The sequence below is a fragment of the Rosa rugosa genome, chromosome 1 (genome assembly GCF_958449725.1).
Source record: "Rosa rugosa chromosome 1, drRosRugo1.1, whole genome shotgun sequence".
Classification (NCBI taxonomy): domain Eukaryota; kingdom Viridiplantae; phylum Streptophyta; class Magnoliopsida; order Rosales; family Rosaceae; genus Rosa; species Rosa rugosa.
This window is the reverse complement of record NC_084820.1, coordinates 56,814,240-56,928,276: the sequence shown is the minus strand read 5'-3', so window position 1 is coordinate 56,928,276 and position 114,037 is coordinate 56,814,240. Positions and strand designations below refer to the sequence as shown.

Sequence of the window (114,037 nt, the reverse complement as noted above, 5' to 3'; positions counted from 1 at the left end):
ACTGAAGTGTGCTCAGATGGAAGGGAATCGTAAGGAAAACTGGTTTCATGAAAAATGACATCGTGGCTAGTGAAAATTTTTCGGGTGGAAAGATCATAGAGCTTGTAAGCCTTTTGACCAAGAGGGTAACCAATGAAAATTCATTTAATAGCACGAGGAGAGAATTTATGAGTAACGCGAGTGTTTGTAGCATAGGCTGAACAACCAAAAATCCGAAGATGAGAGAAAGAGGCTAGGGAAGTTTATTGTAAAGACGTTCAAAAGGAGTTTTGAAAGAAAGGATGGGCATGGGAAGACGATTGATGATATGGACTGCGGTAAGGACGTACTCCCCCCAGAATTTGTGGGGGAAGATGAGCATGGAATTTCAAAGCCCTCACTACTTCTAAAATGTGGTGATGTTTGCGTTCCACTACCCATTTTGTTGGGGAGTGTAAACACAAGAATGTTGGAAAACAATCCCGTTATCTTTGAAAAAGTTTCGAAGAGAAAGAAATTCTCCACCATTGTCACTACGAAATTTTTTAATATGAGATGTGAAGTGAGTAGAGACGTAGGCAAAAAAAAATGTTTTAAAAGGAATTGTGTTTCATCTTTATGTTGCATTAAGAAAACCCAAGTAAAACGAGTATAATCATCCACAATTGTAAGAAAATAGTGAGCACTAGTAAGAGAAGGGTGTTTATAGCTACCCCAGATATCACAATGAATAAGGTCAAATGGTCTTATAGACAAAATTGAACTAGTACCAAAGGGTAAACTATGTTGATTGGCCAATGGACATGTATGGCAAGCATTATTAGGACTGACAGAAATATTTAAAAAATGTTTAGCAGTGAAACTTAATTGAGAAGGAGAGACATAGCCTAAATGTCGATGCCAAAGATCGGTTGAAGTAGTGGTGAGGTTGCAAGAAGGTTGGTTGGTAGAGATATGGTGAGGTTTGGTCAAAGTCTTCTTCGTCTCCAATGCCACCAAATAGTATAGGCCATTACACTGTTTACCCAAACCAATCATCCTCTTCGTAACTAGGTCCTGTAAAACACACCAATAAGGGAAGAATGTCACTGAACAATCTAAGCCCCTTGTTAGTTGACTAACGGACATCAAATCAACTTTGAATTTATGTACACATGCCACATCATGTAAATAATATACATAACTCAAAGGCAATGATCTTGTTGAGATGATGTGTGATTTCTCTCCACTAGGCAGCAACACGGGTGGTAATGAGTGATTTTTGTTACTACGAAGGAACAAATTTGGAGAAGACACAATGTGATCTGTTGCACCACTATCAATGATCCAACGACGGGAAGAAATTTTAGACAAATCTAGTTTGGTGGTTGATGCATGTGCTTGGGGATTAGCACCTTCATTCTCTTTGACACTCAGAAGCGCTATAAGTTGTTGGAGTTGGGCTTCTGAAATTCCTGAGACAACTGACTTCCCGTCATCTTTAACTAACCCATCAGAAACTTGATTAGCTAAAGAAGAGTTACTACGACCTCCATCATTTTTGGGGCGATTAGATCTGCCTTTTGGATGACCTAGTGGATACCCAATCAATTGGTAACAAGTCTCGACATAATGCCCCATCTCTTTACAGTAAGTGCAATGAGGTCGACCTTTGGAGGAGCCAGAGTGTCTCCTATCTTGAGAACCCTGGAAAGCCTGGTCAGATCGCTCAGCTTTTCCTTGCAGAGTAGGGTGATTAGGCTTGCTGTTTCTAACAGCCATTGCTGCACTAGTGTTGGAATCTGTGGTTGCATGTGTAGTACTGAGAAGTCTCTACTTTTCTTCTTGACAAACATAAGAGTAGGCTTGATGGACAGAAGGAAGAGGATTCATCAAGAGTTTCTATCCACGAGTAGCACTGTAGGACTCATTTAAACTCATTGGGAATTGCATCAGCTTTTGTCGGCCATGTTGTGCTCCATAGGTGCAAGAAGACGCATCTTTGTAGAAGGATGATTCATCCCATAAACTCTTCAACTTGGTGTAGTAGGTAGAAACCGAAAGTTGTTCTTGTCGATGATAAGCAATCTCTCGCTAAATTTCAAAGATGCTAGGTGCATTGCTTTGGGAGAAACGCTCATGAAGATCTTCCTAAACTTCACGAGCTATGGTGTAGTAGATCTCAGACAGCGTGATTTCCGGAGCAATGGAGTTGACAATCCATGAATGGACCATGTCGTTACACCGAGACCATGCAGCATAATCATCCGGATGTGTTTCTGCCGAAGGAGGCTTGATAATGCCATTGACAAAGCTCAACTTGTTCTTAGCATTAAGAGCGATGCTCATTGCTCGCAGCTGATTACACGCATTTTTATGCATGTAATCGTATCTAAAACACTATAAATAAGTTAATCCTTGAGTCAATTATAATGTAATTAATCCAATTTTATTTATTGTGTAGGAAATAAGCGGAATTACGGAAATCGAGAGAAAATTGTGGAAAATTGAGCAAAATGGAGTTTCCGATAAAAGGACGAAATTGTTAATGCGGATCAACCATGGTCAATCCAATTGCATCTTATAGTGTGTGCGGAATTACATGAAGAAGAGAAAGAAAATGAAAAAGAAATAAATAAATGATGCAGCTTAATTAATTAAGTTAATTAATCACTTGATTAATTATCTTAATTAATCAAGCTTTTGTAGAAGCCATGCACGGCATGCATGCAGGAGCTTAATTATGGGTGATGGTTTAATTAAACATGAGATGCAAACCACTCCATCACTGACACGTGCAGCCCATGTTTAATTAATCATGATTCTTATTTCAGAAGCCCAAATCGAGCCACGTGCCCATTTCGGTCATTTTCCCACATGGAGCTAGCTTATCCTCTGACGTCGACGTCTCTCTTCACACTATATATAATCAGACCACCCACAATTATACTGGACTCTCTCACCCTAGCAGCGCCGCACAACAACTTTGGGGAGGGCTGCTGCCCTCTCCCTCATTATTCCCTTCCATTTTTCTTATTTTGTTTAGTTTTCTTTTGGGTATTTAGAGGATTCTCACTAAGCTTCAAATAATTATCATCAAGAGTACCACACCTTAATTTGGGTAGTTGGGTGAAGAAATTGCTTGATTCATACTAGCTCATAGTTAGAAGTGACCAAGCTAATTCTCCCCTCTCTTCCTTATTATCTATTTCATAATTTTTATATATTTTTGTTGATGAATTCTTATATGGGTTGTGAGTAATTCAATTTTGGGAGTTAGGGTTGTGAAGCCCCAACTCATCTTGTATAAATATTGATGCTTTAATTTTAATAAATGCAATTTTCATTGTGTATGCTTTAAATCCGAATTTATTGGTCCTTAGAAGCATGTTTATAGGCTTTGTCACCCTTTGAAATTATGTTGTGGGCAGTTGTGATGAATAGATTGATAAATTGACAAATTATTAGTCTTGTGGCATCTAGGATTTAAGTGTGGTGACCATTAGCTAGCTTAATTGTAGCTAAGCTTACTTGGGTCTCTATTATCTTGCACTCTAGGCCTCTAATTTTAGATATTGCGGCTTTAACTGGCGTAATGCCTAAGTTAGAGAGTTGATTGTGGCCCTAACCGGCATAATCGATACACCGAAAGGATAATTGGTTTAGTAGCCTTGACCGGTACTAAATACGGGACTTAACACATTTAGGAAATGCATGCATTTGTGAAATTGGCGTCGATATTTGCAAGATAGTTAGTGTGAATCACCCGACACTCCCATGTTCCCATTAATTTGAAAACCCAAATTTAATTTTCTAGTTCGTTAATTAGTTGTTTAGTTTACTTTTCGGTTGCGTTTAATTTAGTTGATTCCCAATTCAAAACTCCCTACAAATTTTGACTCATTTGTGCATATCCATCATTAGGCTCTTAGTTTTGATTAGGCTTTGGTGAAAACCAAAGCCGAGTTTTGATTAGGCTTTGGTGAAAACCAAAGCCGAGCATTGCTAAGGCTTGGTGCCTTAGAATAGCATTTTTATTTATTTTCTTTTTCCTTTTCCTTTGTTTGCTAAGTGTCTTTATTTCCGATTACCCAAGGATTGTGGGTTAGCCACTAATCCCCGTGGTACGATAAACTTTGGGCATAATATTTCCCTATCTTGACAATGATACGTACGCTTGTGTAAATGTGTATCAAGTCAATGGCACCGTTGCCGGGGATTAGGGTTTAATAGCCTTAATCCCTTGGTGAATCGGTTCTTTAGGTCACTTTAGCATATTTTTGTTTCTTTATTAAAAAAAAAAAATTACTCTTTAATTTTATAATTTCTATTTTTTTTTGTTTTTTTTTTTTTTTGTTACTAATCTTACTTTTGGGAACTCATTTATATAGGTGCATATTTCTTATCATATTGAGTTATGGATCAATGGAGATATGGATGGGAAGACCCAAGGGGATATGAGCACGAAAGTTTTTATGGTGGAGGTCATCAAGTGTGGAATTCTCATGCGATCGGTTCTATGTCTTCTTGCAATGAAACTTGTGCTTTGTGTAATTCTCCGTGGCATTCACCTTTTGAGTGCTCTTTGAGATTTGAGTGCCCGAATTTTATGCAAGAGCGTGAGTACACGATGGACATGTATCAAGAGACATTTGTACTCGACGCATATCCACAAGATGAAGCTTATGAGCCTAGGAAGGAATTCGTTGAAGGACTACTAGCTCAATTGCAAGCCTCCCGAGATCTTTTACATGCCTCTCAAGCTAGGATCTCACAAGAGACCATGGTTTCCGAAGCATATCCTCATGAGCAAGCGTATGAGTCTAGGAAGCCTTCTCTTGAAGAATTGCTAGCTCAATTGCAAGCTTCCCAAGCCCAATTGCAAGCCTCACAAGCTCAATTGCAAGCTTCTCAAGAAATGCTTGCACATTCCAATGAGCAACTTGAAGCAAGTTTTGCACAAGAGCCACCCTTTGCCATATATGAGCATAAATCTTTCTTTGACCAAGTGGAGCCTATTTCAAGAGAAAATGTACATGTCAAACATCTTGAGCAAGAGTTGTTTATGCAAATTGAAGATGATTATAGTGATGTTGATGTACAAGAAATTGAGCTTGGTTATGAAAGTTCCAATGCAAGTGGGGTGAGAGACTACTCTTCGGCGGAATGGGTACAATCTAAGCTTCCAAATGAAGGGGAGATGCTTGAAGATGATTCCGAAGAAGAGGATGGCTTGTCTAATGAGGAGGATGCGGAGTTTGAAGTCATACACCCTAATCCCTTATTCATTGAGGTCGATATTCCCATGGAGGAAGAGAGTATTTCACTAGCTTGTGATGATGAAGAAATTGAAGAGCCAAGGACTTTCTCTCCTCCCACATCCATGGAGATCCATCATGAGCTTCCCAAGGTGGATTGTAGAATATTGATCACTTATGTTATTCATGAGAGGATTGGGATCAAGGTACTTTTATCTCCTAATCCACCATTAAGTGGTCAATGTTTCTACAATGAGGTGATAGATTGGAAAGGAAGTGAACCTCTTGCACTCAACCTTTCCCATCACTTGCAAGAGCTCCTACCACCTATTGTTTGTAAGAGCATTATTTCTATACCACTTGAGAAGGAGAAGGCAAGTATATTGGCTCCTAGAAGAAAAATTGAGAAGAAGAGGAAAATTAAGAAGCTACATTTTTGCTTGCCATTTGTAATATTCATAGGTAGTTCTTGGTCTTGCCTCTATGGTACATCAAGGAGTCCTTTAGCCCCAAACAATAGGGTGGTCGTACTTGAGAAGTATCCACCTTGACAACGATCATGTTCTATAGACCGGCTTGGGGTCTTTAAAAACAAGCGCTTCTAGGGAGGCAACCCTATGTGGTTTTGAAATTTCCTGGTTTATTTTGCATCAATAAGGCTATTTGGCCATCTTTTTGGAGGATGGGAGGTGTCCGGAGTTGGAAATGTGAAGGAGAATTAATTTGGTAGTGAGCAGTTTCTGTCCTGAAATTCAGTTGAATTTGGGTGACTATAGATTCCATTCTACATGCTATTTTGAGCTGAAATTTTTTGGAACTATTTTTCTATGTCTACTGTCTTGTGCCAAAATTTGAACCACTTTCAGTCACTGGAGCTCTAGTTATTTAATGGTCCATGGAGTTCAGAACAGAGATAGCTAATGTAGAGTGATTTTGGGAAGCTACACCCTCTACATATTAAGTTATTTGGAGCTCAAATTTTCCAGAGATGTATCTTCACATGTCCTCTATATGCAGAAGAAACAGTTTTTGATTTGAACCTTCTTAGCTTCAGATATAGTATTCCAAGTGACAGAGGCCAGAAACAGGGCACGTACGACAGAAACTGCAGAACAGATCTGTGAGTTTGGAGGCCAACGATGTTTGACTCAGATATGATACTTCAGTGAAATTTTACCTTCAGATATATTCATGAGTCTACTTTCGTACCCAGTTGGTCTCACCTTCTTTGCACCTCTGGAGCTTCAGATATTACAATTTTGGTGACTGAGGGTCAGCAGAAAACTTCATGACAGATTGGCAAGTTTGACCACCTTTAATTTTCATTTCAATTGGAGATAGGTGGCTAACTTTATATGGATAGAAAGTTCTCTGAGTCTACTTTCCATTTCAAGTGGCCTCACCTGATTATCACTTTCTGAGTATGAGATATGGGCATTTGAAGACAGAAAGGTCATTGCTGGAAGTTTTCTGCACTCACTAGTTTGTGTTCACTCGGGGTGGTTGGACTTCTTGCACTTCAACTCTTCAATGGAGGCCATTATAGGGCTGTTGTGAGGTTTGTTGGAGGTGGCAAAGCCTGTGATCTTAATGGAGGACCTTGTCCTTATTCTTTGGTGGCCTATTTGTGACACATTGCTCTTTGGACACTATATATTTCTCAATGGAGTCGATCTTTCTTGAGCACCTTGAGCTATTATGGAGCATACGTTAAGGAAGTCAAGGCCTTGTGCCTTGAAGTTGGTGTCTTATTTTAGTCTTCTCCAAAAGTCGTGAGCAATGGAGGGTCAACAAAGGGGGTTTTCCGTAACTTTTCTCCGCATTTAGATTTTTATTTTCATAGTTAATTTGTGTGTCTTCTTACAGACTTCACTCTCATGCCTAAATCCGACACGGATTTTAGCTTTCGAGCTCACTTTACAACATTGAGGACAATGTTGGTTTTAAGTGTGGGGGTGAGGGCTTGGGCGCCCTAAAATTAGCTTTTTGTAATTAGATTTTAGTAGTTAATGCCTTTTCCAACCCCAATGACGAGCCATGGACTTAACTTGTTATGATTGTGGATAGATTCAGCATGATCTAGGATTTTGAATTTGTTTTGTGATTAAGTGTATATGTGATCTATGCTTGACTATATGTGTGCACATAGCCTATGGTTAGGTTGGTTCATCATAATTAGAGAAGCATATAGATTATTCGATTAACTTGCCTGCCTTATTTGTGAGCTTTTGAGCCTAATATAGTGTATGCATTGTTCATTCACTTTTTCTTTATGTGTGTACAATTTCATGACATTGCGTATCTAGAACTTGCTTGAGACCTCTCGAGGCTACTTTTAGCTTGCGATGGGATAGAAAGGATTGAGGCATTTTAGGTTAATAACACCATGGCCAAAGAAGCATGTGCCCAAAGATTGCCACTAGATTGCCACTTTGAGCCTATGTATATATTAAGACTTTTTGTTCATTATCACCACAAATCCCTACCTAACCTATACACTTTTATCCTACCCTTCCGTGGTAGTAGGTGAAGTGATTCGAGAGAATGACTTTATGTTTGAGTGCTTCCAAAGAAAAGAAAAAGTCAAAAGTGTGAGGTTACAAAAGAATAAGTATGGGGGTGAGTAATTTGTATAGAAAAGAAAGTTCTCAAAAAAAAAAAAAAAAAAGAAGAAGAAAGTTCAAGGAAAAGAAAAATAGAAGAAAAAAAAAAGTAAGTTGTGTGAAGAAAAGAAAAGAAAAAAAAAAGTATTACGTAGTATAGTGTGAGTTGTACATTGGGATTAGAGTGAGTGAGTTAGCATTTGAAAGCAAAGTCATATATCTCTACAAGAGAGAGTTGCTTCACCGATTTCCATGGACTTTGTCTTTCCTTATCCTTCATTTCTATTAGCCACTTACCCTTAGCCCCATTACAACCAAATAAAAGTCCCTCTTGATCTTGAATATTGTGGGCTACCCAGCGGAGATGAGATCGAAGAGCAAGCATATGGCGGCGCATGTTGTGAAATTACTTTTGAGTGAAACACATATAACCTCTAAACACTTGAGCGGTAATATTTAGTGAACCTTTGTGAGTTTAGTGGGTTATATCAGGTCTTCTATGTGCCTATTTGATTGTGATGAATTGATTTGACAAATGGATATCACATGCATATATTTGAGCATTTTTTACATGTGCATCTTAATTGCCTTACAAATTTATAATTTCTATGTCATGCTTTGTCGACTTCATGGTCATCTACATAATTAGTTCTCCGAGGGTTATGGTTGAAAAAGTTAATACTATACTTCCTTTATGATTGAATTAGTAGATTTTCGGATTAGATTTCATTTAGTTTGCTTGAGGACAAGTAAAGTTCAAGTGTGGGGGTGTGATTACACGCATTTTTATGCATGTAATCGTATCTAAAACACTATAAATAAGTTAATCCTTGAGTCAATTATAATGTAATTAATCCAATTTTATTTATTGTGTAGGAAATAAGCGGAATTACGGAAATCGAGAGAAAATTGTGGAAAATTGAGCAAAATGGAGTTTCCGACAAAATGACGAAATTGTTAATGCGGATCAACCATGGTCAATCCAATTACATCTTATAGTGTGTGCGGAATTACATGAAGAAGAGAAAGAAAATGAAAAAGAAATAAATAAATGATGCAGCTTAATTAATTAAGTTAATTAATCACTTGATTAATTATCTTAATTAATCAAGCTTTTGTAGAAGCCATGCACGGCATGCATGCAGGAGCTTAATTATGGGTGATGGTTTAATTAAACATGAGATGCAAACCACTCCATCACTGACACGTGCAGCCCATGTTTAATTAATCATGATTCTTATTTCAGAAGCCCAAATCGAGCCACGTGCCCATTTCGGTCATTTTCCCACATGGAGCTAGCTTATCCTCTGACGTCGACGTCTCTCTTCACACTATATATAATCAGACCACCCACAATTATACTGGACTCTCTCACCCTAGCAGCGCCGCACAACAACTTTGGGGAGGGCTGCTGCCCTCTCCCTCATTATTCCCTTCCATTTTTCTTATTTTGTTTAGTTTTCTTTTGGGTATTTAGAGGATTCTCACTAAGCTTCAAATAATTATCATCAAGAGTACCACACCTTAATTTGGGTAGTTGGGTGAAGAAATTGCTTGATTCATACTAGCTCATAGTTAGAAGTGACCAAGCTAATTCTCCCCTCTCTTCCTTATTATCTATTTCATAATTTTTATATATTTTTGTTGATGAATTCTTATATGGGTTGTGAGTAATTCAATTTTGGGAGTTAGGGTTGTGAAGCCCCAACTCATCTTGTATAAATATTGATGCTTTAATTTTAATAAATGCAATTTTCATTGTGTATGCTTTAAATCCGAATTTATTGGTCCTTAGAAGCATGTTTCTAGGCTTTGTCACCCTTTGAAATTATGTTGTGGGCAGTTGTGATGAATAGATTGATAAATTGACAACTTATTAGTCTTGTGGCATCTAGGATTTAAGTGTGGTGACCATTAGCTAGCTTAATTGTAGCTAAGCTTACTTGGGTCTCTATTATCTTGCACTCTAGGCCTCTAATTTAGATATTGGCGTAATGCCTAAGTTAGAGAGTTGATTGTGGCCCTAACCGGCATAATCGATACACCGAAAGGATAATTGGCTTAGTAGCCTTGACCGGTACTAAATACGGGACTTAACAAATTTAGGAAATGCATGCATTTGTGAAATTGGCGTCGATATTTGCAAGATAGTTAGTGTGAATCACCCGACACTCCCATGTTCCCATTAATTTGAAAACCCAAATTTAATTTTCTAGTTCGTTAATTAGTTGTTTAGTTTACTTTTCGGTTGCGTTTAATTTAGTTGATTCCCAATTCAAAACTCCCTACAAATTTTGACTCATTTGTGCATATCCATCATTAGGCTCTTAGTTTTGATTAGGCTTTGGTGAAAACCAAAGCCAAGCATTGCTAAGGCTTGGTGCCTTAGAATAGCATTTTTATTTATTTTCTTTTTCCTTTTCCTTTGTTTGCTAAGTGTCTTTATTTCCGATTACCCAAGGATTGTGGGTTAGCCACTAATCCCCGTGGTACGATAAACTTTGGGCATAATATTTCCCTATCTTGACAATGATACGTACGCTTGCGTAAATGTGTATCAAGTCAGCAGCCAAGGTGAGTAGTTATCTCCATTCAGTGGTTTGGAAACCAAAACCAAACCTGGATGATCTGAATGGTGGAGGAAGTAGGGATTAGAGAGTTTTTGTTCGTCTGCCATGGTGAGGGATTGGAGAAGGGCGCTACTGCACGAGAAAATAGAGCATAGCAGCGAGAAAGAGAGAGACAGGATTTTAGTCCTGCTCTGATCGATACCATGAAAAGAAGATAGTTTGGCTAGAATGGATTCTATCATTCATTATCGAAGATATATACAGAGGTTACAAAAGAGTATCAATTGTACAAGGAAACTATCTCTACAATTAAAGAATACATATGGCAGCAAATAACTAAGGATAATCGACATCCCTAATATACAGGATATGGATATACAAGATTTACTTTCTAACAATATCTCATGCCATTTGAGTGAAACCTTAATTGATACTTTGTAGATTATGTGTGGTCGTTTGGTTCAGGATATTGACTCGATTACGTACCTTCCATGTATGATTGATTGTATCCATACAGATGAGTGATTGCAATGATAGTACATGAATTCAAACTGGAATAAATTACCTACTTCTACATGGATTCTATTTTCTAGCTCGTAGTCCTCTCCATAGATACCTCTAAGGTGGAGAGCAATGAAATAATCATAAAAAGATCTAGAGATTTTTCTTTTTCTTGGAATAAGTTTCGACATCAAGCACAAAGCCTTGCCCAAAAATATTTCGACATGGCTGAAGAGGAGTCTCAGTCCCTCCTAGAGATGACACAACGGTCTCACGTCACCAACTCATCAACGTCAACCTATCCACCATCACCATCAACCTCCCAAACCTCATCATCAACCCCTCAACCTCCCATTGCCGCGCCTCAACATGTTTCTGTCCTCATGCCGGTCCAACTCACCACCGACGACATTGACGCTCCTCAACGTGTTTCTGTCCTCATGCCGGTCCAACTCACCGACGAGGACAATTATTTGCTGTGGAAATCCTTCTTCCTCCCAATCCTGGGGTCCCATAATATGTTAGATCTCGCTGAGGGAAGAGAGAAGTGTCCACCACAATTCCTGAGTGGTACAGAAGACAGAAAAAAAGTCGAAAACCCTACCTATACCGATTGGATTAGGAGGGATCAGACATTCCTAGTGTGGATTAATGTCAGCATATCCAAGGGCCTACTACTCCGGTACGCAACAGGATGCACAAGTGGAAGAGCTCTATGGCTGACCTTCGAAAAACTATTTGCCAACAAGGCAAGAGCTCGCGTAGAACATCTGAAGGATCAACTCAGAGACCTGAAAATGGAAAGGCCAGATGAATTTAGAATGGAGGAATACATAAACTCAGCGAACCAAATCGCTGATAACCTCCTTGCAATTGGGTCTCCTGTTGAGGATGATGAATTTGTTTCTTATGTACTCCAAGGACTACTTCCACAGGAATGTGATGAGTTAAAAGCCTCGATCAGGGATCGGCCTGAGCCCGTAACGCGAGAAGAATTGAATGACTTATTACTAAACCATAGATTCCCAGTCGGTCCAGTTGCCAAGATTATCAGCATCTTCCGTGTAGTCGTCATTTTGCTTTTGCCCTTGGGGTTATTGTTTGGTCTTCGTGGTAAAATAGCAAGCCAAAATTAGAAGAACTGCATGGCTTACTGCTAAAGCATAGATTGCCTATTTCTAATTGTGAAATCATCGTTGGTAACAGTATCAGCTTCAATTTCTGCCATTTTCTCTTTGGCCTCTTGCCATAGTTGTTTGCTAATGCTGTTAAGGCTACGTTCTACATAAAGTAAAGAAATTTAATCTTGGTTTATTAATTTCACTTCGGTTAATTTTTAGGATTAATTTCTTTACCTAATGCTGATTACTTTGCTAAGTAATCATGATGGAGTTATAGGCTGGAGTACGTGTGGTCCGTTGATGCTTCATTTATATATATAAGGGTTGATCGACTTCCTAGCTTGTAGTTGTAGAATCCTTCCACCTATCCAACTCTTGTGCGCTCGCAAGATGATGATTCCTAGTACAACTCTTCTTCTTGGTGTCCTTATCTAAGTTGTATCGTTGAATCAAAAGTGCTTCAAGAGCCTCTGTCATTTAATCTCATTAATTGTCTCCAAATCTCCAATTACATTCCTTCGATCATACACTAGGATATAATCTTGCATGTAACTTAGTGTGCATTAATTCACAACTTAGATTTTTTTTTTTTTTTGGTTACTTTTGTGGTATTAAAAGCTTTGCACATAAACGAGTGTTATCATGCTTGATGACATTTTGCTAGGTATGGAAATGTTAATAGGAAAATGATTTGTGGCCTCAATGAGGCCTAAGATTTGTGGCCTCAATGTTAGGTGTCATGCCATGTCATCTACACAAATCATTTATTTGTCAAATCATGCCACGTAATTCTTGAGAAAAAGACCATCTTATCATTCCAAAATCTAATGACTCTAAATTATTTTGGTTTTCTACCTCAAAAATTATTTTGGCTTTCTTCTAAAAAAAAATGGCTTTCTTTCATTTCTTTTTCATTACACTCATGCTTAGATTTAAATAACAATTTTTTTTTTCTTCAATCAAGAGTAGAAAAAATTTCATGAAATTTAATCAATAGATTTGCACGTACATTCGATTAACAGATTTGTATAAACATGTATATGAATTCAACCTTTGTTGGGTTCCTGCAAATTTTGAAAATATAATGTGAAAAATACATATTCATATAATTGTATTTTTTCTTTTGTTCATTGTTTTCTCTTTATGTAGCTAGGGTTTAAAAGTTAGATATGAATTTATTATTTTTTATTTGTCTTTCCCTTATATTTAGATTGTAGATGTTAAATAATGGTTGCTAACGTGTAATTTTTTCTTACCTCTTAGTTTAGACATAAGTATTTCCCAAATTCAATTTACTAATGCTATATTTTTGTGGATGAAATTAATCAATATTTGGAAAGAAAAGTTAACGTCTATTTCTTGACACATAATTCAATATATTATTATATTAATGCCATTTGGGAAGAAAAATTAAACGAAAAATTTTAATTAAATGAAGAAAAATATTGACCAAAGAATCTGTAGACATATCCCTTAAATTAATATATAATTAATAGCTGATATTTTTTTTCACCTAATTAAATTCATTAATGTAATTTATTCACCTCCTAACATCTAAAAGGAAATGTAAAAGGGTAAAGTTGGTGTTGAAATAGTATGATGTGGCAAGATTTATTATATGGAATTGAAAATAAATTTTTATTTACTTACATGGCATGACACCTAGGATTTGAGGCCACAAATCTTAGGCCTCATTGAGGCCCTATATCATTGCCCTTAATGTCTTCGTCTTCATCGACATCATCAACCTCTAACCCACCACCTCCTCCTCCCTTTGTGGCTGCGCCTCCACATGTTTAAATCCTCATACCGATCCAACTCACCGATTACAATTACTTGCTGTGGAAATCCTTCTTCATTCCAATTCTAAAGTCCCATCCCATGCCATGATATGCTAGATCTCGCCGACGGACGAGAGGAGTGTCCACCAAAGTTCCTGAGGAGTGTCCATCCCATAGCCATGATATGCTAGATCTCACCTCCTCATGTTTATACCAGTTGGATGCATGAGGAGGGACCAGGCATTGCTGGGTTTGATTAATGTAAGCTTATCCCAGAGCATACTACTCTTGTACGCAGCAGGATGCACTACTAGTGGAAGAACTCTATGGCTATGGGTGACCCTTGAAGCCCTATTCGCTGAAAGGGCAAGAGCTCGCGTAAAACGGCTCGAGAATCGCCTCAGAAGCCTGAAACTGGAAAATCCATGGGACTTTGTCATGAGGAAATACCTAAAATCAGCGGAACAAATCGTCGACGAGCTCCACACGGCTGGGTCTCCTGTTGAGGATGGTGAGTTTGTTTCGTGTGTACTCCAAGGACTAGTTCCACAGTTCCACTGGAATGTGATGAGTTAAAAGCCTGGATCAGGGATCGGTGCCCTGAGCCGGTAACGCTAGAACAATTGAATGGCTTACTACTAAATTTTAGATTCCCTGCTGCCGTTCCTGATCTATCTATCTGTGTCAAATTTACATTACAGGTCTTTTGGTTGTCCGTTTGGCCGTGGGGTTCATATTTGGCTTTAGGCTTTACTACTCTTCTCGTGAGAGCGTTACGTACAATGGAAGAGTTGCATGGCTTACTGTCTTCAATTATTTTCCCTTAGGCCTAGCCTCTAGCCATTGTTGTTTGCTAGTGCTGTTAAAAGCTGCAATAGATAAGCAACTTAATTATTTCAATAACTTTTATGATCGATTTTTTTATCAACTGGTTAGCCAAAATGCAATGTGAAAAAGAAATTACTCAATATATGCCCTAGAATATATAGTACTGGTTTAAGCAAACACGCAACGCAAGGCTTATTTCTAAATTTAGTACCTAAAACATTATGCATAAACCATATGAAAAATAAATGAATAGCTTGATCAATCGGTTTACGTTGCAAGAGCATCACCTATTTCCGGGACGTGCATTTAAGCTGGTCGGTCCAAATTGTGCAAAGATTCAAACCCTAACTGTTCTAGATCATAAGTTCAAGATGCTTATCTGCACGCATCAATTGTCTTTGCACTTGATTTGTTTCATGCAATGGCAACACTTAAGTTCAACTTCAATGAAAATTTGCGACAAGGAATGAAGAGACAGAGTGCAAAGGAACGTTTAGCTATTGACTTAATTGAATCAATGCTAGTTAGCTCGCTAGCTAGTGACAACCTTACAAAATAAATAAACCTCATCCGATTTTTACAAAAAAATAAAAATGAATCGGCAAAAATGACAATATATAGCAGATATTGGTAAAACTGAAACTTAAAAAAAGTATCCAAGATAAATGTCTAGTTAAACGGACCAACAAAAAATCATCGAGAATCAACAAATTCTAGTTTGGTGCGGGTCTTGCTAAGCATCTAAACACTCATATTTCGATCACGACAAGTTGTTTTGGTGCGAACATTTTCTATTTTTGAGTATTTTTCCCCAAAATTATTTCCATGTTAAAACTTAAAAAGTATGCTCATATAAAACAATAAATAAGGAGTTACGGGAGAAAAATTTAGTTAACCATATAATATATAAATTCCTCTGAAAAAGAAAAATCCAAGACGAACCATCAATTTTGGTTATAATTAAGTTCACATTGGGCCACCGTCTTCAAACGGCCCATTCACTGTACCAAACAGAAGCCCTAATCCAAAACCCCACAACTTCTCTCTCTCTCTCTCTCTTTATAAAAGCCTCGCTATAAAACCCTAATCCCCAGCCTCTCCCTCTCGCTCATTTGCCCTTCTCTCCTCACCCACACAGAGAGAGTAGCCGCCACCAAAACCCTAGCGAGCGAAGATGAAGAGGAACCCCCGCGTCTCGAGCTCCCGCCGCAAGAGCCGCAAGGCTCACTTCACGGCGCCGTCGTCGGTCCGCCGCGTCCTGATGAGCGCGCCTCTCTCCTCCGACCTCCGGTCCAAGTACACCGTCCGGTCCATGCCGGTGCGCAAAGACGACGAGGTCCAGGTGGTGCGCGGGACCTACAAGGGCCGCGAGGGCAAGGTGGTCCAGGTGTACCGCCGCAAGTGGGTGATCCACATCGAGCGCATCACCAGGGAGAAGGTGAACGGGTCGACGGTCAACGTCGGCATCAACCCCTCGAAGGTGGTCATCACCAAGCTCAGGCTCGACAAGGACCGCAAGTCTCTGCTCGACCGCAAGGCCAAGGGCCGCGCCGCCGCTGACAAGGACAAGGGCACCAAGTTCACCGCCGAGGATATCATGCAGAACGTCGACTGATTTTGATTTGATTCCCATGGTTCGTTCTAATACTACTCGTAGTTGTTCATCATTTCGGTGTTTCATGTATTGGATATTTAAGCTCAGACTTCAATTTTGTGTTGTTCTTAACTCTTTCAATGCTATTATATTCTGGTATTTATATCTGTTATTTTTGGATTTAGTTTATTTTTTCGCGTTATGTGGTTTGCGTTATGAATTATTGATTCATGTTGCGTGGATTGCAATGCCGGTTGTTTTGATGTTAAAATGTAGAAAGTTTATTATTAGGTGAGGATTTTGGGGTTTTAGAGGCCTTTATTCTTTGCCGTTCTGTTAATGGACAGAGCGGAAACCAATGCCTACTGCTTTGTTTTGCTTGTGAAGTAATGGTCAGAGCTGAAACCAATGCCTGCTGTTAATGAAGTTCCATTGGTATTGTTTTCTGGTTTTAGTTTGGAATTGTATTGTTAGTGTGATAAGCTTTCATTATGGAGTCTAGACACGAAATTTATGGGTAGAGTCACTACTTAGTTGGCAGAGATGAAAATATTATATCACTGGGTGTGTGTTCACAGAAATGCTGCTGATGAGAAGATGGTGTTTCTAGGTTTGTGGTTGTATCAACATTGTAGCCATAGTTACCTTTGATAATGTTTTATTTGCGTTTTGAGCATTCATCAACTTTGAAAGGTTGTATGCTCTAACCTGCCTGGCAGATTGAGCTTATCCTTAGATATTCATGCAATACTTACATTCTGGGGTTTGAGCAGCAGAACTTGTGGTTTAAGGGTTAGCATTTGGTCTCTAGAACCTATTTGTACCAACTACGAGTGACGTATAAGCTTCTCAACACTTCGTTGATCAACTGGGAATCAATTGTTGCACATAGTTGGAACCCGAACCCTAAGATGCAAATGATTCGAATGGAACTTGTACCCTTCCTCGCATTTGGTTGCTTTTTTCTTGTCCTTGGCTTTGAAAGCATTTGGGTTTCTTGGAATGGTGATATGGGAATTTGGTTGCTTAGAATGGTGAGAGGGAAATTGTATTTTTTTTCCCTGAATGCTATTTTGAAATTCCAGAATCTGTTTACATTTTATTTTCCACCAGAATCTGCTTCCTTTTGTCATTTCCGTTATAGGCTCAACAACCATGGCGGGTTCTTCATGGCTTTCTGTTTCTCTGTGACAATGCTATAGATCTAAGCCAGACTTGATATAAAAAAGGAAGAAAAAAATGGTCAAATTAGTTTTGACGAAAAACCAGTGATTTAGGTTTTTGCTTTTCGAGTTAAGATCTCCAAAACTTTGAAGCACCTGCGATGTAAACCCAAAAAGCATTGTAAACAAAAGAGTAAGAGCGTATGAGTAATGGAATGTGGTGAGTAAAATTGAACTACCACGCCCACTCCCAATCAGAGCAGGGCAACGGAAGATGTTTCAAAAAGGACCCCAAGATTTCCTCGTTTCCTTTTTCCCCGCTTCAGCAGGAAACAAAACTACCCTCAACAACATGGTGAAATTCTTGTTGAATACGGTTCTTGACTAGGATTTTTAGATTGCTGCTCCTTTGATCCTCCTGGCTATACTGAATGTTTGGCTTCTGGCTGAGAGTCAAGTTCATACCGTTGGTACCAATTCAGATTCCAGCTCTGGAAGTTCTTTGGTGAGACAAAGGTTATATCAATCAAGAAGACTCTCATTCAACTCTTGATGATGCATGTTATGGCACTAATGGAGATGGCAGAACCTGTACATATCAGCGCCCATCGCTTTATGGCCATCAACCACCCAAGGCCATCCCGAGTCACTTGCCGACCCTTGCAATCCCAATTGTCAACTTTGTTGATAGTGATTCTGCTACTTGTTTTTATCCCCAGTGAGATTGAAAGAAATGGGAAGTTACCTTCAATTCTTCTCACGGCATGATTATGGGAATTTAATAGGGTCATTCCCTAGTCCGTCCATTTAGAGTATCTTCTTAATGATGAATGCAATGTGTTGGAATGCTTGCTAGTTTTATTGGTGTTGCTACTCACTGGCCATATGGATATTATTAGGCTCAGAGTTATGGTTGTCAAATCTGTCATTAGGTGATAGGCATTGCTAGCTGTTTAGGCTTCCCCAAGGTTGAGATTGTGGATGCTCAAGGGTTCGCTGGTGGGTTGTGGTTGTTGATGAATGATGAAAAAGTTGCTGTTGATATTCCAGGTACCACAGATCAATTCACTGCTGCTCACGTTTCTTATCCTTGCAAGAGGCCCTGGCTTTTCTGTGCCAGTTATGGTTGCCCTTGTCAGCAGTAGAGAGAGGAGTTATGGAATCACCTTGATGTGGTATCAGAGAGTTACAGTGCTCCTTGGTTGCTTGGACGACGTTTCATTGACTTGCTTTCTTACGATGGAGTATTATATGGTTGACCTTTTGTGTACAGGTCTCAAGTTTACCTAGACTGACAGAACTGTGTGAAAGACTGATTGGTGCAGTTGCAATGAGGCCTTTGTTTTCGATCAACCTTACACATACAAAGTCTGATCACAGTCCTATCTAAATATGTGTCACATCTAGTTCTCCTCTGACTTTGATAAGAGACTTTTCAGATTTGAAGCTATATATCTGGGATAAGCATGAGCAGTTTTAAGGATTTCAGTGGTGGTGACTTGTGGAATAGTAAAGAGGGTAATACTCCTTCAGTACTGAGGTGTTAGTACTTTGTACCTGCCAAAGATGTAGCTGTCTGGGTAACTAACATTACAGGGTCAAAGTGACTTGAAGTTGCTTTTTGAATGTTCTCGAGTCTGAACAGCCTCAGCAGACCCGAACTGTGTTATGACAAGATAAAGGAACCGGTTGGAAGTAGGAATGAGCAAACGGGGGCGGGGGCGGGTTACCCGCGGGTTTTCCCCGCATTTGTCAAGCGGGGGCGGGGTTTCCCATTACCCATGCGGGTTCCCCATTTTTTTTTTTTCAACCGGGTCATTTTTATAATTTTTTTTATTCCTCATGAGGATCCGACAGTTGGATCTTCGTATAATTGTGAAAAGACGATTCAAAAGAAGATCCGTGAGGATTCGACCGTTGGATCGTCGTATAATTTTGTGAGGATGATTCTAAAGGCGATCCGGGACGATCCAACCGTTGGATCTTCGTATAATTATGACAGGATGATCCTAAGGGCGATCCGTGCGGATCCGACCGTTGGATCTTCGTATAATTGTGAAAAGATGATTCAAAAGGCGATCCGTGAGGATCTGACCGTTGGATCGTCATATAATTTTGTGAGAATGATTCTAAGGGCAATCCGGGACGATCCAACCGTTGGATCTTCGTATAAATCAGTAAAGATGATCCTCTAGGTGATCTGTGAGGATCCGACCGTTGGATCGTCGTGTAATTGTGATTTGTGAATTTTTTTTTTGTCAAAAAATGAAAGGAAAAAAATCTAAAAAGATAGAAAATAGAAAAACAAAAAAGTTCATATAGAGAAAATGGCAAATGCGGGGGCGGGGCGGGGAATCCCCCATTTGAAAATATCCCCAGATGGGGAACGGGGGCGCGGGGGAAATTTGGGGCAGGGGCGAGGGTGGGGGAATCCCCGTTTGCTCATTCCTAGTTGGAAGTGATTGATCATTATATTCACATATTTATGGGGAGCCAACTATTTAAATGATCCGCATCCCAGATCCTGGTATTCAGTGGCATGGGATATACAAGATACCTCATGGTAACTTACGTGCGGCGTTTTTGACTTTCCATTGACTTGGTCATCTAAACAGTAGAACTGTAGAAGTGCCAATTTTGAGTTCCAAGTGTGGAAGCATGTATAGTATCTCCAGTGGTGGGTCTTGCACAGAGTTACGTTGCTCATGATGAATGCCAGTTCCAGCCAAGGCACTTAGCACCAATGTTTTAAAATGTTGAGGCGTAGCTCGAGGCGTTTTCGGAAGAGCCTCAGTAAGGCGTAAGCCTTGACGTGTACGGTATAAACGATCTATACTTATGTAGTTATAATTCTTATATATAGAACATTAAGAGTAGACAAAAAACATTATTAATTGTCATTCATTCATAATAAGTAGAGTACTAGAACCATATAATTCAACAAAATTACCAAATCATAAAATGAAATTAAAGATTTGAAGTTGAAATTTCAAATTATGTCGTTTTGAGTTTTGAACAAAAAAAAAAATATTGCTAGGCGTGCGCCTTTGGCGCCTTAAGCAGCGACTTTTACGTTTTTGACGCCTTGTTTTGCGCTTTTTGAGCCTCATCGCCTTGGCATCAAAACTGACTCATTTTAAGGTGAATTTTACGCCTTTTTTTTTAATACATTGGTCATGATGTTGCTCCATCAATTCTTGTTTTGATTTTCATATTCAGATCATCCCAGAAGCAAACATGTATGGTTATGCACAAACCCTCATGCATTCCAAATTTTAGTTTATGAGGATATTACTGAGCACCAGTGTGCCCTTATCCCTAGTTGCGTCTGTAATACCTAGTGTAGTTGGGTGGTCAAGTTCTAACATTTGTTTACACGGCTGCCAACATGTCTCCCCACTCCGCCATAGATGCATGCAATTTTAATCGTAAAAGAAGATTTCGTACCAGAGGGACGAGCATCGTTGTGTGCTATAATGACGATCATTATGTTTTTGGGGTCGACTCCAGAGAGTCATATAGAACCAACACCAATATATTTATCATTGATGATAAGTTAAAGAAGTATTGTGTGCTCGCGAAGGGTACATCATTCGCTGTATTTGCTAGAGACGTAGTGATTGGCCGAGCTATTATCACATACTTGGAAACAAATGTTCAACCAGATGACTCTCTTGAAGACATCATCAAGAGAATGGCACGGTATGGCCTGCCAGGTGAAGGATCGTGCGATGTCTTCATTGGGGGTTGGCTAACAAATGGGGTAAGTAATATTTCTAGTGATAATTTTACATAAATTGATTTCAATATTCTTTTTCGGCAAAATAGTCAAATTACCCCCTAACTTTTCTCATAGCTACCAATTTACCCCCTGACATTTCAATTTTGATTTTTCACACCCTAACTTTTCTAACTCTTGCCGATTCACACCCTACTGTTAACTTTTATATTTTTCATCCAATTTCTCCGTTAACTTGCTGGGCGTTTTAATCTTTCCAATTGTCACAAAAAAAAAATTATTTAAGCATACGTTAAGGAAGAGTATGAGACTCCTTTTTTTTTTTTCTTTTCGAGAGAAATCAAACGACAAAAGCGAAGAGATGAAGTGTTCGTTGCAGAGATGAAGCGCTCTTTTCTTTTCTGAATTTTGGAATGGAGAAGGTGAAGCTAAGGAATAATGGAGATGTTCCAAACTACTGTATGTAAAAATTCTAGTATTGTTTTGTTTGAAAGTTAATCATGACTTGAATATTTGGATTTTAGCTAGACTTGATTATTTTGGTTGAGATAGCTCTAATTGTAATGAACTATTGAATGATTTATTATTCAATCGTGTTGAGGAACCAACAATTATGGTTTTGGTGAGAGGGATCGAGTATGATTTACAGTTTTAGGGTAGATGTCTTTTTTGTTAGTGTTAAGAGTTTAAAAAAAAAAAATTACCCTCATTTGTACGTATTGATATTCTTGAACAATTGGATTGTTAAGTTCTTTTTTTTTTTTTGGGATAATTGGAAAGACGAAAACGCCCAACAAGTTAACGGAGAAATTGGATGGAAAATCTAAAAGTGAACGGTAGGGTGTGAATCGGCAAGAGTTAGAAAAGTTAGGGTGTGAAAAATCAAAATTGAAATGTTAAGGGGTAAATTAGCAGCTATGGGAAAAGTTAGGGGGTAATTTGGCTATTTTGCCTTCTTTTTCATTGTTAATTATTATTATTTTTTTTTGTGCAGAAAGCTGTTCTGCTTGTCTTCTCCACAAAATTTTAGGAGTGACCGAATCCGGCAGATTTCAGAGTTATGCTCATTGACAGTCTTGAAATCCTGGAAATGTATGTTCTGCCAATCGTGCCTTGCTTCCGGCAAGTAGATGACCTTTTGATGGTTGAATCGCTCTTCTAGAGTGACCCAAAGAGACCGTGGGTCCTCTTCAGCTAAATATTCCACCTTGAGTGCTTCCTCCATATGTTTCCTGATGAAAATCATAGCCCTTGCCTTCATGTCTTCAGGGGTGATGTTGTCAGCAATAATCGTTGATCTCATCTTATTTGCAGTCAGATGAAGCTTGACATCTTGTGTCCACTTGAGGTAGTTCCTTCCGGAAACTTCCAAAGCGACAAAGTCAAGCTAGTTGAGATTTGACATTTTCTACAAGGATTTAAAGGACAATAGTTAGTGCTATTGGTAATAACTTCCATAAGCAATCAATAAGAACTTCAGGTTCTATAACATGGTATGAAAAAATCGGATTAAACATGTATGGTGAATTTGTGAAGGAAACTTCAAGTCCCTTATATGGTATTATCGAAGCTACATGTTCGATACACATGAAATATTATTACTCAACCCTTTTGGTAATTCCAATTAAATACGACCAGGTAAGAAATTGAGGTTTAGGTGGAGCGAGGCTCGCTTAAGTACACAACCTCATTGAATCTTACCTAGACATCGCATATAATTAGATGAGCCTACTTGGAAGATTCATAATCTTTCAGTGTTGTCGAAACTACAGGTTCGATACGTGTGAACTTTTGGTTCAATATTTATTATGAACTTCTGGTTCAATATTTATGTGTGAACTTCCGGTTCAATATTTATGTGTGAACTTCTGGTTCGTTAAGTACCTGCATTCCGCACATATATATTCTAATGCAAAGAATTTAAGCGAGTAAAATATTTAATTTAATATGAGCAGGTAACACCACAAAAATCATTATCATAATAAATAATGAAGGAAAGATGTATTATATACACTGACTGCGAAGTCTAAACAAGTATATATAAGTATTTGTCACAATATACATGAACTGAAGAAGTTGATAGCTAAATTAGAAGCAATTGATTTTCCTTTTTCAGTGATATTTTCCTTTGTGTAAAGTCTCTATAATTGTGTTCAGTGATATTTTCCTTTGTGTTTAAAGACTGCTTCTAATGTGTTTTGGTATTTCTGATATATTATTGGGAGGCAATAATCTGTTTATTGCGGGGCAATAATATATTTGTTTTGTTATTTTTTAGAGGAATATAATATGGTTGATCCTTTTGTTGTTAGGTGCATTTATTCTTGTTAAGAGGCCACCCGAGAGGCCTAGGGTGAAGCGGTTCAAGTGAAGTGGAGAGTGTGAAAAAAAAGGCAATTCGTTGTGGACTTAAATTCACCAAGTATTGAATTTGAATACCTGTACTTTTGTAAACTAATTTAAAACCAAACTGAGTTACTTCTGACCATCTATAAAAAAAATTATTGGGGGGCAATAAACTTTTTATGACCCCCCAATAAACCTAATTATTTTGGTTAATGAATCTAGCAGCATTTTGTTGAAATGACCTGTAATAAATGAACCACAGTTAAGACATTATTGCGGGGCAATAATCTGTCTATTGGCTCCCAATAGACCACCCCAAAAATCACCAGTTTCTATCATTGACAGATTATTGTACTTTAATAAACTCAAAACAACATAAGACTTATCAAAACTCTAATTTCAGTGATTAATTAACCACAGTTAAGAAATTATTGGGGGGCAATAATCTGTCTATTGCCCCCCAATAGACCACAGTTTTGACGTCGTCCGAGACCTGCAAGGAGATGAGCTTCGGAGCCCAAACCCGATTCCGGCGTGGAGCTTCGGAGCTTCCCGGACATCTGACAAACAAAACCGGCGAAGCCCAGACCCGATTCAGGGGTGGAGCTTCGGAGCTTCCCGGACATCTGACAAACAAAACCGGCGAAGCCCAGACCCGATTCCGGCGTGGAGAGCTTCCCGGACATCTGACGAACAAAACCGGCGAAGCCCAGAGGGGTTGGGATCATGGAGTTGGATGGTGTCATCCTCTGGTGGTCCGACGGTGGGACAGAGCGGCGGCGGTGGAGGCCGACATCGACGGTGGAGTGGTGGGCGTGGTGGCTTAGAGAGAGAGAGAGAGAAAGAGAGCCTGAGACGAGGTTAGAGAAAGAGAGAGAAATCGATGAGGAGGAGGAGAGAGAGATATGAGTGTAATTTGTTAATTAAAATGAGGGCAATACTGTCAAACACTGTTAGATTGAGTAAATGGGGTTAAAAAAACTCTTGGTGGAGTAAGTGGGCAATTTTTGGCCAAAAATTGGGTAAGTGGTTAATTCAATCAATTGGAACTCCCTCCCCATAAACCAATAAAGGCTTCTTTTTTTTTTTCTTTTTTTTTTTTGAGTTCAAAATAAATTCCATTGATAGAACGGCCAGAATGGCACATACAAACGGTCAATAAGGACACCCGGTACCATTCACTGTTACAAATCTTGCTCAATCATTTATTTTTTTGGATAGTTGGATACCCTATTTATTTATTTATTTTTAAGATATTTCAATCATTTTCTCTCTATTTTAAATATATGTCTCAATTTCTTTTTTAGTAAAGTAAAATATTACATAAAAAAAAAACAGGAATAAAATCTCACCCCATTAATTATTTAATGATTAGTTCTCCTAGTTTGGCCAGGAATCTTTTCAAGGGTTGACTTTTCCTAATTTGACAAGGAAGATGAAAAGTTGAGACAAGTTGACTTTGGTTTTCAAAATTTAATTTCTTGGTTCGGCTAGGAAAGTTTCTAGACTTTAGGGTATGGGGGTAAATGGGGGCTTTTCAAAATGGTGCGGGGGAAGCGGTGGTTGTGAAGCAGTTATCAGACATTGCAATTGATTATACTCACGACTAGTTGAATTACTTGGCTTAGCTTCTCTCTTTTTCTTAAAGAGAAAAAAAGAAAAGAACAAAATGATGATGAAGAGAGTATACGCTTATTATTGACGAAGAGATTTTACACCATTTTGCTATAATATAACTATACAGATGCAATTGCATGATGACCTATTTTCTAATAAATTTCTCATGATTTCATGAGAATAATTTGTCCTGATCGACTTGTATGGCTTTGGAGCTGGACAATAATCAATCTTGACTGAGTAAACTATTCCAACGTTGTTTAAGGGAATCATATGCACTGGAACATGGAATAGCTTGCAGAGTAATCCTTCCATCAATACTTGTTTCTGCAGCAAGCCCCAGTCTTAATAATGTAGCAATTGCCTTGTCAACTGGCATTTCAACCTGCATGAGGTTAAACCAACAGTCACGAAAAGAATGTATCCAGAGGTAGCCATGCATGGCTCTAACCCCTACACATAGTGAAAATTGCTAGGTAAAGGACTTCTGTTCTTGCCTTTAGTTTAAACACATCATACATAAATCTTTCGCATGTGTCTCCAACACTCCCGCGACTTGTAAGCTGCAGTCATAAAACATCTTGGTGATTATGCAGCTGACAAAATGATGACAAGAAAGGAACAGTAGACATTTTTCATTTTTCATGGCCTGTTTAACAGTTCAAGAAGTGAGATGTTAACCCAGATACCAGATACCAGGCCTCTAAACCCTCAGATATGGGATGGCCACTCAGCTCCATGCATCTTAGAAGCAAGTTTTTTTTCTACTGATTTTACTAAAACTCCTAAGCATAAATGAGCATCGGAATCTCTCTTTCCGGACTTTTAATTCAGAATTATGATCAACTTCAGCTGTTACATTGTGCTTATGAACATTAGCGGATAAAGTACAAATAAAAATCCAGCTAGGATCATATTCTTCTACTATGAATATGACAACAAGAAATATATTACTTCTTATAATGAAACTTGGATTCATCAGTCTCGACCTTCTCCTCGTTCTTGCTATTCTTATCACTGTTTAGTACGTTGGTTACAAAGCGGAAGTAAAAGAAACTACAATATACTTCAACAAAATACTAAAATTACATGAGGGTTATAAGCAGCGGGCATAAAAGTTCATATAACGAATGAATATCATGATTCAGAGCTATTTCAACTCTTAACCTCATAGTATGCAGCATTTTAACCTCTTATAATGAGATACTAGAAAGATTCAAAGTTACCAGGAGAACAAACCTTTCCCTCCTTAGCTTTGAGAAGGATTGCATACGCCAAAATGGCTTCCTTGTACTGCATATTGGGGAAAAAAAAAATATAGTACTTAAATCTTGGAACCAGAATTATACAAATGGCTTCCTTGTACCATTTTTTTTCAAAGCAACAAAAGTTTTTGTGTAGATCGCATAAATCAATCGAAAATTCAACAGATATGATAAACTGATGCATTTCCTCTACAGATGTCTGATATTAAAATCAAGGATTACGTTAAGATGAAACGGGGATATGATTTTGCCAATCAGAGATACTAACGTATGAGTCACAATTGGGTCATTGGAGATGTCAGGGAGAGAAACTGACACCAAGATGGAGCTCTGACATAACATGTAATCAAATATACTAGGGAACCTAACCAAATGAGGAAACCAACTAATTAAAACTAATTCTTCTGATGTAATTTAGAGAATGTAACAGATTGCTTGTAGCATTGTTATCTGTTTTCATTTATAACTAGAAAGGTTCCTTAATTGTGTTAACCCATTGAACTCACAACAAATGAAATGATTACAAATCTTTTCTCCCTTCGCCCTTCTCTATACATATCTAGCAAAGTTGAGTCAATGGAATAGTGCCTCACTTGTTGCTGTTCAGAAGCATCCAGCAAAAAATGAACTGAACCAAATCCACTAGCTAAGGTTTTCTCATAAAGCGTCTTGTTGACCAAAAGCTGTAATGAAAGGCTGCACTATGAGTTCACTTGAACACCTCCAATTTTGAAAAGCATACAGTTATAAACTCTTGCAGAGAAAAATGAAGTTGACTCACTTGATACCTATCCCAGGTCTGTTTGTATCCCAGAACCACACGGGAGATATATATTACAAGAGCACTGATAGCGACCACATCAAGATATATTGCTGACCTGTTATAATATTAAAGATGAAAACTTGGTAACAATTTTCTGGGGAAACTGAACTAGAAAGTGAGAACACTGAAATTAAGACTGACTCTCACTAAAAAAATGTGCCAAACGAAGGCGAATATAGGCGAAAGAATTTTCTTCATAATAATAAGAGAGAGAGAGAGAGAGAGAGAGAGGTTGCATACGGCGAAGATAAGACATTAACAAATTTGTAGTTTATGAAGTATGCTGAAAGCGCCAATGTTGAGGCAATGTCCAAGCGCACCTGCAAATCAACAGCATATGGTCGCAAAGATAAATATTTGAAAGTACTTTATTCAAAGATTAGCACTATCCTATTTGTTTTGCCTTAAATTGTCAATCATAAATTCATAATATGCATAAGCAGAGTGACTAGAATTCAGATACTAGATCTACAAGAATGAAGTCGGCATTTGGCTGCAAAGGTGACGGGGGTGCTAGAACACTCTTTAATATGATTCATTTGTTAATATAATAGATCGTTAAAATTGTTTAAGCAATAATTGAAAATAAAAAAAAAGAAAAAAGAAAAAAAAGGGAACTGCTGAGTGCAATACATCCATATTCTGATATATGTTGGTTGGTAACTGATTAGTGAATAGTAACTTAAGAAGTCAAAGTTTATCAACTCAATAATAATTAGATACAGAAGGCTGACATGACAAAATTGATGGTTAAATTTTATGCCTGTACTCAACTCTTACAGTAGTTGAGACATCTACTGACTACTACAAGAGTTTTATAGGCTGAACAGGCACTTGTAACTAGACTACCTAGTCTCTTGGCATAGTCATAATAGTTCCTAATAAAATCAGAGACATCTAGAATTACAAATTGTTTTCTGTAAAAGAAATTGATATGCCTCCACATATGGAAGTCTGGCCCATCATAAACTAGCCACTGTAGTAAAATTAATACTTTCAATGCAAACTGGAGTTGGAAACATATGTTGATCACTTATTCAATTATAGTTCTTAACTGATCTTCATGTATCCTTTGATTACAAAGCTGTGATCCAGGTCTTTCTAGACATGGACATAAGAAAGGAGGGAGGGGGGAATTAGAGAAAAGCCTATTTCTGTAAATTACTGATATCATATACAACAGGTTTTTATCAGAGAAAATCCTAACTGCTGTATGCATTAACCTAAAGAATTCTCAGCATGTAACAAGATCTACATACCGTGTCTATGATACGGAAAGAGAGCTTTTTGTGGGGAAAGATGACCTACAAAAAATAATGAGAAAATTCATGGGCATACACTAACAGGATATAGTAAATACAGTGTAACTTTGAAATTCATACACTAAAGCAATGACAATTACATTGGATGAGGGTTAAAATTGAGACAGAATTATTTACTGGTAGATCCGGAATAGGGATTTTCTCATAAATCTTTAACTGCAACGATGGAACTGAAGCATTATCTTCAGTACTCCTGTCATCTCCTTCTTTGGTATACAGCAAAATCAATTCTTGATATGCTGCCTCCTACTTTGCAAAAACAAGAAATACTATCACAATCATCTTGTAACTTGTATATCTATAACAGAAAAATAATATTAATCATCCTAGAAGGCTTTGCATACACAAAAAGTAAGGAGGTAAAAATATCTTGAGGAATACCTGGAGGATTGACTTTGAGAAAAGAATGGAAACAGAAGTCTTCAACATTTTCCATATATTCTTTTCACAGTATTTCCATGTAGCAGGTCTCCATATGTCACTGAGTGATATCCTTGATAAGAAGATGGGCCTGGGTAAAAAATACTAGCATAAGATCACAATCATAAAGTTGCGATCTATAACATCCATGACTAGAATAGCAGGAAAACCAAAGGAGAAAACAATAAATAGAACTCATTAATTAGCTTGGTTATTACATTAAATGAGCATTCATATTTTCAGTTAGTTTCTGTGTTTGATCACGCCACCTTTAACTTCAACGTGAAGTTTCCAAATCCCTTCTTTATTCTATAATGGCTTCTGTTTAGGCATTGAAATAAAAGAAAGATAAGAGGGGATCTTCAAGGGAATGAACCAATAATTTCTTTTAAGGAACAAATGGTTGGTTGTACAATCATTTTATGTTCATTAGGTTGCAAGAGGATCTTTAAACATTCTTTGCTCACAAATGGGAGAATTAACATAAAAAAGGAAATTTAAGATCTATTTTTTTTTTTTTTTGAAAAGGGAAATTTAAGATCTATAGGAACATAGATATTGAGCATGAACTCACTTTGGTGAAGAAGATTGATATTTGGTGCTAATTTCATTTAAGTTCAATATTTTTTCCTAAATAGAGGAAAATCAGTAAACAAGTGGAAAAAGAACTCCCAGACGATGATATGTAAAAGACAAAAGTGTATTGGGAAAACCTTGCATAAGGATCAGAAGCATTAGCATCAGCATCAAACTCAAATGGTGTTTCTGGTGTAAGGGAAATAAGTCCAATCCATGAAAGCAACTTCCTTAAGAGCCTTCCACGGGGTCCAACTGGGGATAAAATTCCTTCATAACGAGATACAGCTCTCTGTGCTGCCAGCCATATTGGAAGTTCCCTATCTGATAGTTGATCTACTCCCAGCAGATCATCAGAACTTTGTTCGTTAGTACGAAATGCTTGCTGAATAACAGAGAATTCCTTGAGCCAAAGTCTCATTTTTTCAGTCCATTCTTGTACCTCTGGTGTCTGAAGAGCAACTTTCAATGACTGTCCTAAAGCAGAGAAAAAAAAACATGTCAGATTATGTGTGAAAAGACTGGATGCCGCCTCATCAGAAGGAAGTCATGGTTCTATAAAAGACAATGACCTCAGTTATCCAGCTCCCGATTTCCCCCAATGGTTTCGATACAATGAAGAAGATTCCTCGTAGAAGTTTGGACTGTATGTACTCTAGTTTTTCAACAAGTAGTAGACCCTTCTGCCTTTCAGTTGCATATCCCCGCCTGTCAGATGGAATTGATATGTGGAATCAATATTTGGAAGTTCACTATCTTCAAAATGGAAAGTTTAGCATACAATGGATAGACAAATCCACTGTTCATTGGTACTAACCAGAGATATCCATATTCTTTTTATGTAAATTGCTATTATTTATCACAGCTTCATGGTTTAGCTTCAAAATATTGTAAAAGTACAAACAATGGAAAACAGAGCATTGAACGTAAAAAACTAGTATCACCTGTATATTATTGCATTGGACTGAGAAGCCTTCTTCCAGTCAACATATATTGGCAAAGTAAGGAGATAATCTGAGTTTAATGCAGATGTCAACATTAAATCCCTTGCTGATAGTTCTTCAAACTGAGCGTCATAAAGAAGCTGCATGAAAGAGCGCTGGAAACGAGTGGCTACGGCAACTCTACATAGATTTTCAAAGATTTCCATATCATGAGGATGAACAATTGAGACTAACTGAAGAACATATATTGCGTAAGCCTCCTAAAAGCTACAAAAGCGATCATTCAATCTTTCCAAACATTTACCTGAGAAACTGAAATTATTGTCCATATTTCTCCAATAGCAGTTAATTTATGGAATGAAATCAGATAAAAGTTCTATACTGATAAAAATTGAAATCAAAACAACTATTTTCATGACCACCATATTCTTCTCCTTTTTTCTAAAAGGAGTTACCTTATAGCATGAAATGAGAATTTTATACTGAGAAACAGTCATACCAATCTACCATTTTATACTGTACAATAGTTTCATGTGAAGCAAATCACACACCTAAAGCACTAAGCACAACTCCTACCAGTGAAGGGTATCAAAAACTCTAAACTTAACCTCTATTAAAGCAATTGAATAAACAGAAAGTAGTACGATTAGTGCCAAAACAAATCGGTGATACCTTTTGACGTCCTTAGCTGAAGAACCCAAGAGTTTCCTCAATCCCTCAACATAATCGAACGGAATTTCAGCTTCATTTTCTTCACTCCCAACTCCATTGATTCCTTCAGCAGAATCCGGAGCCATTGCTAACTCTTCAATTGCTTGCTTGTACTCCATGGAGTTGGGTTCCGAATAATCGGCTCGCATTTCCTCCAGAATGTTTTTGTGCTCGGCATGAAGAATCGAATCCAAGCACCTGCAAACCAAGCAAAACTTCAATTTTGATTCTTTGGTCACTGATCAATCAAGCAAATCAAAGCATTGAAGAATTGAGGAGTTACGATGAGAGAAGAAGAAGCTGCTCCAAATCATCGCCGTTCTCATCTCGGAAGAGATTCGAAACGACGCCGTCTAGCAGCTCGGCTTTGGAGACCGGGATGTACTTCTGCCTGGGAACCGGAATCTTCGAAATCGCCTGATCTTCTTCATCTTCGTCTTCATCGTCTCGCTTCTTCTGCGGGACGACGTCGTTCTGCTTCTTCTTAAGAAGCGGCGCTTCTGTGAGGTTTACAGCGTCGGTTTGGGGTTGCTTGGGCTCGGTGGAGATTTCTCGGAAGCCGGTGAGGGAAGAGCGAGCGAGTGTGAGCGAGTGAGGTGTTGAAGGAATAATAGTACGACGGCGTTTTGAGGTCAAGGAGAGAGAAGTGAGGCTGGTGAGAGTGTGGTAAGAAGCTGACATATCATCAGAATCCAAAATCACAGAGCAGAGGAGGAGCTCCGGTGGTGGTGCTGGAGGATAAGACGATGCTCTGTTTCAAAGGTTCTAATAATTTTTTCCATTTTATTCTAGAAAAGGTGAGAAAGGAAACTAACTCTAACCGTCGGGAAAGGCCTAACGACTTTTGCCACGAATCTAACAATATCACTTTTACCTTTTATTTTATTTTATAATTAGAGATTCTCTACGGATTTAATGTATCGATACATTAAGTAGACTAGTTCAATACAGAGAAGTAGACTAGTCTACTTAACTAATTCTTACTTATGCATGAAGTCAGTCTACCTCTGTATTCAATCCAATCTACTTGATTTGATGTATTGGTACATTAAATTTTCCTTATAATTTGATGTATTGGTACTTTTTTTTTTTAAATGGAATCGGTCAAAATTTTATTCGATTGTGTTGAGCCGCAAAGGAGACAGCAGCACGTAGTTTTGGCATTAAGAACCTCTTTCAGGACTTGGCTACTTTCAGTGGTTCAACTTCTTTAATGTAGCTACGTCATCATATATAGTGATTCAATGTACAATGAGATGCCCCTCTTGAGTTGCAAACAAAGTTCTCGGACTAAAAATCTATTTTTCGTGAATGACTTGTAAAACACTAGCATACTCATGAATTTTTTTAATAACTATTCAAAATAATAGTAACAGTAGTACGTATTAATGCATGAGATGCCTTATAGGAGTCGCAGAACAAACATTGAAACCTTGTTTGAGAACTTTACAACTTGGGAGGGTCAAGTAGATATATGACTACAGTGCGAGCGTGCAATCAACTTTGGGCTCCAAAGCAATAAGAGTCTCATTTAAACCATCAGGTAGACGAGCATTACCGAGAACTAGATCAACAATATCAGACCTTCATAGATCCCACATACAATGATAGAAGCTTTTTTTTGTCAGAGATACAATGATGGAACCTAGCTAGCAGGAAACCCATCTTTAATCCACCTAAAGCAAATAAAGCTCCAGCATCATTCAGCCTCCCGAGTTCATTCACCTCCTCCTCTTCTCGATCGTAGACGTTATGATGAGAAAATTCTTTCATGATTGGTTTCTGAGTGCACCCAAAGAAACAGACATATGAACTAAATATTGTTTTCAGTTTCAGACTAGGTACAGTGAGTATGATGTAAGTCAAAATTAGCAGGTACATGGCACAATTATGAAGTACTAATCCTCACTTCATATAAGCTAGAGTACGTCATAATTTTTCATGTAGAAGGTTTTCTCATATCATAGATATACACAGAAGCCTATTCATCACCGAGAAGAAGTTTTGAATTGTTCAACGCCAAGCTGAGCTATCACCAGAGCAGCAAGTCTGCAAGAATATATATCAGTCAACCAGTCACAGATGGGAAAGAGGTGCTCTGATCAACTAATGTTTGCTAGAGTGGTTTGCATGAAACACTGCAACTGTGAATGCACCCCACAGCCGAAGAGAGCAAACTAGTACACAAATCATTGGAAGCATAACCAGACAGTAGTATTTTTACTATTTTAGGCTAGTAACAAGATTCTATGCCAGACATCTTTACATATATTTGAAAATGGATGTAGTTCCTAACTTCCTATATGATAACACAAAAGCCAGTGAAACAACAGCATTCAATTAACACATAGATTGAAACCACCTTGGCTGCTAGTCCTTTACAGTTTACACCACTTTTCAGCAGCATCATCAGTTTCAGGCAATCCCTTAGTCGCATATATGCCATTTGATGTGCACATGCACCTGCAATACAGTAACAACCGGGCCAACTAGGTAAGTTTACAAAAATATAGAAAGAGCAGCTAAATGCACAAACTAAATATGCCAGTGCGGTATGGTTAATTAGCACAAAAATATAGTCACTAAGATTCATATGAAATATTCCCCAAAGTATGTTAGGCTTATATACCACAGAATTTTCCTCTTTGAAGAGTCTTCCAAGTGTAGGTGGAGATGAAGTTTTAGGAATACCCACTGGCATATCATAGATGGCTGGAACAAAAGAGAGTACGTGCATGTCTTACTGCACAGACAAAATCCTGATAGCAACAATAAGTTTAGATAGCTAGATCCATGTAACAGGCAGTAATGGGTTCTTTTGTAAAGCTGGATTCTGGAATGCTATATATGTTTACTGTGATGGGGAATTGAACCAACCAGCCAGAAAATGAAAAGGACATTCCAAGGAGTTGCACCTTAGTACGAGGACTCAAAACATGTAAATGGAGAAATGGGACCTGCTGTATAGCGGGATTCTGGAATGCCAAATGCTTTTATGGTGCTGCGGCGTTCAATTAACCAGCCAGAAATTGGAAAGGGAAATAACTGTTTTTCTAAAGCAGTATATTAGAAAACATAATTGTACCTTAGAAAGAGGACTGGAAACATTGCCAGGGAAAGGAAGCATCTGTGCATCTATAAGCTCTCCCTGGTGAAACAAGTTCCTTTTATAAAAACAGTTAACCAAAAGGACTGAGGGAAGTCCTTTAGTCATTGAAGATCTGACTGCACATATCACCACAGCATTCAAATATTAGTCACTAAATTGAGTCGAAATCTTCTATGTCTACAGGTGCACTGGTTTCAAATACTGAAACTTGTAGAGTTAAGAAATTTTTTCATGAAGGGACTGAAAAAATAGATACGGAGGTGGAGGGAGATGGACACTATTATAGTATTATCACATTCATTCCTTAGATGAAAAGCATAGACCATTTGGAAGACTGAATTTTATGGGGAAACTCGACTTGGAGATCTTTTCAGTGGGCTCGCTTGGAATATGACAGCCGTATATTTTTATTTTTTATTTTTTATTTTTTCTGAAGAAGCTAGATTAAATTGGCAATAAGTCTTTGCCGGGAAAACTTCATCAAAATCATTACTATGAAGTTGGCAGCCATAAAATGCTATATCATACCACCTGATTGTATTAGCAACAAGTTCCACCAACAATTCACATTTTCACAAAATTGTTCCAAGGAAGTTCTGTTGAAGTGTACTAATAAACTCCTTAACTTCACACAAAATCAAACTTTCTAGAAAATGAAAATACTCATGAAATCTAGGTGCTGCTAAGGATTAAATCCTCATATTTCTTCAGGTCTAGCTTGGTGTCTAGATTTCTTATCAATGGTTTCACTAGATAGAATAAAATAAAATAAAAATGTTGCATTTGTGTAGATATTTTGACACACACTTGTATAATATTCATCAATACCAACTTCCTTCTGAAAATATACACTCAGAAAACCACATTGACCACCCTATCACCTGCATATAAGAGGTATAATATTTACTGACAAAGAGTAAGGAAAACTCAAATGAAAAACCATATGATCAATAAACTAAAGAGTTTCTAAAGAGGAGTGCTCTGTGTCCTTTGCTTTGCTCTCCTTTTTTAAAAATTTCTGTTTAAATTTTGTTTCTCTGATAGATAGGCTTTATTACTATTAAACCATAAGTCAGGTTATTAAGCTAAGGCCACCCAAACCCAAGAGGTAGAAATTAAACCATTATCCCAAAATACCAAAGAACCCATGCCATTCAAGTGGCAAGCATTCCTGTTTAAGAAGTGGACTACAATATGTAGTAGATATAGATAAGATGAACCTTAAAATCCGTGACGCAAAAGCTACATATGTGCGTGCTCATGAGATATATCAGGTCGCAACAACCGGTATGCTTTTTGCCGATTTCTTCACTCAGCTAATAAACTGCCAAGGCAACCTGACCGCTGCATATGTAAATTTAATATAAATCAGTGGCATTCAAATAGTGTACAGCATTTAAAGTGCATGATGCAAAACCTACAACGTAATACAGAAGTAGCAAAAAGGTATTGAAAGCTAAGGAAGCCCCAGACTAATCCCATTGGCCCAGCTCTAAAGCTAAGGCCTCTTTGGTTCAAAGAGAAGTCTCCAAGGTAATATAAGACGGTGAATGAAAACAAAAATCAATCTAGAGGAAATCTAAGTAAAATGTATGTGAGCTAATGTCATTAATAGTCTGATTAAAATCTTAGTGTAAGTAAATATTCTTCGAAGGTCCATTGTCGCTTAATGAATCTTCTGATAATTTTGTCACTTAAGGCAAAGCAATAAGGCCCCCTCTTGTGAGGCAAAGAAGATTGGAGGAAATTGAGTGCTGTTGAAGGCTTGGTCCCTTGATATCTCCTCTCCTGTCTTAGTCTTTCTGTTGTCCCACCTTTGTTCTCTACTATTTCCCTAGGTTCTCTGAAAATATGTCAGCTATCAAATATTACCTTCCATTTCTTAACATTTCTATCTTTCTATGCCACCATAACAATACTCACACCAGCCTTGCTTTTCTGTGCTATTATGTGTACAATAACATCAACAGATCATGTATACCAATCAATAAATAACAAAGTATGGGAATGCTTTATAGTAATCAATTATGCTTTCTCTGTTTGCACACAAGCCATCATACATACAGCAAGTACCTGAGCAAGGAACGGTTCATATGAGTATGCAGAGAGTAGTATGCATCATTCCCTGCATACAACTAAACAGATGAACAGTGTGTTTGTATTCATACAATACAATACAATAGATTACTCATTCCAAAGGAATTACAGGAATCATAAACTGAGTACCTGAGCCAGAACCAACTCAACAAGCCGATCAGCATCACTTCCATCATTGTATATAACAAATGTGTGTTCTTTACCTAGAAAATAAGAAACAGAAGCAAATAATTGTAGTACGTGTTTTACATATAACTACACCAATTTTGTTATCAGACAACGGCAGAAAACCGTTGTGTGATTTGAAGACCCACCGTTGTAGAGTGAGGCGTTGTCTGATGAAAATTCAGACAACGGTGGAACACAGTTGTCTGACAAACACACAGACGACGGGTATGTGTTAAAAGTATTGTCTGATAGCTCGGCAGATGGCTCGGCAGATGCCAAGCGCAGCTGCGCGGCAGTTGCGGCGCTGCCGTCAGACAACAGTGCTTGTTTTCAAGCTGTTGTATGTTAAGCTTGTCAGACAACATATTTTTATTTTGTGTGTTGTCTGATTGATCTTCAAACTTCAGTTCTTGGACTATATCTGTTGTCTGATTAACTTTTGGAACAACAGAGTTCAATTGCTTCTGTTGTGTGAGTATAAATTAGAATACACTAATTTGTTAAAAACCGATGTGTGATATGAATGATTGCAGTGTATTTGCTCCAATTTTGGCCATTCGTGCAGTCGCCATTATATCTATTCTGTTATCTGATCATTTGAACATCCCATTCCTAAATTAAATTGTGCATTCATTTGGTCCATTTACCAAATGAACAGTAGTTCATCAAATGATACACCACACAACATTTGAAGCTGGAAAAAGCAAATTGTAAATTGTAAGTAGTTCTGCAATGATACACCACAACTAGAGTCTTTAAAGAGCAGAAGAGAATTAATCCCATTTGTAAGGGAACAAAACCGCACCAGTTCAAGCGTGCAAACCACAACTCTTAACATGATGTTTGAATTCTATATCAAAACAAGCATAATCTACTCCTAAGTCACCAGTACTTCACCATGATCTTAACTTGAATACCACAGCACACATATTAAAAGTCCTTGTCTCCTACTGTGCTGCAGGAGCCATCTGCTTCAGTTTTGCTTGCAAAACTAACCCAGCTTCATTAGATATGCTTTTCTTCTTAGAAGCAACCTGCATATCAATTTACAATTTCGTAATTAGAAGAAAACAACAACAAAAAAGGAAGAACTAATAAGCAAAGAAAGAGTAGCCCTACTTTAAAGCAGTTTAAGGTATGCATTAGAGTCAAGAGGAGCATTTTTGTCCCCCCTTTGATTAAAACATACAAAGAAAACATTACAGCAATCAGCAATCTCCTAAACTCTGGATCAATGGTCACAGAAACACTACTCAATTGCGGCTGCCACAGAGCAGCAAAACAATGAATTTTTGAAGGTAATAGCAAAGTAGCTGAGATATGAAATTGGCATTACGAGTAGCAAACAAGAAACATATTATGCATAAGGAGGTTTTCAATTTCAGGTCTCGTATATGAGCAAGAAAGAAGGAAGACTAATCACCAAACCTAGCAAACGTACAAAATATTGAAATAGATTCACAAAGAGGAGAACTTTGACCTCAACGAGTTGTTCGAAATTGGACTTGAGGAGATTGATCTTGCGGTCGCAGTAGTCTTTGGCTTGAGGCATGTTCTTCTCGATGAAGTAGCCGGTGCCGACGTCGACGAGGACCTGGTCGGGGTCCTGGAGAGTTCCGGGGATGTAAAGGGAGGCGGTAAGAGGGACGAGCATCTTTTTGCCGGTGGGTCGGAGGGAGAGGTCGTGGAGGGCGGAGGAGGCGAGCTCGAGGCGGGTGGTGGCGGTGCGGATGTTGTTGAGAGAGTCCTGGAGAAGATTGACCTCCAGATCAGTTTGCTCTTTCACTGCCTTCAACTGCTCCACGCTCAGCTTCTCCATCTCTCCTCTCACGCTCATCACCATCTTCAGTCGATCTTCAACATGCACATAAGATACTAGCACAAACACGAATAGATTTTAATAAAAGCCCAAATGAAAAGGTAGATGAATGCAGATGGCTGGAATATCATGTATGAATGTAAAAGAAATCAACAAATGTAAATCTCCAGGAAAGTTATGTTAAATTCAAAACCATATTAATATTTCTGGAACACATATTATAAATTAAAAGCGTCTTACTTGGTTACAATTTTATCAAACTTGTACATTTTACCAAACTTATTTTTCGGATTCAATTTTAGTTATATTCCGATCCAGATGGCCAGTGACAAAATTACTAGTGCAGTCTAGTAAATCTACTGAAAATTGAATCAGGCTTATATTAAAGTTCAAACAAATAAGCTCACCAACATCAGGTTCCAATTTTGCACTGTTTAAGTCTGACACTAGCTTGCTGATTGAGTCTTTTGTGCCATTCTAGATGAATCAGCAGGGACAAAAGGATCAGAACAAATGAAACCATATTAAAAGGGTTGAATACAAGTTACAAATTCTGCAAAATGAATAAGAAAAATGCACATAAAAAATGCATGATAACTTGAAACAAAATCAGGAGAGCACCATGGTAAAGGTGTGTCACAAGGTGGGAATACGTCCTAAATATAAACATATACATAATAATTTTTTCTGTAAATGCAACAAATTGACTATTACTGACTCTCTCAGCAATTAGGAAACAAATAACTACCTACACTAGGCATGGAAATCATTTCATTTCATAAGGTCAGGTTCTCACAGTGTGTTTGTTTAAACGAGACTGTTATCAACTATGTTTTGAAATATCTACTTGTTCAGTACGTACCATTAAAATTCCACTAAATTAATTACCAAGGCAAAAATCACAGAACGTAAACTTGCTTTTGTGAAACTAAATCAGGCAGCTTTTATACTAAACAAAAAAATTAATCGAAAAATGGAATATTTTTGAAAGATACTATTCTGAGTATCTAAAACAGAGAATGTAAAGCCAATCACATATATCATAATCAAATAATAAACCCAATCAAACCCTAAAGCACAAAAATTCTGAGCAGATAAAACAACTATATACTATAGGTAATGCAGAAAGAGAGACGTTGTTGCATAAAAAAAAAAAAATACTTACACACTTCCAGTTTCCACCAACAAAAAACTGCAAAACAAACACAAGATTTCAATCAGATTAGAAAAATCCAACATTGAAGAATCCGCAACTTCATTGACTGAGAGACTAAAGATCTCTCATAGTAGTTTAAAAAGGATAAAAAGGATAGCCTATGCTGTTCTCTAAAACTTTACCATAGTAGTTTAAAAAGGATAACAATATCTGTTGATAAGGTGAGATGCATTTGTCACCACAGAAGCTGAAAACTCCTCAAAAATGCACCCTTTACACAACTAATGTTAGAGAATCACTCATCTATTGACGACAATCTATTGAATGCGATAACTTAACTCAACCTAGGTGCAATCAATCGTCTTTGATCCTCTTGAGAAGCTTGTTAGCCCAGCGTTTAACGCGTCGCTTCAGGGTATAGCCAACAATGATCCCAGCAACAAAGGCAATTGCACAGAACTTTGAGCATGTCCACAGGGACACCACTCCTCTTCAAGCAAACATAAAAAATTTACCAATTCAGTCCAATTGCAGAAATTCAATCCAACTATTGAAGTTCACTTAACCATAACACAAGTTCATATACTAATTCAAGCCTCACCAATACGTGAACAACTCTACTTAAACACAAGCCAAAACAAGTTTGGGAAGCTCAATAGCAAAACCCAGAATCAATTTGCGAAAAAGCGATTAAAGAACCAAACTTTGGTAGCATAATTGTTAGTTAAAGACAAGGCATTATGGACCTACTGCATAAATTGATCAAATATTTCACGAGTTTCACACCAAAGTAACCCAATTCACACATATATACAATCAGAAATTTATAAACTTTAAAAGGGTAGAGCTAGATGGGTCTGTACCTAACAGGTCTGGCGACTATAATACGAGACTGATCGGACAAAGCGGCAGAGAGGCCCTCAGTAGAACGAGGACCTTCAAAGGAAGAAGAAGAAGAAGATGATGAAGCTTTTTCGGATTAGTGTGGGAGGAGCCGGTACATCATCCCCAGAAAAGTCACGTTCTTTTCTCTCTCGAAAGGCTCGGAATCCATGGTCGGAGATGGAGATCCGAGTCTCTGTTAAACTCCGGTGACTAGAGTGCACAATTTTAAGATCTACTTATGAATATCAGAACCCTAAATTTTGCATCTCAGTGAATTGAAACAGTAACGAAGAGCGAAAGCTGACAAATTCAAATCAAAATTGAATCAAAACAGTAAAGGAGACGACGAGAACTTACCAAGTTCGAGACAAATCGAATCAAAGGCGTGAATCGAAGTTCGAGATGACGAAATTTTTTAGGGCTCCTGTGTGAATCCAAGTCTAAGGCTGCTCCGATGTGAATCCACGGATTCACAGAGAAATCTCCTTTAGGGCTTCGAAGGGAAATCTCCCATTTAGGGCTTCGAAGGCTTCGCTTTGGAGGTGGTGGATTTAGGGTTTAGGATTGTGGAGTGAGTCGGGGCAGCTGTGGAGTGAGTCAGAGTGAGAGTCGGACAGCGAGGGAGTCAGAGAGAGAGTCGGGGTGAGTTGGGGTCAGCTGTGGGGTTTTGTGGAGTGAATGTCGTGTCGGGTTTAGCTGTGGGCATTAGTTTGGTCTGAATGGATTTTTTCTGAAGTGTTCTAATAGTTTGGTCTGAATAGATCGATGCTATTGTGTAGTTGTCTAGCGCTAGGACACATGGCCACATTAATTTCATCATGCAGGCATCAGACCATGGTTTTCCACATATCTGTTGTCTGAATGCCAGTTAAAAATTTTCAGTTTTGCCGCCTCTTGTTGCCTGCTGAGAGGGAATCGAATTTTGGGGGAGAGAATGCAGGGAAATGTTGGAGGGAATAGTGCCATTTTGAGGCAAATCTACACACATCCAAACTTTCCCAATATATCTCCCTTTATCAGACAACAGAAAGTAAACAAACAGTTGTATGATATTTTGCAAGCTACACTCATACAACAGATATAACTATTCTGTTGTGCTTTAGAGTATCAATTTGGAGCCAAATTTGAGTCGATCTAGGAGGGAAATCTGCCGCTATTTTTTTTATGATTCACACAACGGATTATTCTTGTAACCGTTGTGCAATGACCTTCTAAAAAAAAATTCAGAATTTTAACCCCCTTATACAACGTTAGTTTAGTAAACATGTTGTGTGATTAACTTTTCTTCATCACACAACGCATTTTTTTTTTTCGTTGTGCAAAAAGTGTTGTGTGTTAACATTTTTGGTGTAGTGATACTTCCACAATATTGATATATATTTAGTCTTAAACACATACATAGAGCGCGCAAAAGGTAAACATATTTTGTCATACCCATTAAACGAATGGTTTCATGGCCTGTGTATACTTACATTTGCCGCAAATAGAGTTAAGTAAAACAGAAACTAATAGTTTCACAAATTTTCACTACACTTCTGTTACTAGTAAAACAAAAAAATGTAAATTTTCAAACCAGGTTATAAGCAAGTTCTCTCATGTTCTAACTACTACTTTACAGAACTGATTCACAAAAGTCAATTGTGGATAAAAGAATAGCAAAGAAAGTGAACAGAGAACCACCTAACTGAATAGAGAAACCTATCATGTTTCCTTTCTGAATTAAGCACATAGGTAGATATATGCTTTCGGTAAGTCTCATTTTGCAACCATACAAGTCTAACAGAACATCTAAGTTATGACCTTTCCAATTTCCCAAACTAAAAGATCTCCAAGGTCTTAGAAGTACCATAACCAAAATACGAGTCATAATTAGTGTGATACTAATACGAGCATTTTAATGTAATATTTTAGTAGTTAATTCCTCATATTTTGCTTAGTTAATTCCTTAACCGAATCGATTTAACTTATTTGGTGTTTTATAGGTACATTGTGTTCGTGATGATACTTTAAGAGCTAAATGGAGTCTCAAAGTTCAGAAATGACTAAGAAAATAATGGAGAAGAGAAAGTGAGCTAGACATTTTCCTACTCCGGCTAAGAGAAAGTGAGCTAGACAAGAAAGGAGGGGTAGCCGTCTGACAAAACGAACTCCGAATGAGTTGAAACCTTCTAGTTTCATCCTAGACATCCCAAGGATAATTTGTTATGAAGAGTGTCAGAGCTAGTTTTGAGTGGAAAGCCTTCAAACAGTCAATCCAATTTTCTGCATAAGCAAAACTGGAAAACTGGACCTGTAAGGAGTCCAGCACAGTTTCCGGACCAACCACATGGAATTAAGCTCTGCAATTTGACCAGGATGATCTACACTCATAGAGGAACATTTGATATGAAGAAATCGGAGGCCCATTCTGAAGTCTTAGTGGAGAAATAATTGAAGGAATAAAGGAGCAGAAACTGACCTAAAACCAGCTCAACATTCATCATGTTCATGTTTCCTACCCACATGAAGAAAGCTAGATGCTTATCTCTTTTTCCTTGGATATATTTTTCTACTCCAATCTCTTTAATTGATCATCATCACTTCCATATTTCTGCACCTTCATGTTTTGCTTTCATTTCATCATTACTCCATCTTTTCCATATTTTACAAACCACTTTCATTATTTTTCTTCCTCTCATCATTTCACTCTTCTTTTTCTTCCCTATATAAACACCTTCTCCTCTCACTCTCAATCACAAATTCCTTCATCCATTTCATCTTCTTTGTCTCTCCATTTCCACTCCATTTTCCTTTCCATTCTCTAGTCTTCTTGTTCTGCATTTTCATGCAAGGAGAAAGAGAAGCCATGTAATACATCAATTTTATAGCCGCCATCCACCCTTGTATTGTCCCTAGAAGATTGCTTGCTTTCAAGGATCTTCAAGTTCTTCGTCTCAAGGCTTTATCATTCATCTTTCAAGGTGTATTATATCCTTTCTCTTGTTTTCTTTGTTTGATTTTGTAAGACTATGAATTCTAGTTAACAAATAATGTTAAGGGTAAAGTTTAAAGCCCGTCTCTATGTTTGAATAAAAGTTGTGATTTCTTTGTGTTGATTTCTATGTTGCTTATGTGAGATTGCTTAATTGATTTTGGATTATAGAAAACTTTTATATGTATGTGTTCTTTGGTGGCCAACTTAGGATATGTGCATGTAATTGGAGCTAGATTTAGGTAAACAATTCACCTAATAGTTTTGTGAACTTATTTCATAAGTAGTAAAGGCTTTGGACAAAAGTCGAAATCAATTAAGGAGGATTGCAAATAGATGAACTTTTTCATACTAGGTTGTGCACTTTGGTTGACATCTTTTCTTTGTTCTTCATGCATTGAATATGTTCTTGATTAGCTAGCTTTCTAGACTATGATTGCATGTTCAATAGAATCGATTTAGGTGCTTTCACTTAGATCAATTATTCAAGGAAAGTAAAATATGGGAAATTGTTTGCTTATTAACGTTTCACATAGTCAACTTCTTTCTCATGACATTAGATAATCAACTATAGGAATTGTAATTGGATTTCATTCATATGGATGTGGTTTTGATCTTTGTTCCTTGCGTTCCACCCTTGTATATATGTTTTTAGATTTTCTTTATTTATTTTAATTTTCAATCTTATAATCATAAAACCCCCTTATTTGTGTTTACTTGTATATATTTATATTCTTTATTTTTTTTTGTAAATAATATTTTAATTCTTTATTTGTTTCACAATTACAGGTGTACCCTCAATCCTCGGCTAGAACGATCCCTACTTATCCTATATTATCGATGACATTTTACAGGGTTAAATTGTTTGCTACTTTTAAGCGTGTCAGATACTGATACCCCTACTAGTCCCTAGACGTCAAACCAACATACAATCACTACGGAAGACAGAGCAAGCTAGCACAACCGACACAAAAGGCAAAGCTGGTAGTATCACAATCACCCCAACTAAAATCCAAACATATGATGATGCCACATATATATGGCTCATTTGGAAGCATCAAATAAATGCAAAATTTTAAACCCCAACAAAGTCTTCCTTGTGTAGTCATCATACTAATGATTTGTACAAGCTTGTGATCACATATTTAAATCATCCAAAAGCCAGCAATGAGCATAAACATTGGTTCATACCAGTTGCAAAAGGATGATAACTTCCTATTTGTACATTAATTGCTAGAACTTACAAGCTAGCAGAGCAAATCGAGAAATCGCCGCAAAATATGAAGTAAAATCAGTGGTATTAAGGATGACTATAGCAAATTGTTATGGAGAAAGGTAAGAAGACCTAAATCAACGAGGAACACCAGAACCAACCAATCCAAATCTGAAACCGAATCGAGGCATTTAGGTATAGAAAACTTAGATTCAGAAAAAACAAGAAGATGATCGAGGAGGTAGTACCTGGCAAAGGGAGCAGAGATTCACACCAAAACCACACATTGAGCGCTTAGGGTTTGAGCGGCAATCTGGATTGGAAAAACGCACTATTTATAGAGAGAGGATACTAATTTTTTTTCTTTTTTTTTTTTCTATATTATTACCTGTGACTGTGAGAGTGTATCACTCTAATCCAATGAGAGTGTTGAAAAGACAGTTCTACCCATGACTAAGAAGCCCCCTACACAGCTGCACCAAACCACCGCGTGCGGTCTAGTCTGTCATCCTGGCCACGTGTCAGTTTTTTACAGCGAGTGAGTATGAATTGTAGCTGCAAGGAAAGTCGAGTCTCCCTTTTCCCTCCTCCAACTACTTCTCTCTTTCCCGCCCAAATCCCAAAGTCCATACAGGCGGATTTTGAACTACCAAACGTTAAGTTTAACGGCACTTCGTTTTAGAGATCACTCTGAAAGTCCATTCTTTTTTTTTCCGGGCAAATTTCTCGAGCAGAAATCCAAAAATGGCGACGAGAGGTCTCGGTACCGCAACCATCGCGACGAAGAAGCATGCTGTTCCTATTACTGAGTGAGTAACTTGATCACGATTCTGTGCTCCGCTTAGCTCTATTTCCTTCAATTTCTTCGATCGTTTGGGGTTTTAGCTTAACAAGTCTGTGTATGAATTCAGTTCCTCTCCGATTAGCTTCGATTAAATTAATTTCTCTACTGATTTTGTTTTTGCATCGCTTTTCTTGTCCAAATTTGAGGTGGTAGTTAACTTTTGTGCTTGGAATGTTGATTTTTCCAAGGACCAAAATATCGAGTTTCGAGGAAATTTCGATGGTCCCGGAAACAGAAATTTCGACAGAAATATCGAGGATATATCGATTTCGGTAAATAATAAAAAAAAATTATGGAAATTTGAAGAAAAACATGGAAATTTTAAGTAAAACTTTTAGATATTTTTATTAAATCAATTGTCTACTATATATGAAAAGAAAACCTTAATAAACATTGTTATATAGTAATTTGTAATAATTTAAGATGAAACGGTAAATGCTGAATCGCCTACAACTCTGAAAATTTTAGAAATAAACATCCTTTTTTTTTTATGGCCGGAAACCCAATGGGAACATTACACCTTGAATTGCATGAGTAACTTAGAATCACGTAGAAGACTTATGAGGTACAAAATTCAAATTGTAATTGATTGTTCTATGTTAGTTATTGATTGAACATTTACCTAAGTTTTCAGATTGGTAGGCAAAATGAATATATATTAGAATGTTGCAATGATAACACAATTATATGTGCAGCAGAGTTGGCTAAGGCTCTTGCTCAAAGAGCAATGAAGTGACCAAGGTTTGAGCCTTGGTGACTTTGTTGATTTTTTTTATTGGAATTTTTGGCCAACTATATATCAGCCACATGATGTTGATGTTGCATGTGACTGATGTGAGAAAGGGTGGGAAGAGTCGGAAGGTTCCGGAAATTACCCAAAATTTCGAAAAATATCGTCAATTTCTCGATATTTCCGGAAATTTCGGGAAATTTCTAAAATACCCGTGGAAATATACTTGGATTGTCACGGAAATTACCCAAAATTTCGCAAAATATCATCAATTTCTCGATATTTTAGGAAATTTCGGGAAATTTCCAAAATATCCGTCGAAATATACTTGGATGGTCACGGAAATATCGACACAAAAAAAAAAAACGAAAATTTCGACAAAATATCGCCGAAACTTTCGATTTTTTAGTCCTTGGATTTTTCTCAGTCGAATTTACCAAGGCATTTGTGTGTATGACGGTCGCTGAAATGCAAGGCTGAGATGATGAGAGTGAATGAGGATAATGACGATAAAGGTCAGAAATCAACAAGAGAGAAGGGCTTTGATGCTCTGAAGCCTCCTGCTGGAGCTTTCTTCATATTCCTGTGAGCTACTCTTGTTGTTCGTTTACGTTTAGATTTTTTTGTTTTTTTTCATAGAGCCTTGTTCATTATTCTACTGTTAGATTCTAGATTCGCATTGCTCTTCATTGTGGAAAATGGATCCTTACTTTCCTTCAATTCTATGAGAACTACTTTAATTTTCAAAAAATTTCAATTAATTGTTGTTGGTTTCCTTATATGGATGGTTTGCTTTTTGGATGTGATGGATCTCAGGGTCAAGTCCGGTAATAGCTTGTGGATGCTGGCCTTGTTACTTCTTTCTATTGCCCATCTAGCTCAGGCTGCGGATACCGCAGCGGCCGCAGGCGCCGAGCTCGATTTTATGTCAATTGCATGGTCTATACTGATTCTGATGACATTGGCTGTTGGTTTGGTTGCTTTTGATGGTGCTCTGATATGCTGTCTGGATCTGCTCAATTACATGATTGTTATCCTGACTATTCAGTTTATGTGGCCTTTGTTGACCCATTTTGGGCATACTCGTTCTTGGTCACCTCACCTCGAGGAGGTGGAGGGATTGATCAAACTTCTTGAAGACTTGAGCAAAGAAAAGATGCATGAGTTGTTTGTTGAACTAGCATTTCAAAAGAACGAAACCGCGACACTTAGAAGTCAGCTTCATGCATTGCACTGGAACATCGAGACCCTCACCGCTGCTTTGATAAAATCAAATCAAATAGTCGGGGGGGGGGGGGGGGGGGGGTAAAGGGGACAAGCTAGAGCAGAAGCCTCAATGACGAGCTTTAGATACTTCTGTGGGAATGAGCTTTTGACTAGACTCTAGAGTTAGGTTTTTGGCAGCTTTATAGCATTCTGTTTTGGCAAAATTCAGTTTTATGATCAACTGTCATGTGCCTTGGAATATTATGACTTTCCAGATGAAAGCAAGTACTATATGTTGGTAATTTTTCTCTTTTTATTCACTAGCTTATGCAAGTTATGGTTCTATCTAAAAAAAATAAAAAATACACGCGTTTTCACATTTTATGTGAAGATATTTTCTCATTCATAAAGGTACACATGTCTTGATAGTTACCTTTTGCGAACACGTTTTATGGTTGAACATGATAAATGGCAAGAAGAAACTTGAATTTTGAACGCTAATCAATGATAAGTTGGCTAATGGAGCAATGTTACTCTCCAAAAACCTAATGTTACTATATATCTTAGGTTAAAAGAGAGTGTGCTTTTTGGTTTTGAATATCCTTCAAATTATTATACTATGAAATTTTTTTATTAAGTTGATTACGACTCTTCATCTATTGCTCTGCTCTAGGATGAAGTGTACAAAACTAAAAAAATAATAGAATACTTGTTCAATTTTGAAGTTTCTGATTTAACTAACATCTCTCAATTGTCATTGGAAGGTCTGCTCCTCTGATATTCTTCAATTCTTCTGGTTTTGAGCTCATTGACTACTCATTTGGTCGTGGTTGGCGGGTGGAATCACATTGGTGGCATAGTGTTTGATGATGTCTATTTGTCAAGTGGTGGAAAAAAAAAAAAAAAAACTAGCTTGATTGAATGACATGTACTCACATAAGGATATTTAAAACAAAGTTTAATTGGAAAAAAATATTAAAGAATTAAAGATAAAAGAATACATACCGTATCAGTTCACTGAGGTCAGACACTTTCTGTGTATTCTTGTTGTACACAATGAACAAAGCACTGTTTATGTGTATTCTTGTTGTACACAATGAACAAAGCACTGTTTATGTTAAAAACAGGATCAAAGCTCACAATTAATGAGAATTCTCCTGGTTGTCTTTGTCTCTTCAAGGCAGCAATTCCATTTTCCAAATACAAGATGGTGACAGAACCACCTGATTCGGGGTTCTGAAATACGCTATGCGTAAGTTCCAACCTAACCAGGTCTTTTGTCTCTTCCGAGTTCTACTTAGGCTGCATCTTTTTCAAACAGTTCCTTATATACCTCCCTCCAGATCCTAGGACCGCATACTTCCATCCATGAGTCTCTGTTACGGTCATGGCTTTGCCATCCATTTTGTATATCAATTTATGATCATCATAACTCACTGTAAATACAAAAAGAATAGCTTTATGCACCAAAAAAAATTAATTAGCAACAAAAAAGGATATTGAAAAAGATTTATGAAAAAATATCACTTACCTCATTGGTTAGCCAACCCCCAATAAAAACATCACATGATCCTGGAACGGGCGGGCCATATCGTGCCATTCTCTTGACAATATCTTCAAGGGAGTCATCAGGCTTAACATTTGTATCCAAATACATTATAATGGCTCTGTCAATTTCAACGTCTCCAGCAAATACAGCAAATGCTGGAGACAACAACACGATCCATGAGATGGAAATTTGGGTGGAAAAAAAAAAAAACATAGCCCTATTGTATGACAAGCACTCACATAAGCCTCTCTAAAGCCAAGTTTTATTGGGCAAAAATCCAGCCGATAATAAATGAAATCTCTAGAATTAGGTTGCACCAAAGTTATTCGGCACGCTTCCATTCGTCTTTGGCCAACAATATATTTAGGGAGATAGTCATCATCAAATTTTCTATAAGGCTGCCAAGCAATATAATTTTCCGCATTTTCTAAGGTAACCAAGATTTGACCGTAATTCTTATTCCGGTATCTATTGACAAGTTTTGTTTCCATTTTTTCTCTCCAGCTTTGAGATAATGAGAACTTACTTGCTTTCCCAATCTCATCCAGATCACCTTTAAAAACGTTTGAAAATCCTGAAATGTGCTCCAATGCCTATGCCATAAGGAAGAAAGTGTGGTCGTTAATTTCTTTTGTGCCCTTTCGCAAACTTAAATTGCAAATAAGAAAGCATTATGAATGTCCATGCAAAATCCTTTATTACAGCTATGTTGCGCAAGAACTTCAAGTAATTAATCCCGTCGCTTATTTTGTAGTATAAAAAAAACTGTGCTAATTTTTTTTGGATGGTGCTATATTGGCCTTAATTTGTTTTGTTTTGTTCGAGTTGTAGTTGATTAATTGCAAATAATCAATTAAGGTTTGCAGATACCTTTGATCTTCTGAATTTAGTTATATTCTTAAAAACTTTATGAAAGTTCTTGTTTGAAAGTAGATCTTTGTTTGAAAGTTCTTGGCATGGTAGACAAAGTGCATTCCTCTCGTTTTGCTCCGGCCATATAGTTCATCCATTAATCTTTATTTCATAAACTATCTGCTAAAGCGTGTATTCTTAGTCTGTGCCGAACATCCAAAAACATACCAAGTTCTCAACAGTTTAAAAATATAGTTGAAGTTATAATTGTTCCCACACTAATTTTCATAAATTGGAAACTAAGGTAAGAACAAAAGATCTCCATTTGTATATATCTTATAAAGTGTGAATGAATTGAATAATATTAGCTATACATGCAACGTCATAGGATATTGGAGACTAAAACAGCTAATACTTATTTTTCATGTTCTTACCAATTCTGTTGATTAGTAGGAGTAAAATATTTTTGTTGAGGCTTCAATTTTGGTTGTGCTTAAATGAATTTGCTGCAGATGTAAAATTATATATGCTCGTAACACTAACCTTTTGAAGTTCCTCTTCAATGTATTACAGCAGGTTTTGATCTAGCTGTTGTGCTATATATGTGTTCTGCGTATTACTAATTTACTTGTAATAAAGTTGTTCAGTACTTAAGCATATGCAAGTATACATGCACATATATGATCAAACTTGTGTCAGCTTCATTGAAAGCATTATATTATTGATTATGCGTTTAAAGAATCCTACAGTTGGACCCTATTGTGCTCTTTAATTCTCTGAGCATGCATCTACATATATTCTTATACATTTTGTGACTCCTGTGATTTGTGCCTGCTGCATCATGGTAGTGAGGTGCTAGTGCTTTGTTAAACACTTGTTTTCTCATTGTCTGGTGAAGTTAATCACAGATTGACTGAGTTTGGGGATAAACTTGAATTTATAACTTGTCCAGCGCGCACTTCATAAGGACTATATCTTATTCTAGTGGCATTCTTGTTGCTTCGAGTGTTGATAGTTCAAGTGGGAGATTGTAAGATTTTGTGGACTTATCAATCTCGATTAGGAATGCAATAACTTGCTACTCTACTTGCAGAAAAGTAATTGGACAGAGTTGTGTTATTCTAGTTTAATTCCTCCTGCATTGAGGATACAAATTTATGTAATGGCCATGCTTTGTATCATTAGTAAACTCTTTTGTATATGAATCAGGATTGATATCCCTACTGCTATTAGGGCTAGTAAACCTTTATGGGAAGGTCGCTAGTTTTGTTTGCCTACTTAAGTACTTGGTCCCTGCTCTAGCTATTATTAAGCATACATTGTTCTTTGCCCATTAGAAACAACCTAAGAGATAGCTCAGAGGAAAAGCACCAAGATTCGACCATATCTACACCAGATTAGTATTAAGTTCCACAATCTTCATTCTCTATGCATGATTACATCTGTGTTCTTAATCTTGAGCATAACACATACATACATACATCAATCTTAATTTACATTTGGTATCAGAGCCATTATGCTCGATTAAGAATCGACTCAATTTTGCAAATCCTATTTTGTGTAAAAAAAAAAGTAAAAAAAAAAATCGAAACTCATGATATTAAAGGGGGGAAGGATATGTAGTTTTGTTTGATCTGGGCCTCTAGAAAATATAAGTCTCTTGATTCATTGTAAAGCTACATTGTAAGCCTTCATGCATATAACTCAAATAAAACACCTTATTCTCTTGATCCAGTTTAGTTAAGTTTTTCACATATAGTATTGTCAATAGCAATCCATGTTAAAAACTTTAACTAAACCTCAGTATTGGATTAACATCTTGTGACATTAGTTTTAGAAGCTGAAATCCTTGCTCCCCATAGGAGGTTCTTAATGATTATGGCTCATGAGATTGATGTCAGCATATAACAGGGTTTAAAACTTGCCTTCAGAAGGTAAACTGAACTGTCTTCTTGCCACCCTAGGTGTTGACATGTTCTAAACTACCTATAGTTGAGTTTTGAATTCTAGGTATATGATTAAATATGTGTCAATTGTCCTTTTGCCATTCTAGGTAAGGCTGACACGAGTAAAGTAAATTGGGGCTCTTCATTAAAATGCTTGCTACATTCTAAATTTTCTCTATTTAAGGAACAGTTATTGTTATCATCATTAAGCAAATATTGCTAAAGCTTTAGTCAACTTGAACCTCTAAATGTTTTTGGAATGATCTTTGAGCACACTTCATGTACATATACAGATATTCTTTTGGTACCAATCATATATATTCAATTCAAAATAAGACCTTCTGTAACATGACTAATATCATGGCTTAGTTTGTATTTTTCTTCTTTCTTGTGGCTGTGCATATATTTGGCAAGTCAATCATGAATCAAACATCATTATACAATAAATCAATTCTTTTCACCTATACAAATGAAGGAAAAATAATACATTCATTAAGTGAAATAACCTGTATTATTAGACATTGTCTTTTCCAGGTAACCCAACACCCCAAAAAAAAAAAAAAAAAAAAAAAAAACAACTCATGTGAAGTTCATTGTGAACTTATAACTATAGTTAGTAATTTTTTGTATTATATGCGAATAAAACACGTACTTACATTTTTTTCAAAAATACTTCCGTACTTTGTACTTTTGAAAGAGACTTGTTAAATTTCTTATATTTTTAAAGTCAAAAATATTATACACATATTATACACAATTTTTACGTTTTTTTTCATATTTTATCCATATTATTGAACAAAACTAATATAAATTAATATTTTTAAATTAAAAAAGTATTTATTTATTTAATTAAAAATATTTTACCGAACTTTTCAACGAACTATTTAATAAAATATCTAAATAATACACGTACATATGTTTCGGAGATGATACACGTCTCATCTTATAACCAACACGGCAACACCTCAAACACTCTCTCACATTATCTTCTATAGAGTGCTAATTAACTACTATGACTACCCACAGCACTCTCTTCAACTTCCACCACACTTCACCTTCAAACCCACTCTCCTCCTCCACCACCACTCCACACCTCCACCTCTCCTGCTCCTTCAAACCCAAACCCCCAAAACCCTCCTCCTCATTCTCTTTCGCTCCCACACCAATACCCGCACGAGACAGAGTCATAGACTTCGGCAAACACAAGGGCAAAATGCTCGGCACACTCCCCTCCACCTACCTCAAATGGGTCTCCACCAACCTCCGCGCCCGCGACTTCGAGCACTGGGCCAAGCTCGCCGACCAGGTCCTAAGCGACGCCGTTTACCGCGACCGCATCGAGTGGGAGTCCGCCGAGAACGCGCTCAGCGGTAACAGAAGCAACGCCGGCGGAGTTTCGGAGCTTCTGGGGATCAGCGACAGGTTCGGGTGGGACAACGATGACAAAGTTGGCTGGAGTAAAGTGAACTTCGAGCTTTTGGGTACTTCGAAAGGTGGGAGAATTCCGAGGAGGAAGAGTGAGACTGAAGTTGAAGAACAGAGTGGTTTGGAGGAGAGAGAGACGAAGGGTGAGGGTTTAGGGGAGAAGAGGAGGGAAAGGAGGGAGAGGAGGATGAGGATGCAGAGAGAGCAAGGTGGGGTTGGGAAGGAGGAGAAGGTTGGGGGTAGTTTAGGGAATGGAGTTGGATTAGGGAGGAGGACTAGCAAGGAGAATGGTGATGAAGATAATTGGATGGTGGATAATTCGAAAAAGTTTCCTGGACGCGAGTCTCTGTTGAGGAAAGCTTATAGCAGAAGGTTTTTGTAATTTTCCGATCATTCTTATAAAATTTATGTCCAATTGTCCGTGTAATTTTGGTGGTGTTCGAGTAGTACAATGGTGGATTAATGTGTGTAATACACTAGTGTCTTCTACCTAAGTGATGATTGGTAAACTTGGAATGATATCAGACCATTAGTGGATTCTGGTTTTACATCGTTTTTTGGCCATTATCTTTTGTTTCAATATCAACAATATTAATTTTGAATCTCCGTTTGTTCAATTTTATTAAAGTAAACGTTGAGTGATAACATAACATTATTGTGAATCTTATATCTTTCAAAAAAAGAAAATGTTGTGATGTTTGTGCATTCAATAATACAATTTTTTTCCTAATATTATATAAATCTGGCACGTGAGTCATTTTATCAAGCAATAGATGCACACTTTACTGCTAGGGTGATCTCATATCTAAATTGGTGACCATGAAATAAAGTTTACCAAGTAATAGATGTACAGTTTTGCAAGAACAGTTTCCTAACTAGGGTGATTTCATATCTAAATTGGTGACCATAAAAGAAAGTTTGTTGTTAGCAAATATAGCAAGTTTCCCGTTAATGTCATCCTTGCATCTAACCTATGGTTGGTCCAAAACCAACTCACAGACGTTTGTCCTACTAGGCTATCTGCCATTACCAACCACAAAGGGTTAATCTCCATTGTCTTTTTCTTTATTTAACCAAGTCCATAAGCAACCACAGAGTACGAAAGGCCTCACATTTTTAACCAAAGAAAAAAAACAGAAAGCAATAATCTTTTATTCATTTGAATCAAAAAAGATTTCGCGTCACTCACCTGAAGCAGCCACCTAAGCTGTTCTTCTGCTGCAAACACCGCGCTGAGAATTCGACCCAAACAAGAGAGCTTTTGAGCTGGAAAGCTCATTCTTCCTTTCTCTCTCAGGTACTGTTATTCATCACTGTTCTCAAATATTGATTTGATTTGTGTAATCTTTGCTTTCCTCCTGTGATCTTCTTGGATAGACCCTTGTTTATATTATTCAATTCATGTTTCCACCGTGGAATCTTCACTGAGCTTGAAGTCAATTCAGTATTCTAAACTGTTTTACTCCATGTTATAATAGATATATAAGCAGTAAAATCTTCTACATGTGCTTAGATAAATTAGCTATCTTCAATTAGGCAGTGTTCCTTTTTCCTTTTCCTTCTTGCTATGTATGTATTGGGTTTGAAGTTTAAACTAAAATCAAATTGAATGAACTTAGATCATTGGATAAAACTTTTTTAGGTAGGGAATGATTTGTGTGCTGTGTGAGTGTATGGTAAAGAGTAATATGTGTTTGGTAGGTTAATCATGTGATAGTTCAATCTTTCCTCTATCCTTCTTTTACCTAGGATTTGATATATGAGTACAATTAGGAGATTCTTGGATTCATTTTCATGAAAGAAATATTGGTTTCTTTGTATTGATGTTTGAAGTTCTGGAGGAGTTTCTGAGAATCTGAGTCAAACGGTTTTATCTGTCCAAAACAAGAACGATGTTTTCTATTAAAATTTATCATCTCATCAGATTATTTTACTTCGAGAAGCTAGAATAAGTTAAGTTATCATTCAATTTTTGTATATTACAATGTTGGTGGCAGTTCATGCCCTGGTTCATCTCCATTATGGTCTAGTTTTTTCTCCAATGGTTGTTTTTTTTTAGTTGTGATCTTTTGCTTTATTTAATGTTAACAAATCTGTTTTTGGTCTGAATTGTTAAGTAATTCAAGCTTGGTTTTCTTCCAAGGGAATTGTTTTTGATGAGATAACAATATACGTCCCCCATAGCTTCGTGCTGGAGTACCCTTTTTATCTAATTGGCAAGGTTTATTCTGTAGTGCTTTAACCAATAAGTGTGTTGAGTTTGTATTGATACTATGATTGGTTTGATTACCATCTGCACTTCTCCTTAATAGCTGTCAGTTTTATTGTTCCTTTTGGAAATTTGAGTGCTTTCAGAAGTTTGTTTTTGTTCACAGGAAATTATGTCTTTGGTTTTGAATGACAGTTGTTGTAATTGCTGATTTTCTTCTTGAAGGAACTTTTAATGTTTTTGGTTCTTGCATTGCAGAACGCTAATGACAAATAATAAAGAAAATGACACCTTAACATCAGGTGACAGTTCATTTGGAAAGCTTCCTGATCATCTCCTAATAGAGATCTTCATCCGGGTTCCCGTCTCTGAATGGGTACGGATATGCTGTGTAAGAAAACAGTGGGCCAATCTTTTTCGTGGAGAATGCTTGTGGCAAGCTGCTCTATCTACGACATTTCCTTTGGCTAGCAAAGCTAAAAGTTGGCCTGGACCTATCCCTCGAGGTTTGAGCAAGAGGTAGAATAACATGTCTCCTTGCCATTTTAGTCTTCTTGTTTTTCCTGTTTTGTATTCTTTCTTGACTATTCAAGTTCTCCTGTCCCTCTCTTAGTAATTGATCTGCTCTGATTTATATTTCTTTATCTTTGCTTTTGAGAAAGGACACTTAAGTCAGTGATGGTGTCTAATCATTACTGTAAGGTTAAACGCATTATGTCTATTTGAGCTTACAGTTTAAAAATCATATCAAACTACAAGTTTTGGCCTAGCTTAAATTGTTGGCATCTCAATAAAAGATACTACGACTTGTGTCTGGTTGTCTTGGACTTCTACTGGATTATCTCCTTTGCCATTCTTAACTGATAGCTATTACTCAATAGACTGGGTTATTAATGTGCAGTGGAATCACTTCTGTGGGGGAATAAATCTCTGAATTAATTCTTTGTTGCCAGTTAACTTCTTCCCTTGATACTCTATCCCCACTTCTCACACATTTGTAGTACGCAGTGCTGGATTCATATCATGTATATATATCACTGTATCAATTGATGCAGCATACAAATCATTGTCTTTGCTAACTATCATTTATATTGGGCATCAGCATAGTAGATTTTTACTTTTCCATGTATTTTATTTTGCTAAGATTTTTGTCAAATTTCTCAGGAGATTTGCTGCTTTATATGTTAGTCAGCACATCATTGCTCTAGATGGTGAGATTGATGAGATAGTGGGGCATACTTATTTGTTTCTAAAAGAGCAGCTTGAGCTTTCATCTATGCCTCCACCATCTGGTATTCTGCACGGTACCATAATAGGTATGTTTCTAAGTTTAGTTGCATCTTTTTTGCTTTCTAGCCATATAATTCACAACCGAAAACTTGGTATACATAATCAGTATTTAGGACTCTCATCCCCAGTCTTGAGTTTGATAGCTAGAGAACAGTATATCTAGGATAGTAATCTTGCATTTGCCTTTGGGCTTGTGGAAATGTTCCAAAAACTTCTTCACATGACGTGGAAGGAATCACCAAGTATACAATGTCATGTTTAGACCTCAGGTCCTCAGCAATTGTAACAATAATGCCATTTGATATTCCAGAATTTCAACATCTGTGTGCTGATGTTTAGAATACATGGTATTGGATTCTTTATGTCACCTTGAAACTGATGCTTAGTTGATTACTCTATGTCTTATCAGATCAGTTTATTGCTTGTGGTAAATCGAGAGACATGGCTCACGAGCTTGCTTCCCAGATATGGTTGGCTGTTCTCAACAATTTAGAGGAAACCGAACACACTTTTCAAATACTTAAACGTCTCGCACAAGAGGGGGATGTAAGCTCTCTTTTCTATTTATATTACCCTTGCAGCAGGTATTATTATTTTTCCTTTCCATTAATGTTCCGTGGTTTACATGCTGCTATATCATTTTGGGCAGGTTTTTCTTCCATACCCGTACTCAAGATCAATCAAAGTCCAATGGAAGGTGTTTGAAAAGCTTTTCACTGATTTTCGTGACTGCCTCAACCATGCGGATTACTATGATGTCTTGGCTTGTGCAAAGAACAAGTTTCAGCCAATACCATCTACTTGGTTAGGTCACTAATCGACATCATCTACATATTCAGGATTCACGAGAATCTGTACATGTGAAGGTAACTCTTGCAGGGGCCTTCTGTCTCATCCTGAAGATATTCACCATCTGAGAAACTGAAACGTCCTACACCATAGGGGTAAAAAGAAACTGTAATCACATCTGTATTGTTAATATTTGCATCATTTGTGTTTATATTGCCAATTGGGGGAAAGGGATGGCTTTGAACTTCTTGTACATTGGCCAAATAAAAAGAAAAGGTGGTGTTGTACAATAACAATCAACGTACAGACTCTATCATTAGTTGTTATAGCACTTAGTATGCATACTTTTTGTACAGGAAGCTAATTGTTCTTACCACCTAGACCTGGCAAACAGATACACAACCAGTTACGAAATACCCCCGCATTACAAATTCACTTTTAGAAATTGATAGTGTGGACTCGTTAAACACACGTCACGTTAACCGTTCAGTTCAACTGACCCGAAAAACCCATTTTTGTGACTGGCACCTATGACATCCAAATTCGAATTTTACAGAGAGTTGAGTGCTCTGAAGTCTAAAGCTTCAAAGTGGCAGTTTGGCTCATGTAGTAAGTTTAGGGTTAAGGGGTTGAACAGTCAAGCTCAACTCTATTTTCTCACTTGGTTCTCATTAGGATATAACTAGAGGCAAGTGCACCACCAATCCTGTAGTTTTGCCGAGTTTGGTTTGCACTCTTGTCTGCATAGAATTTTTCCTCACATTTGCTATCATAAGTTAAATTTAGCTACCACATTCGGTCAATCTATTAATTTAGGTAACATATCCATTACATCTCTAAAATGCTCTTTTTGTCACGAATTTTAACATAAAGGGCTAGAAACTTATATAGTACTCTAATTTGATTTGATGACATAAATGAAGACTTCTCATTTTCAAGTGAAAAACTTGGGAGGTAATGAACTCAATTGTGATTTCAACCTCAGTCAGAAACGGAACTCAGAATTGATTTTCAAGTACAAGTTTTATCGAACCTGATGTGTGGCATAGATTGCTGTACCCGATAATAACCAAAACTGCCGTTACAAGTCATCAAATCCGTTGTAGTCTAGTTGGTCAGGATATTCGGCTCTCACCCGAAAGACCCGGGTTCAAGTCCCGGCAACGGAAGTATCGTTTTTTCCCACCAAAATATATCTGACATTTTGATGGAAGCGGACTTTGGGAACAACTAGGGTCTCTTTCCCCTTCACTGAAAAGGGTAAAAGTACCTGCAACTGTGTGGTACCCCATTGTAAGGCCCAACCTTTTTGGTCAATGCCATCAACTCCATGATTTCAACACTTTTGCTCCCCTTTGTTTTTTTTCTCGTTGGAATCCAACTTTTCATTGAGTTACAACCTTCCCTTACTAGAACAATCACATCCACTTAGAGAAGACCAAGTGACCAAACTGTCCCTCTATAATTTCATCCAAAGCTTTTGGATCCTTCCCATTTGACTGAGAGCCAACTCTTTGCTTAGCACAGTGACTAACAACCTTCACCGTCTATAAGTCAGAGCATGAAAATCTCTTTCTTCTTTTTGTTTTTTTGTTTTTTTGTTTTTCTTTTTTGATGACAGAAACAAAACATGAAAATCTCTATTTATAAATGTGGTGCAACGTACATACATAACCACATTTAGCTTGCCATATTATATTTGTAAAACCCTATTTGTGAGATGAAAAATTCTATACAACCACTACTGTTTTCATATTTTTCATGAAATTATTACTAATATTGACCCTTAAAAAAAAGGGTAAGTACATATAGTCCGTAAACAGCTAACCATCGTATTGTAAAAATGGGATAGGTTCTAACAATATTCATTGGGGCCTTCAAAACCAAAATAAGTCACCCCTCAGAGAAATAAATGAATTCCAAAGATCTTAAGCAAATTCAAAGAGGATTTTGTAGTACGTTTATTCTAGATCCCAATAAACCCAATGCAAGAAAACTGCCGAACAACACACGCTAGACAATCTAGGGTGCAACACTCCACATCTTTGCCTAGTAGCACGACACTTGTACTGCTCTCTGACAGCTCTATTTTCACGGTTTAGGTTGCTTCAATTTAACTCATCGCTTTTGCTTTCTTTTCCTCTGGCTTTTGTGAGATGAAAATTTTCATACAACAGTTACTCTTTCAATCTCTTTCATGAAATTATAACTGACATTCAACTTTTATCAATTAAGATACGATGATTCTTGCCATGTAACTAATCTCATTCCACCAATCTTATGATATCATTGAGAATTAAACACGTGATCGATCTCCACAATGTTTTACAAGTGCAAGCGAATGACTTAACATACATCAATCGTTTAATATTTTCTGAGAGAATATTCAGTGCACCGACGTGCGTTTGTAACAACAGAAATGGATGATTAGATAACATCAAGTATAATTTTTTTCATTAAAAAAAAATTCTCTATAAACATCAATTCACTTGTCCATAAAAGAATTTTCAATCTTGTCAAAGGCTCAAAATGGAGAAGAAGATGAAGAATCTCATTCCCAAAGCTCTAGAAGGAGGACAGTTATGTAATTCCAGTTGGGCAAAGAACAAATCAAACCCACTTTTGCGCGGCTTTTTTAATTTTAGTTAGGACAATATTCTCTGTACGAGGACTGACAAGAGTGTCTCAGTCTTCTGTCTCACAGATACAAGTGCCCACTGTTTGTGTGTTTCTATAATAGAGTTTCGTGCCACTTCCCACTTCGAGAAAAATCCAACACCCAACACAATTGCTTTTATTAATAATCTGAAATTCTGAATCCCCCATACCCATTTTATTATTCAAATCTTTCATTACGTTTAATTGTATCACATTAAAAACCCAACCACAATCTGGTTTTATTGCTAAAATGGTGATCAGGATACTTATTGCTCACAGATGTAAAGCATTCACATTATTCCCAAACAGTTCCCTCCTCTCTTTCTCTCTCAGTCTCAGCCTTTGTTTCTCAGCACAGCTTGCTATTTGGTTGTAGGGTTTTTGGCTGCAACCCCAAATTTCTCTTCTTGATGAATTGAAATTTGGGGTTTTGAGGGGTTTCAGGTTGCTCACGGTGCATTTGGATCTTCTGGGTCTAAAAGTTTTCACCTTTTTCAAGTGATTTAGTTTCTGGGTCTTAAAGGGTTCACATTTTTCAGTATTGGGTTTCTTCTGGGACTTGTGGGGTTTATGGGTGTGGTTACTTTACAGTGAGGTGGGTTTCAGCTGTGGAATAGAGAAGAAAATCTTGTGAAACTGTTTTGGGGTGTTGATCAGTGTGTTGTGCTGCCTTGAGCTCTCAGGAGGTTCTGGTTTTTGGTGGCTTCTGGTTTAATGCTACGAAATGCTGGAGGAATTTGCTGAACTTTGAGAAGTTTTGTGGGTTCTGATCTCTCTGGAAGTTTTACTAAAGGTGATTTCTTGATCTGCTGTGAGTTGTATGAAAATCTTAGCTCCAGTACCTTGAGACTAATTTACTTTCATCATCTCTACACTGCTTTTAGGTAAGGTTTTTGAGTAGCAAAGTTTCTAGTTTTACTGTTCTGAGTTTCTGGGTTGTGTAAAATTCACTGTTTAAAAGCCAGGCTTGAATTTTTGGGTTCTTTGCTTAGATCTTGAGTATGCTTACAAGATTGTAGCTCAGAATGGATCTGAGAAACATGAAAGGCTAACCAATTTCTGGTGTTATTGTTCAGAAGTCAGTGCATATCTACTGGTAGGTCTTACAGATCATCCATATTGACCTTCGATCAGAAATGTGTTATTTCTGGAGCGTGTGTTCTAGGTAGGTCAAGTTACTAACTGTTCTGGTGTCAATTTGGGGTTTAAGGAGTTAATTGAGAAAGAAGCGTGGGGGTATATAAGACCAGCCTATTTGTTGAGGAAGTAGTTGATTATGGATTTCTTCAAAGTTAAGAAGTTTAGAAAAGCTCACAAACCAGACCCAGAAAATGAGTTAGAGGACAATCCTGTGCCAGAGGAACCAAAGGAGAATGGTGGTGATGAAAAAGGCAAGGCCGTTAATGTTGATCCTATAGCTGAAGCTGACGATGACGATGATGATTTCATAACAGAGGAAGTCAAGAGAAGGTTAAAAGAATTGCGAAGGAATAGTTTTATGGTATTGATCCCGGAAGAAGAGTCATGTGCTGAAGAGGAGGAGGAAGAAGAAGAGCAGGGAGAGACGAGCTCCAATGAGTGGAGGGATGTAGAAGCTGAGGGTCGGCAATGGTGGTGTGGCTTTGGTGCTGTATATGACAAATACTGTGAGAGGATGTTGTTCTTTGAACGGATGAGCACACAGCAGCTTAAGGAAGGTAAGTTTGGTAATTTTCGTAATTTTCAACTTTAAAGTTAACTGTAGGACCTTACTTTTCTTTGACTGCATTTGTTTAGAAAAGTATATCTGTGTACTGACCTGTACCTGAATGAAATACATTATGAAGTTCTCCTCAAGTAAAATAGAATAAGAAGATGAGGTTGTGTTTGCTTATTAAGCTATCTGGGAGGTTAAGACTTAAGAGCAAGTAAAGATAAGAGGATATATAGGCTCTACTTGTAAAAAGCAAAATGATCTGAGCATAGTTCTCTTTGAAATGGTTGGCAGAGAATTGAATTATTCAGTCAAATGTAGATATCTGAAAAATACTAGAAAATTGATTTAGTGATCTCTAGGTATATGTAACATGATCAAGATTCATTGTGTTTTGTTAATATTAGTTTCCTTACTGAGCCTAAAAATCAGTTGTACAGTTTGCTCAAAAAATTTATCTTATAATTTTATAAACTCCAACACTAGGCTAGTAATCTGTCATCTCGTAAACTGGTGACATACCAAAGTTCACTAGGTGGCATTTGTTATAATGCTCCAAACATATCTGGTTGAAATTTTATCAATATTGTTGCAATTTTTGCCTAGATGCATTCAGTACAGAATTTAAATATGATAAATTTGATGAACCATAAAAAAACTAAGATCTATCAAGGGGGAGATAAGATTTGGATCCTTTGAAATTTATTTTTATTATGAGATCTGCAATAGCTACAGCCTTTAGATACTTATAGCTAGTAAGAATTATTGGTGCAAGAAGTTCTTGATTACGCTAGAGTCCAGTGTAAGAATGATGGACACTTGTGATCAAATATGCTTAGAAAGGCTTTCCGTAATTAGTCAGAACCAATTAGATCAAAATATCATTTCACAAGGGTATAGGATGACAGCTGAACATGCCATTCTCAGAGAATGGTGCATTTATCCTTCAACTTTGTGCTGCTACTAAAGGAAGCAAGTAGTTTGCTATAAGTCTAGATCTTTTAAGTTTCTTTGATATCCATTCCTTTGGAGTATTCCCAGATTACTGCTCGATGCAGTGTACAGAAGTCACTAAACTCATATTTCTGAAGCTTTTTCATGTGTTTAGTTATGGCTAGTTAATTCCACACAAAATAATACTAATCACTTGCTGATTAAACATACATTAGTTATACCTTACTTCTTTGGTGTCCTGATAGATATGTAAGTCTAAATGACAAATAAAGGTTGTCTGACAGGCATCCAAACCCCTACAACTCCATCACCAAGATCTGCATCTAAGAAGCTTTCCTCTCCTTTTCGCTGTCTCTCTTTGAAGAAGATTGAAGAACCTAATGACGAGACTGAGCATCTCCAGCAGCCAGAGATGGACCCTTATCATGATATTGAGACATCATATGTAGCTCAAGTTTGCTTGTCTTGGGAGGCACTGCACTGTCAATACACTCAACTGAATCAGCTAATCTCATGCCAACCTGAAAATCCCACCTCCTACAACCACAGTGCTCAACAGTTTCAACAATTTCAGGTTTTATTACAAAGGTTTATTGAAAATGAACCTTTTGAGGAGGGTCTCAGGCCAGAAATTTATGCTCGCACGCAGAGAGTTCTGCCTAAACTACTCCGGGTCCCTAATATACAAGGTAGAGTTATTGTGACAAAAAAAAAAAAAAAGTCTAGGGTGATGAGAAGCTTATATGCATTTATTAGGATTTTGAGGTAATTTAAACTGCTGAAATTAAGACCTTTTCCGTGTGCTAGCAATTACCAAATATATATTATCTATTCTGTTTGACTGTTCAGGTCCAATTAATAAAGGGAAAGAAGAAGAAGAGTCAGATTCCATGATTCTTGCCCCTGATCTGATCAAGATTATTGAAACCTCAATCCTCACATTTCTACTTTTCCTGAAGATGGATAAGAAAAAAACAAGCGCTGGTCTTAGCTTATTTGGAAATCAAAACCATGCTACCCCACTTCAGCAGATTCAAACTTCACTGGATAAGGTGAGGTCCATGGATGTATCTTGTCTTTTGTCTTTCCAGAAAAAAGTCAGGAAACTCCTAGCTTGCTCATCAGAGGAACACAACTATTAAACAGTCTACTGGTCTTAATAAAAATGTTTACGTCTAGTTTCAAATTCGTTTTCTTTGTACTTGCTGAATTCAAGTCTTATACTTAATTGTTTTTCTTCTCTCAAACCTCTAGTAGGTGTTCACACAACTACGAGATACCATCTGCCTTTTTATATTTAAACAAAATCTGGCTTTTCAATGATTTTTATAACATTTTGAAATTTGTCTCTTTGTGCTGCAGAAATGGATGAAATTAAAGGAACTTCGTAAAAAGAGGAAAAGTTGGAAGAAGTCATGGCCGCAATCACAAGAAGATGTTCAGCTGTTGTTTAGCCTCACTGATGCAAAGGTTTTGTCAAGGGTTCTCCGGATGGGAAGAATTAGTAAAGAGCAGCTATTTTGGTGCGAGGAAAAGATGAAAAAGCTAGATTTGGTGGATGGCAAGTTGTGGAGAGACCCCTCTCCCACCCTTTTCCCTTGTTAATATCTGCCAGGAATGGTGACTAAGCAGCATTGATCTGTTTGATGGTAAACTGCAGATTTTAGCTCTTTCTCATATGTCTGTGTTTTCGTTTATGTGCTGCAAGGAATTTTATCCTCTGGCGACTAAATTTGCCAACTCTGTACACCTAGACTACTCTCTGTGTATGAATATTAAGAGGAATTTGCCTTTTGCCAGTAAGACTAGAAGAGTCCAGTTTCACATCTCACAAATAGCCCTTTAAATTCATTTTCTGCAATGACCTACAGTCTGCCTTTTTTGTGTCACTGATAAATTTTCTATACTGCCTCCCTTTACTTGAGTCACTGATAAAGTTCTTATATGCACTTCCTCTGATTGAGCTGTTCATGGAGCATTGCTGATGTGCTCTAATAAGAACATAGTGATCAAATTTGTATAGTATTGATCAAAGACGAGAAACATTTCGAGCTTTCAAAACATGGCATTAGTGTTGTATGATTTTGGCGCATTTGGTAGTCCCTCCAATAAACAAGTCATTCTCAAAAAAAAAAAAAAAAAAGGGATTTTGTCAATTTACCTCATTTTTAGGGATTTTTTTCCCACTTACCATATTAAGTTTTTTTTAATTCACCTTTACCTAAAACACTCTAAGGAAGTCTTTTCTAATTTTTTGTTTTTTAATTTTTTTTAAGACTATTTTACCCTCACCCCTTTGTTTAGGGGTAAAATAGTCTTGGGAGCGACTACGCTAAAAAATTTTATAGTCTTGAGAGAGAGAATGGAAAAGAGAGAAATCATAGGAGACTGCACCGGAGCCGTGTCGCCGGATACCGGCCAACTTTTGCCGGAATCCGGTCACCGGCCGCCACCACCGGACTTTTCTAAAAACCTCGCCGAATGTCCCCAAAGAGGTCGTCGGAGATCTCATAGGTCGTCAGAAATGTTTATTACCCCTCAATAGATCTTTATTGCCCCCCCAATAGAGGGGCAATAAACCTCTATTGCCCCCCAATAAAACTTTTAGTCGCCGAAATAGGAACTAATCTTCTTAAATTTAGACAAATAAAACTTTGATTAAAGAAAAAGAAAAGGAGATTACATCAATTCAAAACGTCTATTGCCCCCCAATAGAACTTTCAATTCAAAGTTCAGTTTGTTAAGGTTACTCATCCTGAAAGAGAACAAGAAATTAAGGTTAGTTTCAGAGCGTAAAAGACTACCACGAAAATCATATAAAATTTTTTAGCGTAGTCGCTCCCAAGAAATTATGAATTTCAGAGCGTAATCGCTTCTAAGAAATTAAGGATTTATGAGTATAGCCGCTTCCAAGAAATCCGATTCCAAGAGGTATTTGATTAGATCGGAACAATGATGTGTTTGTGGTCGATCATAACTTCTCAGCAAACTCTATGTTTGGAGGACTCTAAAAACTCCAAGCTTGGGGTGAGCACGAATCCCCACAGTTCGGCTTTTGGTCTCCCCTAGGAAGAAGAAAGAGGGTAGAAGAAAAGGAGTTTGCAAGTCCCAGAGAAAAGAAGAGAAAAACAATACAAAACTTCAAAAACGGGAACTAAAAGAGCCTTGAAAACATACCTCAAAAAGTGTCAAAAATTTGCTGGAAAAAGTCGCCGGAAAGTCGTCAGAAAAGTGACCAGAAAGTGGCTGGCTGCGGCCGAAGTTGGCTGGTGCTGCTTCTTCTTCTTCTCTCAGTGTGCCGCATGCCTCTTTTTTTCTTTTCTTTTCTTTCTTCTTTTCTTCTTTGCTGGGCCGCGCGGGCCTTCTTTCTTCTGGGCTGTGCCTCCTCCTCCTCTTTTTTTTTTTTGGATCTGACGGTTCAAGACGTGCAGCAGTTCCGGAGGCCGGTCCAGTCGCTTTATGGCCGGTTCTAAAGGATCTGGTTCCTGTTCCAGGAGTCTGGTGTCAGGGTGGTGATGGCGGCCAAGTTTGACTGTGGAAGGTGGTGTGGAAGCTTGTGAACTGTGCAGGGACCTTTTTCTCTTCTTGGGGAGGCCGGTTCAGTGCTCATCCGGCCGGTTCCCGCGGTTCCGCCACTGGTTTTGGACTCCTGGGATCAAGAGCTTCAAGGTGGGTGTCGGTGGTTGCTAGGGTTTGAAGGCTACAATTTTAGGGTTTCAGGGTTAGGGCTTCATGCTAATAACGTGTTTTAGGAAAGATGAATTGAGAGAGAATTGAGTTGTGCTTTTATTGATAATAGGGGTCTCTTTATATAGAGGATTACAAGCATAGAGATAGAGTTGTACAAGGAAACATAATCGTACATTGATTGGATATTTACTAAGATTCTCCGAGAATATGTCTAACATATACCCTATTTCAACTAAAGCAAGTAAGCTCGAGTTTGGGCCAGACACATATTCTGGATTTATTTGAACAATATAATATTTTTCTTTTTTGAGAATGAAACATGAAAAAATGTTAATTCTAGCCCTAAGATGTTTACATAGCCTAATGACAAATCTTTCCTAGACTTTGTACTATTGGATGTTAATTCTAGCCCTAAGATTTTTTGTCCTTTTCTATATACTAGTGGTCACTGTTGACAACTTCGCTTATATGTAAAATAGGAAAGATTTTTTTTTTCCTTTTACTTAATATGATACCGAAGATGTGTTCACATTAAGAAAAACAACGTTCTAAAAAGAAAAGAACAAATCAATGAGAAAAAAAAAAAAACTACTTTGCCTATATGTAAAATAGGAAAGATGTTTTTGTTCTTTTACTTAATATCAATAATATGTTATAGAATTGAAGTACAAGACGGAAATGAAAGCCATTACTTTAAAACCCATTCGTAGTCGGAGGAATGCCACATTAGGCTTCAGGGAGAAGTATGTTAAGAACTATCTAAAGATATGAAGCAGGGCAGGACTTGGAAGAGACAAAAAACCTGGTTAGGTATGGATTAACAAATATTGCTTTCCAAAATGCAGACACTAAGAGATCCACTAATCTAATTCACTTCTTTAGGGGAATAGCTCCCGAGTATAACAAACAAACAACCCGACAACACTTTTTTTTTTTAGAAATAGATAACTTCATTAAACTTATCCATGGCCAGAAGGCACGTACATCACATGTTGTTTCATACTAACCGTTCTAGACGGCACAAACTGCCAAACAAATGACAAGTGACCCTCATTGAAAAATACGCCCACTTATTGAAGTGCCTAACCAAATGAGTAAAACCCAAAACTATCTAAGTTTTTGCCTTAGCAACTCTACTCGCCTAGAGACCTCAATTGGTGTACGACTAGAGGAGCTAACTTACATAACACCAGACTCTAAACCAAAAGGTAGGCACAGAAGCAGGAACCCTAGAGTTTCCCCTTGCCCTTAGCTTTATGGCCAACCTCCTAAGCAGTAGTAGCAGAAGGATAGGTGAGGCTCAAAAGGGTCAATCCCACCTTGTTTTGAGACCAGGGACCCTTGTTCTTGCTTTTAAGCGGTCTGCCCAACCTCTTCTTCAGTGTCACCAGTGCGACATCATCCTCACCTTCAGCCAAATCAAGAGCTTCCGCATGGAGTGTGAGAAGCTTACCACCCAGAATGGTTTTGAATTTCTTAGGAAAAGGGACAGTTGCCTCTTGTCGACCTCTTTTCTTATAGGTCAAGGTTTGGTTCTTCCCAGCTTGCATGGCAGGAGTAGTAGTAAGATCTTGTGAACCCGTTTAAGAAGGTTCCACCGAGGACTACCCAGTGGTCTTTTCCTGCAATACAACCTCTTGATCCATACCTTTCATCTCTGACGTGGTGTGCACAATATCCTGAGGAGCAGCAATTCCACAAATTGAACGCTCTAGATGATGAATGACTGGCTTCTTTTTTAGCAAGGAAGAAGAAGGCATAGGTAGGTCTCGAGTAGTCTGAGCAGAGAAGGAGAAGGGGCCGCCAGAGGTAGAGGGGCCACCACCAAAATTCAAAACCCTAGGAGCAGAAACAGCCGCATTGGGCTCCTCACATTTAGCCCCAGAATGTGTAATCAATCCACACTGAGGACATCTCCCTTTGAGATGTGCAAACTGGAACTGCAAAATAGGCTCTATGCCTGGGGCCAGAAAAACCCTTCGCTCAAGAATAACCTGTTTGGAGATGTCATGAGAGAAGAAAATTCGAACTATACCTTTTCAAAACTCTCTCTTATTGTAGTCCAGATAACCACCCAGCAAGTTTCCAATGAGGATGAAATTATCAAGTTCCTCGTAGAGAGGAGGGATGTCAGAAACCCTAACCCACATCCTAACATGCTTCAGAGGGACTTCAGCGATGGGAAGAACACCATCATACTCCTCCAAACAGATTGGGGCTCTGTCAAAGCACCACACACTGCCCCTAAGCACCTTGTTCCGATCCCAAACCGAATAAAAGGAGAACAGGAACCGGTTGTCAGTCTTCTCTTGAATCCTGAAGTCCTTCTCCACCATCCACTTCTAGAAGAGATGTGATTTGAAAGAATTAGAGTAAATAGGTTTACGGGTGAGAGGTTTCCCCAGAAGAAAAGATTGAGAAGATGGATGAACAAGACCTTCTCCAATCTTCCCCTGATCCGGGGATTTACCCCCTCTAGCAAGAGCCAGAGAGGCCGCAAAACTGGCAGTGATGGCATCTATTGAAGCCATTGAGGAAGCGAAGAAGTGAAGGCGGCAAAAGTCGCCGACTAGATACCTAGGGTTTAGGGAGAGATCCGCTAGGTTTCGAGAGAAAATCTCGCTAGGATGTGCAATTATTGTGAGTTATATTTGTGAGTAATTTGCAGATCCACAACCCGGCAACACTTGATACAGGACTATGGAAGGAAAATATTATCCCATGGATGGAAAATCTCCAGGTTGTTTAAGGACATCTAATTTATGTGTCTGGCTCAAACTCTAAGTGACTTGTCCAAGTTGTAATAGGGTTAGTCTTACAGATATCTTCGGAGATATCCTAATTCTAATCATTGTACGATTCAGTTTTTTTGTAAGACTTATATTCTCTGCTTGTAATCCTCTATATAAAGAGGCCCATATTATCAATGAAAGCAAAAATCAATTCTCTCCCAATTTATGATTTCCTAAAACACGTTATTAGCACGAAGCCCTGACTCTGAAACCCTAAAATCGTAACCTTCAAACCCTAGCTACCTCCGTCGCACACCTTGAAGCCCTAAATCCCAGCAGTCCAAAACTGGCGGCGGAACCACCAGAAAAGCCCCGAACTGGCCATCGAAAAATCTGAACAGTCTGGTTAGCCTCACCAGCCCCCTCGCCCCCCCTGGCTGCAGGCCCATCGCTGACCCCTCAGTTAGCCTCGCCTCTGCGCAGCATCCCCGCACAGACCCCGCACGCCCTCGCCTGCTGACCCCTCAGTTAGCCTCGCCTTCGCACAGCCTGCACAGCATCCTCGCACAGACCCCTCATGCTCTCGCCTGCTGACCCCTCAGGTTAGCCTCGCTAGCCTCACACCTGCACAGCATCAGGACCCTTGCACAACAGCCTCACTGACCCCTTGGTGAGCCTAGCTACCAACAAGCATCAGAAACCATCGATGACTTCTTTGGCCACCAAAGATTTTTTTTCAGTGACTTTTCTGTGGTATATTTTTATAAAAGTTCCCGCTTTCAAATAATTTACTTTCCTTTCTTTTCTCGGGGACTTTCGACCTCCCTTCTTCTACCTTCCTCTTCTTCTCTTGTAGGGAGATCTAAGCCGAACTGTGGGGGTTCGTGCTATCTACAAGCTTGGAGCTTGTTGAGATTTCCAAACTTAGTGTTTGTTGAGAATATATGATCCTCCACATACACATCATTGTTTCGATCTACTCCAATACTTCTTGGAATCGAATTTCTTGGGAACTTTGTTTTCGTGGTCGAATTTCTTGGGAGCTTTGTTTTTGTGGTAGCCTTTTTGCTCCAAGACTAACCCATTTCTTGTTCTTTTTCAGGATGAGTAACCTGAACAAACTTGACTTTGCTACTGGCTCTAGATATCACAAGTGGATTCGTGATGTCTGGCAGCATCTCAAGGCCCATGGAATCCTGGAAACTATTCTCAAGCCTAATCAGGACGTGCTAACTGTTGAGCAAGCTCAAGCTTTGGAAGCAAATAAAGCAGCCTTGGAGGCAAATAAGGCGAAAGCCGTCATCCTAATGGCTTGACATATTAGGGCTGGGCTCGGGCCGGGCCGGGCCCGAAAATTAGTGAGACCGAGACCGAACCCGAAACTGTCGGTTCGGGCCGGTTCGGGTTTTTCGTAAACTGAAAACCGACAGAAACCGAACCTATTCGGGCCGGTTCGGTTTTCGGGCTTTTCGGGCCCAAAATTGAGTTTCCCATCTTTCAGTCCAGTAATATGCAAAATATCACAAAATTCAATAGGAGGCAAGGTTTGAACCCCTGACCTCCTACACGAAAGGCTCACTCCCAACCACCGGAGCAGGAGACTCTCTTGATATTATATGTGCAAAATTTATATTTATTCCATCCTTGGAAACTTTTCTTGGTGGTGGAGACAGCTTTTCTTGGTGGGAGACAACTTTTGTCCTTTCTTTTCTTTTCTTTTCTTTTCTTTCTTTGTCTCCTTTGCACCCGGTCCTTTCTCTTATTCTTGGTAGCTGCAGCAGCTTTTCTTTTCTTTAATGCTTGGGACAATGGGAAGTGAGGCAGCAACAACGTGGAGACAGAGATGAGGTGTGGTACTATAGAAGCTTTTAGTAAAAAAGTTGATAGGTGTGGAAATAAAAACAGACTGGGCATGGCTTTGCCTAAATACCAGAGAGAGTGAATCTAAGATATAAACTATCATGTCTGTTCCCATTTGAAACGAAAATCTGACCCCTCCTCTCCTCTTCTTCTTCTTCTTCTTGCAGATCGATGTGGGCAAAACGGCGAGCCCTCTCCTTTTCAGCTTCAATACTCCTTGTTGTGGCTATGAGCTAGGGAGCTGCCTTAGGCAGATTTGTAACGAGTTGGTGATTTGCAATTTTGCATATGCAGGTCCAGTCGACGATCCGGGTAGCTTCTTTGAGCGGGAGGAGGATTCTAGAAATCCAAGAGGTCGGCTTTGGTCTATGGAGGTTTAGGAGGAGGAGGAGTTGGCTTGGGAGGAGAGTGAGAGAGGCTGAGATGGTTTCACTGAGATGGAGGAGAAATCGGGTCTGGTCGGGCTTTCGGTCTCCAAATATTTGAAGCCCGAGACCGAACCGAAAATATACATTCGGGTCGGGCTTCGCACCGAACCGAGATTTTCCATACTAAAACCGAACCGAATCGGGCTTTTTTGCTCGGTCCGGGTCGGGTCTTCGGTCTTTCGGGTCCGGACGCCCACCCCTATGACATATGGATGATTCGCTCCAGTACGAGTATCTGAATGAAGAAAAACCTAGAAGGCTGTGGGTCTCACTCGAAGAGCGCTTTGGCAACATCCATGACTCCCTACTTCCTAGCTATCCTAGAAATGAGATGACATAATCTCCGCTTTTGTGATTTCAAATCAGTTCTTGACTAAAAACACTAATCTCAACCATTTATTGTTATATGATCTAATAGTCTAGAATCAGAGTATAATTTGAACTATAATTTAGGTGGTCATGAATCCACTCCCTTGTATAGGAGGTATTAATATTTTTTATATTTTAATAGCATTATGAGCAAAAAGAAAAGAAAATTAAGTGACCTAAAGAATAATAAAGTTACTATAAGTGGCCTTATGTGTTATTGACCCATATAAAAAATGTTCTAAGCACTCGGTGGGTGGCTACTGATAGCGGCAACCCTAGTCCCGAAGGCAAGTAGCTCTTCACACCTCAATGGTATCGTCCTTGTGAAGAATCACCTCAATGAAGCACAAACTATCCTTCTTGCTCCATTTGCCGTCTCTATTGCTTCAATCAATTCCTCTTCACACCGCACCTACGATAATAAAAAAATTTGATCCGTCATCGTTTACAATAAATAGTTCATGCATGAAGAATGTAACAATTTCCTACACTAGAATTGATTCGCTAATTAGTTAACTAAGTGGTGGATCACCTTGGCTGTCCAGCACTTGCCGTCCCCATTATGGATGGCATCAACTAATCCAGTGTAGTTCCAGTTCTTGATCACATTGTAAGGTCCATCATGGATCTCCACTTCAATGGTATATCCGCCATTGTTCATCAGAAAGATGATGTTTCTCTGCCCATTTCTCAGCATCGTTGACACATCTTGGGCAGTCATCTGGAAGACGGATAATAAAATTAGAGCACATCAATATACTTGTGCATACAGTTGTTCTTATTGCCTTCAATGCACATGTATAAATTGGGTGCTATAAAGAGAGAGAATGAGAAAAACTAAACCCACCTGGAAGCTCCCATCACCAACGAAAGCGATCACTTGCTTGGTAGGTGAGGCCTGAGTATAACCAAGAGTGGCTCCAACTGACCAACCAATCGATGCATACTGCACCTGGAACTCACACCTGGAAACCAATTTTCAAGCTTAAAACTACTCATAGACATAGAAACAAACCTCAACTTCACTACTAGAAAATGGTACTTAATTTTATTGTCATCTTTGAATGATAAGATATGGAGTTCATTGAACTTTCTAAAGAAGAAGAAATCATCTTCATTACTTACCGGCAACCTGGCGGCAATTTCAGTTTCACGCAATTAAACCACGTAGCTCCTGCGTCAGCAACCACAGTTGTTTGACTTGACAAAATCTTCTGGATGTGTTGGAACATAACGTTAACCCTCAAAGGCTCATTGGGAACAGACGTCCAAGGTTGCCCCTCCGGAACAAAGATCCTATTATAGTTCATATAGGCAGTGTCATTACGCTTCAACCTTTTTGCTAGAGCTTTGAGGAAATCCTTCATGAGAACAGACCCGAATTCATGCTTGTTTGCTATTATAATGAGGTCGGGCTTCACGATGATGGATTTACTTTTATTGAGAAGGAGTGAATTCCCGATAGAGGTGAGGTCGTCAAAAATTGGTCCAGCAAATAAGTATGCATCTGCGGACTCAACTATCTCCGAACAAAAGGCGGTACTTGCAACACCCCAGTATGTACCAATAAATCGGGGGTGATTCTCTGGCACAAGCCCCTTTGCTGCTGGAAAAACAGCCGTGGCATAACCAGAATCATCAGCCAGTTTAACAAAGGCATCGCCAGCTTTTGCAACCCGGAGTTCAGGACCACCTACCATAACTGGTTTCACTGCCTTGTTCAAGAACTCTGCTGCTACCTCCACTGCAGCATCTAAGGCCATCCGATTACTTAATCTGTATATGATAGAGTATATAAGAATAAGAACATCTTAGAAGTCTAGAGCTAGCGTATGACTTGATCAAATTTAGAGATTTCTGGTTGTGAAAAAGTATAAATAGTTGTTTAGTGTGCCTTAGAAGCATCTGCAGGCCTACTTGAGAGTTCACACACATAAGTTTTTGTTTTACGATTATAAGTTTTGATCTATATCATAAGCATTTTACTAATGAAAATTTCAAGTAGATGGGAAGGTCCAAAAGTAATTACCTGGGATGCAATGTAATTGGAATAGGCTCACGGCTAAAGCTAGGATGAGGAATCCCAACCAAGTTACAACTTATGCTGATATAAACTGGCTTGCTTTCTCTCAAGGCTGTTGAAATTGCTGTATCGATCTTTTGATGTGCATCTTCAAGATTGTTTATGACAGCCTAATAATTAAGCCTACATACAAATCTGATTATTACAAACTCCCAAAAAAATTGCAAAAGTGAATGCTTCAAAACCTCACAGTTGTTCATGTGCATGCGTTCTTTATCTATAAATAGGGCTGGGAATCTGTAACCGAAATATTGACGCCGAAACCGACCGAACCGGTACCGATACCGATTAGCTAGGTTTTTTTTTTTTTGGAGTGCTGAACCGAAACCGTACCGAATATATTGGGCTCGGGTCGGGATCAGATTGGACTTTTTTCATACCGTTAAGTTACCTACCCGGCCCGTTAGATTGCTACAAATCAATGCAGGGCTGTAGCTTGCGTCATTTGACATTTCAACCTGAAAAAAACGCCTCATTCGTTTGTTGCAGCCTCCACCATGATTCCATTTCCGATAATTCTCCAGCAGCCAAATCGAAGACAACTAGACGAGTGCCACGGTTGCAAACTTGGATGACATGCTGATTTGGCGAGAACGTCGTCGAGAAGAAGAGAGACGGAATCGGAAGCGCGGCCGAAGCGGAGGACGAGGACCTTGTCGATGGTGGATCTGATGATCGAATCCAGTTAATCCACCTCTTGCTTCTTCGTCAATGTCGTCAATAGGTAACTCATGATTCTTCAATTTGAGCGGGAGACCAAAATAACGCAGTGGCAGAGAAGCAATTGAATATCACAAAGAAATATTTAAAGAGAGAGGAGGAGATTAAGAGGGAGTGAGGAGCTGCGAGGGAGAAAAGTAGACAAATCGAAGTTGAAGTCAAGAACTCAAGAAGTTGAAGGTCCGATTTCAACTAGACAAATGTCTTTTGCCTTTATTTGTCAAAGACTCAAAGCTAGTCATTGTTAATAGTTTATGACTTTATGTCTTTATGCCTCTGTGAATTATGAGTGTATACATCTTTACTTTCTATCATGATGAAGTAGGACTTCATTGCTTTGGTCAGTTGTGCATTGCTTTGAAAGTTGAAACTTCACAGAATTTTGAAAGCAGAGCTGGTGCACCAAACTGTACCGAATGGTACCGAACCGATCGGTTTCGGGACGGTTCGGTTTTGATAGGCAATTTAACGAGTACCGAGCCGTACCGAACCGACTCAAAAAACCAGTTTCGGCTTCAGTATACCTTCTTTACTGACCCGTACCGAGCCGATCGCAGCTTTATCTATAAACCTCATCGACTGTTAGTGACTGGCCCAATTATTCCAAAGAGACAATTTAAGTCATCTAATTGTATTCAAGATTTGCATGCATGTGCATGAGTCATTAACTGTTGGATTTCTAGAAGTGAAAATTGAAGTCATCTAATTATATTCGGGAATTGCATGCAGACACAAGTTACTGTTAAACAGCAACAAACGTGGCCCGTGACCCACCATTGTACTGATACTGTCTCAACTTAACCACCTGTTAAGTGTTGGGTTTTAATCACAAAAGGCCTCGGTACAATTGGGTAAGAGCCACCCACTTATAAGTTATATTTTATTTGTCACTTTTCTAATGTGGGATCTTTCCTCTCCAACACGCCTCCTCACGTGCAACCTAGTTCTAGGTCTACACGTGAAATTAATTAACAATCTAATTCCCACATTGGAAATTGGGACACAAATCTCATATAAGAGACTTGATCAATATAACAATCCAAGGTCCACATCGGACACTTGGTAACAATCTAATCGGAAGATAAACCCAAATTCGGGCCCATGACAATTGGAGATGAAATTGAAGAGGGATCCGCTCTGATATCATGTTAAACAGCGACAAGCGTGGCCCGTGACCCACCATTGTACAGATATTATCCCAACTTAACCACCTGTTAGGTTGGGTTTTAATCACAAAAGGCCTCGATCGGTACAATTGGGTAAGAGCTACCCACTTATAAGTTATATTTTATTTGTCACTTTTCTAATGTGAGATCTTTACTCTCCAACAGTTACAGAACATTATACTCTATATTATACATCAAACAACTGAGCGAGTTTTCACTACTAGAAATATGACTTAAGGCCACAGCAACATTGGCTACGGTAACCCACAAATCTGCTACTGTTCACCAAATATGACTTAAGGCCACTAAAGAATATTTGGTGAATAACAAATATTTGCCATCGTCACCTTCCGTCCAACGGCAAGTGACAGGAACAAAATAGTGGCTGTGGCCTTGGGCTTGATTTCTAGTAGTGTTTATATAGTGATCACTATGTAAAATAAACTTGTGGTTTCCTTGTTAAACCACCAAAACTTCTACCATACATGTGTATACGTATGTCATGCACACATGTATCCAACGGTAGTGGCGGATCCAGAAATTTTCTCAGGTAAGGTAAGATTATTAATGGACTTCTTTTCAATTGGTTTTCAAAGAAATTTTTTTATATTTTAATTGGAGTTATAATCTCTTAAATATGTAGCAGTTACATACATGAAAATTGGAGCACAAAATAGATATCACTTACTAAAGCAAAATTATGAAAAAGAAAAATTATCAAGGGGCAAAGAGAGAAGCATAGTATGTAGTTTATAAAAGCATAAATATTATGTCATCTTAAAAAGAAAAATGTTTAAACAAAAAATATTTAAAAAAATACTCAATACTCTGAACCTAGTGTAGAATAGTGATGATGATGCCACGTGTGCTATATTATATCTTTGACAAGTATTATCTATAGGGAGCTTCTATTCATACCTCCAAAATTGGTATTTGTACCTCTCTCTTTTTCCAAATTATAGTTGACTTTATCAACTCATGTCAAATTACCAATAAAGACACAAAAGAGGGGAAAAAAATAAAACTTTTTTTTTTATATAATTTTTTTTAACCCCACCCCTCCCCTCCCCTCCCATGATGTCAGTGAGGTCTGAAATTGTGACATCCACGATATCGGTTATTCTAGATAACCAATAGGTCACACCTCATAGACAAAAAAAAAAAAAAAGTCTCTTCTTACCTTTACAAACAATATGTTTCGATAAGGCAATTCGCAAAATTCTGAGCTGTGCATTGCCTATTATATTGCTGCTTGCGCTTTTTTTCCAACTCGAAGCAATTAGTAAATATGTGTCTCTCTCCAAACTAAGGAGCATTATGTTGGACCGGCTTTGGAACACAATGACCACTTTCAGTACGGGCATCTGTACCGACTGTACGTAAATCATAATTAAGTGATGAAAACTTTGTATCCAAAAACTCAGTTTAATTAAAAATTTTGAGAATTGGGAGTAATATCTAAACATCTCAGACATCAGTATACCAATGTGCTTCTATATTCAATTGATTTAATGAAAAATACTGTATTGACTACCAACTAGAGATTTTTTTTTTGTGCAGCTTAATTGTATGAAGGATAAAATAGGATTGTGAAATCTTCAAAAATTGAATGAGGTTCGACTGCTGATTTTGGAGGTATGAATAGAACGTAAAAGAAGAAGTTTTTATTGATTTTATTGGACGATGGGCGTTGTGGGAAAATTAAGGGAGGTCTAGATAGCAATTTGGTTATCTATAAAAGTAAGTTGGAGGTCTATTAAGTTGGGAGGTCCAAATGCCAACTTTGGAGGTATGAATAGAAGCTCCTTATCTATACTATATTAAAAGAAGTGGGCTTGCTCACCATAAATGAATTCTTTTACTTTTATATCTATATTATTATTAAGAGAAGAGGTGGTAAGGCTTTGGTCTCATATATAAGAGGTCAGGAGTTCGAGCCCCATCAAGGGTGGGAATGGGGTGGGGTTTAAAAAAAAAAAAAAAAAAAAAAGAGAAGAGGCTTTGTTAGTCAAAATCTAAAATTTTGACAGAATTGACTCTAGGTGATTAATAAACTTTGAGAATGAATTAAATCACAAGGATACAAAATGTATTTTTATTAAAAAAAATTAAAACAAAATACCCACAACCCACTTTTCTCTCTACCATTTTCTTTTCTCTGCAATAACCAACCCTTTTCTTTTTTATTTTCTAAAAAAAAATAATAATAATAATAACTTGCACATGCAGAACATGTGTGGATAAATGTTAGTATCTTTCTAATTGTCAGAAATAAAAAAGTCAAAACCTAAATAAATAATTAATAAGAAAATTTATTATTTTCATAAATCAACTACCCACTTCTAGACGGGTGACCACCCACTTCTCCACACCAATAGGGTGTGACAAGTTTCTAGTGTTATTTATATTTAATTGTATTTAGATCTAGTTATGACACTTATCCCTAATTAAAGATTTCAAGCTACCAGGCGGCGTTTTTATTGGAGAGAAGAAACAGAAAGGACCTGCAGGGTATTGTTCCCAAACCTCTTGCCCTCTCCTTCATAAAATTTTGCAGAACCCAGAACCCTAGCTAAGACCAAAGAGAATTCCATAGCTTATCTAAAATTTCGAGGTTAGGCAGCTGCCTAGACTCGACCCCCCTAAATCCACTCTTGTTCAACGGTGTCTCAGCCCCTACAATGAACAATAAAAAACCCTGCAATGCCTACACACTCATTGCGTGCATGACAAGAATAGTAGACAATCCTCCTAAAATCACAACGTCCTCTTTTTGGTAAGAAGACTAGGACGTATTTAGAACTAACGGTTGCAATTCCATGCACGGTTTTAGTTAACATGCAGTACTAACTTGATAGCAAGTGACGGTCTGAAAGCACCTTAGCTCTTGGCTGAAATCAGGTAGCCCGATAGTATGGTGAAGAATATTGTTAGTCGACTTGGCTCCATAGTCATTGGAATTCGGTCCTCCAACTATACAAATCACCGGCAAGTTCTCACTGTACGCCCCGGCTATGGCATTCAGCAAACTGAGTCCGCCGACGGTGAAAGTAACGACACACGCGCCGACGCCGCAGGAGCGCGCGTAGCCATCAGCAACATACCCGGCGTTGAGCTCATTGCAGCACCCAATATTGGTTAGCCTGGGCTCGGCAATGAGATGATCTAAAAGGACCAAGTTAGAGTCACCGGGAACAGAGAACACGTCCGCCACACCGATTTGGACGAGTCGCCGAGCTAGGTATCCACCTAGTGTGACCGGGAGAGTGGAGGAGGAGTAAGCCACGCGGACGTCACTGCTTGTTATAACTTTGGACGCTTCTAGCTCTCCATTTCCAATCTTGGTGTCCATGGATGATATACTAGGAACATATTTGGAAGTAACAGTCATACATCGAGGTTTGAATGAAATGGAATTTGGGGTTTGATAAAAGAAGGTCTTCGGTTTATGCTTTTGTTGTTGTTGAGAAATGGATTTGATGGCGTTTTGGAATATAAGTGCAGAAGACACCATTTTTACGTCTATCCTGATCTCGGAGGCACTTGTAAATGGAGCCTACAGTGAGTGATGAAAAATTTGATCAAAGAGGATGCGATTGGGAGGGTTTTATATATAAAAAAGCGTCCCAATCACGAATGTCGTATTTTGGACATAAAAAGAAAAAAAAACTCTAGTCACGTTTGGTGAGCTTAACTGTATTACTTAAGTATAAAAAGTGGGATTGTAGCTTAACTGTATTAATACATAAAGTGAAAATGCAGTTTCCTTGATTAACATGGAATTGGAGTGTAACAGAAAGAAAAAAAGAGTGGGATTGTGTAACACGCCTATTTGCACCTCATCAAATCGAGTACATTACAGTGCCGTGTATCCTTAGAACTTAAGCTAAGATTTTCTTAACTCAAATCCTAAGAACTTGTAAGGCTAAAGAAGAAATTAAAGCTTATTTGTAACGTAAATTGCAAAATTCAAATGCATAAATGTTTATCGAAAATGAGGTAAAAAACAACAAACCATTAGAAATTCTACAAGTAATTTCAAAACAATTATCAAATATTAGTCCGGTTCAGGACCACAGTCCGAAGAATTTACAAGTGATATTATTTATGGACAAATCAAAACTCCACAAGGAAGATATGCAAGAGTAAGGGGAATAGAAAACCTGTCAAACGGAACAAATTCCATACTTGACACAATTTGAAGTAAAAGGTAATTAAGCCACACTCAGCATCATCCAGTTGTCCCGTCTTCGTACACAGTACCTGCATCTACAAACTGATGTAGGGGTGTAGGAGTGAGCTTTTGTCCTCGCTGCTCAATAAGACTCTACCCCAGGTAGGTATGAAAATAATTAAACAATGGTGCCGGCATTGTAAGTGAAAAACGATGCATATATATTATAAAATATTTTGAACCACAAATCATAGTTTGTTTATAAAAATATAGTAGGGCCCAGAAGAATGAAACAGGCTTAATGACCGATCGCTATGCCAACTACAACCTTACCACGATTAAAATAGTTTACACCGGTAAGGAGTAGCGAGAGTGTCCACTTACGCCGTATCACCTAAAAGCAAAGGATGTCAGACACTCTTCAGTCCATACAGCCCCTCCTGAGGTTTAGGGGATCGAAGACCAAGGAAGTCGCTATGCTCCTCTCACTCTCAGGTCATCAAACAATATCTCATAGAAAAATCGAAAACACATATTTCATGCATCAATAATTTGATTAATTTCTATAAAGTACATGCATAAAAGTTACTAACTGAGGCGAGTCCAAAATCTCCTACCTAGACTATCGTAGCTTTGATTCCATTCGCTCTTCTAGGCCAACACCACAATCTTTCATGTTTCGGGTAACTGGAGTTCCTAAGTCCGACAACAATTCATTATCATTTGAATATTTGAAATTGACGACACTAATATGATCATACCAATTTCACTTTACCAAGATATTCGGATAGACATTTTTCCTAAACTTTCGAGGCTCCAATGTATCACATACATGTCCAAATTTACTATGGATCACCCATATTCAAATTAAAATTCGATCAAATTCATGATTAGATACCAACCCAGAAAGGCAACCAAATCAAATATCTTTACAATTGGTTTGGTCCATAAATATCAATTAACCTCATACTTATCTTGGAAAACACTTAACAGTACGTCAAGTTCTTAGCTTTATAATCATTTCTATATATTCAGTGCACTCCCAACATTCACAGATGTCAAGAAACCCAAATCCTTTAATTGTATGTAAACGTCATGGTTATCGATAAATTACAGAATTCAGAAGCCCATCACTAGCACAAAGCTTCACCAAGGTCAATTATACCTTGTAATTGTTCAATACCGATTAATAATCTGTATGCCCAGATTTCTACTTGTAGCTTCTAATCACAAACAACTTGTAATCATTAATTGACTCAAAACTGCAGCCACTTAATGTGCAAGGTAATATGAGTTTTGACAATTTCTTTCTTTAATTTCCAACTATCAAACCACAACCGCAGCTTTGCAACTAATAATGCTAATCTCACTGTCCACAATTTGTTCCCAAACAAATATCACTTTTCCTCCTCAATCACGTTACTACTTTTCTTAAATTTAACTTAAATATAGGATTACATACAAACTCCAACTTACCATGAATACTTCTTCCATTGCAATTGTTGTTCTTAGCCCACTGAGGTTCTGCATCCTTTATACATTTCGCCATCACTCCCGTTCTAAAACCACAAGACAAGTTTCAGAACCAAACTTAATTAACACAACGCAATAGAACCAATTTGAGTAATTCCTTACCTTCACCGTGGAACTCAAAATGAACTTGGACAGCCCTTGTCCCATTATACAATTCGTCTTTAAAACCTCCAAGTTGAAATCCTATGCTATAAGCACAACCAAGGATCAGTACACAGCCAATTGAGATTAAGAATTGATCGAGGTACCTCACTGCCACTCGACCTGACCTCATGTTCATTGTAAGTCTCATTAGCCGTTTCATGGCAAGTCCTACACAACTACATTTTGCAGCAGCAAAGAGAGTCTTGAGGTATTTAAAAGGGACTGTGAACTATGGCGTGTTTTACAAAAGGGGAGGAGCTAGTGATTTGGTGGCTTTTACTGATAGTGATTATGCTGGGGATATGGAGGATAGCAAGAGCACCTCAGGCTATGTGTTCATGATGGGTGGAGGAGCAGTAGCTTGGTCATCGAGAAAGCAACCCATAGTCAATTTGTCAACCACGGAGGCTGAATTTGTCGCAGCTGCTGCATGTGCCTGCCAGGCTATTTGGATGAGAAGGGTACTGAAAGAGATCGGTCATTTACAGGCAGAAGGTACTGTGTTAATGTGTGATAACACTTCAACTATAAAGCTGTCCAAAAATCCCATTTTACATGGCCGTTCCAAGCATATAAGGGTAAGATATCATTTTCTTAGGGATCTTACTAAAGATGGAAGTGTTGAGTTATTATTTTGTGGCACTCGAGACCAACTTGCAGACCTGATGACTAAGCCTCTCAAGTTGGAAGCTTTTCGGAGACTTCGTGAGGGACTGGGCATGGTTGTTGTTCCAGATTTGAACTAATTTCTTGTCAAAGGTAATAATTAAGTTCAAGGGAGGGATTGTTGGAAGAGGTTGTTTGAGTTTAGGACTGTTGGAATAAAGACCTATTCTTCAGGGTTTGTTAGAGTTGTTTTAGCTATTTGAATTATTCATGTTATCTGAACCACTAAGCGAAGGATGTGCGAAGTGGGCTGCAATTTCTCATTCTTGTTAGATGTAAGGCTTTATAAAGCCAAGAGCTGTTTCAATAAAGATAGACCATTCACACCAAATTGTTTGTATTCTTGAATTGTTCTTGATACTTTACAGGCCGAGGGTGTGGTCAATCGACTTTCTGATGTAATCGTCGACTTCTTGCGGAAGAGGATCCATTCTTGCCGGTTCTTGGTATCGGAAACCCTAGACTGGCGGAAAAGCTTGAAACTGAAAGAAAGAATGAGACAACTTGAAATCCGCAGGGTTCGATCCAAGGGGTTTGGTGCTTGGTGGGGAGACTGAAGAGTGAATTGAAACATAGAAATGGTGGATTGGGGATTTTGGGTGTGGAATCGAAATGTGATGAAGCCGTTTCCTTCTCTTGTTAACAAGTCACGTGCAAAACATGTGATACCAGTAAATCAGATTTTAACTGACATTCATTTTTGTTGACTAACAGTTGACTGACTTAACTTTTTTCTCAATCTGTTACTGCCACGTTAGCAAAGTGCTGGTGCGTGGAACACCGGCGGTGTGTTGAATACGCTCCGGGAAACACGCGGGCATATCCCTTCTCAATCAAGTAGTCACTTTAGTGAGCGTTTCAACCTTATTGTAAACGCGCTCCGTGGTCTAGAGCCACTTGACTTGGGTAAATGAAGTTCACCATGAACCTTCATGTATATTCCATATCTAGATCCCCATATAGATACGTTGTGACCACATTTGTAAGCTGCATGTTTAGTTATTCGGAAACTACCAAACTGACAGGGTAGTGGAGTGCAATGACATCCATTACGAGAGAATATGTCTCATCGTAGTCGATTCCAGGGCGTTTTGTGAGAAGCCTTGCGCCATAAGGCGAGATTACTATCTCTTTTTCTCATCACGCTTTCTAACGAAGACACATTAATCAACAGGTTTTATGTTAGGAGGTGTTGGCATCACTAGCTCGAAAAGCTTCCTATTCGTTAGAGAATCCAACTTAACCTGGATCGCATCTTTCCATTTAGGCCAAATTTCTCTACGTTGGCATTCATTCATCAACGGAGCGTGGTTCGGTATCATCAGACTCAACAAACTCATGCGCAACGAAATGCGCGATTACATCAATTATGATGGAGTTTATATCCCACGTCTCATGTACACTAGTGTAATTTTCAAAGAGCTCTATATTCTCAGGAATAGGTTCTGACGTTGAGGCGTCTCTTAACGATAACCATAATCCGGAAGATTCTCATGAAACGGATTTTGAGTGTCGATGATCAAAGGATTGGAATGTGCCAAAGTATCCTTCGAATCCACGGGCCTGCCACGCATCCTAGCTGGGGCCATGGCCTATAATGCCAGAGTGCCACTCTCTTTGGCGTTGGCGCCATGCCTACCTCCGTGTAGGGTGACGCTACGTCCTTTCATAAAGACGTCATTCCTTGCAGGCATATTTGCAGTAGATGTGTGATCTCATCACTTTAACAAGGATCGAGATGAGACATATTGGGGACAGGCCACAACAATTCATGTCGTTCCTGCTGAACATTCATGTTCTTATCTCCCCCTAACGACGGGAAGACTGTCTCATCAAAGTGACAACCCGCAAATCTAGCGGTAAGGAGATCGTCTTACAAGGGCATTAAGTGGCGGACGATTGTTGGAGTCTCAAATCCAACGTAGTTGCCCATTCGTCTGTAAGGACTCATCATAGAGCGCTGTGGCGGCGTAATTGGCACATAAATGGCACACTCAAAAATACGTAAGTACGATACTTGTATCCAGTCACTAGCTGTAACGCAGAGGTAGATTGAATGGCGGTGGGTCGTAGACGAATTAGCATAGCTGCATGCGATTTTGCATCACCCCAAGCGGATATAAGGAGATGGGTGCGCATTACCAATGTCTAGACTACCATCGTAGTCGTTTCCGTGAGACTATTTGGGTGAGTTCATGGGAATATGATGTCCAACATCAGTCCCAATGCAATAATCATCGAAAGTCTTCGATGTAAACTCTCTAGCATTATCAAGTCCAATTGACGGAATAGGATGATCCGGGGAGTGAGCCCGTTGTTATATGATATGTGCTAGGAGTGTAACATAAGCAGCATTACAAGTGGACAATGGCACAACACGTAACCAGCGTGTTTGCTTGTCAACCAACATCATGAGATATTTAAACTTCCGCAAGTTGGTTGAACTAGTCCACAGAATCCCCACGGATTCTATGTAAGAACAGAATGAGTATGTTCACTTCCTTTGCATAGGACGGTCTTAGTCCTAATTTCCCTAAGAAACAAGCTTTCTAAACGAGCGAGAGGCTTTAGAAGCAACCAATGAGGATTTTGGTTAGGCCTGAGCGTCTGAAACGCTATTTGAAACAAAGTTGGTGATTGCAGCATCACCTAGGGCGCCATCACCATGATGGACGCCATCCATGGCGTCATGGATAGGGACTGTGCCAGCCCTAGGCTGGTGGTGGACGGCGGCGGTGCCAGAGGCAGCAGCGGCGGTCACACTTAGTCCAGGAATCAACATTTGATTCGTGCTTCGTTTCGCTCGAAAGAATGGATGTCCGTGTGAAGTATTTAGTAGACGGATCATCATATCATGACTAGGATGACCTATCCTGTCGTGACAAAGCCAATATGTGTCTAAATCTAAGAGATCTTCTCTCATAACTTTATTGGATTTAATAGCTCGAATTAGTGACATAGAGTCCACTAGAGAGACACATAAACTTCTCTAAGATGTGCCTTTGTTCGCAATCATTAGAGGTATTGTAAAGGAACTCATTTCCGTTCTCTACATACGTTTTCGCATGGAATCCGTTGGCTATTAATAGGTGCGATTTTCCCTAGGAGCGTAGAGAGTTTCTGTAACAGTAATCAAGGTGCCATTTAGCAAGGGGAACTTGGGCTATTCCATGTCCTTGAATTAATACTGATGGCCTAGCCATCGTAGTCACAAAGTAATATGCTCATAATCAAAATAGAGTCATAATGAAAAGAACTCGAAATTTTATTCATAAGCCAATGGAGTACATCATTATCTCTTAACCATTAGGAGAATCTAATCCAAATGCTAGCTAATGCAAAACAAAGGTAGTCGTTTGACTTCTTTCGATAACTCCAAAATAAATATGACCAGGTGAGTAGAGAGATGTCGGTGGAGGAAAGCTCACTTAAGTATCACTTATCTCAAAACCTTTCTAGACATCATACTCATTTTGGATGAGTCTACGTGAAGAAAAACTAAACCAATGACATTTACTACAAAAGAAAAAAATATACACAAAACCCTAGGAGAGTATTTCTCTCAACCTAGTCTTCTACGACACCCTAGCCTCTAGCCTCTTGCTATCGCTTCCTCCTCTCCATGGCCTCCATAGATGCTGTCACAGCAAGCTTTGGTGCTCCTCTTGCTCTTGCAGCGGGTGGTAACGCCCCGGATCTGGGAAAGATTGGCGGTGGTCCTGTGTGCAGGTCCTCCCAATCTTTTCTACTTGGCAAACCTTTGATCGAGGATGACAATGATGTGCCTCTTGTCACTATGAAGAAGAAGACGGGTAGACCGCCGGAAGTAACTGCAATTGGAGGTTCGGTTTCTAGCCCTAGAGATAAGGGGGCAAAGGAAAGCCTTAGGCTTTCCTGGTCTCTTGCCTACCACTTGAAATTGGGTCTTCTATTACTTTCTTCTTAGTTTACTGTAGTTGTACACCAATTGAGGTCTCTAGGCGACTAGGTTTACTTTTCAAAGAGGGGTTAGTAGTAAGGACTTGATTTCTTGTTGTTTAGGCTTAATAAGTGAGCGTATGTGTTAACAGTGTGGGTCACCTGTCTTTTGCTTGGCGGCTTGTGCCATTTAGTTTTTTTTAGTATGAGACATCATCTGATGTACTTGCCTTCTGGCCATGGATAAGTAATGAAGTTATCTATTTTCTAAAAAAAAAAAAGTATATGGCAATTGCCTATTACATCTCTTGGAAAAATAAAGACTTAAACAGAATTGGTGAACTATTGATCCCGGCCAGATTTGTAGTTTTCAACCCTTCACTCTAGATCATCTTCTTGATCTTCTTGTTCCACATAGTGAGCTTCTCTTGCTTCACAATATGCTTTGTAGGCGGTGACAATTTCTTCACAAGCTCTACAAATGTGTGCCCAATGAACGGATACTCCACATCGAGAACATACATCTCTTTGCTCAGACTCCATTGATTGAGGTGCTTTGAAAGCGTCATTTAGATGGCTTTTAGTGTTGGTGGCGCCACCAATATGGCCAGAGGCGTTGCCTCTCTCTCTTTTTCCACGTTGACCTCTTCGGTTCCGTGTTCGCTTATTTTGGCGGTTACCTTCCCAAGTAGAGCGATTATATGGACCAGAACGTCCAGAAGTATCCCTAAGATTAGGGTTTCGCTCTTGGCACCCTCTCTTAGGGGCGCAACTATAATTGGATTCCGGAATATGCTCTGTTTCCACGGATCTCGAATTATAGTTCTTCACAAGGATGTTGTCATGCTTTTCAGCGACATTCATAGCTCTAATGAGCTCATGAAACCTTGTGATCTGTCCTACAGTAACATCGATTCGATAGTTCTTAGCAACCATCAATGCAGATACGGGGAAGGTAGAGAGAGTCTTCTCAATCAACATCGCATCTGTGATCTCTTTACCACAGAATTCCATTAAGGATTTAATGTGAACTGCTTCCGAGTTGTAGTCAAGAACTGACTTGAAATCACAGAAGCGGAGGCTATGCCATCTCACTTCTAGGTCAGGAAGCAGGGCGTCACGGACGTTGCCAAATCTTTCTTTGAGTGAGATCCACAGCCTTCTGGGGTCTTCTTCACTCATACACTCGTACTGGAGTGAATCATCCATATGACGAGTCATTAGGATGATGGCTTTTGCCTTATTTGCCTCTAAGGCTGCTCTATTTGCTTCCAAAGCTTGTGCTTGCTCAACAGTTACCACGTCCTGGCTAGGCTCGAGAATCGTATCCAGGATTCCATCGGCCTTGAGATGCTGGCGGACATCACGAACCCACCTGTGATATCCAGAGCCAGTTGTTCCCAATGGAGCAAAGTCCAATTTGTTCAGGTTACTCATCCTAAAAGAGAACAAGAAAAAGGGTTAGTTTCGGAGAGGAAAAAGCTACCACGAAAACATATAAAATTTCTGAACGTAATCACTCCCAAGAAATTAGGAATTTCTGAGTGTAATCGCTTCCAAGAAATTCAATTCCAAGAGGTATTGGATTAGATCGAAATAATGATGTAAGTGGTCGATCATAAATTCTCTACAAACTCTAGGTTTGGAGATCTCAACAAGCTCCAAGCTTGGATTGAGCACGAACCCCCACAGTTAGGCTTAATTAGGTTTTCCCTATGATGAAGAAAAGGGGGTAGAAGAAGGGAGTTTGCAAGTCCCCAAGAAAAAGAAGAGAAATTGAATAAAAACAAAAAAAACGGGAACTTTTAGTAAAAAAATACCTTGAAATAGGTCGCCGGAAAATTTGGCCGGAAAAGTCGCCGGAAAACTAGCCAGAAAAGTTGTCGGCGGTGACCTATCGCCGGAGCTGCTGACGTGGCACCGATCTGTTGACGTGGAAGTGGGCCTCCTTCTGGGCTGCGTCACGGACTTGGGCCGCCTCCTTCTTTTCTTCTCTCTGGGCCGCTGACTTCTTCTGGGCTGCCTTTTTTTTTTTTTTCTTTTCTTTTGTTCTCTCTGCTAGTTCAAGGTGCAGTAGCAGTCAGGTGGCTGGTTCACGTGCTTTTAGGCCGATTCCTGGGAAAAAATTTTCGGTTCCCGGATTCTGGGATTGAGGTGCTACGGCTGGAAAAAATTGGTAGCAATTGGAGGTCAGGAAGTTTGTGAACCTGTGGAATATTTGTTGCGATGGTTTGGAGATTCCGGTGGCCAGTTTGGTAGGTTGCCGACCAGTTCTGGTTATTCTGCCGTCGGTTCTGGACTCCTGGGGTGGAGGTCTTCAAGGTGTGCGGCGGGGGCCGAAAGGTTTTCAAGGTTTTGTATTCGGATTTAGGGTTTTAGCTGTTTGTTTCAAGGTTAGGACGTCGTGCTGATAACGTGTTTAAGGAAAACTGAATTGGGAGAGAATTGAGTCGTGCTTTCATTTATAATAGGGGTCTCTTTATATAGAGGATTACAAGGCATAGAATCATAGTTGTACAAGGAAAGATAATCGTACAATTAATCGGATATCTATGAATATCTCCGAGAATATCTCTAATTCAAAACCCTATTACAACTAGGTCAAGTAACCTAGAGTTTGGGCCAGACACATATTCTGGATTTACTTGAACAATTTGATGAATGTTATAAAGTAGAGAGAATATGCAGAGAGAATAGTTGGGAGGAAGTAGAAGTATCTCATTCAGTCTCATTAGCCTCCTTTATATAGAGGTAGGGTTTACATAACTAATGAGTATTTACATGGACATCCACATAGATAATAATATTTACAACACTCCCCCTTGGATGTCCACCAATGAATGATGGTATTGGACGCGCTTATTGTTGCCTCGTTAAAAACCTTGCCAGGTAACAAAAACCCAGTGGGACAAAAATAACCCTGGTCGAAGGACAAAAAGAGCACAACGCGCATATGTCCTAGGTAGCATGCTTCTGGATGCTCCCCCTGATGAGAATCTCCCCCTGATTGTTGCAAGCCTTATTTATGTATGCGATAAGCTACATGTACCATGTATAGTAGTTTGATGTGTCTATCACCGAAGTAAGACCATGTGTGCTTTGCATATAGGGGCTCATCACAAATTTCATACCTGCAAAGGTTAAGCAATACCAACAAAGGAATACCTCATATGATCAAGTTAGAAACAATCTCATATGCTCAAAATCATACACAAAGTAATAGCTAAACAATATAAAGAAATTGATACATTTAACTTTGTATAGTTTAAAACATTGAAAAATCATCATGGCATACCTAGCCATACACATCAATATCTTTGTGTATTGATATGTCTCATATAAGCTCTTCAAGAGCTTTAAGTAATTCATAACTTTGCGAAAGTTAGAATATGTTGCAACACAATAATCATAATTCGAATTCGATAGTAGTCTCGTCATAGTACTCATTAAGGCAATTTAGATCTCGTTGACTAGAACGAAATGAGTACATATGAGCTAGTTGTAGACTCTTTGATTCCATGAGGGAGTTTCAGGCTCTTTCAACCTTTCATGGACTTGCATTTGAATCATTCATGTATTTGAATCCCTTGAGGATTGATAAGCAATACGCTTATACTAACACTTTACTTTGGAGATTTTGCTTTTAGCAATGTGTCTTTAAGATCTTCATAATATACGATGACAACGTGCCATAAATCTCTCGTCAATATAATAGCTATATGTAACACTGTATTTATAGAAAATTGTCATTCGTATAAGGGAAGATGTTCACAATCTCATGTCTCTATAAATAGACATTGTGTCATAGTGATTTATCTTCACTTTTGTAAATACCCTTTTGTAACTTGTAGGGTTAAAGGTCTAAGTATTTCATCACGTTTCAAATATTCAATTTCATTGGAATTGCCTCTTTCCAATTTGGCCAATAATATACTTTGTCGACATTCATAATGAAACGTGGTATAGCGTCAATACAACCCTTAATGATTTTTGGTAGCTACCATATGTAAATTATCATCGATGATCATTAATCATAGATCCCACACATTCTTATATGCATGCATTAGCTGTAAGAAGCTTATTGATATTGGGTACCCATGCCACTTCTGGGGCATATATTGTCACTTCTAAGACAATCATCTCTCATTGATGAATTATGTAGAATGTGGATCTTTTTACGTATAACCTCATGTCGAGCACTATAGGGCTTGTATGATCTTCCCTTTTTGGGAGTTTAAAACTTTAGACCTGGTGGATATAATCCACACAAATTCACGCCGTTATTCAAATGACAGTAGTCTTTCCTCCCCCTAACGGCGGGAAGACTGTCTTATTTTGACCATGCTCAAAAGATGCATTCAAAAATCTATCACTTTCTTTGAAGTGAAGATGCTCATTGGTTGGTGGCGAGCCCAAACCAAGATTTAGGTCAAAACATGCTTTATTCATTAGCATCAACCATATTGATTTATTATTGTATCACTAAGACATCATTTCCTAATGGCATACCTACACCCTCTGTATGTGTAGCCATATTAGGAGTTGTGATATTGTTTAATGACATTCTCTTCAGGAGAATCATGTCAATTGGATACACTTGCATCCCACAAATCAAATGGAGTCTACATTGTTTGTATTAATATGGTTGGTCTCTGGGACTTTAACCCAGGCAGATGCCTTTGCATTTAGCATATAATTTTGTCACTATCTTTTATCAAATCATTAGCTTAGATATTTCTCAAGATCAAATTGAGATGGTGGATAAATATCTCACACCAATTCATGTCGTTCTTCAGGAACAATCTTTCTCCCCCTCATTGCAAGAGGAATGTCTCATTAAAGTGACAACTTGCAAATATGCTGTAAATAAACGATCTGCTTATGAGTAAGATTAGCAGTCATCAAACTTGTAAGTGATTCCACGCAACATGGTAGACGAAAGATGACGTAATCGATCATGTCAAATAGTGTATTTGGTTCAATGAACTTCTGGTTCATGACATTACATATATGCCTCAATTTACTGTGAAAATTCGATACAGTATATATCCGATCGATGGCATAAAGGCTTCTCCAACCATATAGGAAGCAATTAATGCAACAATATTTCAAATTCGGTAACATGATAGTAGCTCATTGGGAGCCATAAATCAAGATCTACAACTCATGATATGAGTGTTATCTTAGCTTGAGTAAACATCAATTGTGAAATATTAACAATTGGAATGGACCAAATGCATTTTGAATTGCAGGCCAAAATGATATACTCAAATGTGTACCATAGGTGACACACGCCCAATTTTTAATTTCCTCACATGTGTGGATGTTAGGTCAGTATTTGCATTGACTCATGATTTTTCTCTTGCCATGATCCACTTCTGGTGGCATTTCATGGTATAGCCATGTCAATCGGCTTTCTTATCAATGAGTTTTATAAGAGGGAGAGATTATACATCTCTGGTAATATTGGGGGCGCAGGATGCAAAAAGACAATAATGTGTGCTCTTCTGGAGCCATCAATCAGATATGTAAGATCTGAGATGTTGTTATATTAGCCTCATAAGCATAAGCCTTAATAATTTTTCTGGACACCATGGATAAAATTGCATTGCCTGGAAATCACTCAAAATATAAGTTTGAAGATGACACAAATCAAATTTGCAAAAATTGAACAGTGGATCTCATAAGATACACACGAAGCTTCTGGTCCGTGTTATTCATGTAAAATTTGATGTTCAATTACTGTATTGTTGTTTGATGTAGATATTAACATCAAATGCATTTTGAACTTCTGGCCAAAATGACATATTTGAAATGTCGAGTTTAAACTTCATGACCATAACTTATGAGTGAAGGACTTTAGTTGGTCATCTAGTTAGTTTGATCATTGAGGAACTTCAAGTCCTCATGTAATTAAGGATCAAGGAACTACAGGTTCTGATCTCTTTTAATTACAAAATTCACGATCACAAATTTGGGGTATACTCATACTCATTCGTCATAAACCAATGGTTGAGTATCTGCTTACGTATAAATTGGTGTCAATATAATTCCCTCAAAACTTCAGGTTTGAGGTTAAAGCTCTTCGATAAATTGTCCATATACTCGAAACTTACGGCCCGAGTCTGCACAATTAGAACTTCAGGTTCTAAGGTGGAATGCTTTAAGCATGCATAAAGAAGAATGTGTCAATCGACATATGAAAATTTACTCAAAACTTCTAGTTCGAGTTGACATAAAGTCAAATTAACTATGAATGAATTATGTGTAATCGAAGCTTCAGGTTCGAATTTTTTTTTTTCTATGAACTGCAAGTTCTAAGATTTTGTAATTTGAACTTCGGGTTCAAATAAATTTGGTGCTCGAAACTTCAGGCTCGAGGTGACTAAAGTGAATCTTCAAGTTCACTTTGAACTAATTTATATTTTATACTCAAAGCTTCGGGTTTGAGTTTTACTGTTAGAACTTCAGGTTCTATTATGAAATTTTGAACTTCTGGTTCAAAACTATTACATTCGAAATTCATATGTTCGAGGTATAGGACTGCTGGTCCGTATGAGTAACAAAAAAATTAATTTAAAAGTACATAACAAAATAGGAAAATTGCAGGGAAAATAAATAGATAAATTATGCAAGAAAGTTAACTGTGGAAACTTCTGGTTCCATTAAATGAAGAAATACACAGAACTTCTGGTCCGGTTAACTTCATAATACATGATAATCTTGTATCTCATCTAACAAAAGACAATAGGAGAACCAAGTTCTCTGATCTAAATGCTAGTCAGAAGCTTCTGGCTTCGATTGATTGTCCAACTTTGAACTGCAGGTTCTAAAGGTGGTTTGAATTCCAAATTCAAAAATAGTCATAAGGAGGAAGGGACCCCAGCATAAAAAATAGAGGAACTTCAGGCCTCTTATAATTGGGGAGTAAGAAACATTTGAGTTCATATACTCAATTGCATAGTTTGGAGGATCTTCTGGCCCTCGTAATTGTATAAATTTGAGAGACTTTATATCGCAATTTTCCACTACACAATCTTTGAGGAACTTCAGGCCCTCGTGTAATCATATAAAGAAAATATTTTGATCGCATTGAATTTACAATGGTCATTGAAATCCGTCTATGAGCAATAAAATCATATCATACGGCCTTACCTTTTGAGCATACTTATGCATATAATTGTAAGATCGTATAACTTGGATATCAAAAAATATTGATCCGCCTTTGGGAGTTACTGATCCTGCCATAAATTTAATCAACATAGATAGTGGTCATCACTCTCATCACGTCAAGATTGCTTCTCATATTAATCAATTCGTAAATACATGTGCAGATGACAACATAAGGCATATACTGATACTTGGAATCATGAAATATATGACGAATTAGGATTGATGTCTAACGACAATGAAGGAAACACACACAAAAAAAAAAAAAAAAAATCTTATGAGTGTATACTGACAAAAACCCAGAAAATGCTATTAAATAGTCAAGTAAAAACTAATGCCTCTATTGCACCTTATGGGATAATACGTTGGGTTTTGGTTGAAAAACCAAAAATAAAGGAGAGAGGCATGATTATTGACAAAAGAAAATTGGGATTGTCAGAAAGGAAAAACGGGTATGATTCTATTTGCGTGATCAACTAAAAACTTTCAGCAATTATACCCATATATGAACGCATGTGAAAACAAACACCAATATACCCATATATACATAATCAATTGTATTCAATCATCTGATCAATCGTCTGATGAGGTATGTTAGGATCCATATATAGTGTTAGAACTACAGGTTCTTAACAGATAAGTAATCAATATCGAAACTTCAGGTTCGAAAATAAAGTGAACATTGGATCGCAATTATATGCACGAAGCTTCAAGTTCGTGTTCTTATGATTAGAACTTCAGGTTCTAAAATTCCGTATTTTTGAACTTCGGGTTCAAACGGATATGTACTCGAAACTTCTGGCTCGAGTAGCAGTAGTGAAACTTTAGGTTCACTTGTATTATGAATATTAAGTATGTTTAATTGATAAAACATATAAGATAAATTTAATTAAATAAATATCAGATATGCTATAAGGAATGAAACAGCAAAAATATATCCATTATGTTAACAACATATACCTCATATATATATATATATATATATATATGTATATGTATATGTATATGTATATGTATATGTATACAGGAACTTGCGATTAGATAATCATATGAAACCATATATATATTAAAGTACGATTATAGAATCATAGCTAGTAAACTATATATATATGCTTGCCAATAGTTTGCAACCAACTAGAGTACGATAAAGGAACATGTTTGTGAAGCAGGATATATTAAACTATATATATATATATATAGAATTGCAGAAGCACAAAAAAAGTAAAACATTCCATAAACCCTACTGAAGCAACAGCAATAAGGCGCCGCCCACATTTTGTTTAATATGTTGCCGTATATAAAAAAATAAGTCAAAAAATAAACAAAACGTTGATATGATGCCGTATATCTCCATAAACCCTAATATGCATAATTGATATAGATTATAAATAAACTCATAGATCATGAGTTATAGTTAAGAGCAACAACGTTGCACTATAAACTTGTAGATCATCATAGAGTTTTAAGAAAAATAGCAGAGCGTGCTGATAACGTGTTATAAAGTAGAGAGAATATGCAGAGAGAATAGTTGGGAGGAAGTAGAAGTATCTCATTCAGTCTCTTTAGCCTCCTTTATATAGAGGTATGGTTTACATAACTAATGAGTATTTACATGGACATCCACATAGATAATAATATTTACAACAATGAATTAATTATTTTATTTTTTTAAGGGGAATGGATAAATTCCATTGATCAAAACATCGTACACGACCTCACTCGATCAATCTTCAAGGATTCCCTGATCCTTCATATTACATCATAATGCTCAATTATTCAAAAGACTACAATTTAAAAAAGAAAATGCAAGACTAAAGCCAAATACAGCAAATGAAAAACCATCCCACTCCTATGCAACCCTAGAATAAAAACCACTGTCTTGACAAGCATAACGCCTAAGATCCAATATATAGTATACATTTCCGCTTCCAACTTAGCAAAAAGCTTTAATCCAGGGCATTATAGAGGTGTTGAGGCCAGCCCACAACAAACCCGCCAAAGCCCAGCCCAAGTCAGTGAGAGGAGGGAAAATGGGCCAAGACCCTAAAGCCCAGCCTATTCCCACTACCCTCACCCCTGCAACCCGAACTAGGAAGAGCCAGAACCCTAGCAAGGTTGTTGGAGCCGCTGCTACCACAGTCTTAGTCCGACGGCCTCCCCAATCGAGAAGCCATGGTGGCTATCCGTCACACCCGTACCAAAATCTTAAATTTGTTACTTGTTACTGTTAGTAAAATATGATTTTCACTCTGTGGATTTTGGTTTGATCGATTAGGGGACTAGGAGTTGACTTTTTCGTTAACCCGATAATTTAGAAAAATCTCTTGTGGAAGTTGTAGAATATGTTAAACTGAGTCTGTAGACACGTAGTTTGTTCAAATCGGAGTTTGGACGGAAAAGTTATGAGCGAAAAACCTAGGTTACTATTCCTACATTTTGGGGTTTTTAAATGGGCTTCTATTTTTGGAAAGTGGGAAGAGGAGAGAGAAATTGTTGGCAGCAAAAAATCAAGCCCGACTCCAGACCCCTTATTTTTTCACCGTTCGGACCCGGAATTTGATTTCCGGCGATTTTTTTTCCTTCAGTCCACCACTGGACGCGCCACCGGCCACAAAAGAGTCCTCTCTTCCTCCTCTTTCAATCCATGTAAGTATCTTGAGCCAGAAAGCTTTGAATAGAGCTAATTGAAGCCAAGTATGGCAATTCGGCGTTCGCCTGATTTTCTTGTGATCTCCGATTTCCGACGGTTTCTGTAATACCCCGAAAAATATAAATTAAATTCCATGGATTTTTAGAAATGATTTCGCAGTAGTGGGAGCGAGTACGAAGCTTGGAGAAGTTGTGGAATTAGTTCGAACGATTTTATTTTCGAAACCGAACAATATTTAGGGTTATGACAAATCGACTTTTTATACGTACGGAATTTAGGAAAACTTCCTTCATGAAAGTTGTAGAGCTTGTCGATACGAGTCCGTGCTTATGCGGAACACAAGGATCGGAATTTGTATGAATTAGTTATCGCATTTAGAAGAATTTCCAAGTTTAGTATATATATTTTTGGAAACTTTCCCCATTTAGGGTTTCCATTTATGTCAGCCGTTTTCTTCCTCTTCTCCTTCGTTCTCTCTCTCTCTCTCTCGGCCGAAACGAGCTCAAAACAGAGCAATTCTTCACCAGCCGATCTCTTCCTCATCAGACCACCTCAAGACGTCGGACCACCTCCATTAGCTTCACCTCGACCTTGCGCAGCTGCCAGTGGCAGCCTTGCGCCGCAACACGGCCAGAAGCGGTGGCGGTGGACTCGGCTCCGTTTTGAGCCAATTTCGAGTCGATCTCGATATCTCGAGCTACATGCCACCAATTCTCTTGATTTTTGGCTCATTGGACTCGCCTCAACTTCCTGAACAAGCACCAAAAAGGACCGGACCTGGGTAGATCGATTTAACGTTCGTCGGAGCTCAACCCTTCTAGATCGAAAAAACAACCTTTCGATCCGGATATCTCGAGTTGCAGACCACTATTCCTTGTGATTATTGGCTTGGTGAACTCGCCTTGAGTTTCTGAACAAGTATCCAGAAGGGATCGAGGCGAGTGGTGGAAGTTTTCACGTTGAACAGAAGCTCGTCGGAAAACTGGAAATATTCCGGCCGAATCGACTGATTTCAGGTATTTTCGATAACTTTCCGTCGTTTTCTGACTTCTAGTTATGGAAGTTGCTCAAAATGATGAAACGAAGGGGAGAAGCCCGGCCCCGACGCCATTGGCGATGGCCGGCGGCGGCTCTGCCACTAACTCCGGTGGCCTTTTCCGGCCACCTCCAGGGGTCCCAAGGGCAGTTATGCCCATTTTTATGTTCTACATGTTGATACGATCATTTCGATATGTAGCATGTGAATTTTGGAGATCGTATGATTAAGTTATGAATTTTACGATTTCGATCGTTCGATTTGTGATCTGTGAAGATCAGACCGTCCGTTAGACTTGTAGTTTGATATGATGATCGTAGGACTATCCCGATGACTTTGTGTGGTCACGGGTGAAGATCCGACCGTTGGATCTTCATATAAGTGCGTTTTTGAATTGTACGCTAAGTTAATTATCGTATTTGGTTAGGTGATTGACGGTTTGAGTTGGCGGACGATTGTGAACCGTATTTTAAGCTGTTGAGAAGACGCAGCGGGATTGGAGGTGAGTAACATGGTTCATTTACGAACTGAATTTCCTTATTGCACAATTAATTGTTATGTGTGAGAAAATGGTTTCAAGAAAATGAGATTTAAAGTATATAAGAAAATGAATTTCTTGGTTTTACTACGTGTGAACTATAGTTGGTATTAGTGGTCATTCCTGAGTGGATGATTACGTGTGTGTGTGTGTGTGTGTGTGTGTGTGTGTATATATATATATATATATTTACGTGATTTTATACGGAATGGTGTGACATTGAAATATGTGGTTTTTTGATGATTTCGTTTATATACTTTAATGAAAGATTTATTTGCCATGAATATTATGATAATTGGTATTGTTGTGAGTATGATTTGGGAGGAGACGTGATATTGTGAATTAGGTGGGATTCTGTTTATATTTTGTTCTGCGGACTGCAATGTCCAAAGTTCGATGGTTATAATAACCAGAGTGTTTTGTTCTGAGGGCAGAAATGTCCAAAGTTCGACGGTTATCATTGTGATAAACGAAGTATTTTTGTTCTGCGGGCAGAAATGCCCAAAGTTCAACGGTTATAGTAGTAACCGAAGTATATTGGATGCTTGCACCTGGGCCAAGGTGACAGGTAACGATTCAGATAGAGCTCTAGTTTGTTGTGGGAGTACAGTCATGGTGGTAACTAGGTTATTGCATTGTGAGTACTTTGTGCCACGTGAGTTGGGTTGGTGATTAAATTCTTGGGGTTGTTGTGTGTGTTCGGATTGTTGGATTGATTTACTTGAATTAACAGAATTGTGATTTCACCCGTTCGTTTCTTATTTACTCATACGAGCTTTCAGAAAGCTTACCAGGTTTTGTGTTGTTGCAATCCCGGTACACTATTCAAACGGTGTAGCGGATGATCCTGCAGGTCAGGATAATCAAGGTGGAGAGCGAGCTGAGTAGGGCAGCAGGGTTGAGACCAGCACTTGGTCTACTTTGGTGTGTTTTATAGACTCTTTTGAGCGTAACATTTTATCTATGTTGGTATTGTAATAATTGACTCGAGAGATAGTTTGCTACGAGGTGTGTATTATGGTTTGTGAGACGCTGGTTAAGAAAAAAATTCAGGACGTTATTTGCATTGGTAATTATTCATGTTTCGGATTTGAATTTGTTATTCAAAATTCGGGGCGTGACAGTTTCCGGTTGGAAATCTTAGTGGGTCTTTATGCTTGAGAGGTGCTAATCACATTACTAACCATTTTGCAGCTCAATTTGGCCGAAGGAGGAAGAATTGAAGGTGAACAGTAGCTTCGCCGGATTTTCTTGTTTTTGGGTCAATTTCCGGCCAATCTGTTTGGAATTGATTGTTGGTGCAATACAAAAGTTGTTGGGCTTGTTGTGGAGATCATTTGGGTGTAAGGGGTGTGGCCGGTTTTGGGTGTTGGTGCGGTAGCGCGTGAAGCCCGTGCGCCGCCACTGATGGTGACGTGTGGAGGCACATCAGCCACTTAAAATGCTTTATTTTTAGCCTATAAATCATGCCTTGCGATTAGGAACCTTTAGCCATACCTCGGGTTAGGGAATTCGAAAATTAGATGTTGATCGGAAAGTGTTAGTTTTGAAATTATTAGGTGTTTGTATTCATTGTTGTGGTTTGAACTCGATAGGTATCCTTATAGAATTAAAGTATGTTAAAAGAAAATTAAGGAATGTAAAGGAGGATTTGAAAATTGGTGAATCGTGGAGAATTATGGATTTCGAGTACTATGAATCTTAAATTGAAAAAGCCGGGTTTAGGGTAAATTATGAGTAAATTGAGTTGTTATTATTTCAAGGAAGTAATTGTCAATTTTAAATGGTTCCTCTATTATTATTTATACGCTGCCAATTTGTACATGACATATTGAGCCCTCGAGTGAGGAGGATCTTGGCAAGCAGCGGGCATAGCTGCGAGGCTTATCTGTGAGTGGACTTTGTTTTAATTAAATATTGCATGCAGTATTAAATTTTAAATTTGAAATTATTTTGAGATTTATATTATTTGAGTAAATATGACTTCACCGTTTTCGAAAGGAAGGAGTTTTGAAAAACGTGACTTGATAAGGAGGCTATCATCGTCGCATTCATGCATTACCTAGTCGGTAATACCCTCCAGACTATATTTCGGTCTGCAGTACCCTCCGATGCGTCATCTAGTCAGCAGTCCCCTCCAGATGGTATGAGATAGTTAGTCGGCAGTACCCTCTAACTGTCTGTGGTTAGTCGGCAGTACCCTCTAACCACCGCATCCTAGATCTCAGTCAGCAGTACCCTCCGATGCGTCATCTGGTCAGGAGTACCCACCAGATGGCATGAGATGACTAGTCGGCAGTACTCTCTAGTCATCGAACGTTTTACATTGAAGGTTGATCTTTAAAAAGGCAGTTTGGAATGATTATTTATTTTGTGTTGCATGCTGGATTTTAAGAAGAAGAAAATGGGAAAGCATTCATTTATTTTAATCGTCTTAGGTAAATTATTTTATTTTCGTCCACTCACTCTAACGGTTTTCAATGCTTTTCCCTGGGCCATTTGGTTTTCAACTGCCCAGATTTCAGATTGCCGAGGTCGTGCGTTCAAGAATTTGAAGCTTAGGATCCACCGCTTCTGTTTTGACTGTAGGTTATTACTTAACCTACCTATGTAAGATATCAGCTTAATTTTCGTAGAATTACTTGGATAACCAACTTAAGCTGAAGGACTGCTTCATATTTGAGAATTTAGCTGTTATGATTGTGCTTAGATAAATTACTATACGGAATATAAATTATACCTGAAATGTAAATATTTGGAATGTATAAATGTGTTTATGCCCAGGTTCGGCTAAATTCGGGTAGCCCATTTTATGGGAAGTTCTGCCGATTTTTCAGTAAAACTTTACCTAAGGTGGGCCCCGCAGGCCCGGTTTGGGTTTCAGAGTGAAATCCGGTTCGGGTTCTGTCACTATCCCCAATCGAGAAGCCATGGTGGCCACACATTTATGACTCATCTCAACCGTTAGTATTTATGAAACTTAATAGAGAAGATTTAAAGTATAATTTTAAGTACAAAATAGGTGCCTACGGATCCGCCCCTTTATATCAAAGGTCCTAGTTTGTTTATGTTAAACCTATGTTGACTAAGAAAGATTATTAATTGTTGATATCACTTATACCACATACCGCCAAGCATAAGTAACGACCTCATAGGTGGGCCCCACGACATGGCTAGCCCCGCCTATGACATGCATCCGGTAGACCGACACCCGAGCTACCTTGCCATGGAGGAGGTCAACCGGTACCTCGTAGGGAGGCCACCCTCTCACGATCTCCAAGAAGCTTCAAGAGAAGCAATATGTGTGTTATTGTCCCACATCGGAAATATAGAATAGAATGGGACTTCCTTTAGCTATAAGAGGAAGTCCTCCCCTTCTTGGAAAGGGATGGGATCCATGATCCCCCATACTTGTATCATTACAAAGGCTACTTGGCCTCACTACTAGTGGAATCTCTAAGTGGACGTAGCCTTGCCTCAAGGGCAAGGTGAACCACTATACATGCTTGTGTCTCTCTCTCTCTCTCTCTCCATCATGATCCATACTTAGTTCTCGTTCCGTATTCTCACACAGAAACATTAATGAAATTAAAAACTCATAAAGTATCTTTAAAATTGAAAACGGAAACAATAAATCATAACCATAAAGTCAAAATTTGAATCAAAAAAGAAAAATCTATAATTAAGGAATTGTAGGGGAAAATGATAAAAAAAATTTAATCGCTACAATTAAAGAAGTGTTAAAGAAAAAAACTGAAATTTGATTATGATAATTAAAGGGTGCGTCTATTGTCACCCTATCATTTTCTTAGTTCACCTACAAATATTTAAATTATTGAAAGATCATTAAAATGACTAATAAGTACATTAATTGTCTAAAATCTAAATATGTAATGATATCTAAATACATAACCAATTATTAAATAATTAAGTAGTCATTGGATAACATTAATCTTCATCTTCTCCATCCAAATTTGAATTTATTATTAATTTTTTGTCTTTTTGTTGCATTCTTGTTGTTAATTCGTTATTCAATTCACAAAACCATTAGTGTTAACTTTGATTATTAAAATCTTTGCAATACCCTTTGTGAACATCAAATGTAAAAATAGAAAACACGGAAAAAAAAAATTAATATCTTCTTCATTGCGCATAGTTGTTAACTTACTAATCTTTTGACACAAATTGAGATAGACAAGAGAAGTTTTAAATACACACCCCTAATTACTTAATACACCACCCATTTAATTTCTCATTCTAATAATTTACTAAATACACAACCCAAAGTACCTAAAATATCCTTAATCTCAAAAATCATGAAATTTCCTACTTTTTTACTATATTAAGGTTACTATTTAATATGATTAGTATATTCTAGTATATTGACATTTTGTAAATGACCATATTGATTACTTGTGTTAGTTATTGAGAAATCCATAAAGATCTATTATTGTTCCCTTTAAATAGATGCATAGAAATAGGTTTTGTGTTATTTGAGCTCTCATCCACCAAACACCATGTTAATCAAGTATAAAATTATGAGTTGAACATTCAACCAAAACTATATCAGTAGTTTCTCCACAGTAGCGGAACTAAAAAGTTGTCATCAGAGGGGCCAAACAAATTAATAATTACAAAGTTTTTTCACCTATGATGTTTTATATTAGAAAATAAATTGATTAATCATAACTCTTAAAACAAAAAAGAAAATTAACTAAAAACTGGGAGTAAAGAGATATGTTTTAAAAACATTTAATGTCATTGATTTTGAAATTCTAAATATTTTTTTGAAAGGGGGCTGGTGCGGCTGCCCTCAACCCTTGATTAATGAAATTGCAGAGGGGGACATAGAGTCTAAACCCCTTATTACAATAAGCATAAAGAGAACATCTTGAAATAATACCAAGACTCTCCACAAAATCCATGTATTAGAGTGCACGAATGACAACTTCATTTGCTTTGATATAACGGTGACATACCGGAAATATGACTCTACCACGAAGAAGCATCATTACAAATAACGGTGATAAATATTATGGTTTCTAACCTCATTTAATTACAATTTATTTAGGAAAAAATTAAATTAGATAGTTTCTAACTTTATTCTTGTATTAAATTGGGAGGCCATATATAGAAATTTATTGTGTTTATCTAACTATTTATATATAAATAGAATAATATATAGGAAAATATGACTATTTTTTTCTTCTTCTAATGCATAGATGTTTGTTTTGGTCATTTAACCTACCTACAAAATCTAATTTGAAATATAAAATAATAGGGATGTGTATTAAGTGATTAGGGATGTGTATTTAAAATTTCTCAATAGACAAACATTGAAACTGAAAGAAAAAAAAATGTAAATCAGATTATGATTTTATCAGAAATCTTTAATATATTTTAATTTTTATTGATACAAATTAAATGAGAGATTTCGTTAAAAAAAAAATTTAATTGGATATGTCATATAAGGATATTTCTGGAAAGAGAAATGGGTTAGATAAGTAAATTTAATAATTGAAATTCAAACGTACGTAGGGTGAACAAAGAAAATAGTAGGGTGTCAATAACCGCACCCTAATTAAAAGAGTTGAAGGCTAAATTAGGTATACAAAATTTGAACAGATGATATTAATTACACTCGGTGGTTCGTTAAGGAAGGTTTGCTGATGTGAATTGGTGTAGATTGAAAATAAAATATATCTGTTTTTCCTAATACATTACTAGAGAATTGGATTTATATCTAATTTTCTCAAGTCATTTCCTTTTCCTCTGTTTCTCTTTCTACTCTCTCTCTCTCTCTCACTGCAGTGAGTAGCAGCGCCTCTCAAAAACTAGGGAGAAAAACGTTTCGATTTTCCAAGAGGTTTTTGTTCTTGTATTTCTTTAGGGAGAATATCACAAATGGTCACTCAACTTTTACCTATTTGACACTTTAATCACTCAACTTTAACTCTGTTATTCACTTTAGTTACTTCTTTAATTTTTTTCATTAAAAAAAATTATTTGCCACAATATTAATGATATTTTCGTCCAACCAATTGTGAAAAATTGAGAAATATGTATTAGAATGATTGGGAGAAGTAATCAAAATGAGATAAAATACCCTTTGGGTAACTAAAGTGATTGACAGTGTAATAGTTGAGTGACCAAAGTGATATATTTGAAACTTAAGTGACCAAAGTGTCAAATGAGTCATAGTTGAGTGACTATTTGTGGAATTCTCCCATTTCTTTATTTGACTCATGCATGCATCCATTCGTTTTTCCTTGGTTAATTTTCTAGTATCCAGATGAAATTGAAGTCAATAGATTATCAAAATGCATCTTGATGTTCATAGATTGTTTGTGTTACTGGTTATAGTGCTAGAGAAAACAAGGAACCCAGTTCCATAATCTTCAATTTGTGGGTTAGTATTTGTGTGCATCCAAGACTACTCACAAGAACACCAAAAGAGCCTGAATTTAGCAATTAAATTCTCCTATTTCTTATTACTTGGTTGGAATTTATGTTTGACATACATTTCCCCTCTGCATCTTGGCTTCAATGGTCGAATATCTTTGGGTTGTGTTTTGATGCTTGTGTGGGATTTTTAGCATGTTTGTTGCTGTTTTGGACTTGGGCATTTATAGTCTTTGGAAAAATTGCTCTTTTACTTCCGAGTACCCTACCTGGAATCAGAAGATCGAAGAACATCCACAAACTCTGGTGATCATTATGCTAGTTCACAAGTATCTACCATCTATCCTTTGAGAAATTGCAAGAATTTGAGAAACTGATAGAATGAACTAAATGATTGAGGTGTTAGTGACCTAAAGGAGTATGTTAAAGATGTTGCAGGTCTTGTGCATATTACTGGGAAACTGATTGAAGTTGCTGGGTTTTGTTTTTCCATTGGTTTTCTTTTTGCTAGATTAGCAGGGTTTTTCTTTGTTCCAACCATTATGCTTGGTACCCAAGCAGGGACGTAGCCACGACCAGGGCTACTTGGGCTACAGCCCAAGGGAAAATTTGGGCCAAAATCTGCCAAGTATGGGTATAGCCCAATATATATATATATATATATATATATATATATACTGAAGCTTTGTGGGCTGTAGGTCGACTCTCAGACTCTCCCCTTCTCCCCCTATGGCGCTGTCCCCATTTGCTTCCGCCTTCCAGTTCCAGCCTTCCAGGTTCGATTAGCGAGTCCCGGCAGTCCGCCGAGCCACCTCCACCGCTCCACGCCTGAGCCACCTCCTTCGCCACCGAGCCACCTCCACGGCTCCACTACGAGTCTGCGACTCCTTCAATCCCAGAATCCCAGGTATTGGATTTTTGGTTGATTGATTGTCATTGCTGTAGTGGGAATGGGTTGTTGAATGTTTGATAATTGATTGTCATTGCTGATGGGTTGATAATTGGGAATGGCCGAATGGGTTGATAATTGGTAATGGTTTGGAATAGGTTGTTGATCAAGTATGGATATTTGATAATTGATTGTCAATTTGTCATTGCTGATGATGTTGATAACTGGGAATGGCCGAATGGGTTGTCGGTAAGCTTTTTTATTTATTTTTATTTTTATTTTTTTAAAATGGTGTTTTATAACACCAAGTCATCAACTAGTTTTAAATTTGGGCTTGTTTAGTTGTCAATCTCAGTTCAAAATATTCGTGGGTCTACTCAGGTGCTCAGTGCAATACTGATGCCCCGTAGGGCTGTCCGTAAGCTTAGTTGATAGTATTGCCGTATTCGTGGGTCTAATTGAAAAAGACTTTGCCGATAGTATCGATAATGATTCAGTGATTGCTAAATTTGAAGTTAGTGGGCCTCGGAGTTTAATTTACGGGGTTTTGGTTTTATGTCCACCCCCCCCCCCCAATTGTATGTTTTGAATAATAAAGGCGTGAGGATAAGCCTCCCACTGAGTTCCAAACCTCAAAAAAAAAAAAAAAAAGTTCTTTGCAAAATTTTTGTATGTATAAAATTAGCCCAACCCTCTTGTCATTCCTGGCTACGTCCCTGTACCCAAGCCAATGGTTGATGGGTGATGTTAAAGGTATAATAGGTATTATGTAGGTGTGGTTATTTTAGAATAGTATAAAAGTCTTCACTGTGTACTTTCATGATCAATTCAGAAAAAATGTAGCCCTTCATGTTCTCTCTCTTCTTCGTCTTTCTTCTTCCCACTTTCTCAATTTCGCTATTAGCTTTCACGAATGACTTAAAATTGGGTTTGTTTGTGACCTTCTCTCTATTACCTACTAAATTGATTGGGTAGGTGCGCCCGACCGCCAAACCTTATACTATTCAAGACTAGATGTGGCTTTTTATACAAGAAGACCAAAAGGCTGTTTTTTAGGATCCAACCGGCCTACTGCTTTTTATAAAAGTTGCAAGATGACAAAAGGCTGCTCTTTGGTATCCAATCAGCCTACTGTTGCATATGATCTATGCTTAAGTTAATGGGAAAATGGTACGTACGGTACCCGAACTTTTCCTCCTCCTTATAACTTTTGGTACCTAAACTTCAAAAAATATCACTACGGTATCTAAGGTTCTTTGCCCGACCGAGGATTGATACATATGGCCGTTATCTCGGTTACGGAACTTGCCAGCTGGCAATTTTAATCATAAAATGACAAGTTTACCCTTTATTCTTTTTTTATTTTGTTTTTTCCTTATTATTTTTTTTTTGTGAACATTTTTTCCTCACTTCTTCTTGTTTTTTTTTTTTTTTTTTTTTTTTGTCTGGTTAATTATCAAACAGTTCACCTTAGTTCTCTCTCTCTCTCTCTCTCTGTGTTCTTCTTTCTTCCTCTTTCCAGATCAAAGATCCAAGATGCAATTTTGAGAAACAAAAACAACCCAGAACTGAAATCAATCAAAACCCAGAAACCAAAACACACCACCACATTTCTATTAAATCAATACACAGAAACAAAAGTAATCGCCGTTCCAATTTCATAAAATTTCCAGAAAATCAAATCTAAAAGTCTTTGAATTTTTGTTCTATCTCTCTGCATATGATCATCGTGAGCTGCTGCTTTGCTTAGAGTCGAATCATCTGAATCACCAGTTTGATCTGAATCCTCACATATGCCGACAGAAATCCCATTCTCCTTTTTCTTCTCCGGCTCTTCCTCATCGACCGACATCATAAACCGGCAAACCGGGCAAATCCCATGAACCTTCAACCACTTCTCAACACAATCGCCATGAAGCTATGCAAGTTATTCCTTGACGGCTTGACACAGACCCCTTGATGGCACCTCCGATCTCCTCTCCGACGTAACAACCAGAAGACCAAAAGGAGTGGCATGTGGGAAGGCCCTCCTAGATACACGACACACTTTCCCGGCCTCCACTCATCGCCCTGCCCATACCAGAGAACCCCAAATTGGGTTCTGCATCACAAGTTCCATCAAATCATTTTAACCCAAGTCTGGTTTCGGTGAAGGTCCTAAAGGAAGAAGAAGAGAACGATTTTTATTATTATTATTATTATTGCAGAGAAAGGGAAAATATATTTGGTAAAAAAAAAGAAAAAAAGATTTAGACATGAAGGGACGAAAATACCTTCAAAAATTGACAGCTGGCAAGTTCCGTAACGGAGGTAACGACCATATGTACCAATCCTCGGTCGGGCAAAGAACCTCAGGTACCGTAGTGATATTTTTTGAAATTTAGGTACCAAAAGTTATAAGGAGGAAAAGTTCGGGTACCGTACGGACCATTTTCCCTAAGTTAATTGGTTGCCGACAACTTTGTATTTGTATTTCAACTAGGCACGTATAATATATGCAACTTGAAACGTATAAATCAACCAGAATTTCAAGAGAAAGTCTTGCGTAGGGCGTGTGTAAAGGACACGTGGTAGGGCTGTCCAATCAGATTCTTAGCAGGGGGTGTTTTGGGTATTTTACTTTAAAAATCAGGGGCAGTTTCGGAATACATGTAAAGTTTGGTGGGTTTTGATTGGCCAGCCGCACGGCCACATGGTGCGGCTGCCGTATGTAAGAATTTTTCGAATTTCCATCAGTGGTTGGCTCCAGAAGCCATATGTACACTTGAATTTATCGATCTATTACAGTATTACGCACATGGATCCCAATCAGCCTACTGTTGCATATGCTCTATGCTTAAGTTAATTGGTTGCCCGACAACTTTGTATTTGTATTTCAACTAGGCACGTATTACATATGCAACTTAAAACGTATAAATTAACTAGAATTTCCATCAGTGGTTGGCTCCAGAAGCCATATGTACTTGGATTTATCTATTACAGTATTACGTACATGGATCCAAGTTAGTTTTTTTTTTTACTTTGTCAAGGGGAACCCAAAGGCTTCCTAGGCCCAAGATAAACCCCTTCGGCGCATGTGAAATGCTCCAACTGTGCATTGCAGCACAGTGTCTGGCCACTTTGACAGCTTCGGGATTCGAACCTAGGTTGGGGAGCACACCTAACTAGGCAAGAACCACTAGGCCACTTGCAGTGGTTATGGATCCAAATTAGTTGTTAATGGTTGGTGCGCTCCATAATTAAAGGAATGAGTTTAAGCCTAGCCTCGGCGCAAGAACCTTACGCATGGAGTACGTTATGGGATTAAAATTGTTCGGTACATGTGTACAGTTTTCTTATCATTAATTATGACTATTCCCAAAAACTGCATATATAAAACAAGTAGCCTGCACCGCAAAATTATAGAGATAGATCTCAGAGTTTTAAGATGGAAATGGAGATGCTTATCCTTTCTGTGCTAGTTCTCTTTGTTTCTCTCTACTATCTTTTTCATATGTTGAATAGAAATGCTAGCAAAAATGAAGTTCATCATCATCATCAGCTTCAGATCCCACCAGGAAGCTCAGGTTGGCCCATCATCGGCGAAGGCCTTGCTTTTTTGATGACAGCCAAAAGGGGTGTCCCCGAGAAGTTCATAGGAGAGAGGAGGATCAAGTACTCATCATCACATTCCAAAAGCAGCAGCAGCTGCAAGGTGTTCACCACATCGTTGCTGCGTGAATCCGTGGCGGTGCTGTGTACTGCCGCTGGAAACAAGTTCCTGTTTTCAAACGAAAACAAACTCGTCCACTCATGGTGGCCTAATAACATCTACACCATCTTTGCCGGCGCCGACAAACCAGAAACCCACGAGGAGTCCATTCGACTCCGCAAAGTTCTGACTCCATTTTTCAGCCCCAATTGTCTCCAAAAGTACGTAGGAATCATGGATGCCTTCACCAAACGTCATATGGACGTGTTTTGGTCGGATAAAAAACAAGTCCAAGTTCTGGCCCTAACAAAGATGCACACCTTCACATTGGTGTGTAAAATCTTCTTAAACGTGGAGGATCCAGCAGTGATTGCCAAACTAGAGGAGCCAATTCAGCATATTGCAGCAGGCTTCATTTCGTTGCCGATAAATCTGCCTGGCACAGCATTCAACCGAGCCATTCGAGCATCCAAGCAAGTCAGGAAGGACCTTGAAGAAATGGTTGAGCAGAGGAGAATCGATCTAGATCGATATCGACAGACGGCCACGGCAGCAGATCTAGATGAGAGTAATAATATTAATCAAGATTTGATGTCTAAATTGCTAATGGACACATATAGCGACGGCCGACAGATGAAGGAAACTGACATCGCCGACATCGCCAACAAGTTAAATGGTCTACTCATTGCTGCTTATGATAATGTATTCATCACCTTGTGTTCTTTCGTCATGTATCTATCCGAGCTTCCTACAATTTATGATGCCGTCCTTGAAGGTACCTACATATATATCAAAGCATAATAATTATCTATCATATATATGTATTATATGTCTGTACTTTTACAACATTAGATTCTTAACTATCTATCTCCCTGATTAGATTATATCGAGTACTGGTTCAATTCGATATATAATTAAGTACTTGCATGCTGGCCCGGCTGACGCGCCACAAGCAAGTGACCATTCTCATACTTGGGTAATCTGTTAACTGATTAATTAAAGTGATACTAAAAAGTAGAAATGAATTTCTTTTGTCAGAGCAAATGAAGATAGCAGATTCAAAAGCAGAAGGAGAGTTGCTCAACTGGGGGGACATACAAAAAATGAAATATACATGGAACGTCGCATCTGAAGTGTTGAGATTGGAGCCGCCAAATCCTGGAACTTTTAGAGAGGCCATGACCGACTTTGTCTATGAAGGATATCTGATTCCTAAAGGAATGAAGGTTTGCACATGTGTACAAATATATACATTCATAATAGGGAGATCGAATATCACAAATGATCATTTAACTTTTACTTGTTCAACACTTTGATCACTCACTTTTTAAATATATCACTTTGGTCACTCAACTTTAACTCTTGTGTTCACTTTAGTCATTTTGTTAATTTTTCCGTTAAAAAAAATTGCCACAATTTCAAGAATATTTCGTCCAACCAGTCCTGGAAAATTGAGAAGTTTAAATTAGATTGACTAAAAGTGAGATTTTGATGAAATTACCCTCTAAAAAATGCATATTTACAAAAATATTATCTATTTAACTGAGATTTTGACGGAGTATTTAGCAAAGTGACTAAACTGATTTATATGTAGAGTAATAGTTGTGTAACCAAAGTGATATATTTGAAAATTCGGTGACCAAAGCGTCGAATGAGTCATAGTTGAGTGATCATTTGTGATATTCTCCCTTCATAATTAATAATAATATGTATGTGTGTGTTGGTTTCTCTAGCCATGTTTAATTTTTTTTTTTTTTTTTGGTTTTTGAAAAGGCCATGTTTAAAAATCTAGATACTCATGAAATGAACTATTTGTGCATGCAGTTATACTGGAGCGTCTTCTCGACACATAAAAACCCAGAGTACTTCCCAGATCCAAAAAAGTTTGACCCATCAAGGTTCGAAGGGGGAGGACCAGCTCCTTTTTCGTACGTCCCATTTGGAGGAGGACCTCGGATGTGCCCCGGAAGAGAATATGCTCGCTTTACGATTTTAGTTTTCATGCATAACTTGGTCACCAGATTTAGGTGGGAGAAGGTTTTTCCTAACGAGAAAATGGTGACGACCCCGTTTCTTCTTCCTACCAAAGGACTTCCAGTTCGCCTTTATCCTCATTCATCAACATCATCACTGTGAGCCAAACGGACGACAACCTGAACTCACACACTGCCACTATGTATGCACACCAAGTTATCTATATTAAGTGGTTGGTTTAATACAAATAGCTAGCTACTTCAACTAGTTTGTGATATTTATGTATATGAAGGGGATTAAGATGTACAAGACCCTTATTCCTTCGACATGGAATCGATTTGAATAATTTTGATGGATATGGCATAATGAATGCATATTACAAGGGAAAGTGGTCCGTATAGCACCTGACGTACGTTTCATCCATTTTAAACTTTCGTACCTCAAGTTTGAAAAACTTCAGTACTGTACCTGAGGTTCTAATTAACCCCGACCGGATATTCGTACCTGGAACCGTTGGCGACGTTACAGAGATTGCCAACTGGCAGATTTTGATCATAAAATGACTAATTTACCCCTTGTTTTCTTAATTCTTCTTCTGTATATAAAAAAAAAAAAGCAAAAGATTTTCTTTTTTCCTTTTTTTTTTTTTTTTTAACAAAAGAAGAATTTTGATAATCAATCCCCTTGTTTCCGTACTCCACATGAAGACATCTGAAGATGAAAGTATACCTAAAAAGAATCACAAAACCACAACCCTTTCAACATCAAAATCACCATTCGCAAAAACCAACACCAATTGATATATGCATCCAAAACCCAAAACCCGACAGCGTCTTCACCTTTCGATGTCCCTCTCCAGGTCTAAAGAGCAACCTAGCACACAAAATCTTATCTAGGCGAATCTTCATTTCTGCACCTAGCTTCTGGGTTTGTTAATAGAGAAAATTTTTCAAACAGTACCCGAACTAAGGCTGACTCCTAACTTCAGTACCCGACTATGCAAAACTATCACTTTGGTACCCCAAGTTTGAAGCCCGACCCAAGAACGGTACACGCCATTCATGTCGGCGTTAAGAGCCCAGCCACGTGGCATATTTTGAGGGGTAATTCGGTCCAACTTTTTTTTTTTTACTTAATTAAAAAAAAAATTATGAAATCAATTTTTTTTTCTTTCTCCCTTCTGTTCTTCTCTTCAAGGATAGAGACTCTCTCTCTCCCCCTCCCTCTGTTCTTCTTTGTTCTTTACTTCACTATCTCTCTCTCTCTCCCCCCCCCTCCCCCTCCCCTCTGTTCTTCTTTGTTCGATCTTTACTTCTCTCTCTCTCTCTCCCTCCCCCTCCCCTCTGTTCTTCTTTGTTCTTTACTTCACTCTCCCCCCCCCCCCCCTCCCTCTCCCCTTGGCCTTGGGTCTGAGAGTAAAGTACAGTAGGAAAAGAAGAATAGAAGAGAGAGAAAGGGAATGAAAAGAGAAAAGGGGATCTGCAAAAGATAAGGGAAGAAGAAGAAGGGATCTGCAAAATAAGGTTTGGGTAACGAAATGACCCAAATACCCATCCAAATTTAGCATGTGGATTGTTAGTTAACACCGTCATGGACGACGTGTATGAATGTTGGGTCGGGCTTCAAACTTGGGGTACCAAAGTGATAGTTTTGCATAGTCGGGTACTGAAGTTAGGAGTCAGCCTAAGTTCGGGTACTGTTTGAAAAAATTTCTCTTGTTAATAAGGCTCTTGAATTCCTTTCCAAAAAAAAAAAAAAAGCTTTTGAATTTTATAAGGGTGCAGCTATTGCCACTCTACTAATTATTTTCTTCACTCTACAAGTTTTTGATTTATTGAAATACTAAAATACCCCAATATAAAATTACAGTAAAGGAAAATATCTTATTAAGAAATTCTACAAAATACGTACTTAAACTTCATTCTTAATTTTCATTTATTGTTAAACCCTAACGCTTTCTTAGCATTCATCTTCTTTAATCGTTTTTGTGTTATGCTAGTAACTTTTATGCCTCAGAATATATCTTATTAACGCTAACTTGGAGCTTAAAAATGAGATAATCGCATTTTTGTTTTCATGTTTCTTCGTTTATGATAGTAGAATTGAAAATTACACATGGGCATTGTCCCTTCACTATCACTCTCACTCTGAAATTAATCACTTGCTGGCGAATTGACCCACCCTTTTCATTTTTAAGCTCGGTATTTTGTAACGTTTATTGATGATTGCACTCGCATGACATGGGTGTCATTATTGAAGAATAAGAGTGATGTATTTGGAATGTTTACCGAATTTCACAAAATGGTGGCAACTCAATATCAACAATCCATCAGAGTGTTTCAGTCTGACAATGGTGGAGAGTTTGTGAATGGCCCTATGATTGAGTTTTGCTGGTCACGTGGAATTCGTCATCAAACCTCAAATTCTTATACTAGAATTTTTGCCTTAGACATCGGCCAGAAACCGATGTTAAAAAAAAAACCATCCGATGTCTTAGTGGGTGATGTTAAAGATCACGAACAACCAGACATCGGTCAAAAACCGATGTCCAGTTCAAAAATAGACATCAAATAAGCTTATGGAACCGATGTAAAACCGTTATTATGATGACATATTAGTGTGTTTAGATATTGTTAAACCTTCATATTTTGACATTTAATGCTTAAAGAAGTATATGTCCAATAGCAGAAGTATTCAGTTTAACATCGTTACTCAAATTAGAAACGATGTTTTATATAGTGTCAGACATCGGATTCTTTTCATTTTGCCTGCGGTTTGTGAGGTTTACGCATATTTTCCATATATCTCACTATTTAAGATTCAATCTACATTCCTTAATATTGTATGAACGATGTGCAATATTATAATAAACATCGTTTCCTTTAATGAAGTGATGTCCATTTTACTATATTACATCAGGTTTTAGGTTAACAACGATGTCCATATTAATAGTAGACATCGTTTCCCAAATTGTAAATCGATGTCCATTTTGATTCTAGACATCGTTTCCCAAATTGTAAATCGATGTCCATATTGATGCTATACATCGTTTTCCAAATTGTAAATCGATGTCCATATTAATGTTATGCATCGTTTTCCAAATTGTAAATCGATGTCCATATTGATACCAGACATCGTTCCTTGTAGTTTACATCGACGTCCATTAGTTTTTTTTAACATCGCTTCTTGAATATGGGCATTGCATTAATTCAAGCAATCTGATTATACACAATCTTAAAGCATCAGCCAGTGAACATATTTTGGACATACAAACCAGGCCAAAATCGAATCAACACATCTTATTTCCTTAAGTACATCATAAATTGAGTAAAACTACAACCTTTCTTGAAACATCAAGTATCCAGATTGCTTCATAATATATACTAGGTAATACCTCCCGCGCGATGCCGCGGGTGAGTTTGCTTGCTAAGCTTTATACATTTGTTGTACAAATATTTACATAACAGCCATTTGCAAGCACTGACCTTATTGATAGGGTAT

General features: G+C 38.1%; 7 protein-coding genes, 1 long non-coding RNA gene, 1 other non-coding gene and 1 pseudogene across 17 annotated transcripts; 6 read left to right on the top strand and 4 right to left on the bottom strand.

Annotated features, from left to right (window-relative positions):
- Positions 1-15,710: 15,710 nt before the first annotated feature.
- On the top strand, positions 15,711-16,386 carry LOC133742512 (large ribosomal subunit protein uL24z-like). The gene has a single exon (XM_062170208.1). The coding sequence runs from the start codon at positions 15,795-15,797 to the stop codon at positions 16,233-16,235; it is 441 nt and encodes a 146-aa protein (XP_062026192.1). The 5' UTR covers positions 15,711-15,794; the 3' UTR covers positions 16,236-16,386.
- An 8,746-nt stretch (positions 16,387-25,132) lies between these two features.
- LOC133725605 (uncharacterized) lies at positions 25,133-31,931 on the bottom strand. 2 transcript variants are annotated; one of them, XM_062152927.1, is made up of 14 exons: positions 31,424-31,930; positions 31,102-31,338; positions 30,430-30,609; positions 30,058-30,193; positions 29,623-29,957; positions 28,871-29,000; positions 28,607-28,735; positions 28,427-28,471; positions 27,408-27,487; positions 27,126-27,222; positions 26,938-27,027; positions 26,319-26,372; positions 25,577-25,642; positions 25,133-25,464 (listed from the first exon to the last, which is right to left on the bottom strand). In XM_062152927.1, the coding sequence occupies exons 1-14, from the start codon at positions 31,819-31,821 to the stop codon at positions 25,306-25,308; spliced, it is 2,136 nt and encodes a 711-aa protein (XP_062008911.1). In that variant the 5' UTR covers positions 31,822-31,930; the 3' UTR covers positions 25,133-25,305. The 2 variants fall into 2 exon arrangements, with proteins under 2 accessions (XP_062008911.1, XP_062008912.1); XM_062152928.1 differs by lacking the exon at positions 26,938-27,027 and having other exon boundaries at positions 31,424-31,931.
- Positions 31,932-33,856: 1,925 nt separating this feature from the next.
- Positions 33,857-44,890, bottom strand: LOC133742506 (uncharacterized). 2 transcript variants are annotated; one of them, XR_009862605.1, is made up of 6 exons: positions 44,807-44,890; positions 36,476-36,549; positions 36,323-36,374; positions 35,470-35,593; positions 35,057-35,130; positions 33,857-34,365 (listed from the first exon to the last, which is right to left on the bottom strand). It is a non-coding gene; the product is annotated as an uncharacterized LOC133742506 (long non-coding RNA). The 2 variants fall into 2 exon arrangements; XR_009862606.1 differs by lacking the exon at positions 35,057-35,130.
- On the bottom strand, positions 37,215-41,161 carry LOC133742495 (prefoldin subunit 5-like). Of its 2 annotated transcripts, none has more exons than XM_062170185.1 (6): positions 40,732-41,161; positions 40,353-40,627; positions 39,499-39,979; positions 38,741-38,810; positions 37,995-38,389; positions 37,215-37,548 (listed from the first exon to the last, which is right to left on the bottom strand). In XM_062170185.1, the coding sequence occupies exons 5-6, from the start codon at positions 38,355-38,357 to the stop codon at positions 37,462-37,464; spliced, it is 450 nt and encodes a 149-aa protein (XP_062026169.1). In that variant the 5' UTR covers positions 38,358-38,389; positions 38,741-38,810; positions 39,499-39,979; positions 40,353-40,627; positions 40,732-41,161; the 3' UTR covers positions 37,215-37,461. The 2 variants fall into 2 exon arrangements, with proteins under 2 accessions (XP_062026169.1, XP_062026160.1); XM_062170176.1 differs by having other exon boundaries at positions 40,353-40,606.
- Positions 44,891-52,614: 7,724 nt separating the features above from the next.
- On the top strand, positions 52,615-53,661 carry LOC133742487 (uncharacterized). Its single transcript, XM_062170168.1, has one exon. The coding sequence runs from the start codon at positions 52,698-52,700 to the stop codon at positions 53,490-53,492; it is 795 nt and encodes a 264-aa protein (XP_062026152.1). The 5' UTR covers positions 52,615-52,697; the 3' UTR covers positions 53,493-53,661.
- Positions 53,662-54,207: 546 nt separating this feature from the next.
- Positions 54,208-57,774, top strand: LOC133742476 (uncharacterized). Of its 2 annotated transcripts, none has more exons than XM_062170152.1 (5): positions 54,208-54,407; positions 55,578-55,838; positions 56,484-56,635; positions 57,019-57,155; positions 57,259-57,774. In XM_062170152.1, the coding sequence occupies exons 2-5, from the start codon at positions 55,585-55,587 to the stop codon at positions 57,424-57,426; spliced, it is 711 nt and encodes a 236-aa protein (XP_062026136.1). In that variant the 5' UTR covers positions 54,208-54,407; positions 55,578-55,584; the 3' UTR covers positions 57,427-57,774. The 2 variants fall into 2 exon arrangements, with proteins under 2 accessions (XP_062026136.1, XP_062026139.1); XM_062170155.1 differs by lacking the exon at positions 54,208-54,407 and adding an exon at positions 54,725-55,326.
- Positions 57,775-58,494: 720 nt separating this feature from the next.
- TRNAE-CUC (transfer RNA glutamic acid (anticodon CUC)) lies at positions 58,495-58,567 on the top strand. The gene has a single exon. It is a non-coding gene; the product is annotated as a tRNA-Glu (tRNA).
- A 1,578-nt stretch (positions 58,568-60,145) lies between these two features.
- On the top strand, positions 60,146-64,521 carry LOC133725604 (uncharacterized). 5 transcript variants are annotated; one of them, XM_062152925.1, is made up of 5 exons: positions 60,146-60,849; positions 61,136-61,753; positions 62,976-63,392; positions 63,553-63,755; positions 64,066-64,521. In XM_062152925.1, exons 2-5 carry the CDS (start codon positions 61,333-61,335, stop codon positions 64,306-64,308), a joined length of 1,284 nt encoding a protein of 427 aa, XP_062008909.1. In that variant the 5' UTR covers positions 60,146-60,849; positions 61,136-61,332; the 3' UTR covers positions 64,309-64,521. The 5 variants fall into 5 exon arrangements, with proteins under 5 accessions (XP_062008909.1, XP_062008906.1, XP_062008908.1 ...); XM_062152922.1 differs by having other exon boundaries at positions 61,133-61,753; XM_062152924.1 differs by having other exon boundaries at positions 60,146-60,940.
- A 7,499-nt stretch (positions 64,522-72,020) lies between these two features.
- Positions 72,021-79,103, bottom strand: LOC133731203 (pyruvate decarboxylase 4-like; annotated as a pseudogene).
- Positions 79,104-108,299: 29,196 nt separating this feature from the next.
- LOC133742467 (beta-amyrin 28-monooxygenase-like) lies at positions 108,300-110,866 on the top strand. The gene is made up of 3 exons (XM_062170140.1): positions 108,300-109,337; positions 109,601-109,788; positions 110,387-110,866. Exons 1-3 carry the CDS (start codon positions 108,305-108,307, stop codon positions 110,696-110,698), a joined length of 1,533 nt encoding a protein of 510 aa, XP_062026124.1. The 5' UTR covers positions 108,300-108,304; the 3' UTR covers positions 110,699-110,866.
- The last annotated feature ends 3,171 nt before the right edge of the window (positions 110,867-114,037 follow it).

Excerpts from the sequence above, each read along its gene's own strand:
- LOC133742512 (XM_062170208.1), top strand. The coding sequence starts at position 15,795 with ATGAAGAGGAACCCCCGCGTCTCGAGCTCCCGCCGCAAGAGCCGCAAG.
- LOC133725605 (XM_062152927.1), bottom strand. The coding sequence starts at position 31,821 with ATGTCAGCTTCTTACCACACTCTCACCAGCCTCACTTCTCTCTCCTTG. Across the intron at positions 29,001-29,622 it reads GCTTCTGATCCTTATGCAAG|GCCCATCTTCTTATCAAGGA; the intron begins GTTTTCCCAATA and ends TTTTTTACCCAG. Across the intron at positions 28,736-28,870 it reads TCTCAAAGTCAATCCTCCAG|GAGGCAGCATATCAAGAATT; the intron begins GTATTCCTCAAG and ends TTTGCAAAGTAG.
- LOC133742495 (XM_062170185.1), bottom strand. The coding sequence starts at position 38,357 with ATGGTGATGAGCGTGAGAGGAGAGATGGAGAAGCTGAGCGTGGAGCAG. Across the intron at positions 37,549-37,994 it reads ATTTCGAACAACTCGTTGAG|GTTGCTTCTAAGAAGAAAAG; the intron begins GTCAAAGTTCTC and ends ATTGATATGCAG.
- LOC133742487 (XM_062170168.1), top strand. The coding sequence starts at position 52,698 with ATGACTACCCACAGCACTCTCTTCAACTTCCACCACACTTCACCTTCA.
- LOC133742476 (XM_062170152.1), top strand. The coding sequence starts at position 55,585 with ATGACAAATAATAAAGAAAATGACACCTTAACATCAGGTGACAGTTCA. Across the intron at positions 55,839-56,483 it reads CCTCGAGGTTTGAGCAAGAG|GAGATTTGCTGCTTTATATG; the intron begins GTAGAATAACAT and ends CAAATTTCTCAG. Across the intron at positions 57,156-57,258 it reads GTCTCGCACAAGAGGGGGAT|GTTTTTCTTCCATACCCGTA; the intron begins GTAAGCTCTCTT and ends CATTTTGGGCAG.
- LOC133725604 (XM_062152925.1), top strand. The coding sequence starts at position 61,333 with ATGGATTTCTTCAAAGTTAAGAAGTTTAGAAAAGCTCACAAACCAGAC. Across the intron at positions 61,754-62,975 it reads CACACAGCAGCTTAAGGAAG|GTTGTCTGACAGGCATCCAA; the intron begins GTAAGTTTGGTA and ends TGACAAATAAAG. Across the intron at positions 63,756-64,065 it reads TTCAAACTTCACTGGATAAG|AAATGGATGAAATTAAAGGA; the intron begins GTGAGGTCCATG and ends TTTGTGCTGCAG.
- LOC133742467 (XM_062170140.1), top strand. The coding sequence starts at position 108,305 with ATGGAGATGCTTATCCTTTCTGTGCTAGTTCTCTTTGTTTCTCTCTAC. Across the intron at positions 109,338-109,600 it reads TTATGATGCCGTCCTTGAAG|AGCAAATGAAGATAGCAGAT; the intron begins GTACCTACATAT and ends TTCTTTTGTCAG. Across the intron at positions 109,789-110,386 it reads TGATTCCTAAAGGAATGAAG|TTATACTGGAGCGTCTTCTC; the intron begins GTTTGCACATGT and ends TTGTGCATGCAG.